Source organism: Engystomops pustulosus, chromosome 4 (genome assembly GCF_040894005.1).
Source record: "Engystomops pustulosus chromosome 4, aEngPut4.maternal, whole genome shotgun sequence".
Classification (NCBI taxonomy): domain Eukaryota; kingdom Metazoa; phylum Chordata; class Amphibia; order Anura; family Leptodactylidae; genus Engystomops; species Engystomops pustulosus.
The window spans coordinates 212,431,568-212,550,035 of NC_092414.1; the positions used below are offsets into that span (position 1 = coordinate 212,431,568).

At 43.4% G+C, this 118,468-nt stretch overlaps 1 protein-coding gene across 1 annotated transcript; it reads left to right on the plus strand.

Moving 5' to 3' along the window:
• The first annotated feature begins 14,809 nt into the window (after positions 1–14,809).
• On the plus strand, positions 14,810–61,680 carry LOC140128569 (uncharacterized). The gene is made up of 24 exons (XM_072150267.1): positions 14,810–14,939; positions 16,103–16,274; positions 16,623–16,702; positions 20,166–20,243; positions 20,350–20,394; positions 20,759–20,791; positions 23,106–23,165; positions 25,255–25,335; positions 26,113–26,193; positions 27,401–27,451; positions 30,911–30,991; positions 32,563–32,643; positions 35,254–41,946; positions 44,046–44,207; positions 46,924–47,025; positions 50,034–50,152; positions 50,238–50,296; positions 50,435–50,574; positions 52,944–53,012; positions 53,103–53,271; positions 57,463–57,621; positions 57,853–57,965; positions 59,792–59,877; positions 61,003–61,680. The coding sequence occupies exons 1-24, from the start codon at positions 14,810–14,812 to the stop codon at positions 61,036–61,038; spliced, it is 8,880 nt and encodes a 2,959-aa protein (XP_072006368.1). The 3' UTR covers positions 61,039–61,680.
• Positions 61,681–118,468: the final 56,788 nt, after the last annotated feature.

The window sequence follows — 118,468 nt, forward strand, 5'->3', positions numbered from 1 at the left end:
CGCAATTCTCTGCGTCGGCAGTATATGACCAGCCCCAGGGTCAGACTCGGTCCCAGCCTGCACCAAGTTAAGTGTAGTAGCGTTCTTATAAGTTTGGGATATGGCGGGTGAGGGGAATGTAAACAGATGCGCAAGAAGCGCATGATGCGCATGGAGCTGGCGTTCCGCTGCCAGGCGAGCTTTCGCCAATCCAAGCCCCTGTCTCTAGGCTACTCCCCAAACAGCACTTCTAAGAACCTTTTGTATAAGATCAAGTGTAGTAGCGTTCTTATAAGTTTAGGATATGCCGGGTGAGGGGAATGTAAACAGATGCGCAAGAAGCGCTGAAATAATATCCCTAAATGGTAAAAGTTTGCCAGTATATTTTGGGGATTACACAGCAGGGTGGCGACAAAGTTAACAACTTTGATGTGGAATCCATGAAAACAACCCAAATTTCTGCCTGACACACCTCGTTTGATAAAGGGACGATGTATGGAGGCAGCTATATGGACGACTTTTGGAGGTAGCAATGGAGACAACGTGTGGAGGCTGCTATGGAGACAATTTAATTTGGATAGTGCCTGTATGTGGCAGTCCCAAACATTTTTCAAACCAGAGGAGCAGGTAGGTGGCCCTCCAGTAAAATGGGATAGATTGAGTGCCTGTATGTGGCAGTCCCAAAAATGTTTCAAACCAGAGGAGCAGGTAGGTGGCCCTCCAGTAAAATGGAATAGATTGAGTGCCTGTATGTGGCAGTCCCAAAAATTGTTCAAACCAGAGGAGCAGGTAGGTGGCCCTGCAGTAAAATGGAATAGATTGAGTGCCTGTATGTGGCAGTCCCAAAAATTGTTCAAACCAGAGGAGCAGGTAGGTGGCCCTGCAGTAAAATGGAATAGATTGAGTGCCTGTATGTGGCAGTCCCAAAAATTGTTCAAACCAGAGGAGCAGGTAGGTGGCCCTGCAGTAAAATGGAATAGATTGAGTGCCTGTATGTGGCAGTCCCAAAAATGTTTCAAACCAGAGGAGCAGGTAGGTGGCCCTCCAGTAAAATGGAATAGATTGAGTGCCTGTATGTGGCAGTCCCAAAAATTGTTCAAACCAGAGGAGCAGGTAGGTGGCCCTGCAGTAAAATGGAATAGATTGAGTGCCTGTATGTGGCAGTCCCAAAAATGTTTCAAACCAGAGGAGCAGGTAGGTGGCCCTCCAGTAAAATGGAATAGATTGAGTGCCTGTATGTGGCAGTCCCAAAAATTGTTCAAACCAGAGGAGCAGGTAGGTGGCCCTGCAGTAAAATGGAATAGATTGAGTGCCTGTATGTGGCAGTCCCAAAAATTGTTCAAACCAGAGGAGCAGGTAGGTGGCCCTGCAGTAAAATGGAATAGATTGAGTGCCTGTATGTGGCAGTCCCAAAAATTGTTCAAACCAGAGGAGCAGGTAGGTGGCCCTGCAGTAAAATGGAATAGATTGAGTGCCTGTATGTGGCAGTCCCAAAAATTTTTTAAAACAGAGGACCGGGTAGGTGGCCCTCCAGAAAAATGGAATAGATTGAGTGCCTGTATGTGGCACTCACAAAAATTGTTTCAAACAGAGGACCGGGTAGGTGGCCCTCCAGAAAAATTAAATGCATAAAGTACTATAGGTAGAGCCAGTGGGCCCTGTCAAAAAATAGCCAGTTTCCTCTGCTTTACTGTACAAAGAGCAGGAGAAGGAGGAAAATGAGGAGGAGGAGGAGGAGTGGATCAATTATTCAGGTTGAGCTTCCTTCACCTGCTGGAGATTGGAAATTAGGAGAAATCCAGCCTTTATTCATCTTGATAAGCGTCAGCCTGTCAGCGCTGTCAGTCGACAGGCGTGTACGCTTATCGGTGATGATGCCACCAGCTGCACTGAAAACCCGCTCGGACAAGACGCTAGCGGCAGGGCAGGCAAGAACCTCCAAGGCGTAGAGCGCCAGTTCGTGCCACATGTCCAGCTTTGAAACCCAGTAGTTGTAGGGAGCTGTGTGATCATTTAGGACGATGGTATGGTCAGCTACGTACTCCCTCACCATCTTTCTGTAAAGATCAGCCCTACTCTGCCGAGACTGGGGACAGGTGACAGTGTCTTGCTGGGGTGACATAAAGCTGGCAAAAGCCTTGTAAAGCGTACCCTTGCCAGTGCTGGACAACCTGCCTGCTCGCCTACTCTCCCTCGCTACTTGTCCCGCAGAACTACGCACTCTGCCGCTAGCGCTGTCAGAAGGGAAATACTGTTTCAGCTTGTGCACCAGGGCCTGCTGGTATTCATGCATTCTCACACTCCTTTCCTCTCCAGGGATGAGAGTGGGAAGATTTTGCTTGTACCGTGGGTCCAGGAGAGTGAACACCCAGTAATCGGTGCTGGAATAAATTCTTTGAACGCGAGGGTCACGGGATAGGCAGCCTAGCATGAAATCTGCCATATGCGCCAGAGTACCAACGCGTAAGAATTCACTCCCCTCACTGGCCTGACTGTCCATTTCCTCCTCCTCCAACTCCTCCAACTCCTCTTCTTCTGCCCATACACGCTGAACAGTGAAGGACTCAACAATGGTCCCCTCTTGTGTCTCGCCAACATTCTCCTCCTCTTCCTCCTCATCCTCCTCCACCTCCACCTCCTCCGATATGCGCTGAGAAACAGACCTCAGGGTGCTTTGGCTATCAACAAGGGAATATTCTTCCCCCGTCTCTTGTGACGAGCGCAAAGCTTCCGACTTCATGCTGACCAGAGAGTTTTTCAACAGGCCAAGCAGCGGGATGGTGAGGCTGATGATGGCGGCATCGCCACTGACCATCTGTGTTGACTCCTCAAAGTTACTCAGCACCTGACAGATATCAGACATCCACGTCCACTCCTCATTGTAGACTTGAGGAAGCTGACTGACCTGACTACCAGTTCTGGTGGAAGTTGACATCTGGCAGTCTACAATCGCTCTGCGCTGCTGGTAAACTCTGGATAACATGGTCAGTGTTGAATTCCACCTCGTGGGCACGTCGCACAACAGTCGGTGAGCGGGCAGTTGGAGGCGGCGCTGCGCTGCCCTGAGAGTGGCAGCATCTGGGCTGGACTTCCTGAAATGCGCACAGATGCGGCGCACCTTCGTGAGCAAATCAGACAGATTGGGGTATGTCTTGAGGAAACGCTGCACTATCAGATTTAACACATGGGCCAGGCATGGCACATGTGTCAGTCTGCCGAGTTGCAGAGCCGCCACCAGGTTACGGCCGTTGTCACACACAACCATTCCCGGCTTGAGGTTCAGCGGTGCCAGCCACAGATCAGTCTGCGCCGTGATGCCCTGTAATAGCTCTTGGGCGGTGTGCCTTTTGTCGCCTAGGCTCAGCAGTTTGAGCACCGCCTGCTGTCGCTTAGCGACGGCACTGCTGCTGTGCCTAGAGCTACCGACTGATGGCGCCGTGCCCACGGATGGTAGTTCGGAGGAGGAGGTGGAGGAGGGGTGGGAGGAGGAGGAGGCATAGTAGGCCTGAAACACCTGGACCGAGGTAGGCCCCGCAATCCTCGGCGTCGGCAGTATATGAGCAGCCCCAGGGTCAGACTCGGTCCCAGCCTCCACCAAGTTAACCCAATGTGCCGTCAGCGATATATAGTGGCCCTGCCCGGCAGCACTCGTCCACGTGTCTGTGGTCAGGTGGACCTTGTCGGAAACGGCGTTGGTCAGGGCACGGATGATGTTGTCTGACACGTGCTGGTGCAGGGCTGGGACGGCACATCGGGAAAAGTAGTGGCGGCTGGGGACCGAATACCGAGGGGCGGCCGCCGCCATGAGGTTGCGAAAGGCCTCGGTCTCTACTAGCCTATAGGGCAGCATCTCCAGGCTAAGCAATCTGGAGATGTGCACATTAAGGGCTTGGGCGTGCGGGTGGGTTGCACTATATTTGCGTTTCCGCTCCAGCGTCTGGGGTATGGAGAGCTGAACGCTGGTGGATGCTGTGGAGGATCGTGGAGGCGACGATGGGGTTTTTGTGGCAGGGTCCTGGGCAGGGGGCTGACTAGCAGCTGACACAGGGGAAGGAGCAGTGGTGTGCACGGCCGGAGGTGAACGGGCTTGTTGCCACTGAGTGGGGTGCTTAGCATTCATATGCCTGCGCATACTGGTGGTAGTTAAGCTAGTAGTGGTGGAACCCCTGCTGAGCCTGGTTTGGCAAATGTTGCACACCACAGTCCGTCGGTCATCCGGTGTTTCCTTAAAGAACCTCCACACTTCTGAAGATCTAGCCCTCGCCGCAAGAGCCCTCACCACGGGAGCTTCACTAGTTGACAGTGGCGCTGATGCACCAGCTCTGGCCCTGCCTCTCCGTCTGGCCCCACCACTGCCTCTTCCAACCTGTTCAGGTCGAGGACTCTCCTCCGTCTCAGAAGCACTGTGTTCACCCGGCCTCTCAACCCAGCTTGGGTCTGTCACCTCATCATCCTCCGATCCCTCAGTCTGCTCCCCCCTCGGACTTCCTGCCCTGACAACAACTTCCCCACTGTCTGACAACCGTGTCTCCTCATCGTCGGACACCTCTTTACACACTTCCACTACGTCAAGAAGGTCATCATCACCCACAGACTGTGACTGGTGGAAAACCTGGGCATCGGAAAATTGCTCAGCAGCAACCGGACAAGTGGTTTGTGACTGTGGGAAGGGTCCAGAAAACAGTTCCTCAGAGTATGCCGGTTCAAATGCCAAATTTTCCTGGGAGGGGGCAGACTGGGGGGGAGGAGGCTGAGGTGCAGGAGCTGGAGGAGTGGCGATTTCGGTGACATGGGTGGACTGCGTGGAAGACTGACTGGTGGTGGACAAATTGCTCGAAGCATTGTCAGCAATCCACGACATCACCTGTTCGCACTGTTCTGGCCTCAACAGTGCTCTACCACGAGTCCCAGTAACTTCAGACATGAACCTAGGGAGTGTAGCTCTGCGGCGTTCCCCTGCTCCCTCATCAGCAGGTGGTGTCTCACCCCGCCCAGGACCACGGCCTCTGACCCCTGCAGTAGTTGGACGCCCACGTCCCCGCCCTCGTCCTCTACCCCTAGCCCTCGGGTTAAACATTTTTAAAATGAGAGTTATAACTTTATTTTTTTTTTTACTTTTTTTTGTTTTTTTTTGTGTTTTTTTTTTTTTTTGTGTTTTTTGTTTTTTTTTGAGTTTTTAACCCCTTAAGGACGCAGCCATTTTACAGCTTAAGGCTCAGCCCGATTTTTTGGATTCTGACTTGCTTCGCTTTATATGGTTATAACTTTTGAACACTGTTACTTATCAAAACGATTCTGAGATTGTTTTTTCCCCACATGTTGTACTTCATTTTAGTGGTAAATTTTGGCAGATAAGTTTTGCGTTTATTTACAAAAAAAAGAAAATGTGATGAATTTTTTGAAAAATTTGCCATTTTCGAAATTCTAAATCATCACGTTTTCAGGCAGATAGATTTACCAGCTAAATAAGTTGCTGAATAACATTTCCCATTTGTCTACTTTACATTTTCATAATTTCTGAAATATCTGGATAATTTATTTTGATGTCACGCGGCTTGCAAATAGAATATCGCTTTTCCGGATTTTCAGAATTGACTATTTTGGGGATAAATACAGTTTTGAATGAAATTTTACATATTTAGCATCAAAACCCCCTATATAACCAACCCATTTTCAAATCTGCACCCCTCAAGCTATCAGAAACAGCTTTTACGAAGATTGTTAACCCCTTGAGATCTTCATAGTAATTGAATCAAAATGGAGGTGAAATTTAGAATGGTCATATTGTTCCCTTATACGTTCATTTAGCACCAAAATTTACACATTTCCAAAATATAAAAAGAGAAAACCCACCATACAATTTGTTCTGCAATTTCTCCTGAGTACAAAGACCCCCCACATGTGGCCGTTACTTGTTTTATGGGGGCACAGCGAGGCGCAGAAGGGAAGGAGGGCGCTGCAGCTGCCAGGAATTTAGTTTCCTCATTGGCCCCTTTTGAAGGCTATAAAATTTTCGCTTTTTCGTTATTGGGGCCATGTGACGGCATTTTTTTTGCGGGATGAGATGCTTTTTCCATTGTTACCATTTTGGGGTTGGTATCACCTATTGTTGAAAATTTAGGAACTTTTTTTGAGGGCAGGAGTAGAAAAGCATCAATTCTGTACTGGATTTTTTACTTTTTTTTTTTTGGTGTTCACCGTATAGACTAATAGTCATGTTATCTTTATTCTATGGGTTGATACGATTACGGGGATACCAGACATGAATATATTTTCTTACGTTTTACTAAATTTGTCAAACAAAACCCTAATGTGGGGAAAAATCTATAATTTTTGTATTGCCATCTTCCAAGTGGCATAACTTTGTTACGTTTTTGGCTACGGAGCTGGTTGATGGCTTGTTTTTTGCGGGACATGTTGTACTTTGCACCAGTATCATGTCTGAGTACATATGGTTTTTTGGTCGCATTTTATATCATTTTTTGTGGGATTGAAAAGGTAAAAATCATAATTTTTGGAGGGTTTATAACAGTTTTTTTTTACGGCGTTTATCGTGGGGGTTCAATAATGATTTACTTTTATTCTACGGGTTGTTACGGACGCGGTGATACTATATATGTGGGGTTTGTGTTATGATTTAGACTTTTTTTTTGAGTTATATGTCTCTTTATATGTTTTGGGGGTTTGGGGCATTTTTAGTGATTTATGACTTTATTTTTTTATTGAATAACTTTTTTTTTTACTTTTTCACTTTTATACCATGGGACATGAAGAAGCAATCATCTGATTGCTCCTTCATGATAATATTCTGCAATACTCATGTATTGCAGAGTATTATCAGTGTCAGCCTATACACTTGCATAGGCTGGCACTTTGCCAGTAAGATGACGTCACAGACGCCATCTTACTGGCAATTCTTGCTAGTAACTCTGGGGTCCAGATCGGACCCCAGAGTTACTATAGCAACGATCGGCGCCCCCCGAAAACGGTTCGGGGGGGGCGATCGTGGGGGAAAGACCCCCCAGATACTTGTTAGATGCCGCGGTCGCGCTGACCGCGGCATCTAACGGGTTAAGCACCCGCGATCGGAGACAACTCCGATCGCGGGTGTTACACTGGGGTGCCGGCTATTAGTTACAGCCGGCACCCCGTGTTTCCCGATGCCGGTTCGGCTCTGATCCAGAGCCGAGCCGGCATAGGAGCCGTGGCGGATATATCCGCCACTGAGCGCTAAGTCACTGCGCTCCGTGGCGGATATATCCGCCGCGGAGCGCGAAGGGGTTAAAACCAAACAATGCTATCCTATTGCTATGGCTATTTTCTAGCCAAGTATCAAAGGAAGCACAGTACTATGCCAGATGAGATGACACTGAGTTATTGCCTAATAGAAATCCAACCCCTACTGAATTTTGCCACTTCGGCCTTTGCTATGGATATGTGCGCCACTAAGCGCAGAACACAGCGGTCGCAAGTCTCACTACAAATTGCTCAGAATTGGCAAGTACATGCACTGCAGAAACTACAGCCACCAGCAGATCAACCAGAAATCAAATATATAGAACGCTACTGTAGGCTTCAAGATCAAGAAGCTGTTTGTATTCTCCTATGGCTATTTTCTAGCCAAGTATCAAAGGAAGCACAGTACTATGCCGGATGAGATGACACTGAGTTATTGCCTAATAGAAATCCAACCCCTACTTAATTTTGCCACTTCAGCCTTTGCTATGGATATGTGCGCCACTAAGCGCAGAACACAGCGGTCGCAAGTCTCACTACAAATTGCTCAGAATTGGCAAGTACATGCACTGCAGAAACTACAGCCACCAGCAGATCAACCAGAAATCAAATATATAGAACGCTACTGTAGGCTTCAAGAAGCTGTTTGTATTCTCCTATGGCTATTTTCTAGCCAAGTATCAAAGGAAGCACAGTACTATGCCAGATGAGATGACACTGAGTTATTGCCTAATAGAAATCCAACCCCTACTGAATTTTCCCACTTCGGTCTTTGCTATGGATATGTGTGCCACTAAGAGCTAAACACAACGGTAGCAAGTCCCCCTGCTAATTCCTCACAAAATGGTAAAAGATGCAAATTAAAATAAAAAAAGTAGAACGTTATTGTAGCCCTAAGAAGGGCTGTTGGGTTCTTTGAGAATCACTCCTGCCTAACAGTAAGCTAATAGAACACCCTAACGCTTTCCCTGACCAGCAGCTCTCTCCCTAGCGGCATCCAGACACAGAATGATCCGAGCAGCGCGGCCAGCGGCTAGTCTATCCCAGGGTCACCTGATCTGGCCAGCCAACCACTGCTATCGACGTGTAAGGGTACCACGTCATGCTGGGTGGAGTGCAGAGTCTCCTGGCTTGTGATTGGCTCTGTTTCTGGCCGCCAAAAAGCAAAACGGCGGGAGCTGCCATTTTCTTGAGCGGGCGAAGTATTCGTCCGAGTAACGAGCAGTTTCGAGTACCCTAATGCTCGACCGAGCATCAAGCTCGGACGAGCATGTTCGCTCATCTCTAATCTTTATTTTACACAAAGAGAGCATCATAGAACAAGATATAAGTAAAACACATTTGAAAGGGTATCAGATAAGTAATGTTAGCTGTAGAAATTAAACTAAACCGGACAAGGCACAATACTTGCTCTTATCCCCAAACTAATGTATATGCATCAACCCTACAAGGGGAGATGATACAAGGTATAGACTATACACTAATAATTACTGCACTAAGAAATACCAAGTAAAAGGATTCAAAGAAAATGTATTAGAGAGGACTATACATAGTGTAGTAAAGGTAGGGACTGCTTCACGTAGGGTAAGGTAGCTGATTTATGGGCGGCTCCGAAGTCTCCTGGTGATACGCCGGATTCAGCATCATACCGATGTCAGGCATGTCTAGTACCTGCTAGAAACTTATAATCAACTACTTTTGCTTCAAAGACAAAATTCCATAAAAAGATACTAACTGTCCACTTATTAATGAAGCTACGGAATGTGGGACCTGACTCCTTAACCCCTTAAGGACGGAGGGTTTTTCGGCTCATTTCTCGCTCTCCAACTTCAAAAATCCATAACTTTTTCATTTTTTCGTGTGCAGACCTGTGTGAGGGCTTATTTCGTGCATAACAAATTTTACTTTCCCGTAATGTTATTTATTTTAACATGCCGTGTACTGCGAAGCTGAAAAAAAATTCCAAATGTGGAAAAATTGAAAAAAAAACGTCACGTTCTTGTGGGCTCAGTTTTTACGACTTTCACTCTTCGCTCCAAATAACACGCCTACTTTATTCTTTGGTTCGGTGCAATCGCGGTGATACCAAATTTATACAGGTTTTATTGTGTTTTAATACATTTTTAAAAATTAAACGAATGTGTACAAAAAAGAAAAAAAATTTTTTGCCATCTTCTGACGCTAATAACTTTTTCATACTTTGGTGCACAGAGCTGGGGGAGGGGTTATTTTTTGCGAAATGAGGCGATGTTTTCATTGCTCCCATTTTGAGGTCTGTGCGACATTTTGATAATTTTTTATTTCATTTTTTATGTTATGTAAAAAGGTGTAAAAGTCGCATTTCGGACATTTGGGCGCCATTTCCCGCCTCGGAGGTCACCGCCGCCCGTAACCGTTTTTATATTTTGATAGATCGGGCATTTTGGGACGCGGCGATACCTAATGTGTCTGTGATTTTTACTGTTTATTATGTTTTATATCAGTTCTAGGGAAAGGGGGGTGATTTGAAGTTTTAATATTTTATTAATTTTTTTTATTTTTTAAACTTTATTTTTCTTTTTTTTTTCACTATTTTTTAGACCATCTAGGGTACATTAACCCTAGATGGTCAGATCGCTCCTACCATATACTGCAATACTTCTGTACAATACTTCTGTATCGCAGTATATGGCATTTTTGCAGCACATTCGTTACAATGAGCCACTGGCTCATTGTAACGAATCTGCAGATGCCAGATAGTCTCGGGTCAAACGAAGACCCGAGGCTACCATGGCAACCGATCGCCGCCCCCCGATGACGATCGGGGGCGCGGCAATCGAAAAAAAGATGGCGGCGCCCGCGCGCCGCTGTCTTTTAAATGCCGGCGGCGGCTTTGCCGGCGGCAACGAGGGGGTTAATAGCCGCGATCGGTGCAAGCACTGACCGCGGTTATTAGCAGTGGGGGTTTTGTGCAATATGCAAAAACCCCCACCCTTGTATGAAGAGGACTCAGCCCGTGAGCCCTCTTCATACATCCCTTATACCTCTGCGCCGTAGAGCTACGGCGCAGAGCGTTAAGGGGTTAAAGGAGAACTATCACAAGATTCACTGGTGGTGGACTGTCCCCACTGATATGCTCGTTACCTTAGGAGGTGCCGGACACTATTTATTCTTATTCTTTTCAAGCTCGGTTTTTCTAAGATATTGGGGCATATTTACTTACCCGGTCTTGTCGAGATCCTGTGGTGCGTTGTCCGATGATTATTCGGGTCTACCGCGATTCACTATGATCGTGCGCCCGAGTTCCTGCATCCTTCGCTTTTGCGTCGGAGTCTGCCGGAGTTCACCTGCTTCTTCCCGGTGCTTGTAAGTGCGTGCCTTGCGACACAATTCTAAATGTTAAATCCTGTGCGTTGTCCGAATCGTTTGGGTTGTCCGATGGCCACGCCCCCCCGAATTCTATTGCGTGCAAGCCGGCACCGATGTGCCAAAATCCGATTACGTGCGCCAAATTCCTGGGGCAATTCGGCGCAAAACAGAAATCGGCGGGAAATCCCATGAAAATGCGCTCCACGGACCCTTAGTAAATGAGTCCCATTGACTTTATAAAAATATGGTTATGAGTCGGAGGCGCTCCGGCCTACATCAGCCATCAGCTCCAGCCGCTCATCAATAAATCATGGTCCCATAATCAAAATTCATTCAAATTTGTTTCATTTTTATTAAAACCTGTATAAATTTGGTATCACCGTGGTCGTACCGAACCAAATAATAAAGCAGAGGTGTCATTTGGCATGCGGAGTGAGCCCACAAGAATATTACGTGAATTTTTTTTGCCACATTTGGAATTTTTTCAAAGCTCCCCAGTACATGGCCTGGAATAATAATTGAGATAATTTACTGAGAAGTAAAAATTATTACACAGAAAAAAAGCCCTCGTACAGCTCTGTACAGGGGAAAATGAAAAAGATATGGATTTTTGAAGGCGGAGAATAAAAAATGAACGAAAAACCCTGCGTCCTTGAAGGGTTAACTGTGATGTATTGAAAAGGCAAAACACCTCAAGGAAAGTAGAACAAGAAAAAAGGGAGGAGCACAAAGCCAAAACAAAGATACATGTGATCCATAATAATAATTCTTTATTTGTATAGCGCACACAGATTACACAGCGCTGCCAGATCAGTCCCTGTCCCCAATGGGGCTCACAATCTAATCCACCTACCAGTATGTTTTGGAGTGTGGGAGGAAACTGGAGGACCTGGAGGAAACCGACGTAAACACGGAGAGAACATGCAAACTCTTTGCAGATGTTGAACCTGGGACTGGAACTCAGGTCCCCAGCGGTGCAAGGCTGTAATGCTAACCAATGAGCCTCCATTCTGCAAGGCTATAATGCTAACCACTGAGCCACCATCCTGCAAGGCTATAATGCTAACCACTGAGCCACGTAGAGCGGAATAATTTACCAAGCGCACTTAATGCATATAATCCTCAGATTATTAAACATATAGAAAAAAAAGAAGCCAAAATAACTAGAACTGTAGAAATATGTATAATGCACTAAGAAATTCCAGGGAAGATGAACTGGGAAAGGAAAATGTCGCAAAATGGAAGTATAACAGTTAGACAGATTTAAGTCCTAAAGATTAATAGGTGGATTTAAGACAGTAGAACATATAACATAAGAAATGGATGGAGATACAGCTAAAACGCACACTTACAGCATGATATGCATGCTATCCCATAGACCAGGGGTCGGGAACCTATGGCTCGCGAGCCAGATATGGCTCTTTTGATGGCCGCATCTGGCTCGCAGCCGGGGCTCCTATCCAGGGGCTTAACTACAGCCGCAGCAACTGCTAATATGCCTGCCAAGACCAGGCTGTTGTGCCCCCGGCTGTAGTTATGCCCCTGGATGTATTCTGCAGAGCAGCGCAGGGTCCGCGGGGTTAATTCAGGGGCGGCGCCTCCCTCTCCTTCCCTGCAGCAGTCTCCTCCGTGTGTGAAAGGGAGGGGAGGAGACTGTCTGCCTGCAGCCAATCCCGGGGCTGGATGTAGCAGCCCGGGAGATTCAGACAGAGGAGACCAGAGAGCTGCATACTGAGGAGACATGAAGGAGAAGGAGTCAGCAGCCCGGAATCAGCCAGAGTTAAGTGCTCCCTCCCCCCAGTGTCTCCTCACACTCTGCCTTAACCCCTTAGTGTCCTGTGTGCAGCTATGAAGCTCTCCTGAGACCCCTCTGCATCATCCTCACATATCTTCCCCCACCACTGCATTTCTACATTAATGTGAGGTTATGCAGCAGCTTAGACACATGTTGGCGTCTGTATAAGGATGTTCTGCATTGGTTGGCGTCTGTATAGGGATGTTCTGCAGCGGTTGGCGTCTGTATAGGGATGTTCTGCAGCGGTTGGCGTCTGTATAGGGATGTTCTGCATTGGTTGGCGTCTGTATAGGGATGTTCTGCATTGGTTGGCGTCTGTATAGGGATGTTCTGCATTGGTTGGCGTCTGTATAGGGATGTTCTGCAGCGGTTGGCGTCTGTATAGGGATGTTCTGCATTGGTTGGCGTCTGTATAGGGATGTTCTGGATTGGTTGGCGTCTGTATAGGGATGTTCTGCAGCGGTTGGCATCTGTATAAGGATGTTCTGCATTGGTTGGCGTCTGTACAGGGATGTTCTGCATTGGTTGGCGTCTGTATAGGGATGTTCTGCATTGGTTGGCGTCTGTATAGGGATGTTCTGCATTGGTTGGCGTCTGTATAGGGATGTTCTGCAGCGGTTGGCATCTGTATAAGGATGTTCTGCATTGGTTGGCGTCTGTATAGGGATGTTCTGCAGCGGTTGGCATCTGTATAAGGATGTTCTGCATTGGTTGGCGTCTGTATAGGGATGTTCTGCATTGGTTGGCGTCTGTATAAGGATGTTCTGCAGCGGTTGGCGTCTGTATAGGGATGTTCTGCATTGGTTGGCGTCTGTATAGGGATGTTCTGCATTGGTTGGCGTCTGTATAGGGATGTTCTGCATTGGTTGGCGTCTGTATAGGGATGTTCTGGATTGGTTGGCGTCTGTATAGGGATGTTCTGCAGCGGTTGGCGTCTGTATAAGGATGTTCTGCAGCGGTTGGCGTCTGTATAATGATGTTCTGCATTGGTTGGCGTCTGTATAGGGATGTTCTGCATTGGTTGGCGTCTGTATAGGGATGTTCTGCATTGGTTGGCGTCTGTATAGGGATGTTCTGGATTGGTTGGCGTCTGTATAGGGATGTTCTGTAGCGGTTGGCGTCTGTATAGGGATGTTCTGCAGCGGTTGGCGTCTGTATAGGGATGTTCTGCAGCGGTTGGCGTCTGTATAGGGATGTTCTGCATTGGTTGGCGTCTGTATAGGGATGTTCTGCAGCGGTTGGCGTCTGTATAGGGATGTTCTGCATTGGTTGGCGTCTGTATAGGGATGTTCTGCAGCGGTTGGCTCGTGTATGGGGATGTTCTGCATTGGTTGGCGTCTGTATAGGGATGTTCTGCATTGGTTGGCGTCTGTATAGGGATGTTCTGCATTGGTTGGCATCTGTATAGGGATGTTCTGCATTGGTTGGCGTCTGTATAGGGATGTTCTGCAGCGGTTGGCTCGTGTATAGGGATGTTCTGCATTGGTTGGCGTCTGTATAGGGATGTTCTGCATTGGTTGGCGTCTGTATAGGGATGTTCTGCATTGGTTGGCGTCTGTATAGGGATGTTCTGCATTGGTTGGCGTTTGTATAGGGATGTTCTGCAGCGGTTGGCGTCTGTATAGGGATGTTCTGCAGCGGTTGGCGTCTGTATTGGAACAAGCTCGAATGTAAATTATCTATTTTTTATTTTACAGGGAATTACAATTGTTTTGGTCCAGTGGAAGCTTAGTACGGGGGGGGGGGGGAGGAACACTCCTTGCTGTACTAATGACTGCTGGAGCCATTGTTCTGTCAGTGTCCCTTTAAGCATATTGTACGGCTCTCGCAGAATTATATTTTAAAATATATGGCGCTTATGGCTCTCTCAGCCAAAAAGGTTCCTGACCCCTGCCATAGACAAACAAAGATCAATAGAGGAAAATAGATACAAATGATGTGTGTGTGTTTGGTGTAATCTGTGTACGCTATATAAATAAAGAAATTATAATTATCTATAAATAATATAATAATGAGACAAGATATAAAATAAATAAAATATATAAGAAGGGGAGTCCCCCTGGGCACATGAAGCGCCATCGCTGCATAGAATATGGAGGAGGGAGGGAATGGGGTGATAATATATTGTGACTTGCAGTTCTTGCATAACTAAAATCTTGTTTCCTTTCCTTTTGGTATTTTTCTTAATTCATAAATACATATTAAAAAAAAAAATCTCATACTGCTACATATCTAAAAAATACCCTGTAGTCCAGTGTCCTCCCCTTCCCACTGAATCCCTTGCCCCTCACCCCATCTGTAGAGCCGTCTCAATCACTGTCACATTCCATCTTCAGGTCAACCCCTTATCTAAAGGCCTTGAAACCTTTTCAGCTCTTGTCTTAAAACCATAGGGCAGAAGATGGACTGGAACGTTGGGGGGGGGGGGGGCAGCTTTTTAGGCATTCAAGCATGGAAATAGTCAAAATTCTTGGAGCATGGCCAGTAATTGCGACTATTTCCCCCCTTAGACCACCTCAAGCTAAGTGGGTGCGGAGGGCTGTCAAGAGGGATGTGCCCGTTTGTGAAGTGGGCTGGCGTGGTAGGTACACCTGCACAATAGCTATAGGAGCATGTAGAATATATATAAGGAGGCCAGAGCCTCTCTATATATTTAGAAGCTGGGTTTATATCAAACGCTGGCACAATATGCACCAGAAAGTAATAATCCCCCCTCCCCATTATTTCTTGGGGAGCAATTTTCCTAATACAATATTTTGACTTTAGGCGCTCCATTGTTCTTCTTTGAAGCAAACCTGTCACCAGGAATATAATTTTTATAATTTTTATAGAGCTTCATTTTACCTTACCTGGCTCCCTGCCAGCAGTGTGTGGTGAGTCCTGGGGAGGGGGAGGCTGCAGCCTGTGTGTGCCTCGGGAATTCTTCCTCACCTTCTCACCAGAACCCTTCCCTCCTCTGGGTGCCCAATGCACATGACAGGAAGAGCGGAAGGGCATAGGGAGCTGGATGAATGAAAGAATGTTATGCTGTGGGCAGGGAGCCAGGTAATGTGAAATAGACTTTTATAAAGTAGTGGCAGTACTCAGAACACTGACAAGGGCATTTTTAAAACCTGTCACCAGCTAAAAATGACATTCCCGGTGACAGGTTTGCCTAGCACATGTTTTATGCTTTGCTCGCACATCTTCTATTGCTATACATTGCTAAAACCTTTTATCTGTTCTTAATGGCTGATATCTTCTTCCATTGATTAAATGTTCCTCAGATAGAGCCTTGGCCAGAATGAAAGTGTTCAACACAGTTTCTTCCTCCATAAATTGATTTTATTCTCTTGCACATTCGGTGACTCCTTGGATTATTGGGGACCTTTAAAACAGTGGCCCACATTGTCAGCACCAACCCCCATAGGGCTTGCACATGTATTTATCAACAGTCTTCACCAGTTCTGTGTGTTGGCTGCTCTGTGTCTGACAAGACAGAAAAAATGTGCCCTTAAAGGGGCAAGTTACTGCTTAGTTGGATCGAGCACCACAATTCTGCAGCACGAACAAAGTGCACCAAAAAAATGGTGGCACTTCCCAAGCAGTGCAGGGGGCACCAGATTCATAAAGACCGGGGGGCCAGTATTATTGAATCTGGCGCCCCCTGCACACTACACAGGCAACTGCACTTAGTACAGACTGCACTGTTTTTGATAAATGTTGGCAAATGTCTTTTGTTTAGTTGAGTTCTGTTTATTGTAGGATGGATTTATGTTTCCTTCTTACTTCCTCTTCTGCAAAAAGGGGAAGTCTCATCTTCCGAGGGCACCTCACACCTCACGCCTTCTCCCATCCAGACAGGAGCCACATTTATCGAAGACAGTGCAAACTGTACTATGCACAGACACTTACTAAGGGCCAGTGAGATTCTACAGTAAGAAGTTGTGTGATTTATTCATTTCGAGGTTCTGAAAGCCTCTTAGGACCAGTCAATTGTTTTTAATAGTCAACCAATAAAACTACTCCCTACAACAATCCCTACTGTTCTCACCAGATTTTAAAAACAATGATATCAGTTATTTTCTAACCTTACAATCTACATGAGAAATGCACAGCCGCTCACACCTGAAGGCTCTGCTATTTATTGCTATACATAGATATCCCATACATTTATTGCCACCCGTAGCCTTCACAGCACAGAGTCAAAGATCACGGTGATATAAGAGAGGTTCCTCCTCGGCTCTGTCAGTTTCTGCATTTGTCCGCTATTGATATTGATTAGTGAATGGACTGGGATTTACAGACCTAATACAGACATGGCCGGGGTGGCCACCCTGCTCTTGGTGTTGGTGCTTCTAACAGGTGAGAAAAAACTTTTTCAGAATCTTTTCAAGTCTCTTATCATAAGTTTCCAGAAGCTGATGTCTGTATATATTGTAAAAAACAATCTCATATTGAGAGAAGCATAAAAATTGAGGCAATTATTGTGAATTTTGGCCAACAGTGGGCAAATGCTTTCGAATGGATAAATGTTTTTGGAAAATGTTTATAAAAGCTTGAAAGTGTTTTAATAAAACTAATAAAGACTGTCTATCAAGTAGATGATCAACATCCCATAGGGCAATCTCTTGATTTTGTGTGAGGTATCAGAGTGTATTATACGGCATTAAAGGGAACCTACCACCACGAATCTACCTATAAAGGTAGATCGGGTGGTAGGTGGATGTAAGGGATGTGAGGATAGCTCTTTTTAGAGCTAATCCTCACGTCCTGCTAACTTTTACTAAACTTTATTCCCTTAATATGTAAATTTACTTATGCGGCATCTGAGGCTACACGGAGCGGCTACTCCACGCCCCAGTAGCCACGTTACTCGTCCTACCCTGTGTGTGTGGCGCGCAGCATCTGACAAGCCGGAGTTCTGCGCATGCGCAGTAGCTCCGGCCTCGGAGCCATGGCTGCTCAGCCGCGGACCTGCGTTCTGCGCAGAACGCCAGCATGTTGGGCGAGGGCACGCAGCTACGAGGAGCTGTGCGCCAAACACACAGGGTAGGAGGAGTAACGTGGCTACTGGGGCGTGGAGTAGCCGCTCCGTGTAGCCTCGTGCCCGGCTACTCTACGCTCCAGTAGCCGCATAAGTAAATTTACATATTAAGGGAATAAAGTTTATTAAAAGTTAGCGGGGACGTGAGGATTAGCTCTAAAAAGAGCTCTCCTCACGTCCCATACATCCACCTACCACCCGATCTACCTTTATAGGTAGAATCGTGATGGTAGGTGCCCTTTAAGCAAAATCTTCATTGGTAGATCTGTTTCTTGAAGTAAAAAGTTGATTTTCCATTAAATCTTCCTTTTACATTTAGAGCAAAACAATAAGGTTATGGAAATTAGTATTAATAGTTAATGCTCTCAATTATAGGGAATGTTGAGTTGCCAATAAATCATGGTTTGGGCTTTTTCTAAAAAAAAAACAACGTAATAAGTGCTCATTTATACAACGGTTTTACGACGCAAAATTCAGGTCAACTATTGGGTCAAAAATTCCACTGCCTTTCCAACATGGATTTTGAAAGACCTGCTCTTTATTCGGAGCATCATCAACCCAGATTGTGCTTGGAACAGAAGTCCACTTCCCACTGGTTTCAAAGGTCGAGAGATTTTTGTGGCGTGTGTGAACAAGCCCTAAAGAACGCTGAATGGAAAAATAAAGTTACAAAGCTTGGAAAATTACAGGACCTTATATCCAGTTTTATGTAACGTGGTCCTTCTATTGGTAACGAGTCCCTTAGACCACAAGAGCTGCTCCCCCTAATTCATTATGAAAAGTTTTGTACCGCATAGACTTTTTCTATCCTAAGGGGTCCCCTTTAAAATACTGCAGGATATATCTCCCCGGTAAGGGGTTAATAAACCCCCCTTGGCACATTGCAGGGTGTATATGAATCTGCCAGGACCCAGAAGCTCTTGGAGTTCCCCAGAAGATGATCCATGGTGAGATGTAGTTGGATGTCCTAGTTGTCAGCCAAATGTATTCGACCAGCTCCCAAATACCCCCACAAGTAAAAAGCATCATGGACCTTTATGAGCTTTCAAAAAAAATTTTCTTTTTTTTACGGTAATTTTTTTGTGATCAATAATTTTATACAAAATTCCATTTTTATCTATAATGTAGATAAGCTTTCTTGTGCACCAGGGGCATGACCACATCTACTCGAGGACCTACTTTCTCTCTTTTTGTACATTTTACTCTTCTACAGAAGAGTTAAATGATAGGGGGCATGGAGCCCCCCCCCTTCTTTGGATTCTCACTCTATAAACTAGAGCACAACAATTTATTTGAATGGACCCAATGTTATCTTATATTTTCTCTAGACCCACCCCACCCCGCGACAACTTCGACCAAAATTTGATCACTGGTGGTGGCTAAACTGTTTCTCTGTAGTTATAGAATAACTTAGAAACTTTGTATCATCTCAATGAGTCCTGGAAATGACTCGGCAAGCAGTTGGAACCACAACAATCAACCATAATATTAAAATCATGGAAAGAAAGTATTAAAGGAGTATTCCAGCCTTATACTACCTGATCGGGGCCAAATAGAGATTGTGGGGGATATTTATCAGGCATTGGCGCCACTTTTTTTGTTTCTGTTTTTTACTCAACTCATTCCAAAAGCCATAACTTTTTTTTTTTTCCCTTAACAGATATATGTGAGGGCTCGTTATCTGCAGGACAAATTGTGCTTTTTATGGGCTCCATTAAATATTCCATGCACTGTACTGGGAAGCTGGAAAAAAAAGTGTGGTGAAATCGACAAAAAATATATTTGCTGCCTTTACTTGTGGGCACTGTTTTTACAGGTTTCATTATGCATTTCAAATGACCCCTCCCCTTTATTCTTTGGGGTTTTAGTATGCATAAGTAGATTTTTAAAAAAAAATTTGTGCAAAATAATAAATTGCCATTTTGATCGATTCTGAGGCCAATAACTTTTTCATACGTTGAAATATGGACTTGTATGTGGTGAACATCATAATTATATTTTTATAGAATGGGAATCTTTGAACGTGGTAATACATGTTTAGGATTTTTATTGTTTTTTTTATATGTGTTCTAGGGAAGTGGTCCCCAACCTTTTTTTGCCCAGGGACCAACTGTGAGCATAAATTTTTTCCAGGAACCAGTGAGCGGGGGGTGGGTGTCATTGGGGCAGATTTATCAAGTGTCTGAAAGTCAGAATATTTCTAATTGCCCATGGCAACCAATGACAGCTCCGCTTTAAAATATTCATGAGCACTGGTGAAATGAAAGCTGAGCTGTGATTGGTTGCCATGGGCAACTGGAAATATTCTGACTTTCAGACTGCTTGATAAATCTGCCCCATTGTCTCATAGCCAGAAATGTATGTTTGCATACACCACCATAACTCCCTATGTGGTCAGCTTATATGGTCCCATTTCCTGAAAAAGCATCTCCCCCACTTACCTATATACTCGAGTATAAGCCGACCCAAGTATAAGCGATGCCTCTAATTTTACCACAAAACCTGGTAAAACCTATATTTTTTACTCGAGTATAAGCCGAGTTTGGGTTTTCAGCACATTATTTTGTGCTGAAAAACTAGGCTTATACTCGAGTATATATGGTATTTTGTCCCCTTTTAGTGTATAGCAAGCCTTCCCCTTGTATTATTTTTTTTTTAGTTTTTATTTTGTATTATTATTTCACGCCACCCAGGGTACTTTAACCCTTTGGAGTCTTATTGCTCATACTGTATTACAATATTTTGTAATATATTTGACTGCTGATCTCTTATACCCTGCAGAAAAGTTTAGTGCCAATGACAGGCCTACAAGTCTCCATGTGACTGTAGGCTGTCATGGCAACTGGACGGCTCACTCGGGTGAAGTCACCGAGGGAGGAGCACAGATTAGCCATCCAAGATGGCGGCACCCACACTGGCAGCACTGTTAGGTGCCTCGGTCTGCTTTGACTGTAGCACTTAACAGGTTCACTTCTACAATTACTGCCACCACCAACTGTGGCAGTTAGAGGTGGGTGTCAGCTTGTTATACAGCCGTGTATGGAGAGAGCTTACCCATACAACATCCGCAGCACCAGGACATTATAGTACGTTGTGAAAGCGGTTACATGATTTAGGGGGGTATTTATCAAGTTATTATCTAGTTGCCCATGGCAACCAATCAGAGAGCAGCTTTCCTTTTCCCACAGCAGTTTGGAATATGAAAGCTGAGCTCTGATTGGATGCTATAGGCAACTAGAACAGTTCTGCTCTCAGACACTTATGATAAATCTCCTCAATTGTCCCGGGATTGTCCTAAATGCTGATTATGTCACAGATTTATTCGAACCTGGACATGGACCAGAATTCCTCATGTGTTTTATTTCCCTTTACAGATACAATATCCAGTGAATCCTCTTCTACTGATGGTAGGTAAATCCCCTAACAGGAGACCTTCCTCATTATTTTCACCACGTTACTTCTATAAAATGTTTTTCATTTTTCTTGTGAGATAAATTTGATAGAAAAGAATAAACAAAAAGGTATCAAAAATCCTAAATTAATGCAATCAAATAATATGGGGGGGGGGGGGGTGAAGTAAAGGGTCATGACCTGCCAAGAATACAGGCTAAAAGTGGGAAAATGTAAGTCAACTAATGTGGGATAAATTTAGAAAAGAAGTACCAGATTTAAAAATATTGGATAGGATTAAACAAATAAATATATACCCGAATATAAGCCGAGGTACCTAATTTTACCACCAAAAACTGGGGAAACCTATTGACTCGAGTATAAGCTGAGAGTGGGAAATGCATTGGTCACAGCCTCCCAGTATATAGTCAGCTCCTGTAGTATATAGCCAGCCAGCCCCCTGTAGTATATAGCCAGCCAGCCCCCTGTAGTATATAGGCAGCCAGCCCCCAGTTGTATATAGCCAACCAGCTACCAGTAGTATATAGTCTGCCAGTCCCCAGTAGTGTATAGCCAGCCCACTATAATGTACTGCCAGCCAGCCCCCTGTAGTGTATAGCCAGCTCCCTGTAGTATATCGCCAGCCACCCCACTGTAATGTATAGCCTGCCAGCCCCTTAAAGTATTTAGCCTGCCAACCCCTTAAAGTATATAGCCAGCCCCCCTTTAGTATATATTGCCTGCAAGCCCCCTGTAGGGTATAGCATGCCGGCAAAAAAAAAATGAACTGACTACTCACCATTCCGACAGCCCGGGCAGCTTCTCTTCATCTTCATGCCGCAGGTCCGTGACATCTCCGCGGGCAGCGCCTCTTATTTCTTCACGTGCGCCGGCACCAGGTCCGTATCAGTTCCGTGCACATGGCCAGGCCGGCACACAACTGTGGTGTGTGCACATCGAGAAGTCGCGACCTGCAGCCGGTATGAAAAAAGAAGAGACACTGCCCATGGAGCTGTCACTGACCTGCAGCATGAAGATAAAGAGGAGCAGCCTGGGCCGTCGGAATGGTGAGTGGGAGTGAGAGCCAAGTGGGAAATTTTCAGCACAAAAATTATACTCGAGCTTATACAGTAAATATTTTTCTATACAGCACCCTCATATTCTAGTAACAAAAGAAGACAGAATAATAACACGGTCAAGTGGAATAATTAGAATGGGGACCCTGCTCGGAAGAGCTTACAGTCTATGATGAAGAAAGGGGGGGCACAGGAGGAATAAGAGCTTGTACAATGGTCACAAGAGCTTACAGTCTATGATAAAGAAGGAGGGGGGCACAGGAGGAATACGAGCTTGTACAATGGTCACAAGAGCTTACAGTCTATGATGAAGAGGGGGGGGCACAGGAGGAATAAGAGCTTGTACAATGGTCACAAGAGCTTACAGTCTATGATAAAGAAGGAGGGGGGCACAGGAGGAATAAGAGCTTGTACAATGGTCACAAGAGCTTACAATGTATGAGGAGGAAGAGACAACATAGGAGGTATCATCCTCCAGCATTTTTTGAAAAGGTAGCAGAATAAATTAAGTAAAACAAAAAAATAAATAAAGCTGCAGGAGGCAGTCACCAGCCGTTATTTTTACCTACAGAGTCCACGGAGCATTGGTATTGGTATTGGTATTGGTATCAAGTGCTGTGGAATAACATAGATGTTGAGAGATGAAATCAGTTGAAGTCTGGTAGATAGGTATTAGTCTGACAGTCCAGGGAAGAGCAATCCAGAGAATCGGTGCAGCTCTGGAGAAGTCCTGGAGATGTGAGGACTAGGTCTGAATTAAGGAAAAGAATAATCTTAGATCACAGGGAGATTGAATAGCACAGGTTGTACTCAAAATTTAGTACAAAGAGATGAAAACGACTTGACTGATCACGTGACTGAATATAGATCTGCAGTCTACAGCAAGCGATGCAGTGGCCTACGGCTGATTCATCAGTGAGCTTGTTTGGGGAACAAAGATTAACCAGACAACCAACCACCCTGCCATTATCCTAGCATAAAGACTGGCCCTCCGATGCAGACTGGTGAATAAACAAATGAACTGGTACCAGACTGTCCAATCACCAGGTAGCAACCCTATATGTGGATACCAGACACATTTCTGTCCTATATACGTTACATGGTACACAACATTCCAACATGGATGAACATAGGGGGAATCTTTCCCATGGAGGGCGCCAGGTCTTTGTTAGATTTGCTCTATTTTTTACATGGGACTGGGATAACACTTTAGGTGACATGAAAGTTCATCGCTAATACTTATCTTATCTTTCAGCAACATCAACAATTTTCTGTCCTTCAAGTACTGAGATCACCAACTCTTGGACCCCATCCAGTAAGTGACTCGTCTCCTCATAACACATGTGGTCATTCTTAGGTATTACACATGTCTCACCTGCAGACGACACACGGGATGCAAACAAAGGTCAACGGGACCGTAATTAAGGTCAACAAAGGTCAACGGGAAAGGCCTTATGTAAACAAAAGTCAACAAGACCGAAACCCAAGGCCTTATGCAAACAAACATGTGCTCTCCCGGGTGAAGGAGGGGTGAAGGATGGGTGAAGGAGGGAGTGGGGGTGAGCGCTCCCCACCCCTCACCTCTCTGTAGGGAGCACTGCAGCCTGGCTGTACATACAACAAGAGATAGAGTGTCGTGCTTACCGTACCGTACCGTTTTGTGCACAATGTCCTTCTCCTGCTAGCTGCCATTGGTAGGGCTATCATACGACCACCATATACGTTTTTGTGAATGATGCCTAAGTCTTAGATCACAATAGCATTTCTCCCATAAATCCCTGTTCTTCATCATTTTTACACTTATTCAATGGAGTAGCTTCTGGTCTGTAGCTCCCAAACCTTCAGCTGCTCTTCCTTTTCGTCAGAGGGACCTTTGGGACGAATGCAGTTTACATCAGCGCATGGGCAATCAATGGGCATCGGGTGACCTGGATACAGAGGAGGGCAAAATAAATCGGAGGTTAATGACCCATTATACCTTCCTCAGACATAAGAGCGAGGGATCTTCTCGACTTCAATACAGAGTAACCTGCTAACGACCCCCCTCCGCTCAACGAAGGTGAAAGAGGGACCTCAAGGACAGGAATGAATAAATTAGGCAATTTGAATGCAAAACAGTACTTTTTCATGTATTATTTTAATAAACTGACAATGAGGGTTATATTTAAACTATATTTCCTGCTTTTATAATTAATTTAACCCCTTAGTGACCAAGCTCATTTGTGCCTTGATGACCAAGGTCTATTTTTCGAAACCATCATGTGTCACTTTATCTGGTAATAACTTTAGGACGCTTTAACTTACCCAAGTTTTTATTTTTCGTGACATTTTGTACTTCAAGTTAGTGGGAAATTTTGGTTGATATATTTAGCATTTATGAAAAAAAAGGTGAATTTGGTAAACATTCTGAAACAATGGGGCAGATTTACTTTCCCGGTCTTGTCGCATTCCCGCTGTGTGTTGTCCAACGAGGATTTGGGTCCGGCGTGATTCACTAAGGTCCGATTCTCTTTCTTTTGCGTGAAAGCCGGTCGCATGCGGGGCAATTCGGCGCAAAACAGAAATATTCGGGAAACCCCATGAAAGTGCGGCGTTCGGACCCTTAGTAAATGTGCCCCAATTTGCTATTTTCATAATTCAAAGAGGGGCATTTATCAATTTTGGTGCAGGGTAGAATGTAGAATCGTTCTATATTTTTCGGTGGGATGTAAGTTTGTGGTGCATGGGAGAACTCCCTAGAATTGCTTTTAGTTGGGCACTTTTTGAGTCCGCAATTTGCGCCAAAAAAACAATATGGAAAAATGGAAGCGCAAGAAAACTGTTGGATTCACAAGCGGCAACACAATTTTATGCCCAAAATTAGAACAAGTCGAGAGTTTCGGAAAACACCAATATTTTGGTGATGGGGCAGATAGGAAAAAAACAAAGCCAGTTTTCAGTTTGGAAAAGCCAATTGCCACCCAAAATCTTCTGTTTTTCAAACTGATAGTCTTACTACCCAAATTAGTTACTAACATTTCCCATATCTCAGCTTTGTGCTGGAGACATTTTACACGTGTCCCTTTTGTTTTATTATGAGGCTAGAAAGATCACAAATCAAACAGGAAAAGTTTAGAATCAATAATTTTAGGGACCATTTTACTTCTATAGGGGTTTTGGTAGTTCTGTTACTAGAACCCTCCCCCCTCAATATCCCCCGTTCTATTAACTTCACCCCTGAAACGATTCAAAACAGAGGGTAGGACGCTTGCTAACCCTTTAAGTATTTTACAGAGCTTCAAACAAAATGAAGATTTGAATCGAAATTCACTAATATGTATCATTGATTTTTTTCCCCTTTTTTGGGGTCACCCATATAGTATTGCTCTGTTATTAACTTTTTTTGTTTTTATTTTCCTCTATAGAGTCTTCAGGGGACAGTACAATAGAGGAAGGAACCTCTTCCGGGGTATCTCCATATTCGTCCTATACATCCGATACAACTGGTAGGTAACAGAATATTTACAGTAAAATATGAACATAACAGTAACATTTCTGAAAAAATAACTTCAATTCTTGTAATTAAATACTCTGGAAAACTTTGTTAAATGGGTTTTTCCTAACCTCAGTGATGAGACCACCACAGATCACAAAAACGAAGGGTCCAATGGGGTCCCAGGTACTTCAGTTGAACCCCTGGTTTTTCCCGGGGATTAATGGAGCAGACGGTAGCACATGACCGTTCTGCTCCATTCAACTCTATGGAGCTGATGGAGATCGCTGAGCGAGGACCTAGCCCCTACTTCTTGGAGATAGCAGATCAGTAGTGGATTATTATTCAGGCAGTTTGGGTGGTAGTCTAAGGCCCAAGCCTTCTAGAGGGGCCATGGCCACCCAAATCATCCATTAAATTTTATACTGAGAAGGACCTTCACCCATGAAATGCTCTACCTATGTTCCTGCTCTCATGTACACAAGAGCTGTTTTAGGACCTTTGAATTTCCTACAAAGGTCATTAAACCACAGATTGGAAGCAGCAAAAGGGGTGCATCCTCCTTTCCCCAAGAAGCTGATTCTAGAACCAGATGTAGCAAGATTCCAGACTCTTAGGGGCTCTAATATTCATACAACCCAGGACCCATTACAGTCTTAATCCATAGAGATGTGCCCGAATTATTAAGAGGCTCTGATTTCTTAATAATTCTGGTGCATCTTAAGATGATCTATGAAATCTCATTATGGTTCTTTCATTGCTGCTTATTATGTATCTTCCTCTACTATAGAATATTCAGGGGACAGTACAACAGGTGAGGAGACTTCGTCCGGTGTATCGCCATATTCATCCTCTACAACTGATACATCTGGTAGGTAACCAAATATTTCCCTCAAACTATGTATATAACAGTACAATTTATAACAAAATCTGTTGTACACTTTGTAAAAAGAAATATTGAAATTTGTTCTCAGAAAATCAGTTGTTTCCATCAGATCTCCTTGGATTTCAAATGTGAAATATGCATAAGTACACTTATAGAAAGTTGGAGAATATTGGGGCTCAGTAATGTTGTGCCTTAGTCAATGCTGACCCCTAATCGGTTGAGACTGTTCCATGGGTTGTGCAGTTGAGATGAAGTCCATCTATTGGCTACTTGTCTACAACATTCTAGAACAGTATGGAACGAAGCTTCCAAACCAAGTAAAAGGATATCTTCCATTAGGGTGAAGGATAGTAAACCAAGCACACTGACATACTGGTGTGCGCCCCCTCTGGCAGGATCTGCTCTAATTTTAGCTTCCTATGCCCTTGTTTTTACAAAAAAAGCATAAAAAAATGATGCAAATGAGCCTTAGAGGCTCCATGTTTCATAGATGATAATGGAGCCTGGAACCCATCCGTCTCATTTGCATAAATGTTAAAGCTTTGTTTTTCATAAAAATTAGGTCATAAAAAACTTAAAGAAGAGCAGATCCTGCCAGAGCGGGCGCGCACTGGTATGTCAGTGTGCTTGGTTTACAGGTCTCGATCCTGGGGGTAGATGTCCTTTAACCTGCACTATGCTGAGACTACTTGTGAGAACAGTTACTAACAAAAGCTCGGCCCACAAAGGTTTTGGGGTCCTATCATCATGCTTAGAATTCTTGCCATTCCACTAAAGTTGGATATAGATACAGCACCAGAATGTTCGATTCGCAAAACTTCTACTTTTCTCTACACAAGCAAACATCTCACTTTTGAGCACGGAATCTAATCCAGATCCTACATAAAATTATATACACACAACGTTATATAAATGTCAAAGCTCAATTTTTTATATGTACTCTCAAAATGTGAGGGCGGTCTACCATCTGTAAATATGATGGTAGATGTCCTTCAAGATCTCCCCTTGAATGAAGTTCCCATTGAGGTCGATGTCCCAGTCACTTGGGGACGATTGGATGGTCTTCTTACACACCCCAACAGGAGGCTGTCTGAACTGAAGCTGATCCCTTATCCTAAAGATTTGTGATAAGTTTCTTTTGTGGGATGATCCCTTTAATGACCCTGCTGATAAATATTCTATTCACATGCAGGGACCACATCGGATTTAACCACTTCATACTCCACGGCTTTTCTAACTTATAGTAAGTATCTACAGATTGTGAGTTACTTGAGTTGGACCGAAAATAACTTTTCAGTTGATCCATATCCCGAAGGACTTGATTCAAGGTTGGAGACCCTTAGGGAACACATCATGTGGGGACCCCATTAATATATCCAGGGTTATTGGCAAATCACTATCTAGAAGGCAACAAAATATTGGCTATTTTAAATAGTTGTCAGAGACTTAGACCTGGATCTGGTGTCCACAGTTTAAAATGTGGTAAATTTTTGGCCTGGATAAATGTGAGGCTGGTCTGTGGTTTAGGCCTCTTTCACATTGGTGTTGTTTTTTACGCCCGTGGTTCAGTGATTACCACAGATGCCTCACAAAGCTATTGTTTTCCATGGTTTTCTTTTACATTGGCTTGTACTTTTACTGATCTGTGGTCCATGGAAAAAATAATGAAACGTCCTATTTTTTTCACTGATGCGGAGTCTATGGGTCCAACAGGTGTGATGTTTTCAACGCAATCTTAAACCTACAGTACAACACCCTGGAGATAGATCATATACTTTTCACTCCATCCCACACAACACATGGCAGAGACTGGACTACATTTTAGTACAATCAGACCAGATACGGCAGGGTCTTGTCGGCAGAGATAGGCCCTAGCACTATTTCGGATCACGCCCCAATTTCAATGACACTCCTGATGCCGCAGTTACCGGTGAAAGAGTGGACATGGTGCTTAAACGAAACTCTTTTGGACGATGAAGCTCTTCTATCCGAGCTTCAAACTAATTCGGCTGATTCCTTTGCCGACAACGTTGACGCAGGGCTCGATCCACTAGCGTTGTGGGAGGGCCAAAAGGTTGTGGCCAGAGACTACCTTATGGAGATGGGAGCTAGGGTTAAGAAAAAGCGCAATGCAATGACCGAGGGGCTGCTCAAGAAAATCTCAGAGCTGGAGCGTCTGCAAAAACGCTCTAAGGCTTTGCAAGTAGAAAAAGATCTTAGGGCAAAACATAGAATTTACGCACATGGGGACAAATGCAGCAGAACTATGTCTAACTTAGTGAAAAAAGCACAAGGTCGTACATATATCTCTGCCATTAAGACACTAGGGGCTAAGGTACAAAAAAACAGAAGATATAGCCAAAGTATTCCAAGAATTTTATGCAGATCTTTACGATCTGAGGAGACATGAAAGCAGTCAGATCAAAAGAGATAGGATATCTGACATCCAGGGTTCTTAAAGGGGTGTTCCAGGAATCAGCATAATTTATATACAAATGGGCACTCAAAATAGAAGCTAATGTGTAATTAGTTGTTATTTAAAATGTTGCTCCCCTTAGCAGAAAATGCTGGTGACATAGACTGTAATGAAGAATTAAAATGCTACTGGCCCTTTAATCAGTCCGTTAATTTCCTCCGCGCGGTCCGTTGCAGAGCATACACAGGACACAAGATGGCCGCTGGTCACATGTCCACATCACATGTCCTGCACCTGCCTGGGCAGGGTCATGTGATCACCACTACGTTTGGCTGTAGCTGGTTGGTTGCAGTGCATCCAGTATGGCCAGTGTTTTGGTGATGGCAGTTACACATCATTACTATGGTAACAGAGCAAGAAAACCTGTTAGATCATCACCTGGAGCAGAGCATAAGAGGGAGGAGGAGTTACTGAGAACTAAAGGATCATGGGACTTGTAGTTTCCAGTGGCGGCCATCTTGGAGATAACTCCACCTACTTTAGAGAGGCCATAAATTTTGTAAATCATAAAATCAAACTATGTAAGCTCAGTTTTGTGACTAATGACATTGAGTAGTGTTGTATTCATTTATTTATATCATCATGGGTTTTTGTGTCAGACGATCATATTCCCGGAATACCCCTTTAAGCAAAGTACAACTACCGCAGCTAACTGAGCCAGACTGGGACTCCCTAACGCAGCCTGTCACAGTGGAGGAATTGGAAAAAATTATCAATACTATCCCTAGCGGGAAAAGCCCAGGCCCAGACGGGTTTACCATCGTTTTCTATAAAAAGCTAAAAACATTGCTGTTACCCCATCTCGCCAACGCGTGTAATGCCCTCCTCCAGGGTCAGCCAGCACCTCCCTCAATGCTTGCGGCTCATATAACCATCCTACATACAGCAGGAAAAGGACCCAGAACAGCCCGGGAGCTATCGTCCCATTTCGCTGCTCAATATTGGTTTAAAAATTTGGGCCAAATTGCTGGCACACAGACTGATGCCGCTCCTACCCCGACTCATCTCAGAGGACCAAGCTGGGTTCGTTAAAGGCAGAGAGGGAAAGGACATTGGGGGTCATTTACTAAGGGCCCGATTCGCGTTTTCCCGACGTGTTACCTGAATATTTTCGATTTGCGCTGATTTCCCCTGAATTGCCCTGGGATTTTGGTGCACACGAGCGGATTGTGGCGCATCGGCGCTGGCATGCACGCGACGGAAATCGGGGGGCGTGGCCGAACGAAAACCCGACGAATTCGGAAAAACCGCCGCATTTAAAACAAAAATTCTGTCTCGGAGCTTGCACTTACCTTCACTCAGCCCGGCTCGGTGTATTCCAGTGCGTTCTGATGCTCTTCAGAGCAGCAGCGCCACCTGGTGGACGGCGGAGGAACTACCTTAATAAATCCCGGCCGGACCCGAATCCACCGCAGAGAACGCGCCGCTGGATCGCGAATGGCCTGGGTAAGTAAATCTGCCCCAATGTGGCTAGAATATTAAAGGCAATACACCTAGCTAAAGCTCGCAAGTCCCCTCTTATCCTTCTTGGAACAGATGCCGAGAAGGCATTTGATTGGGTTGACTGGATGTGCATGAGGGAAACCCTATTGAAGTATGGCTTCCCACCCAGCTTTGTAGAGGCAATTTTCTCGCTATACAGTGAACCCTCCGCACGCATTAGAGTAAACGGAGAGCTATCAGCACCTTTCTCTATTCATAATGGAACGAGGCAAGGTTGAACCTACAGTACAGTATGGCGGACAAGGAGACAAAACGGATGCATCATGGAGATAAAACGAGACAAAATGGAACAGTTGCACAAGGGAAGGTTTTACCAATGTGAAGGAGCTGTTACTATGTAGCATATACAATCATACCCAGGTTGCAGGGGCAGGGAGAGGCACCTATGTCATAAGCATTACAGGGGTTGACCACTTGATGTTTTTGTAATGTTTGGGGGGGGTTCGGATAATAAGATTTTACAAGTATAAATCTTCTAACAGTTCGGCACCATTTAAATATCCCTGGTTCAGAAATATCTTTTACCTCATCAGCTGCAATTACTTTTCATAAAATGGCAGCAGATGGAGGGTCATGTGACCCTAACTTTCCATGACCAATCTACCTTCCAGGACCTTAAGCCATAAGGTCCTGAAAGGGATATATACATGAAGTAAAATGGCCAAACCCTTTAATCTTTAGGTAAAAGTGAGAGATTTTCTCATTTTTAAACTTATTTTTTAGGTTCTTCGGAGGCAACAACATCAGATCCGTGCGTTTCAATTCCTTCAACCACAGGACCATCCGCCATTGTAACTACAGATGGTAGGCAATATATTTCTGCGCGTTACATTGGAATAGGTAAAGATCTTGTATGACAGGGGGTGTAAGATGAGTGACACCGCCGGCAACATCTGAAAGAAACCGCAGAGTGTTTCTCCGTAATGACTTTGGCAAAGTTGTAACGTATTTTCTGTGGTGAAATCGCAGAAACCAAACAGAGTTATTTCATCTTATTAGTGTAAAATAAAGTTTTAGCAAAGTGACAGAATGCTTTAATCTGCTTTTACTCATGCTGTGTCTTCATGCTGACTTTGGCTCTAATCATGTTAAAATATATTCCAAAAATCTTTCCATAAATGGACCATAGAATCCAAATGTAATCTGATGCAAGTTCTATTGGTCCGGCATTGCTAGTTATCTCCAGTTGTCCATCCTGGATGCTCCTTCCCTACTGCTGCTATGATTGGCCGTGTGTCTGACACTAGTGTGTATTCTGCCTTGTTCACACTGTGCTGCTACCACTGGGATTGCAATCAATAGCAAGAATAAATAAATGACACCGAAAGTTCAATCAGATACATTGGGGCAGATTTACTTACCCGGCCCATTCGCGATCCAGCGGCGCATTCTCTGCTCTGGATTCGGGTCCGGCCGGGATTTATGAAGGTAGTTCCTCCGCCGTCAAGCCAGGTGGCGCTGCTGCGCTGAAAAGTATCTCAACGCGCCGGAATGCACCACCTCGGACCAGGTGAAGGTAAGCGCTCCCCAAGCAACACTTTTTCGGTTTTTAAATGCGGCGGTTTTTCCGAATACGTCGGGTTTTCGTTCGGCCACGCCCCCCGATTTCCGTTGCGCGCATGCCGGCGCCGATGCGCCACAATCCCGGGACAATTCAGGTACACTCGGCGCATATCGGAAATATTCGGGTAACACGTCGGGAAAACGCGAATCGGGCCCTTAGTAAATGACCCCCATTGTCAGTGGTCGAAGTGATTTCAGTTGAGTGGGGGTGGAGTTGATACCTCTTGGAGATCCAGGCAATATTCAGAACATTCAGCTTACCAGATTACCATTACTAAGGACAAGTACAATAAGTGCAACAGCTTCAGAGTCTGTAAATGGTCATATAATAGTTGAATAGTGGAAATTTTCCAGCACATTGGAAATTGGGTAATTTATTGACCATATCTTTTTTTCTTATGGGTGAAGGTCCCTCTCTGAACTGTTTCAGCATTCCGTACTTTCTGCTACCGCTACATAGGTCATTGGGACCGAATTGTTGCTGGTCCCGATAGGGTCAGCTCCAGGTTTCAGTAGGCCCCTTGGCGACAGAGCCTCAGTGGGCCCCTTTGCATTTAACTGAAACAGTCTCCTGTTCCCTAAAATATTCCCTAATTTATAATCCCAAACAGCCCCTCATGGTTAATTTATATTAAGCCCCCTCACTCTTTATGGATTCTTTAGATACAGCCTCCCTTACCTTCATGAATTCCTTATGTACAGCCCTATGTTGCCCCCCTAGCAGCTCTGGGCCCTGACACGTGCACTGCTGGCGCCGGCCCTGGATCCTGCTCTTTCATTCCTTTTTACATTGCTTGTATTTTCCTCTATAGAATCTTCAGGGGACAGTACAACAGATGAAGGGACCTCTTCGGGGGTATCTCCGGATTCATCCTTTACAACCGATACATCTGGTAGGTAAAGAAAATATTTCTCACAAACCATGTACAGTATATAAGCAGTTAATTTCTGAACATATAGTTTCAATTCTTACTACTATATATGCAAACAATGAAATCTAAGAACTTGTGAAATATTCATTGTCCCAGTCCGGGTCGGCTCCAAGTTTGAGTAGGCCCCTGGGCGACAGAGCCTCAGTGGGCCCCTTTGCAATGAACTCATATGGCGGCATCAAAAATTCATTAACGAAAACAGTCTCCTGTCCCTAGTTTATCATCCCAAACAGCCCCCTCATGTTTATTGTGTATACAGCCATGTCATGGTTATTGTGTATACAGCCTCCTCATGGTTCTTTTATATAAAGCCCCATACACATCCTATGTATTCATTAGATACAGCCCCCTTCACCCCCATGGTTTCCTAATGTACAGCCTTATATGGGCCCCCCAGCAGCTCTGGGCCCTTTGGCTTGCCCGATGATGCCCAGTGCTGGCGCCAGCCCCGCTCCCAGTAAACCGGAAGTATTGTAGGTTTTGGCTGGAAAATGCTATGAATCCTGCCTTACTGGATGCCACCCCAACTATGTTGCTGCCAGTGGATCATAATGTTTGGTGGAGATGATGGACTCTTTTTCATTACTTGTAATTGTATTGGAAAGTTACTGGACACCACTGATGGCCAATGGACAGTCAGGAAAAGTACATGAGTACATATGAAAGTACATGACTCGTAACCCGTCAACACAAGAGCATATAGTAATTAGTGCTGTATACCGCACTCCATTTTCTGGTTTTCCTGTGTATAGTACAGGGGCACCAGATTACTCAGAACTGTCCCTCGGTCTTCATTTATCTGGCACCATGAAAGTGGACACCATTTTTTTTGGTGCACCTTGTTCATGCTGCCAGTAACTCTTTAAGTGCACATTTTCTCACAAGGTGCACCTAGATACCACTCATTAGATACCACTGCATGTGGCCTCACCACTTCAGTCCTCTTTTCTCTCCCTTTTACACCCAGTAGCCCCAATCATGATGATTTTATTGATCCCGTTTTCTTTCTCTCTTTTCCTCCCTTCTCTTCATCTTCCCTCCCCTACTCTAACTGCCGGCAGCTCGTCTGATTCCTCATTGTCCAATCCCTCCATTTTTGCTCCTCACTCTGGTGCTCCATAGATCAAATTAGTCTTTTCCTTTTTATTTGTGATAACTTTATGTCATCCTATCTTATGTTTTTTTTTACATAATTAAACCCTTTGCATAGCACTGCCGTTTTGTTCCCATTTCCCTCTCTTGTTTTTTTTTTACAATCCTTTTTTTTGTATGTTAGGAGAATTAATAGACAGATGTAGATTAAAGGACATCTACCACCAGGATAAAGGATTGTATACTGAGATTCTAGTGTGTGCTCCCTCTGGCAGGATCTGCTCTTCTTTTATCTTCTTATGCTTGTTTTTAAGAAAAAAGGCTTTAAAAATTATGGAAATGAGCCTGAGGGGCTCCAGGCTCCATTAACACCTATGGAGCCTGGAGTCCCTCAGGTTCATTTGCATCATTTTTAAAACATTTTCAGGTGAAAACCACGGAATAAGAAGCTAAAAGAAGAGCAGATCCTGCCAGAGGGGGCACAGACCAGTATATCAGTTTGCTTGGTTTACAATCCTGGTGGTAGACTTTTTTTTAAGTTATAATAGACATGATCATACTGGAGTACATCTGTATAGATTCCTATTAATGATGTCTTTTGACCACCTTAACCACCTCGAAATCCATTCAGGTGTATATATTTATAGATGTCCCGTGATTTTGGCGTAGTTGGAATGACCTTGCCAACTGAGGGGAATTGCTCAACTCGCCTCATGGCAGATGTGGTCCTGATAGCAATCTAAGTATTATTTCAAGCATCTCCAATACTGTTAAAACTAGTCAAGGCTGTCATCTGAACATTGACAAATCAACAAAAGTCTCTTCACTTTCAATTATATCCCAGATGTATTATAACTTGAATAGATTATTATAGAAATATATTTGAAAAGAATAGGAAGAGGGAGGGCAGTAAAAAGACAGAAATTGGGGCATATTTACTTACCCGTCCATGCATGTTTCCCGAGATGCGTTCCCCAACGAGAATGCACAGAATCACTAAGATCGTGCGCCCGATATCCTGCATGTGTCGCTGCCCCGCTCAGGTCCCCTGAGTTCACCATCTTCTTCCTGGTGCATGTAAGTGATTGGCTTGCGACACAATTTTGAAGTTAAATCCCGCTGTTTGTCCGAATCCGTTGGATCGTACGACAGCCCGCCCACCGATTTGTGTCTCATGAAAGCCGGCGCCAAAATCCGATCGTATGCAACACAATCCCCTTCTAAATCCCTGTCCCGGTGGCGTAATCCCCGGCAAGTCAAAAAATGCGATGGAAATGCCGCCACAGAACCCTTAGTAAATAAGACCCATTATACATCTAAGTTTACTAAAAAATGTTTCACTAGATGCTACGAACTTAGTTCTGCTCTCTGTTTCTCACCCTTCTCCACTCAATAGACATAATTTAAAAGTGATGTGATGCATAAACTACAGATATGAAAAAGAAAAGAAATACAATTTTTTTTTTTTTTTGTCAATAGCTGGATCTGAAATCTCAACGACTGATGGGTCTGGAGACATTCAAACTACACCAACCTTTGAAACTGAAATATTCAGCACACCTGAAGGATCCGGAGACACTGAATCAGCTCCAACTGCGAGAACAGAAATCTCAACACCTGAGGGGTCTGGAGACAGTGTAACCACTCCAATCCCTACAGCTGGAATATTCACCACAGCTGAAGGATCCGGAGACACTGAAACAAATCCAACTGCTGGACCTGAGATCTCAACGCCAGAGGGGTCTGGAGACATTCAAACTACACCAACCATTGAAACTGAAATATTCAGCACACCTGAAGGATCCGGAGACACTGAATCAGCTCCAACTGCGAGAACAGAAATCTCAACACCTGAGGGGTCTGGAGACAGTGTAACCACTCCAATCCCTACAGCTGGAATATTCACCACAGCTGAAGGATCCGGAGACACTGAAACAAATCCAACTGCTGGACCTGAGATCTCAACGCCAGAGGGGTCTGGAGACGCTCAAAATACACCAACCTCTTCAACATGGATATTCTCCACAGCTGAAGGATCTGGAGACACTGGAGTAACTCCAACTACTACAACGGATATCTCAACACCTGAGGGGTCTGGTCAAAGTACCACAACCTCTACAACTGGACTATTAACCACAGCTGAAGGATCTGGAGACACTGGGATAACTCCAACTGCTGGACCTGAAATCTCAACACCGGAGGGGTCTGGAGACTATGAAACTACACTAGCCTCTACATCTGAACCATTCATCACACCTGATGGATCTGGAGATAGTGAAACATCTCCAACTGCAGGATCTGATATCTCAACACCGGAGGGGTCTGGAGACATTCTAACTACACTAGCCAATACATCTGAACCATTCATCACACCTGATGGATCTGGAGACAGTGAAACATCTCCAACTGCAGGATCTGATATCTCAACACCTGAGGGATCTGGAGACATTGTAACTACACTAGCCTCTACATCTGAACCATTCATCACACCTGATGGATCTGGAGATAGTGAAACATCTCCAACTGCAGGATCTGATATCTCAACACCGGAGGGGTCTGGAGACATTATAACTACACTAGCCTCTACATCTGAACCATTCATCACACCTGATGGATCTGGAGACAGTGAAACATCTCCAACTGCAGGATCTGATATCTCAACACCGGAGGGGTCTGGAGACATTATAACTACACTAGCCTCAACATCTGAACCATTCAACACACCTGATGGATCTGGAGACAGTGAAACATCTCCAACTGCAGGATCTGATATCTCAACACCGGAGGGGTCTGGAGACATTCTAACTACACTAGCCTCAACATCTGAACCATTCATCACACCTGATGGATCTGGAGACAGTGAAACATCTCCAACTGCTGGACCTGAAATCTCAACACCTGAGGGATCTGGAGACATTCTAACTACACTAGCCTCTACATCTGAACCATTCATCACACCTGATGGATCTGGAGACAGTGAAACATCTCCAACTGCAGGTTCTGATATCTCAACACCTGAGGGGTCTGGAGACATTCTAACTACACTAGCCTCTACATCTGAACCATTCATCACACCTGATGGATCTGGAGACAGTGAAACATCACCAACTGCAGGATCTGATATCTCAACACCGGAGGGGTCTGGAGACATTCTAACTACACTAGCCTCTACATCTGAACCATTCATCACACCTGATGGATCTGGAGACAGTGAAACATCTCCAACTGCAGGATCTGATATCTCAACACCGGAGGGGTCTGGAGACATTCTAACTACACTAGCCTCTACATCTGAACCATTCATCACACCTGATGGATCGGGAGACACTGAGATAACTCCAACTGCTGGACCTGAAATCTCAACACCGGAGGGGTCTGGAGACATTCTAACTACACTAGCCTCTACATCTGAACCATTCATCACACCTGATGGATCTGGAGACAGTGAAACATCTCCAACTGCAGGATCTGATATCTCAACACCAGAGGGGTCTGGAGACATTGTAACTACACTAGCCTCTACATCTGAACCATTCATCACACCTGATGGATCTGGAGACAGTGAAACATCTCCAACTGCAGGATCTGAAATCTCAACACCTGATGGATCTGGAGACAGTCAAAGTACCACAACCTCCACACCTGGAATATTAACCACACCTGATGGATCTGGAGACACTGAAACATCTCCAACTGCAGGATCTGAAATCTCAACACCGGAGGGGTCTGGAGACATTCTAACTACACTAGCCTCTACATCTGAACCATTCATCACACCTGATGGATCTGGAGATAGTGAAACATCTCCGACTTCTGGATCTGAAATCTCAACACCTGAGGGATCTGGAGACATTCAAACAACATTATCCTCTACAACAGGAATATTCCCCACAACTGAAGAATCCGGAGACACTGAAACATCTGCAACTGCTGGACCTCAGATAACGACTGAGGGATCTGGAGAAATTGAACCTACACCAACAGTTACAACTAAAACATTAACCACAGCGGAAGGATCTGGAGACACTGAAACAACTCCTACTGCTAGACCTGAGATCACAACAGCTGAGGGATCTGGAGACATTCATACTACACAAACCACTACAACTGGTGTATTTACTACAAATGAAGCATCTGGAGACACTGATACATCTGCAACTACTGGACCTGAGATGACAACATCTGAGGGGTCTGGAGACATTCAACCTACACCTACATGGACAACTGAAACATTAACCACAGTGGAAGGATCTGGAGACACTAAAACAACTCCTACTGCTAGACCTGAAATTTTAACACCTGAGGGGTCTGGAGACATTGTAACTACATTATCCTCTACAACAGGAATACTTACCACAACTGAAGGATCTGGAGACACTGAAACACCTGCAACTTCTGGACCTGAGATAACTACTGAGGGCTCTGGAGACATTGAAACTACAACAACAGTTACAACTGAAACATTCACCACAGTGGAAGTATCTGGAGGCACTGAAACAACTGTCTCTGCTGGACCTGAAATCTCAACACCCGAGGGATCTGGAGACATTCAATCTACACCAACAGTTACAACTGAAACATTTACCACAGTGGAAGGATCTGGAGACATTGAAACAACTGTCTCTGCTGGACCTGAAATCTCAACACCCGAGGGATCTGGAGACACTGATACAGTACCAACTGCTAGACCTGAGATCACAACACCTGAGGGGTCTGGAGAAATTCAAACTACAGCAATCCCTACATCTGGTATATTTACTACAACTGAAACATTAACCACAGCGGAAGGTTCTGGAGACACGGAAACAGCTCCTACTGCTAGACCTGAGATCACAACACCTGAAGGGTCTGGAGACATTCAAACTACACAAACCCCTATAACTGGTATATTCACTACAAATGAAGCATCCGGAGACACTGGTACATCTGCAACTACTGGACCTGAGATGACAACATCTGAGGGATCTGGAGACATTCAATCTACACCAACAGTTACAACTGAAACATTTACCACAGTGGAAGGATCTGGAGACATTGAAACAACTGTCTCTGCTGGACCTGAAATCTCAACACCTGAGGGCTCTGGAGATGTGCAAAGTACAATAGCCTCTCCAACAGGAATACTCACCACAACTGAAAGATCTGGCGGCACTGAAACACATGCAACTTCTGGACCTCAGATAACTACTGAGGGGTCTGGAGACATTGAAACTACACCAACAGTTACAACTGAAACATTCACCACAGTGGAAGTATCTGGAGACACTGAAACAACTGTTGGACCTGAAATCTCAACACCTGAGGGGTCTGGAGAAATTCAAACTACACCAACCCATACATCTGGTATATTTTCTACAACTGAAGAATCTGGAGATATTGATACATCTGCAACTGCTGGAGCTGAGTTCACAACACCTGAGGGGTCTGGAGACATTCAAACAACATTAGCTTCTGCATCTGGATCATTCACCACATCTGAAGGATCCGGAGACACTGAAACAACTTCAACACCTGGACCTGAAATCTCAACACCTGAGGGGTCTGGAGACTTTCAAACTACACTATCCTCTACATCTGGACCACTCACCACAACTGAAGTATCTGGAGACATTGAAACAACTGCAACTTTTAGACCTGAGATAACGACTGAGGGCTCTGGAGACATTCAACCTACACCAACAGTTACAACTGGTATATTCACCACAATTGAAGGATCCAGATACACTGAAACAACTTCAACTGCTGGACTTGAGATCACAACACCGGAGGGTTCAGGAGACATTCAACCCACAACAGCCTTTATATCTGGATCACTCACCACATCTGAAGGATCCGGAGACATTGAAACAACTCCAACTGCTGGACCTGAGATAACAACGACTGATGGGTCTGGAGACATTCAACGTACACCAACAGTTACGACTGAAACATTCACCACAGTGGAAGGATCTGGAGAAGCTGAAACAACTGTCACTGCTGGACCTGAAATCTCAACACCTGAGGGGTCTGAAGACATTCAAACTACATTGACTTCTACAACTGGTATATTCACCACATCTGATGGATACAGATACACTGAAACAAATCCAACTGCTGGTCCTGAAATCTCAACACCTGAAGGATCTGGAGACATTCAGTCTACAGCAACCTCTACAACTGAATCATTCACCACACCTGAAGAGTCCAGAGAAACTGAAACAGCTCCAACCGCGGGATTAGATATCTCAACACCTGAGGGTTCTGGAGACATTCAAACTACACCATCTGATAGACCTGAAATATTTACCACAGTGCAAGCATCTGGAGAGACAACAAGTGTCACTGCAGGACATGAAATCTCAACACCTGAGGGGTCTGGAGACATTCAAACTACACCTGGATCATCCACCACAACTGAAGGGTCTAGGAAAACTGAAACAACTCCAGCTGCTGAACCTCAGTTCTCAACCCCTGAGGGGTCCGGAGACATTCAAACAAAATTGACAAGTAAAACTGAAGTATTCACCACTACTCCAACCACTACAACTAGAATATTCACTACACCTGAAGGATCCGGAGACACTGATACAACTTTAACTCCTGTACCTGAAATCTCAACACCTGAAGGGCCAGGAGACAGTCAATCTACAATAACTTCTACAACTGAAACATTCACCACATCTGAAAGATCTTCAGGCACTGAAACATCTTTAACATCTGTATCTGAAATTACAACCCCTGAGGATTCTGGAGGGATTCAAACAACACCAACCTCTACAACAGAGACATTTACAACAACTGAAGGATCTGGAGACCCTGAAATCACTCTTCCTGCTGGACCTGAAATGTCAACGCCTGAAATACTCACTACATCTGAAGACTCGGGAGACATAGAAACAAATCCAACTGTTGTACCTGAAACAACAAGGGAAAAGTTGGAAAGCAGTGCAACACCACCAATATTTTTAACAGAAACTTTCATAACCTCTGAAGGTTCTGAGGACAGCAAAACAACTCCACCGGCTAAACCTGTAATAACGACACCTGATGAGCCTGGAGACATCATAACAACTGGAACCTCTGCATCTGAAATATTAACAACACCTGAAGGGTCTGGAGACATGGAAACAACTACAAATATTGCAGTATCAGCTCCAGCAACAGCCTCAGACACAACTTTAATTAATAAAAGAACAACACAAACCACAACTATAGAAACGACTGTCGAAACATTATTCTCTACTGAGTTTCCAACTCAAACCATATCTTCCCTATATACCACAATACAATCCAACAGACCTTCAGAAATATCCCATACTACAGGAATATTGTCTTCTACATCTGCTGAACCTTCTTTAGACCTAACAAGTTTTGAAACACCAAAACTAACTCAAACCACTACTAAAATGACGTCAGAAACATTGCCCTCTACTGTTACCAACATACAGTCTGAAACAACGTCAGAGGTGAATACAACTAAAATAATTTCAACAACTGCAATAGAATTGGAAACAGTGGAAGCTACATCAGCACATGAGACAACTTTAAGAACATCTTCTGTCTCTACAAGCAAAGTGACTCCTCCAACAGATTCCACATCAGAACCGGCATCTGCTCTTGTAACTCTATCAACACCTCCGAAAACAAGCTTTGGTACTAGCACAAATACTGCACACACACTGTCAGAATCTGTGCCAACTACTGTACCATCTACAGAACCATCATCTATGGCACAATCAGTTCCTACATCACAACCACCAACTACAGCACAGCCAATATCTACACTCGAACCAGGATCTACAGAACAACCACCATCTACAGAACAACCATCGTCTACAGAACAACCTCCATCTACAGCACAACCTCTATCTACAGCAAAACCAGCATCTACAGTACAACCAGCATCTACAGAACAACCTCCATCTACAGCACAACCAGCATCTACAGCAAAACCAGCATCTACAGTACAACCAACATCTACAGAACAACCTCCATCTACAGCACAACCTCTATCTACAGCAAAACCAGCATCTACAGTACAACCAACATTTACAGTACAACCTCTATCTACAGAACAACCAGAACTTCCAACACAACCTCCATCTACAGAACAACCAGAACTTCCAACACAACCTCCATCTACAGTACAACCAGCATCTACAGAACAACCAGCACCTCCAACACAACCGCCAGGTAAGTGTAATCCTTAGAGTCTTCTGCATAAGATTTTGGCCTGCACATGATCCCTATATGTTGGCTCGATCTCACAGACTGCATACATTGTACTGAGGGGGAGTCCTTGCATTTTACCAAAATACGATGCAAGGACTTCCTGTCTGCTGGCAGAACTGCAAAAATGAGTCCAGCAGAGAGGAAGTGTTGGCATCATATTTTGGTATAATGCAAGGATAACCCTGCTGTACAAGGTTTACAGTTAGTGGGATTGGGTCAATATACGGGCCTGTTTCCATGGGCTGTACATGATTGGATACAGGAGGCTTTTCACTGTAGGTAATTTTGAAAAGACATTTTTGACATTTAGTGCCTGAAAATTTGCCTTAAATTTGATCCTTAATTATTGTAACTGTATTTAAACCCTTCCTGTAATACAATATGGCAGTACTGCACCCCATGGGAAGCTCTTATGTGAGTTCAGGATCCATAGGAACATATCAGAACAAATCGACCCCTGGCGAGTTATAACATTTATAATATTGAACTGAAGCTGATAACCCCAAAACAGTTTAAAAACCCAAAGTTAAAGGGTTACAGGGTGAGATGAGATACACCTCCTTAGGATGAGGAAAGGGGGGGACAATTCCCCCAAGGGGCTACGTGTGAACTCTACGAAAACACCTTTGCTGTATTAGAAAAAAAAACTATAAAAATTCTGGTCAATTGGGTTAAGACAGTTTTTGTTGCACCTTTGCCCCAATCTATGCCACACCAATGTAACGTGAGTTGAAATCACTTGCTTTGAATCTAAGTCTGGACTGGGGCATCTGTAATGGCATTCGAGCCATTTTCTTTACAAAAAAATAGTATTGAGGCATTTTGTAACCTCATGCGCCTCATTGTAGCAGGCGAAAGCAAAGCAAGCGAAAAATACATTGATAGGACTTACGTGTATTGGTATATAAAAATCTAATCACTCTATTACCATTACCCCGGTTGGGTGTCTCTTCCCCTTTGTGACACATCCGGTATCGGTGTGGATGTGAACCATCGTCACTGCCGGTTCTAGAAAAAGTGTTCATAGGATATGTTTATTTTGGGGCCCAAGTCACGTTCAGTAATTAGTGCCCGCTTCGGCTAGTGCTAATTTCCAGGCAGTAGTATTGCCAACGATAGATGGATACCACCCACCTTTCTACATGTATCTACAAAAGGTCATCCAGGACCTGTGGGTGAACTTTGCAAGGCAGGTGAAAAAGATAAAAGTCTGCTAATGGCCCAAAGAGGTGAAAAAAAAAATCAACAACATAAAAAAAAAGAATGCATATGGTGCATGTGTCTTAAACTGCCTGAGTCCTATTGACAGAATTTTTATAGGTTTATGGTGGGGCCAAGCGGACACTAGATAGATAATGTGTTCTCTGTTTTTGTAGCTTTTCCACCCCACAAACCACTTTGAGACCTGATGGGAATACAAATGAAATCTCTGCCAAGTCGGACCTGGTCTAAACAGGTCCGAATAACGGAGCTTATGTCGGAACCTCTAAGTAGATCTGTCGCGACGTGCGCCGGCAGGGGGGATAATAAGATTAAGGCATTTCTATTAGATTTCCCTACTATGGTAATGGACTAAGATGCCACTGACATATTTTACTGTCTGCATAGAACTAAAAAACTTATTAGATGTTCCCCAAAAATTTGGTTATTTAAAAATGGAACTTGTCCACAAAAGACAATTACTCAACTCTCAGTCAGTGTTAAAAAAATTGCTGAGGTCCTGAAATCACAAGATAACCTTCACCCTTACGAGGGATAAGAGACTGTCCCTATAGAGTGGTATTGGCCACCCTTAAGGTGATCTGCTCTTTATGGGTCACCAGCCATTTTGATTCCTATTTCCTTCTTACATGTTTCACTTACTGTAGCCTTTCATTTCCCATAATGCTGCTGGTGTTGCAGAGAAAAATGGAAGGTTTTCTTCGCACTGCACTTCCTCTGAAATAATTTCAATGGGAAGTAAATCAGAGATCATTGATGTCTCTCCTTTATGGGGTTAAGTTTATCTTGATGTATTTGTGGTGTTACCGTTTCATGATCATCTCTAATATCTCACCCAGCAACCACCAACAAAGAAGAAACATCTTCTCCTGGACCAATCGTCACTACAGAAAACGGAATCGAGACCACTGGGTCACCTATACCATCGACCACCACTACTACTACTACTACAACAAGGACCACTATCCCCACCACTACTCCTACTACAGGATCGGATACAAGTAACTGAACTTTAGAATTCTTATCTGTGATTTCATAACAATCTTTCTCCGCTCCACTTTTGGGCAGTAGATTCTGTACTTGATCCACCGCTCCATACAGCCATGGGGCAGTCACACCTTTTCTTCCTAACTGAAACAACCAACTGGCTGGTAGCCAAGGTCATTGCCAACTAAGACTCCTAGAGAAGAATAGGTATCAATGGGCGCCAATCAGTTACAAAACATATGTCCTTGTAGGTGAAGCTTTGATGTGAATGCAGAGAACGTTTCATCTCTCCTCTTGTCGAAATGGCCAAAAGAAGGCGCATTAGACCTCAACCTCACTGATTTGCATATTATTAAAATGAAGACTGCTTAAAGCTTTGATCCCAAATTTTCTTAAAACAGTCCTGCTTATGGAGCTCTACCTCTGGGAGGCCATATGTTTAGGTTATGTGTCCCTTGGAGTGGATAGGTTTCCTATTAAGGGGTCTTCCAAGAACCCCAAAAATCCAAAGGTGGGAAATCAAGTCTAGAGAGGGCCACACATCTTTAAAGGCAGCCCACAGTCTCTAGTGTTTCTGGTCCCATCTATTCTGACCCTTCGGGAAAATTATTGGCCATAGTGGTCACTTGCAGAACCTGACATCTACGTTTCTGATCTGATGGGATGAGGAACATATCAGAGACAAAGACTGACAACTGCAACCGGGGAAGACCCCCGAGAAATGAGGATGGGTTACTTTCCTATTTTTATGTAAAATTCTTAAAAAACTCAGTTGACTCTATCAGTATAAGAAATCATACAGAAATTTTCATTTTAATACCAGAAAAGGCAATTCCATCACAACACAATTACAAATTATATAAATGTCTTAACCTGAACATAACAAGACAAACTAATACTGGTCACATGTTTACTGCGCAGACAAGTAACCCCCAGCGTTTTCTTGTAATTTTCAGGTACATTGCAGGACACATCAAATGGGGACATCAGGAACTGAAATCTGTCCCAAAAATGCACCTCCTTTAAAAGTAAAAGTTTGGCGCTAAAACACATAGGGGCAGATTTATCAAGCTGTCTGAATATTCCTAGTTGCCCATGGCAACCAATCACAGCTCCCCTTCAAAATATTCATGAGCACTGGTAAAATGAAAGCTGGGTTGTAATTAGTTGCCATGGGCAACTAGGAATATTCTGACTTTCAGACAGCTTGATAAATCTGCCCCATAGGGTCACATTTATCAAACACAGTGCAGTCTGTACTATGTGCAGTTTGCCTGGGTAGTGTGCAGGGGGGCCATATTCTAATCTAGTCTACTCCACACCCCAGTAGCCTCTGCAGGTAATTTACATATTGCTAAAATAAAGTTTTTAACAAGTTAGGTTAACTTCCAGGATTATTAAATTACAGATTAGGGCAGAGGCAGGAGGAGGAATCTACCATCAAATCTAATTCTCACAGTAGATTCCTCATGGTAGGTTTCCTTTAATGTTATATTTCCATAGAGAAAGTGCCTCTTGCTCCATTTGTACAGGATCATTAACCAAATTTGAGTTTAACCAAAGTTAAATAGTAACTGCAAAAGTTTTTTTATTTTTCACAAATCAATAGCTCTTGGGATGTAAAACATCTTTGCTTATTATCTTTATTAACTATATGCAGTAGTTTCTTTGCTATAGCCCTCACATTACCTCATTGCTGTAATGGCTGCCTCCTCTCCATGTGCTAATAAGCCTTATGAATCCATACTATGTTCACACTTTGTTTCTGTCGGTTTCCTTGGAGGAGGAGAGGAGCTGCTGGCCCCTGCTCACAGGAGGAGAGGTCATGTTACAGTGTATGAAGCAGAGTTGGAAGTCTTCAGAATAGTAAATGCAGATGTCTCCTGCACAGAATAGTGAGGTACAAGATCTCCCCTGTTCCTTATTAGTCCCTCCATCCCAGTCTGTGATTCTACAGAAGTTTTTCTCTCTGTCTCTGATCTTCTCGCTGCTCCCTTTCTCCACGTTGCCATCAGCAGTATCAGCTATGTCCAAATAAGCTATTAACCCTTAGTGCTCACACAGCACAGGCTGTAGACTTCATGTATGTTTGTATATATTCATCCTGTATATGCACTGTGCAGTGTTCAATGGATTTACTTGAGGGAGACTAAATAAATGTAATGCTAAATTACTTTGAGAGAGAACACAAGGCATCGTGGGATCTGTGGGCAAGTTAACTGGCTTTAGCCTGAGGGCATAGACAGACAGATATTAGTCTCCGCCCACTTGACCTCTGGTGAGAAAGCTTTTCGTCAAACACTTTCAGAACAGAATTAGCCAGAACTTCAAAAGAAAAGGACGAGCAGCGCAAAGTAGGCATCAAAGGAGGAATCACACATAATAGTTTGGTAAAATCACTATAACTATACAGTTACTCTTTAAGGTTGGACACCTTTGTAATTGATTTACCTTCAACCTCCTTAAGTTTACTAAGCAATAAGGGTTCTAAATACAGAGGTTTATGTATAGTGTAGTGTTGCTTTCCTGTGTTATTTACCTGCCCACCGTCTAATACTGACACGACTGTTACTGTCCCAGTCTATACAGTAAAGCCTACCAGTGCGTTATAGAAAGCCGGTAATGTCAGGCTGCTTTGATTGGTCTTGTGGCAATAGACTTTTGTACCCTTAGTTATGTCATTATACATATGACTGATTATACATTGATTCTAATCTTTGTTCCCGTCAGATCCTTGCCAGAATGGAGCAACATATGACGGCATTAAATGTATTTGTACATCCATGTTCTATGGGCAATTTTGTGAAATCGCTTTAGACAGATTTATACCCGGTAAGAGACTTAATGACTTAAAGAACAACTGTAAATTATAAAAACTTTTGTCTAACTCTACACTATGCTAAAATAAGTAATCCTCTAACTTCCTCTCATTAGCTAATTGCAGCTGTTTGCGATGGGTAGTCCGGCTCTTTGTAGTGAGCTGGATCATTAGGCGCCACTTACTATAAAGAGCCGGTTCTTCTGGCTCCTGAACGGCTCCCTATGTATTTACATGAGCAATCGGTTTCGGGCAGTCAGACACCCATCTCCAACATTAACCCAAAATGTTTGGGAATTCTTTTCTGGACACTGGAGATGAGTGGAGGATGGATCTTGTTGGGAGGAGCACTAGGAAAGTTGTGTGCTCCCGCGCTCCTTCTAGAATATCAGTTCTGATTATTGCCAACAGCAAAAAACTCCAGGACTTTAAGTGACTGATCACATACTTCAGGTCATCCAATTAAAAACATTCTGCAGTCTGAAGCTACAGGATGGGTCTCTGCATACTGCCCTGGGAATGGTATGTAGCAGAGCTGCTTGTGTTTGACAGTTTGAAGGCAGCATAATTGTGTATGTGTGAATGTCTGCACCAGTAAAGACAGATCTCTCCAGAGTTCTCCAACAAATCTAATGAATGGCAGATCCTGAAAACACTGCCCGGTATATATACTGTGAGAAGGAAAGGGGTGGTCTGCAGATAGGGGACAGCTTCCATAGAGTGTAACAGTAGAATAATAAAAATTTCAAAAATCTGTGATAAAATAAACAGTCTTTTACAGAGGGGTCCTCTCAGGGAGGAGGTCCTCTGGAGAGGTTTCACTGTATAGTGGTAAAGTGTTTGGTAAGGTTGTGGATAGAGTATATATGTCCCCTGGTATTCTCAGCCAGGGAAGATAACAGTAATGCAGAGGGACTACATGATGTTTTAGTAGAACATAGTCTACTGCGGCTCTTTGTTTAGGGTCACAAGTTGCGTTTTGGTTGCATTTTGAAACGCATTACATCAGCTGTGGGGAGTTGACATTAGTGTGCATGTGTTAACGATGTGTTAACATAATTTTAGCACATGTGTTTTGTTAACAGTTTTGTTAACATGTGCATTTGCATTGTGTTTTGTAAATGCAAATGTTAACATTAATGTAATTAGGCAAATCACCTCCCCACAGCTGTTGTAATGCGTTTTAAAATGCAGCCAAAATGCAACTTGTGACCACACCCTTAAATTTAAGAGCTGGATTTCTTGGACTGGAGGCCAGGCTGGTAGTAGGAGTCCGGGGGAATTGAAGCCTGGAATCAGGCCACCTGCTTGAGACCTGTGGAAAGTACAGACATTGGTGCTCATTTACTAAGGGCTCCGCAGCCGCACTTTCGCTGGGTCTCCTGACTTTTTCCGTTTTGCGCTGAATTCCGACGGGTATTTGGGAGGCTTGCGTGGAGTGGCATGCGAGCGGCGGCACAGCATCACGGCTCTATAACTAGCTGTACCAAGTAGGTGAGCTGACTGTCCCTGCATGTCTGGGAGCAATGTGCTGCAGTACAGGCGCTGCACATCGCTCCCAGTTTCAGAGAAACACAGTCAGCTAAGTGTCCGGAAGCAACAGCGTTCCGCCGGCAGCATTCCACCCACATACATTTTTACTGATATTGGTCATCTGCTGGGGGCCCACACTGGTAACAGGATGGCAGGGGTGGAGAAAGTGGTGGCTCTCCCGGCGGATCTACAGCGGTGGGTTAGAAATGGTCATTGTTGCCCCCATCGTTTGAGCTCTTGCTGCCATGTTTTCATGTTTTTTATTCCTATGTAGGTGTTTTATAGCTTAGTTGAACATGTTTTAATATATCTTTTTCTTTGTGGTTTACTGGATTACCGTATGATAATTTCTTACTAGGATGCAGAGATCCAGTCATATGTGCCGTCAGTTCTTTGTCTTCCTTGCGTTGCTCTGCACCAGATTTCTGTACAAGCAGTAATGCTGAAGAAAGGCTTGTACTGGAAATTCTGTGTCCTGATTGGCTAAGCTGTTTGTGCCCGTTCATGTGAAAGCCCTCAGTGCTCCGGCCTCTCTGCCCTTACCTCATGTCACCACCAGTAAGTGGCACCCACTTCAGGAGAAGCTGGGAGGATTTTACAGAAAGAGCTGATAGACACATTAGGCTAGATCTCAGGCTAGGAAGAAGCCAAACGCATGATGTAGGTGTCATTGGAATTGTTGTCAAAGGCTCTCACCAGCTGTGCTAAAACAATTTTTTTTGTGAAATAACTTCGTATTTATTCTTTAAAGAAAATGGACCATCAAAATATCATAGTAAACCAGGAACAATTAGGCCCCCTTCAAATGGATGCATGGTGGCCATTTCTCCGGCTGCACAGGAATGGCCCCAATGCACGTCTATGGCACCAGTTGACTATGTGGGGAACACGCCCTGTCTCATCGCACCGTGACTAATCCACATGGTTTTCATTGGAGATGTGAGGAGTGCTCACCCCTCCCCTCCTTTCTCCTGCACATTTGCCTGCAAGGGACCTTACTTACCTCATCCAGGCACTGTGACTGCGGTAATCTACTTAAGTTATCTATGGTTACCCACATTCAAAAATCAACTTTTGAAATTGTGCTAAGGAGCCAAAAGAGTTCTGAGAGGGCGTTACTAATACACTTTATGATGTAGATTCACAAGATGCTACACTGTTTTACCTTCCTCCTGCTGTGTGTGCAATGTATACAGTGTAGATCTGGATGTGTGTAGTGTATAGTTGGGTGTGTGTAGAGTAGTGCTGTGTGTGTAGTGTATATAATGTGGGCATGTAATTGAGGATAAATGGTAACATGTGAATGTAGTAGATGTCCACCATTCATGGGGCATGTACCAACTGTATGGTCACTTATCAATGTGTATAAAGCCACTTTTATTCTCTTAGAGAAGGTTTTGGGAATAATATGGAATAATGATCTCTGAGGCTTTCACTGACTTCTATCTTATGACATATATCTCCCACATCTTCATCTTCTTATCTCCAGCTGAGGTCGTGGACACATCTGTGAATGTGGAGATGAGAATCCTAAAAGAGTTTGATGAAAATCTGAAGGACCCGGAATCAGTAGAATATCAAGAATTTGAGAAGGAGTTTAATGAGACTGTAAGAGAGAAGAAAGACTAAACCTGAGATCCCGCGTCACCTCCATCCCAGCAGAAGATATAAACTCTGCTCTTTGTCTCCGCAGATGAGACGCGTCTATTCAGGACTGGAAGGGTTCAAAGACGTAGAGATTGTGCGGATCAGGTAAGTTTCTACCATCACAATCCATCATGATAAACCAGGGACATTACTCATAGATCCAGACACCGGGACTGTGGTATCTCCTTATATTTGTTGGACATGAAGGACCATCTAATGATCATTTATGTATTACTCTGTTAGACCCGGGAGCATCATCGTGGACCATAATGTGATTGTGGAAGTGAAAGTCCAGGACATTATAACAGAAGAGTACAAGGAAATCCAGAATCTGGTCATCAAGGAACTGGAGATGTCAGAAATAACGAACTGCCAGGAAGATAGTGAGTGCATCAATGTGTTTATATTCCATGAATTAATAACTATCTGAAAAGGTTTTCTTCTTCGGGTGCATGGACATTTAGTTTTTTATGTCCTAACCCTGAGTGGATCAAAATTATTATTCTTATTATTTGTTCTCACACTTTATGATCCACATTAGTTTTTTCCCTCATAAAATAAAAACCTGAACGGGTTGGCGCAGCCTCATAGTAGTAAAAACGGATAATGGGCCATGTCTGATGATCCGATCGATCACCGCGCCCGACATCCAGCTGTGATTTACATAGTTTTAAGGAGGCTATCTTTCTTTTTTTTTAAGAATGTTAGATATCTGGTTTAATTCCACAGTTCATAGTATTCCTGCCATAATCTTCTCTTTGGGGCTCATTTACTAAGGGTCCGAATTGCGCACTTTTGTCGGGTTTCCCAACGATTTCCGAATTCACCTGAATTGCCCCTGGATTTTGGCGCACGAGATCGGATTTTGGCGCATTGGCGCCGGCTTTCGTGCGACAGAAATTGGGGGGCGTGGCCGTCGGACAACCCGACGGATTAGGAAAAACCACGGAATTTAAAAAATAATTTGTGTCGCAAGATCAGCACTTACATGCACCAAGCAGAAGAAGGTGAACTCCGGCCGACCTCGGCGCAACAGCGACACCTACTGGATATCAAGCACACGGACCTTAGTGAATCCCTGCAGAATCCAAATCCCCGTCGGAGAATGGGCCACTGGATCGCGACTGGACCGGGTAAGTAAATTAGCCCCAATATGTTAGACCTGTGAATTGCTGGCTGAGGCAAATGACCTTTTTTTTTTTTCTTACAGCCACCACTAGGGTGAGCACCACTACTGAGTTAGTAGAAAATACTACAAACTGCAAACCCCTTGCACATGTGCTTACCTGGGCATAGCAAAGTAGGGAATGGGAGAGCTCCTTACCCCTTCCTTCTCCATAGGAAACACCATTATACTCTGGCAAAATATAGGACATGCCCCTAATCTAATGCCCCTATCCAAATAGATGACCGCATTGCCCATTGAAGTGAGTGTGGCCATGTGCTACCCAGTATAGCGAACAGGTGTATAAAAATGTAAAGGTCCTATATTCCATCCTTAGGCCTTATGCACACAAACGTAGGCTTGCCATACAACCTGGTGCAGGAGGGAGGTGGGGTCAACGCTCCTCACTCATACCTTCTCCATTGAAAAATATAGGACATGTCCTGTGCAGCCACCTGGCTCAGTCACCTTGCGGTGAGACAGCGTCCGCCCTGAGACCGGGACCCATAGACATCTATGTTCAGCTGCATGAGGCCTTAGGCAGCTGCGGTCAGAATGTTATTTTGTCAAAAACTGGCAATTATTGGTTTTAGAGTAATAAATAATAGATTAAAAAGCTCTCATAGTGGAATATATTCACATTCCGAAAAATAAATCTTACATAAAACTCTACTTGCCGGTAGCCACCCTGTTCACTCGGTTCAGTTCAATCCTCTAGAACAGTGATGGCGAACATTCTAGAGTTATATTATTATTTATCACCATGTGCCATCACGGCAATTTCAGCAGGTTCTTATCGTTCCCTGCTCTGTTGTAGCTTTGAATCGTATCAGCATCCTGAGGATTCACATACAGTAGAAAGAAGGAAAAATTAATGGTCCAGAACTATCCACGCCTTCCTACTCCTCCTGTACCCCCAGGCAGCGCTGTCACTTTAAAAAGGCACTGAGCATAGCAAGTCCTGGACTATCCGGGTGATGGCCTGGGTGCCCATAGAGAAGGCTCCGAATGCTACCCCTGGCACCTATGCCACAGGTTTGCCACCATTACTCTAGAATCTCCCCCTAATGTTAATTGCAGACCGCCAAAATATCATGTGACTCATGGACTGACTGGTCCGTGGGCACCGAGGCCATTGCCCCTGCACAGTGTTTGCCAGCCTGGACTGAATGCATCCTCCTGCAGTACCAGGCAGAACAATTCTTGGGTTGCCTTGGACTGCAGAGGGAGCGAGGAGGTATGGACAGAGCTCGGAGCTCTAGCTTTAGGCCCAGCAATTCTTTTTTTGTTCAGGGGACCAAGAATAATGCAAATTTATCCTTCTTTCAACTGTATTGGTGTCCTCAGGACGCCAATACAATTAAAAGCTGTGACAGAGGAGGGAGCAATAACTGGCGTGTTGGCACATTGGAATAAATAAGTGGGTTTTGGTTGTAGTTTTGGGTTCCCCATCGCTGCTCTAGGGCTATGTGAAGGATAGCAGTGGTTTGTAGTGCTGACACCAATGAACATGTGAAACCACTGATGCCACGTGCCTATCCTGGCAGTGTAACACCACCCCTTACTACTCTCTAAATATCTCCACAGGTTCTGTCAAAGATTTCTGTGTGGATAAAGAATCTATAAACGTCTCAGATGTGGTGGCGCCAGATATCGGTAAGAATAAAACCCCCTCAAATTTTGATTCTTTCCCACATTTTGCTGGATGTAAACTTCTCATCTTTGCCTTGTTACTTGTCTCGACAGAGGAAATTTGCGACTCTGCAGTCAATGAAACTTTAAGAGAGTTTTACACATCATTAGTCACCGATGATGGTCTGTCCTGTATTTCTCACTGTGACCCCTCATCCACCCAAAATGTAAACTGTAATGGAGGCCGATGTGTTATCAGAAACGAAGATGGACCGGAGTGCTTGTAAGTGTGCGGCTGACACCATAAAGTTGTATAGGATTGAAATGTCAATTTATTACTTACATAATAAGAAGCAGATCCATTGGTCAAAGTGGTCCTTGTAAATATGCTACTTTAGTTTTATATAGACTTGAGGAGTTTGACTTAAAGAGGACCTGTCACCCAAATCTTACTCCTAGTGCTTGAACAAACGCCGCAGTGTAAGAGTGATAGCGTTACCGGAAACCTCTGGTAACGCTATCTAACACTGCGGAGCGGTACAGTGTAATTGTCGGATCGCTCTCAGAGCTGTCCGACGTATTCATGAGGGGGCTGGGTTAGGGGCGGTGATTGGCTGTAACAGTCATGTGCCTCCCGTTTCATGTGACCATAGTTGGTGTACATTGCCTGTAGGCAAGTAAATTTTGATGGAACAAAGGGAAAACCACTGTTTGACATAGAAATAAGTGTATTTTATCTCAACTGGTGATATGCCGGAGGTGCGATCACACTTTCTGCTTGTGCTGCTTTTTGAAATGCAATGGGCACATGATCGCATCTGAATTAAAAATTTCGGAATTTAGAATTAAAAAATAGCCACTGGATAGGGAGGAGCTGGGGGTCCTTGCTGAGAGCTGTAGTCTCTCCCTGCTCTTAAGCTGGCACCTCTCACCCTGATGTTAGCTCCTGCCTTAACAAGGGCAGTACCTAGGGTCTATCCCCTTGGATGGCTACACCGACTCTCCTGCACCCAATACCTACGCATTTCATCAAAGATAGACTCCTCAGGGGATTTTTTTAGGGTATATGCACTTAAGATCAGAGATGGGGGGGGGGGGTTGTTAAACCAATCCTGGTCAATGGTGCCCACCATGGTTGCTTCCATTTGTAGCAAAGTAATAGATGTCTTGGCTCTAGTGTAGACCTAAAATAACAAGGTTTTATCCCTATATAGCTATCAGGTCATTTTCTTCCATGGTTTACACCATCATTGCAGAAATGTGAAAAGTATTTTTATATAGCTTTAGGCTGCTAGCTGACATCACGGTGTGTGTCACGGTAGCGCGCAGGAAGATGGAGCTGGAGCATTGCTCGAGAAAGAAGATCGAAAAGGAGAGTACAGTGTTTGATTTTCAGTTTTCAGTTTTTGATTTTTACAGTTTTTGATTTATCTTATTGTTTTTTTATATACTCGGACTGAATGGCTATATACTGGGGGTAGGGGCTCCTGGCTATATACTGGGGTTACGGAGCTGCTACCTATATACTGGGGGGTAGGAGCTGCTTGCTTTATTAATAGGGGGCAGGGGCTGTCAGGCTAAATACTAGAAAGGAAGCTGGCTATCTACTGGGGCATTGGTTGGCTGTCTGTATACTAGGGGGCATGGTAGGCTGGCTATATACTGGTGGGAGGGGCTATATACTGGGGGGAGGGGGCTGGCTGGCCATATACTGGGGGCATGGGCTGTCTAGCTATATACTGAGTGGAGGCTGTGACCAATGCATTTCCCACCCTTGGCTTATACTCGAGTCAATAAGTTTTCCCATTATTCTATATATTTTTTTTTGTGTTAAAATTAGGAGCCTCAGCTTATGTATATATACGGTAATTGACAGTAGAAATGTCAGAAGGAAACATAATAGTGATATTGTAATGAGTTTTTTTTTTACCCGCCTTCTTTCAGGACTATATTAGGGCCTTAGGACCAGGACTGCTTTTTTTAGATTTGCCCTGTGTCATTATTAGAGGTTATAACTTTGTGACCCTTTGACATATCGAGGGGATTTGAAGATTGTACTTCAAAGTAGTAGATGATATCTTTTGTTTATTGTTGGCAAAAAATGTTCTAAATGTTCTTCTTTTCTGATAACTGGTCATATATTAATAACTTCATAACTAGCATTTCCGGAATGTCTGCTTTATATCGGATTGGGCTTTTTATGCCTCCTCTCTCTTTTCTAGGTTGTTAGGAATTCAGAATTTTGGGTGCAATTTTTCTTATTTTTATTAAAAGACACCAAAGCCCATATTTAGAGGCACCTGCTCCTCTTTAAGTGACTTTGAATGGCATAAATTATAGTAAAGCCCTCTAAATGATGCCATTTTAGAAACTACACCCCTCAATGCATGAAAAATTAACTTTACGATGCTTGTTATCCCTTTAGGTGTTTGACGGGGGTTAAAACAAAATGGAGGTGGAATTTACTAACTGTAATTTTTGGGGACAATACCTTAATTTTGGCCAAAAAAATAAACAGTTGCCAAGTAATAAATGACTAAAAACTCCACAAAGTTTGATTACACCTTAGTATGCCGATACCCCATATGTGTTTTTTTTTGTTTTTTTTGTTATTACAGCGATGGCTGCCGGCAAAGCTGCCGGCAGCCTAAAAAGGATAGCGGCGCATGGGCACCACCATCTTACCTGGAATCGCCGCTCCCCGTGACGTCATCGGGGGGCGGCGATCCATCTCCATGGTAGCCTCGGGTCTTCCGAATATCCCAATATACTGCCATACTGTAGTATGGTAGTATATGATAGGATCAATCAGACAACCTAGGGTTAAAGTACCCTAGGGAGTCTGAAAAATAGTAAAAAAAAAAATTAAAATAAAAAAACCTAACATTTCAAATCACCCCCCTTTCCCTAGAACTGACATAAATATAAATAAACAGTAAAAATCATAAACACATTAGGTATTGACGCGTCCGAAAATGCCCGATCTATCAAAATATGATAACGGTTTTTCAATGCGTTTAACCCCGTAACGGAAAATAGCGCCCAAAGTCGAAAAATGCCAATTTTTTGGCATTTTGAAAAATATTAAAAAATCTATAAAAAGTGATAAAAAGGTCATACAGTCCAAAAAATGATATAATTGAAAATTTTAGCAAATTTTGCAAAAAATGACACCACCCACAGCTCCGTACACCAAAGTATAAAAAAGTTATTAGCGCCAGAAGTTGGCAAAATCAAAAAAATTATTTTTGTACAGGAGGTTTTAATTTTTGTAAATGTATGAAAACATTATAAAACCTATACAAATTTGGTATCCCCTTAATCGTACCGACCCAAAGAATAAAGTAGACATGTCATTTGGGGCGCTCAGTGAAAGACGTAATATCCAAGCCCACAAGAAAATGGCGCAAATGCGTTTTTTCACCATTTTCACTGCATTTGGAATTTTTTTCCCGTTTCCGAGTACATGGCATGGAATATTTAATACCATCACTATGAAGTGCAATTTGTTACGCAGAAAACAAGCCGTCACACAGCTCTTTACGTGTAAAAATAAAAAAGTTATAGATTTTTGAAGGTGGGAAGTGAAAAATGGACATGAAAATACAGGAAAGGGCCTTACCCGGTTAATATCATTGCTAGTCGGTAGCACATTACCCTGTGTAAGCCTGGGTACATTGCCCACAATAATGAAACTGTATGTTCTGAGTGACTGCACTGATGATTGATCAGTCACATAGAACAGCAGTGGTGCAGAGAGTGCGGTCGCATCTGGGCCCAAAGACTTAGGGGGCCCATATGGTGTCACTTTCCCATATGAGAAGACTAGTTCTATAAACCATTCATTATAGTCGTGGGGGCCTGGAACAAACTTTGCACTGGGGCCCATCAGCTTCTAGTTACCCCACTGTAGAATAGCAATGATTGTAGAAATGTGCTGTTCAACATGAAATATCATCATTGGTTATTTGTTATGTGTGGAAAATTCGCCAGTGTAAAAGGACCCTTAGAGTGAAAAAAGGTCATTCTCATCTCATCACATAAATATTATTCTTAGTATAATGAAAAATCATTAGAATCTGTAGAGCATTTCATGATACAAACAACCTTGATTTGCTGAAACGGGAAACACCCTTTAAGACTTGTTTAGTTCTGGGCTCGAGGCTTCTTCTGATTGCAGTTATTTGATATCAGTAGATCTTCTTGTCAGTATTTGCGTAGGATAATACATTTTGGGGCAGATTTATCAAGTGTCTGAGAGTCAGAATATTTCCAGTTGCCCAAGGCAACCAATCACAGCTCCTCTTTAAAATATTCATGAGCACTGGTAAAATGAAAGCTGAGCTGTGATTGGTTGCCATGGGCAACTGGAAATATTCTGACCTTCAGACACTTGATAAATCTGCCCCTTTGTGTCCATAGAGATTAGTCTTAGGGACGATTCCTAAAATGTTGAATTTTTGTCCCAATATAGTTGCTCACAGACAGATCTCTACATTTACACTGGACCTAAGTGCACGGGGGGAATCCTAAAATCGGGATTATACGGAGGCGTCGGAGCAGCCATTGGAGTCCTCTCTATCATCATTGCCTCCGTGTTATACTTCTTATACAAAGGGAAGAAGGAGATTTGGTAAGTTTTTCTGTGATGTGATTGGCCCAGACGACCCTCCTGACAATGATAACATTATATTGGGCTTCTTTCGATACGTCTATTATTTTACTGGGTGATAAAGTCTTCAGTTATTTTTTGATGAACCCATATCAAATCTCCCCCGACGTGACATATTTTGGTAAGATATGAAATCCATATACGTGTAATGTCAGAAGATGTTGTCTGACTGCTTATATTTCACATCTTTAGGGACATATCTACTATAGATGACAACAATACATGGTACAACGATGCTGAGAATGAATGGAGCGCGGATCGGGGATTTACCAACCTGGCCGCATGGGAAGACGGTAAAGACGAAGGTGTGTATTATATCATCACCACATAACCTATATAACATGTACAGAACCCTATAAAGATAGCACTACAGCACATTGGGGGAGATTTATCAAGCTGTCTAAGAGTAAGAATGTGCTTAGTTGCACATGGCAACCAATTACAGCTCCCCTTTAACCCCTTCACACTACGTGGCAGATATATTGGCCACAGAGCTATGACTTATCGCTAACACCCGCGGTCAGTGCTTGCACCGATTGCGTATGTTCACATTTTCTTTGCCGGCTGGCAGTGACCTCCGAGATGGGAAATAGCGCGCAAATGTCCGAAACGCGACTTTTACACCTTTTTACATGACATCAAAAATGTCATAAAAAATTATCAAAATGTCGCACAGACCTTAAAATGATAGCAATGAAAACGTCGGCTCATTTCACAAAAAATGACCCCTCCCCCAGCTCCATGCGCCAAAGTATGAAAAAGTTATTAGCGTCAGAAGATGGCAATTTTTTTTTTCTTTTTTGTACACATTCGTTTAATTTTTTAAAATGTATTAAAACGCAATAAAACCTGTATAAATTTTGGTATCACCACGATCACACCGAACCAATAAAGCTGAGATGTTATTTGGAGCGCAGAGTGAAAGTCGTAATATTTGAGCCCACAAAATGTGATACACACATGTTTTTTTTCAATTTTTCCACATTTGGAATTTTTTTCCGGCTTCCCACTACATGGCATGCAATAATAAATAACATCATGGGAAAGTAAAATTTGTTACCCACAAAATAAGCCCTCACACAGCTCTGTATACGGAAAAATGAAAAAGTTATGGATTTTTGAAGATGGAGAGCGAGAAATGAGCGAAAATACCCTGCGTCCTTAAGGGGGTTAAAATATTCATGAGCACTGGTACACATTGGGGGCACATTCTCTTATGGGAGATTTATCAAGCTGCCTATCCTAAAGACAGACGACCTGGGGCAATGTTATGCATTAAATATTTGCCATCAGTCTTGTGAAATCAACCACAAAACATAAAGTTTTGTATGACTGCATTTCTAGTTGTCTACAGGGTGTTTGGACAGTTACAGAAGTCCTATAATATGCTGATATGTCCTCAAATTTTCTTTTTTTTTTTTTTTAAATTTTATTTTTAATTTTCAAAAAGGGAAAGAAAATACAAAAACCCCATCAACCGCACGTCCTCAAATATTGAACTTCCCAGAAGTTGTGTACAGTGTGTTTCGAAGGATTGTAACCAGTGTCGGACTGGGTTTCCTTAGGCCTACCAAAGAAAATCAATCTGGAGGCCCACTCTTCATTATCCCCCAGGAAATATACTCTAGTAGTCTTCATATTGGGGCACATTTACTTAGGGTCCGAATCGCGTTTTTTCCGCCGGGTTTCCTGAATTTTTCCAATTCGCGCCGAATTGCCCCGCGATCAGATTGTGTCTTTCACGTGACAGAAATCGGGGGGTGTGCCCATCTGAAAACCAGACGGATTCGGAAAAAACACGGAATTTAAAAAAAATTTGTGTTGCAAAACTAGCACTCACATACACCTAGACGGAGGAGGTGAATTCCGGCGGACTTCAGTGCAGCAGCGACATTGGGCGCACAACCTTAGTGAATCCCCGAATCAGCGTCGGAGAACGCCCCGCTGGATTGCGACTGGACCGGGTAAGTAAATCTGCCCCAGTGTGTTGTTTTCTGATGGATCTCTGAAGTTCAGTATTGGGTCGAGCCAGGGCCCACCGGAGGATCCTCTGGTACTCTGGTGGGCCAGTCCGACACTGATTGTAACCTACACCTTTCCTTAAAATTCACTTTATATTTTCGTTTTTCAGGGTCATCTGAGGGCAGTCAGATGGGAGGGCAATCCGATAAACCAAAGTTCAGGCCTCATCTGGAAGCAGTGGACACATCACTTAAGGTACTAGTTTATTCTTTATTCTACTCTTCCTACCTCATCCTATTGCTCATATATATATCTATGAGATACATTGTAGCTAATCACAGATATATTGCGATTTCTGCAATTTTTAATTTTAAAATTTTAAATCCTTGCAACAAACTCGCATAATAACTAGATACAGGCAGTCCCCGGGTTGCGTACAAGATAGGTTCTGTGGGGGATATTTATCATACGCTGGCGCTCGTGTGCCAGCGTATGATAGCCCCGCCGCTGCAAATTCACAGCCCGATACATGAAGAGGCTTCTGCCTCTTCATGTATCGAGCTGCCAGCAGCGCAGCGTCTATCCTAGCCAGGCAGTAGACAGTAACGCCACACGCCGGCCCACTCCCGTCCAGCTGCGCCCTCCACTCAGCTGGCCGCGCCCCCCCCCCCCCCCTTCACGCCCCTTCACGCCCCACCGGGGGTGCGCAGAGGTCCTGATAAATATCCCCCTGTAGGTTTGTTCTTAAGTTGAATTTGTATGCAAGTCAGAACTGTATACTTTATAATTGGAACTCCAGTCAAAAAATTTTTTTGGTCTCTGTGACAATTGGATTTGTTGAGTTGTCATAAGAAGCAGGATTACCAATAAAGCTTCATTCCAGACACCTGTTACAACAGTTTTAGTAGCCAAGGGCGAAAGTTAAGTAAATTACCAGAATCCAGAGGTCCGTTTGTAACTAGGGGTCGTCTGTAAGTCGGCTTTTCTTAAGTAGGGTACTGTCTGTATGTGCAAATCTATTCATCGGTTCATAGATTCGCTACAAATCTGCTACTTTTTGTTCTCAGAATCAAGTCCAACACTTCTAATTTAGAACAATTCTATTAAAAATGGAATCGATTGACTCCTCTTAATTATCTCAAATTAAGGAAGTTGGGTGGGTAAAAAACTAAAAAAAATAAATGAAAAGCAAAACAAAATGAACCTCAATTCAGACAGAATAGATTCAACCCCAAAACAAATCTTTTAAAAAATTCAACGTAGCTTATGCGAAGCAAATCGTCTATTTCTATCGTCTTATTTAAAGAATATATTTTGGGTTATTGTTCAGCTTTCATATCCTAACACATATTGTGTTATTTCTTCCGTATTCTCATGTAGATAAAAATCCAAAGGCCAGACGTCTCGTACGCATGAAATATCAACAACACGGACAAGAAGGAAATGATCGCTTGGGGAGAATGGTTCCAGAAACCAAAAAGTTTTCAAGATTTTGACCTTGGAATGATGGGCTAAGACGTGTCTCGTGGGTTAAATCAGAACAGAGGACAGGTCTTGTTGGTAAACGTAGAAGAGGGGTCATTAAAAAAAATGCAAAAAGAATTTGGGTTTTGTTATGCAAATACCTTCAAATAGAACATTTCTTCTACCAATATTGTTTGTTCAGTGACTACTTTCTTGAAGGATTGGAAACTCACCCTCATCTAACCACTTTAAGAAGAATGTGGGGGAGATTAAAGACCTGTCACCAGATTTTTACCCCTTACACCAGTAATACCTGATGTGAAGGGTTAAAGGTTCTCACCATATCACCTAAAATGATCTGCCACTGAGGCCTTGTACCTTAATTAGACGATTTCCTGATATGCAAATGAGTATAGATGAGTTATATTCTGAATAGAAGAGTCATGTTTTCTGAAGCAAAATGTAAAAAAAAAGATAAAAACAGATGCAGCTCACCAGGCATGAGCGATGGCAAGGAGCGGAAAAATGAGAGACTTTGCAAGTAGCAGGAAATACTGCGTTGCTTCAGGTGGGTGATCCAATAATCCAAAAAAGAGAGGTAGCTCCAGTGAGTGCATTAAGAACAATAAATGTATTCCATATAAAGACTTAAAAACATGAGTAGTGTGCACAAAAATAGAAAATGTTATTTACTACTCATGTTTTTAAGTCTTTATAAGGAATACATTTATTGTTCTTAATGCACTCGCTGGAGCCACCCCTCTTTTTTTGGATTATTGGATGTTTTCTGAAGGCTGCCGGTGAATATACAGCCGGTCTGGGGGCAGTGATCTAGACCCCATAGACCTCTATGGCTCCCGGTCAAGGATCGGTGGGTATGCGGTGTATCATTGCACCGTGACCAAGTTGACCGTTCATCTGCCTATGGAGGAAGGAGGGGTGAAAAACTCTCACCCCTCCTCCTCTTGGCCCTGTGCTCACCCTGGATCCGGTCTGGGGGTGGGGGGGGGGGCACACGGCCATGGGAATGAACCCTTAGTCATACAGAGAACAGAGATAGAGGGGCACATTTACTAAGGGTCCGTCGGGCACAATTCTTTGGGGTTTTGCCGATGCAGATAATTGGACGCACGATCTTAGTGAATGGCGCAGCTCCGAATCCTCATCGGACATTCTGGCGGTGTCAACGGGACGGGTAAGTAAATGTGCCCCAGAATCTTTTGCACATAGTGTCAGTCTTGATAAATCTGCCCCTGTATGTTTCTTCTTAATGAAATGTTTTGGATGAGCTTATTCATTGTGGTAGACAGTACGGGGAACATCCTGGACCATGTGCAGAGACTAAACCAAAAATCATTTTTAAATTTATCCTGATACCGTACTGTCATCTAACTGCCCATTATGTCATCTATAATTATTTATATTAAACTTTCTGAAATTTTCACAATTGTATCGTTCTTAACGTAAATGTTCTCTATTCAGATGCAGTATTCTTAATAAAAATGATTTGCTTTGGTTATTAAATTGATGTTCATTTACAAACTTAGTCCAAATTCACGCAAACGTATGGGGGACGTATATACATCCCCCATACAACGCTATGGACTCACGGCGCCCAACGGGAGCGGTACAGTGCAGCACACGTGCCCTATCTTTCAACGGGATACGGCGCCGTACACCACATGTTCCTATGGAGAGGGGCGGGGATGAGCGGTACGGCGATCAACGGCAGTGTGCATGTAGCCTAAAAGTCTAACTGTCGTTTGAGCTAATTTTTAAGATTGCGGGAGTGTTGTGAACATTTTTCATTTAGTTTTGTGTTGTGTGTTGTAAACATTTTATTAAAAACTTCTGTTTGTGAAATATTTAGTCTTTCTATGGAGCTGATTATGAGTTACGTCTATTCTCCATGTGTTTGGTCAACCCCTCAACGCTCTGCACCGTAGCTCTACGGCGCAGAGGTATAAGGAGTGTATGAAGAGGGCTCACGGGCTGAGACCTCTTCATACAAAGGTGGGGGTTTTTGCATTTTGCAGAAAACCCCCACCGCTAATAACCGCGGTCGGCGCCGCCATGTTTTTTTACGATCTCCGCGCCCCCGAACGTCATCGGGGGGAGGCGATTGGTTGCCATGGTAGCCTCGGGTCTTCTTTTGACACGAGGCTACATGGCTTCTGCAGATTCGTTACAATGAGCCAGTGGCTCATTGTAATGAATGTGCTGCAAAAATGCCATATATTGCAACACAGAAGTATTGCAGTATATGGTAGCAGCGATCTGACCATCTAGGGTTAATGTTCCCTAGATGGTCTAAGAAATAGTGGGAAAAAAAAGAAAAAAAAAGTTTAAAAAATAAAAAAAATTAATAAAATATTAAAAATATTAAAAATTCTAATCAACTGATATAAAACATAATAAACAGTAAAATTTTTCAAAATTTCAAATTTTTGAAAATGTATTAAAACACAATAAAACCTGTATAAATTTGGTATCACCGCGATTGCACCGAACCAAAGAATAAAGCTGACGTGTTATTTTGAGTGCACAGTCAAAGTCGAAAAAACTGAGCCCACAAGAACGTGACGTGGCGTTTTTTTTCAATTTTTCCACATTTGGAATTTTTTTTCAGCTTAGGAGTACACGGCATGTTAAAATAAATAACATTACGGGAAAGTAAAATTTGTTACGCACAAAATAAGCCCTCACACAGGTCTGTACATGGAAAAATTAAGAAGTTATGGATTTTTGAAGTTGGAGAGCGAGAAATGAGCGGAAAAACCCTGCGTCCTTAAGGGGTTAAACACCTCTCAGAAAAGATGATTAACCCCTTCACTTTCAGCTTGATCTTTGAAAATAATGCTTATACCATTCTACAGACAGAGAACAGGAAGAATTAAAACGCATGAGCTGTGTAAACAAGCAGGAGAGGAAAGAAGCGAGAGAGACCGGTCTTTAATCTGTTAGAAAGATTTACCATGGCAATGGATAATGGGATCCATAGAAAAAAGGAATTTCTCCAGCACTCAAAAATAAAAAACAAAATAAAATAAAATCCAATAAAATTTAATGCTCCAATAAAAATACAAGACAAACATGGGATGTATGTAAAAAGGCCAACGCGTTTCGGACTACACAAATCTACAAAGTTCTTAGTCATGAATAAAAACGTAAGATTTGTGAAGCACGAAACATGTTGGTATGTTTACATGGATCCCGTGTGTGTCATGTATTTATAATGGAGCATTAAAGTTTATTGTATTTTATTCATTTTTAAGTGCTGGAGAAATCACTTCTATTCTTTGGATTTGCCACTTTGGAACTGACCCGGCTTCCTCTCCCTCTCCTGTGCACCTTCAGCTAGCAGTCTACTACTTGGAGATCATGGGTTGGGGAGCTCTAATTACAACTTGTATTTTTGTTTTTTCTTGAATGCATAAGAAACACTGTAACTAAGGGGCACTTCGCTAGCATGTGCCCCCTCTGGCAGGATCTTCTCTTCTTTAAGCTTCCTATGCCCTTGTTTTTAAGAAATAAAGGCTTTAAAGATTATGCAAATGAGTCTGAGAGGCTCCCGACTCCTTTAACACCTATAGAGCCCCTCAGGCTTGTTTGCATAATTTTAAAAGCCTTGTTTTGTAAAAACCAAAGCAAAAGAAGAGCAGATCCTTCTAGATGGGGCACACACCAGTATTACAGTGTACTTGGTTTACACTTGATTTCCTTTAGGACTGATTTATGTAACCTAAAAGCTTATGTGGTCATAATTTTAACATCATAACATTGCTTGCAGGGGAATTTTGGTTCCCAAACAACTCTTCACCCTTAAGGTGTAAATTCAATTGAAGAAAAAAGAACTAGTGAGGATTCTATTCTCTCACCCCCTTAAAAAGTCAATAAAAATAAATCTACTGCCACTATACAATTAAAGCAATTCAGTTTGTTAAAAAAAAAGCATACAATGCAGTAAACATACTGCGTCTGCACACATAAATGTATGTATAGCCACAATCACTATACTGTGCACATAAATATATACATGGAGTAATGATACCACACACATAAATATGTACTTACAGTCACTATACCATACACAAATGTGTGCCTTCAATCACCATGCCATACACATAAATATATCGTTGCAGTTACCATACTGTACACATAAATATATCCCTGCAATTAATATACCACACACATAAATATATCCCTGCAGTCACTATACCACAGACATAAATGTATACCCTCAGTCTCTATACCATACTCAAATATATACCTTTAGTCACCATGCTATACACATAAATATATCGCTTCCCTCACTTTACTGTACACATAAATATATCCTTGCAGTCACTATACCGCACACATAAATGTATACCTGCAGTCAATATACCGCACACATAAATGTATACCCGCAGTCACTATACCATACAAATAAATATGTCCCCGCAGTCACTATACATCATACATAAATATATCCCCACAGTCACTATACCACACACATAAATATATCCCCACAGTCACTATACCACACACATAAATATATCCCTGCAGTCACTGTACCGCACACATAAATATATCTCATAGTCACTATACTGTACACATAAATATATCCCTACAGTCACTATACTGTACAGATAAATATATCCCTGAAGTCACTATACCGCACACATAAATGTATACCTGCAGTCACTATACTGCATACATAAGTTTCTCCCTGCAGTCACTATACCGCACACATAAATGTATATCCACAGTCACTATACCATACACAGATATATGCCTTTAGTCACCATGTCATACACATAAATATATCTCTGCAGTCACTATACTGTGCACAAATATATCCCACAGTCACTATACCACACACATAAATATATCCCCACAGTCACTATACCACACACATAAATATATCCCCACAGTCACTATATACCACACACATAAATATATCCCTGCAGTCACTATATACTGTACACATAAATATACCCCCGCAGTCACTATACTGTACACATAAATATATCCCTGCAGTCACTATATACTGTACACATAAATATATCCCCGCAGTCACTATACCACACACATAAATATATCCCTGCAGTCATTATATACTGTACACATAAATATATCCCTGCAGTCACTATATACTGTACACATAAATATATCCCTGCAGTCACTATATACTGTACACATAAATATATCCCTGCAGTCACTATATAGTGTACACATAAATATACCCCCGCAGTCACTATACTGTACACATAAATATATCCCTGCAGTCACTATATACTGTACACATAAATATATCCCCGCAGTCACTATACCACACACATAAATATATCCCTGCAGTCACTATGCTGAAAATATAAATATATCCATGCAGTCACTATACCGCACACATAAATCTATCCCTGCAGTCACTGTACTGCACAGATAAACATATCCCTGCAGTAAATATGCCACACACATAAATATATCCCCGCAGTCACTATACCGCACACAGATAAATATATCCCTGCAGTCACTATGCCGCACACAGATAAATATATCCCTGCAGTCACTATACCACACAGATAAATATAACCCTGCAGTAACTATATCACACACATAAATATATCCCTGCAGTCAAACCCAACCACGGCACCTAATAAAGTTGCCGATGGGTGCCACCATCTTAGATTATGTCATATGAGATTCCAGGCCAAAAACAATAATTGGGTCAGAGCTCTTGGACAAAACAGAGGAGTAATGGAAGAGGAAACTTGTTAAAGTCTATCTTAGCAATATGTAAATTAACTGCAGAGGCTACTGGTGTGTATTAGCCCTAGCTTCCAGTGCCTAGCCAGGCTAGCACATGCCCCAGTGGCCTTTGCAGTTAATTTGCATATTACTAAAATAAAGTTAGGTTCCCGGATTATTAAACTACAGATTACGGCAGAGGCAGGAGGACACTACCACCAGATCTACTTCTGATAGTAGATTCATCATGGTAGGTTTCCTTTAATAATTTGGCCTTTTTGCACATTTCGGACACGTGTCAATTTATATGGTTATAACTTTGGAGCACTTTAACCTATCCAGGTGATTTTGAGATTGTCCTTCGTATTACTGAGTTTCTCCAAAAATATTCCCTACCATGACTTTTCAGCCTTTACAGAGTATGAAATACAAGCCCTAACACCAGAAAAGAAGTCCTAAGTGGCTTTATCTTCTGAGCCTTGGCACCTAGAAACACAGTTCTGGTGTCCTTGGTATGTGTTTATGTGTGTCACAGAACCAGAGATACCCCCTGTTAAACTAAAAGTCAGCATAGATTAGACGAAGGAGGGAGCTGATAGGTCTAATGTACTACAAGAAGCTACATGGACAAAAAGCTTCCATTCCTAGACATGTGAAATGTAATTCAAGGGAGGGAATTAATCATTGTCTTTTTTCTTTGTTGGGCGTTGTTTTAGTACAGAAATAGTAATTTTTTTGGTTACATTAATGCATTTTTCCAAAAATGTCCAAAGCGCGCTGCAGAGTTTGCGAGAAGAGTAATTCTTTTGAATGATACAATTTGGGGCAATTCTTTCCAGTGTTTGCCATATGGGTCCAGTAATGGTTCATGTATATTGTACTGATCGTTACGGACACGGCGATACCAAATACGTTTGGTGTTCTTACTGCTTTTTTTCATTGTAATGTGAAATTTTGGTATTTTGTTAATTCTGCTTGTTTTTTGTTAGTTTTTTTTTTTTTTAAATCAAATGCCATATTTTTTTTATTTTTTTTTTTATATTTTTTTTTAACACAGTTGTACTTGAACGAGAGATCTTTTGGTTGTTTGGTTGTTTGCAATGCTCATGTTTTGCAGGGTATAGTGTGACTGGCAGAGCGTGCTCACCTATGCTCAGACAGTTACTGTGACCATAGGGATCGGATCTCAGGATTGCCATAAGAACAGTTAGACCCACTGGTAAGTGGCATGGGGGGGGGGAAGGTTTCTTATCTTGATCATGTACAAACCTCTTACACGGGGCTTACATGCTCGACTGCGGCATGTAAGAGGTTTAAACCAACAATCTGTGTTATCTTTGGTAATCGGTGTTAGAGCAGAGTGTCAGCTGTAACACTCAGCTGACAACCACTCGGTTTGGCGCCGGTTTTGCTTATGGGCCGATGCCATTCCACAAGTCGCACTGTTATGGGAAGTGTCGGGAAGGGGTTAAAAATTATAAAGACTTATCTCCTGGTTCCGATTCAGCTGTAGGATCCCTGTTTGTCATTTACATTACATTTTAGATTATCAATTATCTTTTTATGATAGCTTTTATTTTTATATGACTCTAAGAGTCACGCACTTTACTTTCTTCTAAGTGTCAAGTTCGTAGCAGGCGTCATCAATGATAACATGACTCTTCCTTGTGAACTTTGACTCGCTTCACTCGCTTGTGCTAGATGTTGTTTTATGGCGGAGGCAGCACATGCAGAACATTACACTGTGCACAGGGACACCTATCGGAATCTGATATAACAATAAATCACGACATTAATTTTATCTTTCGTTATCAAACCTTTCTCTGTCATAATGTATATACAAGACGACTGCTACGAGTAGTAGTGACATAGTAAAAGGGATAGTAGAGGCAGTGATTATATAGCAATCATAACACTAGTAACAGAAGAAGTTATCAGTATTGATAATATTATACTAAATGTAGTAGTACAGGCAGTCCCCTACTTAAGGACACCCGACTTACAGATGACCCCCAGTTACAGACAGACCCCTCTGCCCCCTGTGACCGGCTTTCACGCGACACAAATCGGGAGGCGGGACGTCAGACGATCTGACTGATTCGGACAACGCGTGCGATTTAACATTACAAATTGTGTCGCAAGACAATGCACTTACATGCACCGGGAAGAAGAAGGTGAACTCCGGGGACCTGAGCGGGGAAGAGACACAGGATCTTGGGCGCACGATCTTGGTGACTCGCGCCAGACTTCATCTTCGTCAGACCGTCCAGATCGGGGATCGTGACAGGACCGGGTAAGTAAATGTGCCCCAATGTTTTGTAGAAATTTGATGAATAATCAAAATAACCCCGGACACAAATCTGCAATTACTGCTAGGACCAATGGGTTTTACAACTCACTTTTCTCATCATATTTTTTTATAGTAGAGATTTTGGAAGGGGATGGCTTGGGGTAACAGACATTGATTAGTGGTTAGGTTTTAGGTAGATCTGTTGGGGTCAGTTCACATCGGCATTTTCACATTATTTTCAACGGACTCGCAATGGAGTCCTTTACCTCCTCCGTTAGGCCTCCGTTAGGCCTTCTGTTGTTTGGGTGGATAGTTGGCCACAACTAGAACGACAGAAGGTCTTGATTTGTATCAGTTAGTAACATTTGTAAATCAATCCTTTATTTTCTTCTATACATGTTCAAAGTGACCTCCAGTGGCGAAAGCAGAGGGATTTATAAAACAGATAAAGTAGTAAGTTATAACGGAAAGTAACTGACACTCACAGAAAGCGAGATAACTATTTTTTTTTACTGATCTGTTAAAGGCACTAGTTACAAAAATAAACACTTTGCTATTAATGGGTTTATACAGAGATCCTTTTAAATTAAAATTATTAACCAAAAACTGAAACTACCATATATACTCAAGTAGAAGCCGACCCGAGTATAAACAGAAATACCTAATATTACCACAAAAAATGAGAAAACTTATTGACTTGGGTGGAAGATGCAGTCGCTACTGTTTGATAAAATGTCCTGCAGCCTCCCCTCATCAATAAAATCTCCAGCAGCAACCTCCACTCATTAATAAAATGTCCATAGCATCTTCTCCTTATGAATAAAATACCCAACAGAGACCAATTAATAATGAAATGCCCAGCATGGCCCCTTCGTAATAAAATACCCACCATGGCCCCTTCGTTATAAAATGCCAGGCATGATACCCTTCATGATACAATGCTCAGCCTGGCCCCCTTAATAATGAAATGCCCAGTATGGCCCACTTTAAAATAAAATGCCCATCATGACCACCTTAATAATGAAATGCCCAGCATGGCCCCCTTAATAATGAAATGCCCACTATGCCCCCCTTAATAATGAAATGCCTAGCATGCCTCCCTTAATAATGAAATGCCCAGCATGGCCCCCTTAATAATGAAATGCCCACTATGGCCCCCTTAATAATGAAATGCCTAGCATGCCCCCCTTAATAATGAAAGGCCCAGCATGGCCCCCTTAATAATAAAATGCCCAGCATGACCCCGTTAATAATTAAATGCCCAGCACAGCCCCCTTAATAATTAAATGCCCAACATGGCCCCCTTAATAATGAAATGCCTAGCATGGCCCTCTGCATAATAAAATGCCCAACATGGCCCTTTCATAATAGAATGACCAAGATGGCCTCCTTCATAATAAAATGCCCAGCATAGCCCACTTAATAATGAATAGTCCTGCATGGCCCCCATTATAATGAAAAGACCAGAGTGCCCACCTTAAAAATAATATACTTACCACTGGCTCTCCACACAGCTCCGCTTCACTATGACACCAGCAGGTGGAGACACAGAGGACATTGGGGCAGATTTACTTACCCGGTCCATTCGCGATCCAGAGGCGCGTTCTCTGCGGTGGATTCGGGCTTTCCGGCGATTCACTAAGGCAGTTCCTCCGACGTCCACCAGGTGTCGCTGCTGCGCTGAATGCACTGGAGTTCACCAAGCCGGGCCGAGTGAAGGTAAGCGTGTGTCCAGCAAAACTTTTTTTTTTTTTTTAATGCGGCGGTTTTTCCGAATCCGTCAGGTTTTTGTTCAGCCACGCCCCCGATTTCCGTCGCGTGCATGCCGGCACCGATGCGCCACAATCCGATCGCGTGCGCCAAAAACCCGGGGCAATTCAGGAAAAATCGGTGCAAATTGGAAATATTTGGGTAACACGTCGGGAAAACGCGAATCGGGCCCTTAGTAAATGACCCCCACTGTGTGCGGAAAGAAGGCATTGACCTGCTTCTGGTCACACTGCTGTGAGGAGCCATGAGGAGAAGAGGAGCTGCGGGGAACATCAGAGGGAAAGCACTAAGTTTATTATTGTCATATACTCAGATATAAGCTGAGTGGGGCTTTTCAGCAAATAAACAGCTTATACTGGGATATATACGGTACTAAAGAGAAACCTGAACACAGAAGTTATCTGACCCTAATATTTTATTGCTTCTTAGCACTTATGTGGTGAAAAATATTTCTGATCATGCATGTTTTTAGGGATTATTCTGCTATTTTCACATTAATAGTGTGATTTTCTATTGAATAATAAGAGTAATATGAGAATAATAACTAGAGATAAGCCAATCTATTTGTCGATTCACTACAAATCTGGCAATTTTCAAACATCAAACTATATCCAAATACTTTCTGATTTGCTTTGGATGAAACTTATTGGTATGTCATAAATATGATAATAACAAGGACTTCCGCTATTTTCCGATTGGACTGTACAAATATCATTGTTTTAGTAAAAACTCAAAACTTGTTAAAAAAATTAATCTAAAGAGAAAGGATCGGCTATCAAAAAAATCCCTGTGTTCAATTGGACCAGAGAAGTTATATACTAAATTTAAGGACAGTTAAAACAACATGGCCTCGGTCCGATTAGATTTGGACCTAATAATAATGTTTTTAAAAACAAAAACAATTTATAGGAAAAAAATCTGTTGAAGGGGAATCAGGGGAGGGGGTGGAGCAAGTGTTTTGTATATTGATACCTATATAAATATTTAAATTTAAATTCTTTAAAATCTTTAGTTTTTTTTCCCCCCTTTCTGTATTTTAGAAATTCTAGAACTGGGCGACACTTATCTCTAGTTGCAACAGTAATATTGATGGCAATAAAGTCAAAGAGATAGCAGCAGCAATGCTATCATTGTAATAACACCGCTAGTGATAATAGCGCTAGTTATAGCATATCATAATTTGTAAAGTAATAATGCAAAGCTAAAAAGAATAACGCAATTAAATTAGATTTTTAAGTAAAAATACCGTATATACTCGAGTATAAGCCGAGACCTCTAATTTTACCACCAAGAACTGGGAAAACCTATTGACTCGAGTATAAGCCGAGGGTGGGAAATGCTTTGGTCACAGCTTCCCAGTATATAGCCAGCAAGCCCCCAGTAGTATATAGCCAGCAAGCTCCCAGTAGTATATAGCCAGCCTGCCTCCTGTAGAATACAGCCAGCCTGCTCCCTATAGTATACAGCGAGCCCCCTGTAGTGTACCAGCCCCCTGTAGTATACAGTCAGCCCAGCCAGCCCCCTGTAGTAAACAGCCAGCCCAGCCAGCCCCCTGTAGTATACAGCCAGCCCAGCCAGCCCCCTGTAGTATACAGCCAGCACTTTAAAAAAATGATATACTTACCCTCTGGTGGCTCCCCGATGTCGGCACGACTACTCTTCACTCTTCCCCGTGGCTAACGTTCAGTCTTCTGTAACAGCCGGCATAGACGCGTATACTACATGGGGGCTGGCTAGCTGTATGCTACTGGGGGGAGGCTGGGCTGGTTGTATACTACATGGGGGCAGGCTGGCTGTATACTACATGGGGGCTGGCTGGCTGTATACTACCAGGGGCTGGCAGGCGGTATACTACTGGGAGCTGGCTGACTATATACTACTGGGGACTTGCTGGCTATATACTGGGGGGGGGGGGTTGACCAATGCATTTTCCACTCGAGTCAGTAGTTTTTTCCCAGTTTTTGGTGGTAAAATTAGGGGACTCGGCTTATACTCGGGTCGGCTTATACTCGTGTATATACGGTACTTATAACAGAAGAAATGGTAAAACAGCTGCAGCACTGGAATCTTCTTATATGGTGGAGGGACCTTGTCATGCTCAGGTCCTTCAGTTAGCACTGTATCTAACTTTGAACTTTGACCATACAGTAGAGTCTCCACATATGGGACATAATAAGGAAATATTGAGAAAATGTACTGATGTGATTACTAGATAGTAGATACTAGATAGTAGAGGCAGAGAAGCTCCAGTACTTGGCTCACTTTCAATGAGGAAGCACAAAAGTCTATAAAAAGGTATACAAATCAGATACAACTACACTGAATTTAGGACTTCTCTGTGCAGTGTAAGAGGAGCTCATCCATGAGACATTGGCTCCTGTAGGGTTTCCAGAATTCCTTGAGAACCCCTTTAAGGAAGCACTACTGTATTGTAGGACATTGGAAGTTGCAAAGTGCTGGGTAACACGAGTCAGTTAGAGTTATCTGGAGCGCAGTAGGTTACCGACAGCCAGAGCTGCACCCCCATTCCTTAAGGAGTTGTGCCAAGTTATCATGTGCAAGTGAAATCTCTTTCTAAAAATGGTGCCGGCAATAAGCCAAGTGCACTTTTCTAGAAAGAAAATAAAAGTGATGAATCCAACTAAACCTTTCCAAAAATTGGACAAATCAGTTTTAAAGTGATGAGACCCCGACAGATCACAAGACTAAATGGCCCGAGGTCCTTCCTTTGGACCCCTCTTCGCTCCCCGTGACGGCCGTTCTGCTCCATTTATCTCTATGGATCTGACGTAGATAGTCAAGAGCGGCAATCTCCATCAGTTCAATAGAGATGACTGCAGCAAAATGGATGGAGGTACCTCGGACCCCTTGTTCTATTGATCTGTGGGGGTCTCATCACTGAGACTGAGGCTGTGGATAGGGCTTAACTTGTTTGATGGAAAACCCCATTAAATTAGTTGCAAACTGTAAAAATTGAGCCTGACTTTTCCTGTACTGTAAGTTGTTTACTAGTAGTTGGCCAAAATGATCTTCTAATCTCCCCCAGACGTGCACATACTTCCTGGGAGTCGCTCTGTATCTCACCTCTAAACTTTGTCCCCTGTCAGCAATTTTACAGTGTTCATTGGTTTATTTATAGCGCCGCACATATTTCTATTACACCTTTGCGCGTCACAGGTATTTAGGACCTATCTTGAAGACGTCATAAATTAGATCAAAGAGATAAGGTAAAAAAAATAATAAAAAAACATAATAAAATGTTAACCTTGAAAGGAACATAGGAAGAAAATTCCATGTTAAATTTATGCATTTTGAATTTTGGAAAGAAGATTGACTTGGAACAATGGAATGTTTTACAGAAAGTCGGATTGTTGCTGGGAAGTTAAGATGGAAAAACAATAAAAACACAGAAGAAAAAGACCGTACAAAGAAGGCGCAACCCTAATATATCCAAATAAAATTATCAGTCCAAAAACATCAACAAAAAATCAACACACAGAGGATATTGCAGTAATAAAGACAAACCACCCAACAATTGCCCCAAGCCCGGAGATATTTGACCTGTCTAAAGTGTTAAGCAACCAATAGTAGAGGATATGAATGGTCAATACTTTACTATACACATAACATCACATCTACAGAAAAAACACCAAAATGTCTTGTGAACAATCTCAAATCCTATAATTTCCAAAAAATGTGATATGCTGTATAATGAAATATAAAAAAGTAAAATATACAAGATCAGACAAGTAGTAAGTATTATGGACCCATGTGATAGGTGGGATGAGACCCCACATGTGCTACCAACCCATAACGGAGATGCAGCATGGGTGCGTATTAGTAAACAACAGACATGATGTTGATCATCCCTCGTGGTGGCCATCCTGGGATTGGTTGACCAGATTACCACAGGGTCTTCTAGTTGGTCCACACTGTACTGGATTGTACATTGTATTGGAACCCATAAATAAAATTGATGGGGACCTTCAATTGGATTCTGATGAGGTTTCTTAAGCAGCTAAAAGAAATAAAATCCTCAAGATCCACCTATAATTACCCTGGAAGTTCAAGTCTATCATGCCAAAGAATTGGGTGTCATGCATAAGAAGTAATAGTTATGTCCCTACCTGGAATGAACATTTGGCTGGAGATCAGGTGTTCTTTTCTACATTTAGAAGAAGTATCTCATCCCTACGTCTCTGTTAAAGGAAGCCTACCACTTCTCCTAGCTGTACAGGCAGGTCCCGGGTTATGTACAAGATCGGTTCTTTAGGTTTGTAACTTAAGTTGAATCTGTATGAAAATAGACCAAAATTAGTTTTTTTGTCCCCGTGACAAAAATTTGGGATTTTCAAAATTTTGTGCTGAACAAGGATTATCAATAAAGCTTCATTAAAGACACCTTACAGTTGATCATTGCGACCTTGGAATGAAGTAACATCCAGAGATCTCCACCAGAGGTCACAGTGGGCAGAGAGGTCCGTCTGTAGCTAGGGACCATCTGTAATATGGATGTAGGTCGGGGACCACCTGTATATAGTTGCCATTATTGTGATGTAGCAGCCTCTACACATTTCCTAAATATATCTTCTCACCTGCAGACAGTCTATAAATTAGCTGGGAAAAAAGTTTGTAGCTATATGGAAATCATTTAGTCTTTGCATTACCGTATCCCCCCCCCCCATCCCGGTTTGCCAGAGACTTATGAGAATTGAGAGACTGGGGCAGATTTACTTACCCGGCCCATTCACGATCCAGCGGCGCGTTCTTTGCGGTGGATTCGGGTCCGGCCGGGATTTATTAAGATAGTTCCTCCGACGTCCTGCTGCGCTGAAGAGCATCGGAACGCACTGGAATACACCGAGCTGGGGTGAGTGAAGGTAAGTGCAATTTTCGCAACACATTTTTTTTTTTAAATGCGGCGGTTTTTCTGAATCCGTTGGGTTTTCGTTCGGCCACGCCCCCCAATTTCCGTTGCATGCATGCCAGCGCCGATGCGCCACAATCCGATCGCATGCGCCAAAATCCCGGGGCAATTCAAGGACAATCGGCGCAAATCGGAAATATTCGGGTAACACGTCGGGAAAACGCGAATCGGGCCCTTAGTAAATGACCCCCACTGTCTGCAGCTATCGACGTATGTTTTGGATGTAGGGCCATCCATGGAAGAGGTAGACTCCGCTGGAATTTTCTGAAGTGGTAAGTAACAGTTTACTAAAGTAGACAACCTGTTGGATTAGAGATGTTGGAGCCTTTAAATGGATGTTGGTATCCAGGTTATTCAACACATGGTTGAGATCACCAGTGAATGATATATGATAACAATTCCCTCCCTTTATCTCATTCATCTGGAGACATCTATAATGATATACTTTGGGGCGCAGCTTTGGGATTACCTTTCGTATTTCCTTTCGGCTCCAAGATCTTTGTTTGCCATCAAGTCGATAACCTCGTTACCATCCACAGAAGTCAATCCCTTCTTGAGCTAAATGTCTCGATCTAGGAGAAGCTGTGACCATATGTCATCCTCATCTTAGTCTGTTATAAAGTAACCTGATGAGTAGGTTATACTTTATGCTGGGCTACATAGGATGACTAGTTTATGTATTTATTAGATGTTTTACGTGGCGTCATTTCATGTTACATGGATTTTTTTCTGACGTCAATAGCAATAAGTGATTGTTCATTTACAAGTTTTACTTGTCTTAAACTTACCTGCGTCATATATTGTTTCTAGTTAGGTTAAAATTCAACGTACCAATCCCTTTCCCATGACTGCCCAGCTACCTCCATACACATTAACCTGCAAAATTTAGTGGTCCGGTCTACCGTGTCCCGCCTTATTGGGGCAGGTCTTCATCACTAAAGTCCTTCAGAGCAATCAGAGTCATTATTTATGTAGAGAGAGAGACTGCTCCAGACCAGGACCACCTACGTGACGGTAAGTAGTAAGTGTGGGAGTGCGAGGTTGTGCATTTGTCATAAGTGGACTGTTTCGGTGGATTTTAACTTAGTTTATATTTTTTTTAAACGCTCATGATCCCCATTAGTAGAGTGGCCTCTACAAGTGCCCCTGCTATGCTGTGTACATCCAGTGCCATGTATGAGGAACATCCTGCTGTGTGCCATGTGTGGAAATTGTCTAGATTCTAAATTCTAAAAAACTAATATTTTATAGCTCAAAAAAGTGCGGCATGAACCAACTAAAAACACTAAATGATAGAAGTCAAATCTGGCGGCTGCAGGGCGCTCCTTCCCTCCTGCTCCTCAATCTGCACCCCTAAAACAAGTAACGGCCACATGTGGGGGTCTCTGTACTCGAGAGAAATTGCATAACAAATGATAAGAGGGGTTTTAACTTTTTGTCTTTTATGAATGTGTAGATTTTAGGGATAAATGAACGAATTACTGACAAAATCGGAACATTGTAAATGTCACCTCCAATTTGTTTTAATTACTACGAAGATCTCATGGGGTTAACAATCATCCTAAAAGCTGTTACTGAAATTTTGAGGGGTGCAGATTTAAAAATGGGTTTATATATAGGAGGTTTCTGATATTCTATATTTCACATCTTATTAAAAACAATAATGATCCCCAAAAAAGTCAATTCTGAAATCTCCTTGAAAATATGGAAAACCGATATTCGATTTGTAAGTCGCCTGACACCAAAATAAATTATCCAGACATCACAAAAATTATGAAAAACATAAAGCAGACGCGTGGGAAATGTTATTAAGTAACTAGTTTAGGTGGGAAAACCATCTGCCTAAAAATGAGAATTTTGAAAATGGCAATATTTTTTTAAAAAAATTCATCATTTAAAAATAATAAAAAATTTTAATACAAAAAAAAAATTAGCCAAAAATTAACCACTAAAATGAAGCATAACATGAGACGAAAAAAACAGTCTCAAAGTAAAAGTGCTCAAAAGTTATAATCATATAAAGTGACAAAGTCACAATACAAAAAAATGGGGCAGAGCTGTAAGCCAAAACTACAACTAACACAAAAAAAAGCAAACCTGAGATACAATGGGGCTCATTTACTAATGGTCCGAATGCCGCACTTTCGTCAGGTTTCCTGAATATTTCTGTTTTGCGCCGAATTGCCCAAGGATTTTGGCGCACGCGATCGAATTTTGGCGCATCGGCGCTGGCTTGAATGCAACAGAAATCGGGGTGGCGGGGGGGGGGGGGCGTGGCCGTCGGTCAACCCGACAGATACGGACGGTTCGTATCATGTATTGTCCTCATCCTCATAGACTGTAAGCTCTTGTGTCACCCCCTCATCCTCATAGACTGTAAGCTCTTGTGTCCCTCTCATCCTCATAGACTGTAAGCTCTTGTGACACCCCCTCATCTTCATAGACTGTAAGCTCTTGTGTCACCCTCTCATCCTCATAGACTGTAAGCTCTTGTGTCACCCTCTCATCCTCATAGACGGTAAGCTCTTGTGTCACCCCCTCATCCTCATAGACTGTAAGCTCTTGTGTCACCCCCTCATCCTCATAGACTATAAGCTCTTGTGTCACCTCCTCATCCTCATAGACTGTAAGCTCTTGTGTCACCCCCTCACCCTCATAGACTGTAAGCTCTTGTGTCACCCTCTCATCCTCATAGACTGTAAGCTCTTGTGTCACCCCCTCATCCTCATAGACTGTAAGCTCTTGTGTCACCCCCTCATCCTCATAGACTGTAAGCTCTTGTGTCACCCCCTCATCCTCATAGACTGTAAGCTCTTGTGTCACCCCCTCATCCTCATAGACTGTAAGCTCTTGTGTCACCCTCTCATTCTCATAGACTGTAAGCTCTTGTGATTAGGGCCCTCTCTCCTATTGTTCCATTTGACTGTTTGTACTCTGTATTGTAATATTATATGTGTATATGTCCCCGATGATTTGTACAGCGCTATGGAATATGGTGATGATATATAAAGATAATTATATGGAATAACCTTTGGGGTCGTAGTGTTGGGAGATGAGGAATAGCCTGGAGGTCATGGTGGATGGAAATGAAGAAAATGACAATCTTTTAAATTTCTCCTTCTTTATTGTTTTTCTCGAGAAAATCCCACAGTGGATGAAATAATCCAGTATAATGGAATCCTCTATTACATGTCAGCAGTGCAACCCCGGAAGAAGTACAGCTACACCCCCCAAAACCAACAAAATCGGCAAATCAGCAGACGGCAAGGACCCCCAGGTACTGCAGGAAGTGTTCTCTTTAACAGTTGAAAATTCCTTAAAGGGTTTGTCTGAGTGATATGTGGCCGGGATGGGGCTGCTTACAACAGTGAACAAGTCCCTCGCTCCGTGGTCCCTCCCGGTGTACCACGCCACCGTCTCTCTGATGGTAGGAAACCAAGATCCAGCACTTCCTCATAACGTAGATCCAGGCTCCGTGACTGTGGGAATCTCCTAATATTTATTATCCATGGCCTCCTTCCTTCTAAAATCAACTTTTAAAATTATGCTAATGAGCCTGAAATTCTACACTAGCCCCTCTGTAATCTGGCTTTACAGGCTGTTACACTGTTTCACCCTCCCCCTCACTTACAGTTGATATTAGAAGGAAGTAGACAATAGATAACAGATATAAGAAGATTCCCGGAGTCCCGGTGCCCGGATCTATGAGGAATGTCCCTGGTTTATCCGCATGGATTGTGAGATTTCCTTTACAGGGTCATTACCAGGTTTGTATATGATAAAAATCTCAGCAGTGATACTCCCAGCATTGTGTGTACAGTAACTGAGCGTCCACTCACCTCCCCCGTCCCTCCCTGCTACAACCTTTACACTTCTATTTCGCTCCTGACACTTTTTCAGCCATTATCAAAGGCTTCTCGTGGGGGGGTCCTGCTTCCGGGATCATGTGATGTGCTCTCATGTACCGGAAACAACATGAGCCCGTTAAGAACCCAGGGTGGTCCTCATACAGGGGTGGTCCTGATACAGGGGTGGTCCTCATACAGGGGTGGTCCTCATACAGGAGTGGTCCCGATACAGGGGTGGTCCTCATAAGGGGGTGGTCCTCATACAGGGGTGGTCCTCATACAGGGGTGGTCCTGATACAGGGGTGGTCCTGATACAGGGGCGGTCCTGATACAGGGGTGGTCCTCATTCAGGAGTGGTCATGATACAGGGGTGGTCCATACAGGGATGGTCCTCATACAGTGGTGGTCCTCATACAGTGGTGGTCCTCATACAGTGGTGGTCCTCATACAGCGGTGGTCCTGATACAGGGATGGTTCTCAAACAGGGGTGGTCCTGTAACAGGGAGGGTTCTCATACAGGGGTGGTCCTCATACAGTGTTGGCCCTCATACAGGGGTGGTCCTCATACAGGGGTGGTCCTCATACAGGGATGATCCTCATGCACTGGTGGTCCTCATACACTGGTGGTCCTCATACAGGGGTGGTCCTCATACAGGGGTGGTGCTCATACAGGGGTGGTCCTCATACAGGGGTGGTTCTCATACAGGGGTGGTCCTCATACAGGGGTGGTCTTCATACACTGGTGGTTCTCATTCAGGGGTGGTCCTCATACAGTGGTGGTCCTCATACAGTGGTGGTCCTCATACAGGGGTGGTCCTCATGCAGGGGTGGTCCTCATACAGGGGTGGTCCTCATACACTGGTGGTCCTCATACAGGGGTGGTCCTCATACAGGGGTGGTGCTCATACAGGGGTGGTCCTCATACAGGGGTGGTCCTCATACACTGGTGGTCCTCATACAGGGGTGGTCCTCATACAGGGGTGGTCCTCATACACTGGTGGTCCTCATACAGGGGTGGTCCTCATACAGGGGTGGTCCTCATACAGGGATGATCCTCATGCACTGGTGGTCCTCATACACTGGTGGTCCTCATACAGGCGTGGTGCTCATACAGGGGTGGTCCTCATACACTGGTGGTCCTCATACACTGGTGGTCCTCATACAGGGGTGGTCCTCATACAGGGGTGGTGCGCATACAGGGGTGGTCCTCATACAGGGATGATCCTCATGCACTGGTGGTCCTCATACACTGGTGGTCCTCATACAGGGGTGGTCCTCATACAGGGGTGGTGCTCATACAGGGGTGGTCCTCATACAGGGGTGGTCCTCATACACTGGTGGTCCTCATAATGGGGTGGTCCTCATACAGGGGTGGTGCTCATAAAGGGGTGGTCCTCATACAGGGGTGGTTCTCATACACTGGTGGTCCTCATACAGGGTTGGTCCTCATACAGGGGTGGTCCTCATACACTGGTGGTCCTCATACAGGGGTGGTGCTCATACAGGGGTGGTCCTCATACAGGGGTGGTCCTCATACACTGGTGGTCCTCATACAGGGGTGGTCCTCATACAGGGATGGTCCTCATACAGAGGTGGTCCTCATACAGGGATGGTCCTCATTCAGAGGTGGTCCTCATACAGGGGTGGTCCTCATACACTGGTGGTCCTCATACAGGGGTGGTCCTCATACAGGGATGGTCCTCATACAGAGGTGGTCCTCATACAGGGATGGTCCTCATTCAGAGGTGGTCCTCATACAGGGGTGGTCCTCATACACTGGTGGTCCTCATACAGGGGTGGTCCTCATACACTGGTGGTCCTCATACAGGGGTGGTCCTCATACAGGGATGGTCCTCATACAGAGGTGGTCCTCATACAGGGGTGGTCCTCATACACTGGTGGTCCTCATACAGGGGTGGTCCTCATACAGGGGTGGTCCTCATGCCTCATTTTCTGACATCACAGCTCAATCTGTTTTTCTAAAGTCTGTGCTGATGAAACTATGTGCAGAGAAGACAATAAAGTTGTACGTATATTGTATATATTATTATGTACATATGTGTCTTAATGTTGTAAAGAAGGTGTGGAGAAGGCCTGAGGCAGCGGAGTCACCATACTCTGCCATGATGAGCTCACAGACGGACCGGAAGACTGTGGGTCCATGACAGGGGAAGATAATCAGTGTTACGCTTGTAAGACTCACGTACAATGACTTGTCAGAGGGGACACAGGCTGTGTGACATCTTACAGTGTTTATGCTGCTGGTCATTGTACTCAGTGGAGGCTACTTGTCACGGGTGCACCCGCAACCCATGTCTCGGGTAGCGGGCTCACCCGTGCCCCTCTCCATGCTCCAGCGCGGTGCCTGCTTCACTTACCTGTCCTCGTTCCTTTTGTGGCTCTGGTGGTCGTGAGCGTGCATCCCTGTCTCCTAGGGCGCGCATGCGCTGGCTCCTGAAGATTTAAAGAATCAGCGCACCATTGATTGGTGCTGGCCACTCCCAGAATTCCTTATAAACCAGCCTCTTCCTGCAGACCCCGACGGATCTTTGTGCCATATAGCCATTAAGAAAGCTTTACCCTGATGCTCTGTGTTCCCTCCGTGATTTCCTGCTGTTACCCCGGTTCTGTTATTTACTCTGGTCCTGTGCTGCCTGACCTTCCGCTACATCCCCGACCCTGTCCTGCTTGTCTTGACCTTCAACTTGTCCCCGACCATGAGTTTGCCTTACGATTCTGTACTGCGCCTTGGCCTCCACCGCGGACAAAGTCACATCTATGGAGCGACCTGGTGGTACCACACTGCAGAAAATCCAACCCGCTTTGTGGCGGACTCTGGTAAAAGCCTGGTGCCACCTAGACTCCGCTCCCAGGTGTTGGCTTGTCCGTGGTGGTCCAGTGGGTCCACTACCCCTGCTGCCTGACACTACTGCTGGACATTGTACTGAATGGAGACTACTGCTGGACATTGTACTGAGTGGAGACTACTGCTGGACATTGTACTGAGTGGAGACTACTGCTGGACATTGTACTGAGTGGAGACTACTGCTGGACATTGTACTGAGTGGAGACTACTGCTGGACATTGTACTGAGTGGAGACTACTGCTGGACATTGTACTGAGCGGAGAGTACTGCTGGACATTGTACTGACTGGAGACTACTGCTGGACATTGTACTGAGCGGAGACTACTGCTGGACATTGTACTGAGTGGAGACTACTGCTGGACATTGTACTGAGTGGAGACTACTGCTGGACATTGTTCTGAGTGGAGACTACTGCTGGACATTGTACTGAGTGGAGACTACTGCTGGACATTGTACTGAGTGGAGACTACTGCTGGACATTGTACTGAGTGGAGACTACTGCTGGACATTGTACTGAGTGGAGACTACTGCTGGACATTGTACTGAGTGGAGACTACTGCTGGACATTGTACTGAGTGGAGACTACTGCTGGACATTGTACTGAGTGGAGACTACTGCTGGACATTGTACTGAGTGGAGACTACTGCTGGACATTGTACTGAGTGGAGACTACTGCTGGACATTGTACTGAGTGGAGACTACTGCTTGACATTGTACTGAGGGGAGACTACTGCTGGACATTGTACTGAGTGGAGACTACTGCTGGACATTGTACTGAGGGGAGACTACTGCTGGACATTGTTCTGAGTGGAGACTACTGCTGGACATGGTACTGAGTGGAGACTACTGCTGGACATTGTACTGAGTGGAGACTACTGCTGGACATTGTACTGAGTGGAGACTACTGCTGGACATTGTTCTGAGTGGAGACTACTGCTGGACATGGTACTGAGTGGAGACTACTGCTGGACATTGTACTGAGTGGAGACTACTGCTGGACATTGTACTGAGTGGAGACTACTGCTGGACATTGTACTGAATGGAGACTACTGCTGGACATTGTACTGAGTGGAGACTACTGCTGGACATTGTACTGAGTGGAGACTACTGCTGGACATTGTACTGAGTGGAGACTACTGCTGGACATTGTACTGAGTGGAGACTACTGCTGGACATTGTACTGAGTGGAGACTACTGCTGGACATTGTACTGAGTGGAGACTACTGCTGGACATTGTACTGAGTGGAGACTACTGCTGGACATTGTACTGAGTGGAGACTACTGCTGGACATTGTACTGAGTGGAGACTACTGCAGGACATTGTACTGAGTGGAGACTACTGCTGGACATTGTACTGAGTGGAGACTACTGCTGGACATTATACTGAGTGGAGACTACTGCTGGACATTGTACTGAGTGGAGACTACTGCTGGACATTGTACTGAGTGGAGACTACTGCTGGACATTGTACTGAGTGGAGACTACTGCTGGACATTGTACTGAGTGGAGACTACTCCTGGACATTGTACTGAGTGGAGACTACTGCTGGACATTGTACTGAGTGGAGACTACTGCTGGACATTGTACTGAGTGGAGACTACTGCTGGACATTGTACTGAGTGGAGACTACTGCTGGACATTGTACTGAGTGGAGACTACTGCTGGACATTGTTCTGAGTGGAGACTACTGCTGGACATTGTACTGAGTGGAGACTACTGCTGGACATTGTACTGAGGGGAGACTACTGCTGGACATTGTACTGAGTGGAGACTACTGCTGGACATTGTACTGAGTGGAGACTACTGCTGGACATTGTACTGAGTGGAGACTACTGCTGGACATTGTACTGAGTGGAGACTACTGCTGGACATTGTACTGAGTGGAGACTACTGCTGGACATTGTACTGAGTGGAGACTACTGCTGGACATTATACTGAGTGGAGACTACTGCTGGACATTGTACTGAGTGGAGACTACTGCTGGACATTGTATTGAGTGGAGACTACTGCTGGACATTGTACTGAGTGGAGACTACTGCTGGACATTGTACTGAGTGGAGACTACTGCTGGACATTGTACTGAGTGGAGACTACTGCTGGACATTGTACTGAGTGGAGACTACTGCTAGACATTGTACTCTGAGTGGAGACTACTGCTGGACATTGTACTGAGTGGAGACTACTGCTAGACATTGTACTCAGTGGTGACTACTGCTGGACATTGTACTGAGTGGAGACTACTGCTGGACATTGTACTGAATGGAGACTACTGCTGGACATTGTACTGAGTGGAGACTACTGCTGGACATTGTTCTGAGTGGAGACTACTGCTGGACATTGTACTCAGTGGAGACTACTGCTGGACATTGTACTGAGTGGAGACTACTGCTGGACATTGTACTGAGTGGAGACTACTGCTGGACATTGTACTGAGTGGAGACTACTGCTGGACATTGTTCTGAGTGGAGACTACTGCTGGACATTGTACTGAGTGGAGACTACTGCTGGACATTGTACTGAGTGGAGACTACTGCTGGACATTGTACTGAGTGGAGACTACTGCTGGACATTGCACTGAGTGGAGACTACTGCTGGACATTGTACTGAGTGGAGACTACTGCTGGACATTGTACTGAGTGGAGACTACTGCTGGACATTGTACTGAGTGGAGACTACTGCTGGACATTGTACTGAGTGGAGACTACTGCTGGACATTGTACTGAGGGGAGACTACTGCTGGACATTGTACTGAGTGGAGACTACTGCTGGACATTGTACTGAGTGGAGACTACTGCTGGACATTGTACTGAGTGGAGACTACTGCTGGACATTGTACTGAGTGGAGACTACTGCTGGACATTGTACTGAGTGGAGACTACTGCTGGACATTGTACTGAGTGGAGACTACTGCTAGACATTGTACTCTGAGTGGAGACTACTGCTGGACATTGTACTGAGTGGAGACTACTGCTGGACATTGTACTGAGTGGAGACTACTGCTGGACATTGTACTGAGTGGAGACTACTGCTGGACATTGTTCTGAGTGGAGACTACTGCTGGACATTGTACTGAGTGGAGACTACTGCTGGACATTGTACTGAGGGGAGACTACTGCTGGACATTGTACTGAGTGGAGACTACTGCTGGACATTGTACTGAGTGGAGACTACTGCTGGACATTGTACTGAGTGGAGACTACTGCTGGACATTGTACTGAGTGGAGACTACTGCTGGACATTGCACTGAGTGGAGACTACTGCTGGACATTGTACTGAGTGGAGACTACTGCTGGACATTGTACTGAGTGGAGACTACTGCTGGACATTGTACTGAGTGGAGACTACTGCTGGACATTGTACTGAGTGGAGACTACTGCTGGACATTGTACTGAGTGGAGACTACTGCTGGACATTGTACTGAGGGGAGACTACTGCTGGACATTGTACTGAGTGGAGACTACTGCTGGACATTGTACTGAGTGGAGACTACTGCTGGACATTGTACTGAGTGGAGACTACTGCTGGACATTGTACTGAGTGGAGACTACTGCTGGACATTGTACTGAGTGGAGACTACTGCTGGACATTGTACTGAGGGGAGACTACTGCTGGACATTGTACTGAGTGGAGACTACTGCTGGACATTGTACTGAGTGGAGACTACTGCTGGACATTGTACTGAGTGGAGACTACTGCTGGACATTGTACTGAGCGGAGACTACTGCTGGACATTGTACTGAGTGGAGACTACTGCTGGACATTGTACTGAGTGGAGACTACTGCTGGACATTGTACTGAGTGGAGACTACTGCTGGACATTGTACTGAGTGGAGACTACTGCTGGACATTGTACTGAGGGGAGACTACTGCTGGACATTGTACTGAGTGGAGACTACTGCAGGACATTGTACTGAGTGGAGACTACTGCTGGACATTGTACTGAGTGGAGACTACTGCTGGACATTGTACTGAGTGGAGACTACTGCTGGACATTGTACTGAGTGGAGACTACTGCTGGACATTGTACTGAGTGGAGACTACTGCTGGACATTGTACTGAGTTGAGACTACTGCTGGACATTGTACTGAGTGGAGACTACTGCTGGACATTGTACTGAGTGGAGACTACTGCTAGACATTGTACTGAGTGGAAGCTATCAATATAAATATAAAAATATCAAAATGGAGTCAGAAGCAAAAAGAAGGAATACTGTATTCCAACCAACTCCAATCGCTGAACACATCTGAAACCCTAAGGAACTTAATGGGTGTGGCCATAACTCAAACAAAACTGGACATTGGTGGTAACTATTTGGACAACCTTCTACTTAAAAACTGAAGCAAATGGATTCATTAACCAAAGACTTTGAAAACCGGATGGAATACTGTATATAATCGAGTATAAGCCAAACCATATAGGAGCTGAGGCCCTTAACTTTACCACAAAAAAAAAAAAAAATAGAAATACCTATTGACTCAAGTATAAGCCTAGGGTGGGGAATGCATTGATTATAGACAGTATATAGCTGTATATAGCCATCCAGCCCCCTGCCCCTGTTGTTAGCCAGCCCCCTGCCCCAGAAGATAGCCAGCCCCCTACTCCAGTAGTTACCCAGTCCCCTACCCCAGTAGTTAGCCAGCCCCCTACCCCAGTAGTTAGCCAGCCCCCTGCCCCAGTAGTTAGCCAGCCCCCTGCCCCAGTAGTTAGCCAGCCCCCTGCCCCAGTAGTTAGCCAGCCCCCTGCCCCAGTAGTTAGCCAGTCCCCTGCCCCAGTAGTTAGCCAGCCCCCTGCCCCAGTAGTTAGCCAGCCCCGTTTGCCTAATTCTTAAAAAATAATGAAGTGAAAACTCACTTTTCTGGCGCCCCCTGTGGGCCGTCTCTTCTTCGGTCCAGCAGCTTCAGGTCAGTGTGACACTCCGGTGCACAAGCTTTGGCCGGCACATACAACATGATGACAGCAGCGGCTGATGTCATAGTCTGCACGGCTGGCGCGCATGGACCTGTCACTGTCGTACTGAAGAAGAGAAGACCTACGGGGGTGCTGGAAAGGGGAGTTTTGACTATATTTTTTTCTTGACTCGAGTATAAGCCGAGTTTGAGTTTTTCAGCATATTTTTTTGTGCTGAAAAACTCGGCTTATACTTGAGTATAACTAGATTCGCTCACCCAATCACCCGTATTACATCCTCTTCCGATCCGTCCTTGTGGTGGTGCCCGCCACCGAATCCTTGACTACGAAACTTTAAACTGGAAACAACAAATGTAGCGGACGGCAGCACTCTAAATCCCACGCTGGTATATCTTGTATGGCAAAAAATCCAGGTGTTAGAACGGCCAAGTCACATCCAGACCTGAATCCAATGGAGAATCTGTGGAAAGAGCTGAAAACTGCTGCTCACAAAAGCTTCACCCAACCTCCCTGAGCTCCGGCTGTTGTCCAAGGAAGAACGGGAAGGATTTCAGTTTCTCGATGTGCAAAACTGATAGAGACCTGATACCCCAAGCGACTTATATATAAATTTCCAAATTTCCAATAAATTTCGTTCCACTACATAATTGTGTCCCACTTGTTGTTAATTCTTCACCAAACTTCATAACTTTATATCTTTATGTTTGAAGTCTAAAATGTGGCAAAGGGTAGAAAAGTTAAGGGGGTCAAATACTTTCGCAAGGCACTTTTTCCCCCGCAGACCCCTATGATCAAACACCTACTACATCGGAGAATGGTGGAAGCTTATACAAAGGACAATTCACCTAAGGAAAAATGTGGGCAAAACCAAAACATGCAATAATAAACATTCCCTATCACAAAGTGCAAGATAAGTGTACAGGTCTCATTCCAAGTTAGCAGAAGGTCCACAAAGGGTCTGTAATACCTCAGCCCGAAAACCTATGCATGTGATGCCAAGTGAACCCAGGCCGGCAGACATATGAAAAGACCTGGACAGAGGCGCCGCAGGAAGCCTCCAGGTTGATGACGCGGCTTTCGGCTTAGATTGCTTTCGTCCTGGGGTCTACAACAATCTACAGGTATTTTTTCTTTTTTTTATATTATTTTATTTTGTTTAAGGTATAAAGGACGGCGCTCACCCTCTATTCTTGGACAAATAAATCTTTTTTTATTGATTTTGAGCACACTCACAAACCACTAGTGATGGCAGGACAATACATGGAGGGAGCACATAGCAGACTGGCTTATCTAGAGGCAACGTCGGTTTCACCCTTGGATGCGCTTCTTCTTGCCTCCTATCGATGTCCTCTAGACATCTGACCTCCTATATGTCCATAGAACCACATCCAAGCATAAAATGGCCCCGATGCCTCTAGACAAGCCGTCCTGCTATGTCCTCCCTCCATGTATTGTCATGCTATCACTAGTGGTTTGTGAGTATGCTCCGAGTCAATAAAAGATTAGAGGGTGAGTGCCGTCCTTTATACCTTCATATGTGATTTCATTGAAAACTTCATGCAACAAGGACTGAGAATTGCATCAATATATCTTCTATGGAGCAGATTTACTTACCCGTTCCAGGCACGATCCTCCGAAGAGGATTCGGGCCTGCCAAGATTCACTAAGGTCCGTGCGCCCGATATCCACCAGGTGGATTCGCGAGATCCGCCGGAGTTCACCTTCTTCGTCCCGGTGCATGTAAGTGCTGATCTTGCGACACAAATTCTTTTTTAAATCTGCGTTTTTTCCGAATCCGTCGGGTTTTCCACATGTCGCGTGAAAGCCGACGCCGATGCGCCAAAATCCGATCCTGTGCTCCAAAATCACGGGGCAATTCGGTGCAAATTGGAAATCATCGGGAAACCCGACAAAAGTGTGCGATTCGGACCCTTAAAAATGTCCTATTATTCGAATAGTATATTCCTCTTAACATTGACTGGACTGGTTCCTGGGATTACTTCTGCTATGATCTAAGTAGTGGCACCCTGTCCCTACCCTTTATTTTGTGCCTTCTTTTAGTCTTGTGCTAATAGTATGAGCAATGTACAACACATCTGCTCGGTCCTTCAGTCTCTGCTATTTATTACTGTACTAACTAACATAGATATCCATAGTCTTAAGTGCGTGGTGTCAAAGATCACTGTATATAAGAGCGGATCCTACACGACTCTGTCATTGTATCTATCTGACTGGTGCTGATATTACTCGTTCAATGCTCTGGGATCTAAAACCATAATACGAGCATGACCACAGTGACCACCCTACTGCTGGTGGCAGCACTTCTAACAGGTGAGGAAACATTCACAAATCTGCCAAGTGTTTAAATAGAATTATTCTTACCCTTCCATATCTTAAAGGACATCTACCACAAGGAGGAAGGATTGTGAACCCAGCATACTGACATACTGGTGTGTGCCCCCTCTGTAAGGATCTGCTCTTCTTTTATCTTCTTATTCCCTGGTTTTTACAAAAAAGGCTTTTGAAATTATGCAAACGAGTCTAACGATCTCCAGGCGCCATAGGTCTTTATAGACCCTGGAGCCCCTAAGGCTCACTTGCGTAATTTTTAAAGCCTTTTTTCTTAAAAACCAGGGCATAAGAAGATAAAAGGAGAACATATCCTGCCATAGGGGGCATACACCGGTATGTCAGTGTGCTTGGTTTACAATCTTTCATCCTGGTGATAGATGTCCTTTAAGGTTTATGCATAACATTGTCTCCATTTTACAGAGAGAGGATCTACAAAACATAGTCAAGAAATGAGAATTTTGATAGACAAAGGGGGTTGTTGATATCCAAAAAATTGTTCATTTATGTTTTTGAAACCTAATAAAGGAAATTCAATCAGTAGAGGATGGATATTTTGATGTTTCCTATTATATGTTAAGCCTTAAATTGAGGTTTTTTTTAAAAAACTATTTCTTGATGTTAAAGTTAAAGGGAATGTCCAGGGGCTAAAATACATGGCTTTATTCTTCCAAGTCCTATGTCCCCCTTGACCAAGGTTTGTGCTGGCATTGAAGCTCAACTGTATAGAAATGAACGGAGCTTAGAAGATTTTTGAATCCCCATGAAACTTCCTAGAAAGAGACAAACTTGGAATGGAGCTATGGAACATCTGGGGAGACGTAGAAGGTATCGAGGTTGTGTGGTAGTTAGAATAGGACGGTTGACTGTGTAGAATACAAGGTAGAAGCTATAACTATTGGTCCTTGATTGGTCATTATTGTTTAGACTCAAATCTACTATTATCCAATACCCAAGCCTACTTACGGCAAGTTACCGTTTCTTGTTATATATTCAATCTCTAAGAAAAAGTCAAATTGCAGAACAATGTCACGGTTTCGACGATTCTAAAAAAACTTGAGGAAGAGCTTTTACATACGGTCACATTATGAGGACACAAAATATACTTTGCCCAAAATGGCTCCTCATCACAAGCATCATCAAGGCGTCCCTCTCTTGTTCTGTGGCTTCCGAAGACATACAAGTCAACTGGGATTTTCTCAATTACGTCTCATGAGACAGATTGTATATAATCGTAGTACAGGTGATACCCTACTTAAGGACACCCGACTTACAGACGACCCCTAGTTAAAGACGGACCCATCTGCCCACTTTGACCTCTGTATGTTACTATAGTCCCAGTAATGATGCTTTATTGATAATCTTTGGTCCAATTACAGCAAAAAAAATTTGAAACTCCAATTGTCACTGGGGTAAAAATATTTTTGGTCTGGATCTACAATTATAAAATATACAGTTTTGACTTACATACAAAATCAACTTAAGAACAAACCTATGAACCCTATCTTGTATGTAACCCGGGGACTGCATGGTCATGGTGCGGCTGATTGGTGCTCACCCCTTCCATCTCCATGCAGCCAAATATTCCCATGTTTGCAGCCCATTTCAGCACAATTTGTATAGAAGGTTGAGCTCATTTTGGGAAAGACCAATAAGTAGGGGGTTTTAATATTTATAAATCACAGCAAAGGATAGACCTTTTGATGTTTCCATGTTAAGAAAGGGAATAATTCTAGAGAGATTTTGAGATGCAGGTGGCATAAGTATGGAAATTATGGACAGTGGAAGGGCTATATTATAGCACCTCACGCAGAAATAGAAATATGTAGGTTAGATGGTAGATGGCATTAATGCAAGAAACTCAATTTTTTACATTTTTTTTATGTATCTACTCTTTTAAAATGTTATTAAGTTACCATATATGCTCGAATATAAGCCAACCCAAATATGAGCCGAGGTACCTAATTTTACCACAAAAAACGGACAAAACCTATTGTTTCGAGGATACGCCTAGGGAGAGAAATTCATTGGTCTCAGTCTCCCTCCAGTATATAGACTACCATCCCCAGCCAGCCAGCCAGCCTCAAGAATATAGCCAGCCCATGCCCCAGTATATAGCCAGCCCCTGACCCAGTATATTGCCAGCCAGCCTAAACTATAAAGCCAGCCCCTTTCACAGTATATATCAAACATGCCCCAGTATATAGCCAGCCCATGCGCCCAGTGTATAGCTTGCACTTGCCTCAGTATATAGCCAGCCAGCCCCCAGTATATAGACAGTGCCTGCCACAATATATAGCCATCCATCCCAGCCCATGCCCCAGTATATAGCCAACTAGCCAGCCCCCAGTATATAGCCATCCCCTGCTCCAGTACATAGCCAGGCGCTGCCCATTATATAGCCAGCCCTTGCCCCTAGTATATAGTCAGCTCCTGCCCCAGTATATATCCAGCTTTAGTATATAGCCATCCTCTACCCCAGCATATATCCAGCAACCCTCTCTCCTCAGTATATAGCCAGCCATCCCCTTTCCTAGTATATAGACAGCCAGCTCCCAGTATTTAGCCAACTCCTGCCCCAGTCTATAGCCAACCAGCCCCCCAGTATATAGCCAGCCCGTGCCTCAGTATATAGCCAGCCCATGCCACCAGTATATAGCCAGCCCATGCCCCAGTATACAGCCGAGGCCCCCCCCCCCCCCTGCAGCTTCTCTTCTTGCTTCCAGCAGGTCAGGTCCATGCACTATGATGCCACTGACATTATATTGTGCACAATTCATCTAATTTGAGATGTCTGTCACACATGTTGGCTGTACAGTTTAAAAAAAAAACTTGATGAAAAGGGTTAAAGCAAAGAGATATTATCATCATATAATGAGTGAGCAAGTATTAAGTTTACAGATAACAGAAATATTCTGAACATTCCTTTTTTGTTTCCTTGTGGTGAAACAGCCCAGTATGAAGCTTGCACTTTCCCCAGCATATAGCCAGCCCTAGTCCCCAGTAAATAGCCAGCTCCAGCCACAGTATGCAGACAGCCTCAGTATATAGCCTCAGTATATAGCCAGCCTATGTCCCCAGTATATAGCTTGCCCCTGCCTCAGTATATAGGCAGCTTCATGCCACAGTAAATAGCCATCCAGCCACCCCCCATTACATAGCCATCCCCTGCCCCAGTATATAGACAGCCCATGACCCCAGTGTACAGCTGCCTCAGTATATAACCAGCCAGCCCTGGTATATAGTCAGTTCCTGCCAGAATATATAGGTATCCAGCCAGCCCATGCCCCAGTATATAGTCAACTACTTAGCCCCCAGTATATAGCCATCCCCTGCTCCAGTGCATAGCCAGCCCCTACCCCAGTATATAGCCAGTCCTTGCCCCAATATATAGTCAGCTCTTGCCCCAATATATAACTAGCTTTAGTATATAGCCTTCTAGCCACCCTCTCTCCTCGGTTTATAGCCAACCAGCCCCTTCCCTAGTATATAGCCATCCAGCTACCTGTATATAGCCAACCCAAGCCCCAGTCTATAGCCAACCACACCCCTGTATATAGCCAGTCCCTGCCTCAGTATATAGCCAGCCCATGCCCCAAGGAAATGGGCAGCCTCTAGTATATAGCTAGCACCTGTGCCAGTATAAAGCCAACCCCTGCTCCAGTCTATAGCCAACAACCCCCAGTATATAGCCAGCCCCTGCCTCAGTATATAGCCAGCCCATGCCCCTAGTATATAGCCAACCCCTCCTCCAGTATTTTGCCAGCCCCTCCTCCCAGTATATGGCCAGCCTCCAGTATATAGCCAGTCAGTGGCAGTATATATCCAGCCCCTGCCCCAGTATACAACGAGCCCTCAGTATGTCCATCACATAATAATAAACTCAATACTCACCTTTCCAATGCCCCCCGCAGGTCCTCTTCTTGCTTTCAGCAGGTCAGAACCGTGCACTATGAGGCCACTGACATCATACTGTGCACAATTTACCTCATTTGAGATGTCTATCACACATGTTGGCTGTACTGTTTTTAAAAAAATTTGATGGAAAGGGTTAAAGCGAACAGATAGTATCATCATATAATGAGTGAGCAAGTATTTGAGTTTACAGATAACAGAAATATTCCAGACTTTCCTTTCTTGTTTCCTTGTGGTGAAATCCTCTTTATGTAAATCCTCTTCCTCTTTATGTAAATCATCTTGCTGCCTCATAAGTTGACTCCTGTGGGAATTTCATATATTCTTATGGGCTGTCTAACGGCAACAAACTTCTACAATATTGCAAAATCAATTAAAGTTATTTTGATGTAAAAAGGCATCTAGACCCTTCTTGAAGCTCTCTTCTCTCCCTGCTGTGCTCTGCTCCTGAGCTCGGCTATTCCATAGATTATTTCTTACAGTAAAGAAGCCTTATCACCTCTGGTGATTAAACCTTGTTTTCTCCAGACGGAGACAGTTCCCCCTCTTCTTTGGATATAGTTTTTTTTATTATTATCATTTTATTCATTGGTACAAAGTAGCAAAATCTACAAATAAATTATTAAAATACACATATGTCCACATTTTGAATGACAGAAATATAAATACACAGCACAAAAAATTCTTTACTTTTTCCTTCGGCCCCGGATTAAGTAAATATATGTAGCAAATGAGCTTTTATTCAAAATCCACTAAAATAGCAAAAAAGAAGGGAAAATAAAATGTGCACACAGACAGATACAAATGTCCAGATGAAAGATAAATGAGCCCCATAGAAACGCAATAAGTAGAAGAAATTCACTTTTTTAGATCCTTATGCCCTAGTTTTTCAGAAAAAAGGCTAAAAAAATCAGCCTGAGAGGCTCCGGGCACCATAGCTGTTAATAAAACCTGGAGCCCCTCGGGCTCATTTGCATAATTTTTAAAGCCTTTTTTTTTTTAAAAAACCCACGGCATAAGAAGTTAAAAGAAGAGCAGATCCTGCCAGAGGGGCAGACACCAGTATGTCAGTGTGCTGGGTTTACAATCCTTTCTCCTGGTGGTAAATGTCCTTTTAGTAAACTTTAGTTGTACTTTGTGATTGTATAAAAAAAGTGCACTTTTTAACATATATTTATATATATAAATATATAATGCAACACTTTATAACAAGGAAGTAGAATGCTGAATTTCTCTCTAGAGGTCTATTCACACCTGCGCCCTGCCTTCTGGTCTGTAGAGAAGAGTATAAATAATTGGGGGGGGGGGCAGATGTTTTGATAATGGACATTATCAGATACCAAAGGTCCTAAAATAAGGTCTTTTCATGACTTTTTAACTGAATCTGCGTGAGAGGAAACTCCAATGCAGATGTAAATTACTTAGCATAACATTTCTGGAAAATCCTCATAAAGATAGTATATCTCTATATCTACAGATAACCGAGGGAAACACGTGCTGTACCAAAGTCCCACATTATTCGCCATTAAAGCAGGATTTCTTACATACACCCCACACCACAGAATCAGAAGACGGGAACATCGGTTACCCCTCACGACCAGGCCTATTTCGTGCCTAAGGCTGGATTCCCGATGTGTCCATACAACATATGGCACACACGTATCACACTATATGCTTATGCAGCGGGATATGTCATCCGGTGGCTCTTCCTCTGCACCTTAATGTGGGGGGAGGAGTAAACCACCGCAACAGCCAATGTTAGGGGGATTTCCCCAGTGTATACTAAACATGGAGGTGTGAACCCAGCCTTAAACGAAATCTACCATCAAAATCCGTCATGATAAACCAGGAACACTTACTCATAGTTCCTTCCAAGACACAACACTCAGCACAACAACGACCGCCTGGGCTTTGCATCCAACACTCTCATCAGCCAATGGGCAGGTAGAGGAATACATAATGAGTGGCCATGCTCTAACACCCTCTCCACACAGGGTAATCAATGTCCTCTGCTCCCCAGACACTACACAGAGAGCGGCTCCACAATGTCTACCAATGTTCTCTAGCTTGGCCTCCTGCAGGGTCCTAGGTCCAGGTCCTAGGTCCTAGGCGCCAGCTTGAGGCATCCCCACCATGTGTCATGTCTGAAGCCCGGCATGGATAACTCAATGGACCTCCAGACACACCTTGCGCTAGGTATTTGTTATTATTTGGAAGCTAAAATACCGTCTGTGGAAAAGAGACAAAGTATAGGTACACAATTTCAGTCTTAGTATTTTGGCTGTTTATACAAGGACCCAATTGTGAGAGCTAGCTGACTGTTCTTGCCAGGTCCAAAAATATCTACTAAAAGTGGTCCAAAATAGAACAATTAGTACCAGAATCTAGTTCATGGAATGCATAATGCTAAGGAGAAAAGCCCAATGGCGGTTAACTTATAGCATCCGTGTCAGAAGTAGCACTCTGTGTGGGCACACAGACCATCACTCAGCAGAAGGTCACCATACATGATTCCTCCTGGATCCTACTGCAGGCACAGAAGAGAAGCCACAACGATAATCGAAATTTCTTTTTCTTTCTACTGCACTGTTGTCCTCCGGACACCAGTACGCTCGAAACCTGTGATGGAGTATGGGGCAAAAAGTTACGGCTTGAGTTGCCATTTAGCACTGTGCAAAAGATATGTGAGTTTTGGTTGTAGTTTGGGCATTCTGTTTCTAAAACGTTCCCCATCACTGGGCTTAACCAATCCATCCATTTTTACACAAGAACATAAATTTCTCAAACCAGACATGACCTACCAATTGAGAGTCCAGGTTCTAACCCAGTACTAGACCCCAGACCTCCTTTCAGAGACAACTTTATTTGAAGGCTACTGGATAGAGATGAGCGAGTATACTCGTCCGAGCTTGATGCTCGTTCGAGTATTAGAGTACTCGAAACTGCTCGTTGCTCGGACGAGAATTTCCCCTGCTCGAGATCGAACATTTACTTAAGAAAACACTGTGAAGAACAATGAAGAATACAATGAAACAGTGAACACAGTGAACACAGGATCATTTAAGTGAAGAACACAGTGAAAGAACACAGTGAAGAACACAGATGTTTTCCGTACGGAAACATCTGCAATGTGTTCTTCAGTGTTCTTCTTTGAATCTGTTCTTTCAGTTAAAAATGCTCGAGTCTCCCATTGACTTCAATGGGGTTTGTTATTCGATACGAGCACTTGAGCATCGGGAAAAGTTTGTCTCGAATAACGAGCACTCGAGCATTTTAGTGCTCGCTCATCTCTACTACTGGAGGCTTTTTGATGAGGTCAGTCGGACAATGGTCATATATTGTATACAAAGCTTTTGTCTTAATGAAATTGTCATATGTTTCATCTTTTACTCTACAGATCCTACATCCAGTCGTTACTCATCCAAGAGATCTTCTATTATTGGTAGGTAAATCAGAGATCACACACCAAATGTGATCTCTACAGAACATCAAGATCCAAACAGAAACAGGTCAAAATCGTCATTACTGCTAACACTGTATACTATGTATTCAGCTCAGATATCAAACCTGTCATGGCCGTGGCATCTTCTTATCACCCTACGATTAGGTTGTCACAGACTTGAGATAAATTACGATGTGTATTAAAGGGCGAGCAGAAATCCTTATCTTTTCACTGGAGCTTTTTGCCTGGCGATACAGTATCCCTGATAAAGTCCCCAATAAAGAGGGGCATTTATTATTTTTGGTGGGATACAAGTTTGTGGTGCAAGGGATTAATGAATTGGCGCACGGACTAAAAGGTTAAGAACTCCCTAGACCAGCTTTTGGCGGCTCTCTTTTTGCGCCCCAAAAAGCGCCAAAAACTAGAAAAAAAATAAAAGCGTCAGAAAATCGGTGAAATCACATGCTAAAATTTTGTGCCCAAAAACAGAACAAGTTGACAATGGCAAAAAGCACCAATATTATGGCTCGGACACTTCATAAATTAAGGTGCAAGATGCGCAGAGAGGAAATAAAATCACTGCCTGTTTTTTCCGTTTGAGAGGCCAAAATAAACGACCCCCAAAGTCTTTCCTTCTTGGATCAACAATATGGATTCATGAAACTGCAAGAGAATCGGTCACTGTCCAGATTTTTACGCTATGCAGCGTTTGCTCTCCCACAACTTATTCAACCTATATTGTAGGTCGATTTATTTTCAGGTTGTAAAGAACATGACATGGTGGTGGTGACAAAAAAAAAAGTGCAGGGGGCGCCAGATTCATGAAGACCCGGTGCTGGTGATCCTGAATCTGGCGCCCCCTGCATATTACACAGGCAACTGCACCTAGTACAGACTGCACTGTTCTTAGTAAATGTGCCCCTTTGTCTGCACTATTGCTAATTTGGCTTTGTACATGTAAAGTTAAAGGCAGTGCCCTGATTTATATGGTTATAGCCTTCAAATAACCCAAAGGTCTCCAGTTTGGGGTGGATAAGGTGTGGAAGAATTAAAAACTTGACTATCTATTATTTTTCAGTTTGATGCCAACATGAATCCTCATTGTTGATCCATACATTAAGTAAGAAGGAGTTTATTAAGGACTTTATCTGCAATACTGTATTATCCGGTGTCCAGTGACAAGAAAACAATTTTCCCAGAGACTGATGTAGCCCCATCTGAGAGTAGAGGAGGTGGAGATACACAAAAAGGGGATTGCATTGAATTAGCAGCCTGGTTTATAGTCGGAATATACTTTAGGCCTGAGATGTGAATTGGCATAAGTTTGGCTTTTGATCTGAAAGTGTTTAAAGGGAACCTGTCACTCAAACTAACCCATGCTAACTAATATCTATAAAAACTACTATTACAAGGTAATGTAACTATCCCTATATTGTTCCTCTCCATGCCTAAAACATTTGTAAAGTGACTGACCATTAATGCCAATGACCCAATGTGAGTCCAATCATCATACTTTTTCTGACCTGTGACCACCATATTCATATCCTTCCCCTCACTAAAGAGAATTCCTGAGGGAGGGTTGAGCTGATTACTCTTCAGCCAATCACATATGGCCAGCCTCTCTATCAAGCCTCTCATTCAATTACATTCTCTCCAGTGACGCACAAAACCAGCGAATGAATGACTTAGCAGACTAGTTGGCTCAGCTGAAGTGAAAGCAAGCCCCATGTCAATCAGCAATATGGAGCAGCCGCTGAGCTAGACGAACATTAATATGGTGTCAATTCTATTAATAGACTATGGAACGTTTCAGGCATGGAAAATGACAATCTAGGAAGGAATATTTTGTTAGTGTGTTATAGTTTAACTGGCAAGTTCCCTTTAAGGACCTGAAGTTTCAATGAAAGACAAGTTACGTATATGATCACCACAGATTTGTGCTAGGGTCAAGTTTGGTTTAACGGTGGCTTGATTTGCTTTTAAAGTGGCAGATGTATAACTCAAATATGCAGAAACTGACCTACTCGGTTCTCTTTTCGTGGATTGTCTGCACGAGAGAGATATTTTTATTTCAAAATTTCCAGCTTTATTGTAATTCAGTTTGCTTCTAATCCTTAATAAGAAGGTTACGAGATGTCATTGATATTTCATTAATTGTTCCATCTACAGAAATTTTAGAAGAAAGAGATGGAGAGGATATTCCCATTGAATTCAGTGGCTTTATGTCCACTACAACTTATACATCAGGTGGGTAAACAAATATTTCATAAAATGATATGTATGTAAGCAGTTATGCAAGTAGACACCACCTATGTAAACGAATGAAAGACCCAAGTTTCCCAAAGTGCGAGACAGAAAAATTGTAGTGTGAGTCTATATCACGGGCGCTCAACTGGAAGCACCATGGAAGGAAAATGCAAGACACTGATGAGACACACACAACACGCCTACTATAAATGAGGGGGGTAGCGGCTTAGTGTTTACCATGCACACAATTAGGGCTCCATTCAAATGGATACAGCCCAATAGTCCAATGGTACAGGCCAATAGTCATTTGCATTCTGTTCATTCAGGGATCGGTTGACCACCACCATAACTGAGTCTAGCTGAATTCTGTATTGAACCAGTGGGACGCAGCATGAATGTCCTTTGTTAGTTGATAACCTTCAGTAGATCAGCTAAATGTTGGCACAGATGCCAACACCAGATGACATCGACCTTAGAAGTCACAACGTAAAGGGATATTTTTATGGACAGACCATGGAAAAAACACAGGAAATGTCATAAATACATGATAGACCAAGAGGTGGGACCTGCACCTACCCTGAGAATGGTTAGATGTGCGACTCACCCCTAAAATCAGCAATAATCTCAGGAATAGGAGTCCACTTCACAACCTGAAGTCCGGCTAAATGGAGAGTGAGCTGCACATGCTCCACCAGCGCCAAACATATCTGAGTTTATTGGCTTGGCTCCTATAGACCTGAAGAGAGAGCGGACACATATGTCAGCTAACTCACTCATTGGGAGTTCCAGCAATGGGAGGTCATCTTCCATGTACTGACATATCCTGTACTGAATACCCATCTTACTACTTAGTCCACTTCCTAAATTATCAAGTATCAGAGGTAAAAAAAAGTTACACAAACAATAATGTGGGGGATTCAAAATGATGTTTTATATAGCATATAATTGCCTTTAATTCATAATTTACTTATCTTTAACATTCCAGGTGATGGTACCACAGAAGAAGAAACCTCTACCCTTCCTACAAAACCACTAGAAACCTCTCCCTTGACTGATTCTACATCAAAAGATTCATCTGGGATGTCAGAATCTACAACAGAAACATCTTCAGAGCTTGCACCCACCATAGAAATGACGTCATTAGTGGAATTGTCAACCAAAACATCTCCAGTATCTGATAAAGCAACAGAAGGGACACTTGCAGAACCTGATACAACACGACCTGTGACATCCTCATTAACTACAAAACCATCAGGAACATCTCCTGAGTCTGACTTAACAGACATGACAGTTTCAACAACAAAAACCTCTTCCATAGTTGAAACAAATACAAAAACTGGAACAACAAATGGTATATTTCCAAATACACATACTACAATGCCAGAAACATCTGTATTACCTACAAAACCTTCAGAAACTGCCCCAGTGTCAGATGTAACATCAGAAGAGCCATCACCAACATCTACAGTTGAAACAACATTTTCAGTAGAACCAATATCTACAGCACAATCAGAACCTTCAGCACAACCAGGATCTACATCACAATCTACAGCAGAACCAGCATCAACATCTACAGTGGAAGGATCCACTAGAGTAGAACCAGCATCTACAGCACAGCCAGAATCTACAGCACAACCAACATCTACAGCACAACCAACATCTACAGCACAGCCAGAATCTACAGCACAACCAACATCTACAGCACAGCCAGAATCTACAATACAACCAGCATCTACAGCACAGCCAGAATCTACAACACAACCAGCATCTACAGCACAACCAGAATCTACAACACAACCAGCATCTACAGCACAACCAACATCTACAGTACAACCAACATCTACAGCACAACCAGAATCTACAACACAACCAGCATCTACAGTACAACCAGAATCTACATCACAACCAGAATCTACAGTACAACCAGAATCTACATCACAACCAGCATCTACAGCACAACCAGAATCTACATCACAACCAGCATCTACAGCACAACCAGAATCTATAACACAACCAGCATCTACAGCACAACCAGCATCTACAGCACAACCAGCATCTACAGCACAACCCGCATCTACAGCACAACCAGCAACTACAGAACAACCAGGATCATCATCTACAGTAGAACCAGGATCTACATTAGAAACATCACCTACAGCAGAACCAGTATTTACAGTAGAACCACCTTCTGCAGCATCTACTGTTCAATCATCATCTGAAAAACCGGCATCTACAGTACAGCAAGTGTCTTCAGCACAGCCATCAACTACAGTAGAACCAATATCTACAGCAAAACCAGCATCTACATCTACAGTTGTACTATCATCTATAGCAGAATCTATATCTACAGCAGAACCAGCATCTACAGCACAACCAGCATCTACAGCACAACCAGCATCTACAGCACAACCAGAATCTTCAGCACCATCATCTTCTACAGTACAACTGGCATCCACAGTAGCAGCAGCATCTACAGCTGAACTATCATCCACAGTTCAATCATCATCTAAAGAACAACCAACATCTACAGTACAACTAGTATCTACAGTAGAACTAGTGACTTCAAAACAACCATCCACAGTAGAACCAGCATCTACAGCACAACCAGATTCAACAGTAGAGCAATTATCTACAACAGACCCAGCATCTACAGCAGAAACAGAATCAACAGTTCAATCATCATCTACTGAACTACCAACATCTACAGCAGAATTAGGGTCTTCAGCACAACCATCATTTACAGTAGGTCCATCATCTACAGTGGAGCCATCATCTACAGTGGAACAAGAATCAAAATATACAGTAGCATCAGCATCTACAGTAGAACCATCATCTACAGCACAACCAGAACTAGCATCTACAATAGAACTTTCATCTACATCAGAACCAGCATCTACAGTACGAGCATCATCTACAGCACAACCGGCATCTACAACACAAGCAGCCTCCTCAGAACAACCAGCTTCTACAGTACAACTGTTATCTACAGTAGGACCAGCATTTACAACAGACGAAGATTCTACAGCTCAATCAACATCTGAAGAACACTTTACATCCACAGTAGAACTAATGTCTTCAGCACAACCATCATCAACGGTAAAATCAGCATCTACAGCACAACCAGCATCAACAGTAGAGCAAGCTTCTACAGTGGAACCGACATCTACAGTGCCAGCATCTACAGCACAACCAGCATCTGCAGAACAACCAACATCTACAGCAGAACCAGCATCTACATCACAACCAGCATCTACATCACAACCAGCATCTGCAGAACAACCAACATCTACAGCACAACCAGCATCTGCAGAACAACCAACATCTACAGCACAACCAGCATCTACAGCAGAACCAACATCTGCAGAACAACCAACATCTACAGCAGAACTAGCATCTTCAGCACAACCAACATCTACAGCACAACCAGCATCTGCAGAACAACCAACATCTACAGCAGAACCAGCATCTACATCACAACCAGCATCTACATCACAGCCAGCATCTGCAGAACAACCAACATCTACAGCACAACCAGCATCTGCAGAACAACCAACATCTACAGCTCAACCAGCATCTGCAGAACAACCAACATCTACAGCACAACCAGCATCTGCAGAACAACCAACATCTACAGCAGAACCAGCATCTACATCACAACCAGCATCTACATCACAACCAGCATCTGCAGAACAACCAACATCTACAGCACAACCAGCATCTGCAGAACAACCAACATCTACAGCACAACCAGCATCTGCAGAACAACCAACATCTACAGCACAACCAGCATCTGCAGAACAACCAGCATCTACAGTTCAATCATCATCGACTGGAAAACAAACATCTTTAGTAGAACCAGCATCTACAACACAACCATCTTCTACAGTAGCACCAGCATCCACAGCTAAGCCAGCAACTACAGAACAACCAGCAGCTACAGCAGAACTAGTATCCACAGCACAGCCATCATCTACAGTTGAACCAATATATACGGCAAAACCAGCATCTACAATAGAACTAGCATCTACAGCAGAACCAGCATCTACAGTACAATCAGAATCCCCCGCACAACCAGGATCTACAGTAGAACCAGAATCTACAGCAGAATCAGTATCTGCTGTTCATACAGCATCTACAGAAATATCTACATCACAATCACCATCTCCATCGCAACCTATAGAATCAGTTCCAATTACAATTGGACCATCTACAGTCCTGCCAACCACAGCACAACCAACATCTCCAACCAAAGAACTTCTATTTTCAACAGTAAAATCAACACCTACAGAACAACTACCATCTTTAACCCAACCAGCATCTACAGTAAAACAGGTATCTACAGTAGGACCAGAAACTACAGCACAGCCACCATCAACAGCACAACCAAAATCTACAGAACAAACTCCATCTACAGCGCAACCATCATCTACAGAAGCAGCAGCATCAACAGCACAACCAAAATCTACAGTAGAAGCAGTATCTTCGGTAGAAACACCATTGACATCACAACCACACTCTTCAACACCAACATCATCTACAGAACAATCAGCATCTCCATTAGAACCAACATCTACAGCACAACCGGTATCTACACCAAACCCAGCATCATCAGCACAACCAGAATCTACAGTAGAATCAGCATTCACAGTAGAGCCAGCATCTACATTGCATCCAGAATTTACAACACAACCTTTAGAATCCGTTCCAATCACAATTGCACCATCAACATTATCACCATCAACAGAAAAAACAGAATCTACAGTAGAGCCATCATCTTCAGCACAATCAGAATCTACACCACAACCAGCATCTACAGTACAACAAGCATCTACAGTAGAAACAGAAACTCCAACACAACCACCATCTACAGAACAAACACTATATCCAACACAAGTATCCACAGCACAACCAGCATCTTCGGCACAACCAGCATCTACATCACAACCAGCATCTTCGGTACAACCAGCATCTTCATCTTCATCACAACCAGCATCTACAGCACAACCTGCATCTACATCACAACCAGCATCTACAGAACAACCTGCATCTACAACACAACCAGCATCTACAGCACAGCCAGCATCATCGGCACAACCAGAATCTACAGCACAACCAGCATCTACAGCACAACCGGCATCCACAGCCCAACCAGCATCTACAGCACAACCAGCATCTTCGGCACAAACAGAATCTTCGGCACAACCAGCATCTACAGCACAACCAGCATCTACCGCACAACCAGCATCTACGGCACAACCAGTATCTACATCACAACCTGCATCTACAGCACAACTTGCATCTTCAGCACAGCCAGCATCTACGGCAGAACCAGAATCTTCGGCACAACCAGAATCTTCGGCACAAACAGCATCCACAGCACAACCAGCATCCTCGGCACAACCAGCATCTTCGGAACAACCAGCATCTACGGCACAACCAGCATCTTCGGCACAACCAGCATCTACGGCACAACCAACATCTACAACACAAATAGCATCTACACCACAACCAGAATTTTCAGCACAACCAGCATCTACAGCACAACCAGCATCTTCGGCACAACCAGCATCCACAGCACAACCAATATCTACAGCACAAACAGCATCCACAGCACAACCAGCATCTACAGCACAACCTTCAGAATCCGTTCCAATCACAATTGCACCATCAACAGTATCACCATCAACAGAAAAAACTGAATCTACAGTAGAGCCATCATCTTCAGCACAATCAGAATCTACAGCACAACTGACATCTACAGCAGAACCAGCATCTACATCACAAACAGCATCTACAGTACAACAAGCATCTACAGTAGAAACAGCAACTCCAACACAACCACCATCTACAGAACAACCACTATCTCCAACACAACCACCATTTACAGCACCATCAGAAACTACTACAAAATCAGCGTTTACATTAGAACCAGCATCTACAGTACAAGTATCCACAGCACAACCAGCATCTACAGCACAACCAGCATCTTCGGTACAACTAGCATCTACATCACAACCAGCATCTACAGCACAACCTGCATCTACATCACAACCAGCATCTACCGTACAACCAGCATCTTCGGCACAACCAGAATCTACAGCACAACCAGCATCCACAGCACAACCAGAATCTTCGGCACAAACAGCATCTACAGCACAACCAGCATCTACAGCACAACCCGTATCTACATCACAACCAGCATATACAGCACAACCTGCATCTTCGGCACAACCAGCATCTACATCACAACCAGCATCAGCAGCACAACCAGCATCAACAGGACAACCAGCATCCACAGCACAACCAGCATCTTCGGTACAACCAGCATCTTCAGCACAACCAGAATCTACAGCACAACCAGCATCCACAGCCCAACCAGCATCTACAGCACAACCAGCATCTTCAGCACAACCAGAATCTACAGCACAACCTGCATCCACAGCCCAACCAGCATCTACAACACAACCAGCATCTTCGGCACAACCAGCATCTACAGCACAACAAGCATCTACCGCACAACCAGCATCTACAGCACAACCAGCATCCACAGCAAAACCAGAATCTTCGGCACAACCAGCATCTACAGCACAACCAGCATCTACGGCACAAACAGTATCTACATCACAATCAGCATCTACAGCACAACCTGCATCTACATCACAACCAGCATCTACGGCACAACCAGCATCTACAGCACAACCAGCATCTACAGCACAACCAGCATCCACAGCACAACCAGCATCCTCGGCACAACCAGAATCTTCGGCACAACCAGCATCTTCGTCACAACCAGCATCTTCGGCACAACCAGCATCCACAGCACAACCAGCATCCACAGCACAACCAGCATCCTCGGCACAACCAGCATCTACGGCACAACCAACATCTACAACACAAATAGCATCTACACCACAACCAGGATCTTCAGCACAACCAGCATCTACGGCACAACCAGCATCTTCGGCACAACCAGCATCCACAGCACAACCAATATCTACAGCACAACCAGCATCCACAGCACAACCAGCATCTTCGGCACAACCAGCATCCACAGCACAACCAATATCTACAGCACAAACAGAATCCACTGCACAACCAGCATCTACAGCACAACCTTTAGAATCCGTTCCAATCACAATTGCACCATCAACAGTATCACCATCAACAGAAAAAACAGAATCTACAGTAGAGCCATCATCTTCAGCACAATCAGAATCTACAGCACAACTGACATCTACAGTAGAACCAGCATCTACATCACAAACAGCATTTACAGTACAACAAGCATCTACAGTAGAAACAGCAACTCCAACACAACCACCATCTACAGAACAACCACTATCTCCAACACAACCACCATTTACAGCACCATCAGAAACTACTATAAAATCAGCGTTTACATTAGAACCAGCATCTACAGTACAAGTATCCACAGCACAACCAGCATCTTCGGCACAACCAGCATCTACATCACAACCAGCATCAACAGCACAACCAGCATCAACAGCACAACCAGCATTTACATCACAACCAGCATCTACAGCACAACCTGCATCTACATCACAACCAGCATCTACCGTACAACCAGCATCTTCGGCACAACCAGAATCTACAGCACAACCAGCATCTACAGCACAACCAGCATCCACAGCCCAACCAGCATCTACAGCACAACCAGCATCTTCGGCACAACCAGAATCTTCGGCACAACCAGCATCTACAGCACAACCAGCATCTACAGCACAAACAGCATCCACAGCACAACCAGAATCTTCGGCAGAACCAGCATCTACAGCACAACCAGCATCTACCGCACAATCAGCATCTACAGCACAACCAGCATCCACTGCACAACCAGAATCTTCAGCACAACCAGCATCTTCAGCACAACCAGCATCTACGGCACAACCAGCATCTACAGCACAACCAGAATCTTCGGCACAACCAGCATCTACAGCACAACCAGCATCTACGACACAACCCGTATCTACTTCACAACCAGAATCTTCGGCACAACCAGCATCTACAGCACAACCAGCATCTACGGCACAACCCGTATCTACATCACAACCAGCATCTACAGCACAACCAGCATCCACAGCCCAACCAGCATCTACAGCACAACCAGCATCTACCGCACAACCAGCATCTACAGCACAACCAGCATCCACAGCACAACCAGAATCTTCGGCACAACCAGCATCTACAGCACAACCAGCATCTACCGCACAACCAGCATCTACAGCACAACCAGCATCCACAGCACAACCAGAATCTACAGCACAACCTGCAACTTCAGCACAACCAGCATCTACGGCACAACCAGCATCTACAGCACAACCAGCATCTACGGCACAACCCGTATCTACATCACAACCAACATCTACAGCACAACCAGCATCTACAGCACAACAAATATCTACAGCACAAACAGCATCTACAGCACAACTGGCATCTACAGCACAACCAGCATCCACAGCACAACCAGCATCTACAGCACAACCAGCTTCTTCGGCACATCCAGAATCTTCGGCACAACCAGCATCTACAGCACAACCAGCATCTACAGCAAAGCCAGAATCTACAGCACAACCAACATCTACAGCACAACCAGCATCTTCGGCACAACCAGCATCTACGGCACAACCAGCATCCACAGCAAAACCAGCATCTACAGCACAACCAGCTTCTTCGGCACAACCAGAATCTTCGGCACAACCAGCATCTACAGCACAACCAGCATCTTCGGCACAACCAGCATCTACGGCACAACCAGCATCCACAGCACAACCAGAATCTTCGGCACAACCAGCATCTACACCTCAACCATCATATACAGCACAACCAGCATCCACAGCACAACCAATATCTACAGCACAACCAGCATCCACAGCACAACCAGCATCTTCGGCACAACCAGCATCCACAGCACAACAAATATCTACAGCACAAACAGAATCCACAGCACAACCAGCATCTACAGCACAACCGGCATCTACAGCACAACCAGCATCCACAGCACAACCAGCATCTACAGCACAACCAGCTTCTTCGGCACAACCAGAATCTTCGGCACAACCAGCATCTACAGCACAACCAGCATCCACAGCACAACCAACATCTTTGGCAAAACCAGCATCTACAGCACAACCAGCAGTTACAGAAGAAGCAGCATCCACAGCGCAACCACCATTTTCAACGCAACCTGTAGAAACCGTGCCAATCACAGTTGTGCCATCTACAGTACCACCAACAACTGCACAACCACCCTTTCCATCAGGACAACCTTCAACAGCCCAACCAGGTAAACAATCTTGTTAAATCCTTCATTCACAGAGGAACGGGGAGAGGGATTTTTACTGCCTGCAGACATGTTGGAAGCTCAGGAGCCATGTCATAAACTGTAATATAAATCACAAAATAAATAAAAAGAAAATATATGGTAAATTAGGTAAATAAACACTATCATTAATAAAATAACATGATATTAAGGTCAAAACAAGACTAGTGGTGAAAGAAGGTATGACACTCACCTTTTTTCAAAATTTCTTCATACTTTATTGCTAAATAATCATACTTATAATACTCGAAATTAAAAAAAAAACACTTTTTCGAAGGGAGTACATGGAGATCGGCCCAAAACAGGGGCTCATTCAAGATACCCAAAATCCCTGAAGCTTTGCCAAAGGTGGCTCCAATCGTTCTGGAAATGGGTTTATAAACCCCGGCAGTCCTATAAAACACAATTTTTTTATTAAAAAAGTTTCTTGTTTAGTTCATTTACCCCAAAATGTTTTTCAATGAACCCTAATAACCCTACCCCCCCCCCCCCCCCTTAATGAGAATGAATCATATAAAATGAACACAACGAGAAATTACTGTTTCGGAAAATTTTACTGTTTTCAGCTATTTTCCGTGACACTTAGAGCAACAACGGTTTATCTTACGTGAATCGGGGAAAAAAATGGATTTGGTGCCAGAAAATCAAAAGAATATTACCAAATTTATGAATTAATTAGGTCAACTCCATCTGTAAGCAGTTTTGACCATATAAAACTACAGGTGATGTTACATAGTAGCCCGGGGGATCTATGTAGCCGCTTCTTTCTGGTGCACTGGAGGGAGAGATCTCTTTACTGTACTTTTGCACCGACCCTCATCCTTTAGTCTGGTGTAGTAGGCATGTTGTAGTAACAGAGGCGTGCGACGATCGAGGGCTGGGGCTGCACCAGAGGGTTACAATACTGGATGCATTTTCACATTCCCAAGACCTAACACTGGTTCCACCTTTGTATGGTCAAAACTACTTTTTCAGATTATTTGTAAAATTATTTTATAAAAGGTTTTCCTAAATACTTGTACACCGGGATTAGTCTATATATGTAAGCCTGTCAGAGCTCCGAAAACCAAAAATGCATGAAAAAATATTCCTTTTAATGGCAGTTAATGTGATTATACAGAAATCACATGAACCCAGGTGGGCAGACACTGTTCAATAGCGCATGTCTGACCAACGCTGCCAGAGTGTGGAGTGGTCGTATCCAAGGAAGCTTTCTTGTTTCTAAGGGACAGCATGGCTACATTTATGAGTGATTATCTTCACACAGGAATATTTTTTTTATTAAGATCCAATTGAAAAAATGTTTACAAATGGCAGATGAATTTAAATTAAATGTGAATGCCCAGATGGGAATACCCCTTTATAGCAAAAACCCTACAAATATCGCACTATTTTCATTAAAAGCAGTACCCAGGTTACAAAAAGATGGGTTCTGTAGATTTGTTCTTAAAGGACATCTACCATCAGTTGGAAAAACTTTATGCAAATGAGCCCAGCAATTATGATGCCTGGAGCCCCTCAGGCTCATTTGCATACAATCCTTCACCCTGGTGGTAGATGCCCTTTAAGTTGAATTTGTATATAACAGCTATAATTTATAAGTGTAACTTGAGCCAAACTTTTTTTAGCCTTTGTGTTAATTGGAGTTTGAACATATTGGGGCAGATTTACTTACCCGGTCCGGCCGCGATCCCGCAGTGCGTTGTCCGACGTGGATTAGGGTCCAGTGCGGTTCACTAAAATCTTGCGTCCAAGTTCCTGCAGCCATCGCTTCTGCCCCGAGGTCCGCCGGAGTTCATCTGCTCCTTCCCGGTGCATGTGAGTGCTTGATCTTGCGACACAAAGCCTTTTTTAAATTCCGCGGTTTGTCCGAATCTGTCGGGTTGTCTGACAACCAGGCCCCCAGATTTCTGTTGCTGAAGCGCCAAAATCCGATCGTGTGCGCCAAAATCCTGAAGCAATTCAGTGCAAAGTGGAGATATTCGGGAAACCCAACGAAAGTGCGGCGTTCGGACCCTTAGTAAATGAGCCCCATTCAGTTGCATAAAACAGAATTGCCGATGTGACCACCGGGTGCAGCTCTCTGGTCGTAGATACTTTGGCCTTTGGCTAGAGTGATCAGTAGGTCCTGGGGAAATGTCACTGTGGGATGTGACTCTGCTGCTCTGATTCATGGCCCACAGTGACTTCATGCTGGGGCCTACAGATCATTGAGGCCTGGGGCTAAAGTACAGTGAATTACCAGAGAGCTTCACCAGAGGTCAGTGTGGATCAACATGTGCTACAGATTCAATAAGATCTCTAATTTCTCACCCAGTAACCACAAACAAAGAAGAAACATCTGCTCTGATTGCAACCGTAACAAAAGAGAATGGAATAGAGACCACTGGGTCACCTACATCCCCCACTACCACAACCACATCTATAGGTAACTGCTAATTTCTACCATCTTATTGTATGGAGCAAATACAATTTCTATAATGTACATTTTGGATCCTTAGTGGAAGAAATTTTCAGGATGTTTTGTGAAAATAAGTTTTTATTGGTGGCAAAATCGGGATCATGAGATGATTACTTTTAGATCGGGACACCTAACAATATTTTGTTTGTTGATTAACTCAAATATTCTAGAAAAAAATGGTGCTGATTCATATTTTTTTTCCTTTTTAACTTTTTCTTTCAAAAATCTTTTTTCCTTTATTTTATAATTTTTTCTTCAGGGTGTGTTAGGGTCTCTGGGAGCCTCCAACTCTCATAACAGCTTCTCGCCAGCCACCGCTGACAGCCCATGGGGCCACAATCACATCTAGGGTAGCAGTCGTAATCATTCAAGCTGTTAGTGGCGGGTGTCTGCTGTATTATAGAGTAATGTAGTAGCAGCCGTCCTCTGCTTGTATAGTCCACATTGTGGATGGGATTTCCTTGTCAACCTGCAGGAACCAGATTAGAAAGGAAGAGGCTCCGCTCACTAAGAAGAGCCGGCCCTTCTGGCTTCTGAACGGCTCCCTATTAAATATATAATAGGGAGACCAGTCAGCCAGCCCCCAACTCCGCCCCTCTTTTAACCCGATTTTATCGGGTTAAAGAGGGTGTGGTGAGTCGATTAGGGGTGGGGTTAATTGAGCCATCATCTCACTGAACGAAACCCACTACCCTCGTTCATGTGGAATAGCCGGTTTTTCGAGACGGGTTGTTCGCGAACAACCTATAACTAAAGGGGATGAGCTGCTGGATTCAGCCTGAGGAAGCCAAACCCACCTCAGCTCCCTATAGGTTAATCCAATTTTTTTAGTAAGAAGAATCACATTTTCATTACACTACAAAAATACCCCACATAACTGCTCCCTATGCCGAATCATAAAGTCAAATTGACAATTTCGTTATGGCCTCAGGCAGGCCGTAACAGGATTGCTCCTCCCCCGCTTCTAATGATAATGAGATGACTCTGGTTATCCCCTCTCAAACCATACAGCAAAGCCAACATGTCAGCGGCAGGGAGGGCAGGAGACTTTTGTAACTTTGATCAGGCTTGGATTTGTGTGAATTCCAATAACCCAGTTTTTGTAAAATTTGGCTTTTTCCACAGTTGTATGCCAAAACGGAGGAACGAATGTTGGAAATATATGTATCTGTACACCCATGTACTATGGCCCATTTTGTGAATCTGCTGCAGACAGAATTGAACTCGGTAAGAGAATCGTAATCTCCTAGTAATAACTAATGATCTTAGTCTACGTGTGAAGCTTCACCGGTACTGCACATTCCAGGTACTCTACACACTCGGTGGTAGATGCTCGCTATTAGATACAGTGAACACTGGATCTGTGTGTGTAGTGTATACAGTGTAGAGCTGTGTGTGTATATAGACAAGGCCACTAGGAGGTCTCACCCCATCCTACCTTTACCACAACCCTGATACAAGGAGAAGGTCACATAGACAATAACACAATAACATTGTAACACACGCACGTTATTATGCTGCAGCACATGGCAGGTAGGTACATACTACCACAACTAAAAAAATGAACATGAAAGGGAACTATGGGTAATTCTCTGTGTATCAAGGTTCCCTATAGAATTCATAGAGAAGGTTTCAAAGGTCAACCAAGAGATCTCTGAGGCTTCTCATCCATAAAATGTCACTTCCATGTCTTCATCTCTCTTGTACCTCCAGAGGTCGTGGACACATCTGTGAATGTGGAGATAAGAATCTTAAAACCGTTTGATGAAAACCTGACTGACCCGGAATCAGAAGAATATCGTGAATTTGAGAAGGAGTTTAGAGAAAATGTAAGAGAGAAGAAAGACTAAACCTGAGATCCCTCGTCACCTCCATCCCAGCAGAAGATATAAACTCTGCTCTTTGTCTCCGCAGATGAGACGCGTCTATTCAGGACTGGAAGGGTTCAAAGACGTAGAGATTGTGCGGATCAGGTAATGTACAAATCATCAGCACAAAGAGAATAATCCTCCCTGAATGTCGGCCTTTCCATTCATAGTATAATATACGAGAAGAGGTAATGTGTTTCTGGGGGAACGTGGGAAATTTTTTCAAAATAGTTTTTAATCTTCTCTTTAGGCAAAGTGGTGCCATAAATGACGCATCACCATTTCACCATTGAAGGTCTTTATCATTTTTCAACATATCAAAGGAAACAAAAAAACTGGTGCAGGTTGTACAGGTTGTACCTGGATGTGAGGCTTAAAGGATAAGGCAGAGTCAAAGATGACTCCAATTTCCGTTTCATCTGGGTCCAGGAGTTGGGTGTAAGCATCTGTGTACAGTTCTGAACTTTAGCCCAGAAAGAGGATGGAGCACTAATCCCAATGATCTATAGCAGTGGTGGCGAACCTATGGCACGGGTGCCAGAGGTGGCACTCCGAGTTCTTTCTGTTGGCACCCGGGCCATCGCCCCAGCACACCAGGCAGGACTCAAAGAATCTTCCTGCAGTTCCAAGCAACTTAAAAGATGCTGCTTTCACTCATATTGAAGTGATACTTCGCTACTTGGGACTGTAGGAAGAGGGAGAATGAGTAGACAGGGCCGAATTATCTTTGGAGGACCTTCGGCTGGATTCTCTGTGTACAGGGGGACACGGGAAAGAAGATGCAATTATGCAAATTTCCCTCCTTACTACTGTGTTGGTGTCCTCAGGAGGCCAGTAAGATTGAACGTTGTTGAAGAACAAAGAGCAATAAGTTACTGCATTCATTTTTGGTTGGCACCTCACAATAATTGAGAGTTTGGGGGTTGCAGTTTGGGCACTCGGTTGCTAAAAGGTTCCCCATCACTGGTCTATAGTGAAGATAGCAATCTACGTAGTAAGAGGGTCTTGAGAATACTGATTCTGCCGTACTAAGAGAGCCCCCTCTTCTTCTATGTGTCCAGGTCTGAAATCAATCGCGATAGGAGGGGGGCAAAGTTATTGTTGAAGACCTTGGAGAGATTCAAGAAAAACACATCAATGAGGTAAGTGACACTTACATTCAGAGACATTCAGGGCGTCAGACTAGGTGAAGTTTTCTATAAAATTAGATCTTTGCCAAAATATGGACAACTAAGACCTCAAAGGTGAGATAGACGGGTAGGGTTACGTGATCTAAGCCAAAAGTGAAGGCCAAACATTTGTATTCTACACCAGCGATATTAATACAGGTGGTCCCCTACTTAAGAACACCCGACTTACAGAAGACTCCTAGTCACAAACGGACCTCTGGATGTTGGTAATTTACTGTCCTTTAGCCATAGGCTATAATAATCAGCTGTAACAGTTATCACAGGTGTCTGTAATGAAGCTTTATTGTTAATTCTGGTTCTTATGACAATCCAACATTTTTAAAACCCAATTGTCACAGAAACAAGAAAAAAATCTGTCTGGGTTTACAATGATGAAATATACAGTTCCGACTTACATACAAATTCAACTTAAAGGGAACCTGTCACCAGGGACCTCATTTTCACTAAAGACAGGTTGCAGAAGCCCATGACACCTGCAGTGCACATCTGCCTCTCTGCCACTTCTAAGCATTTGCATTACAATTTAATTGTGTGTTATAACTTACCTTTCACCCTGACAAAATCCTGGGGTAGTCCCAGGGGTTGAGCTTTGGTTTGGATGCATTTCAAAAAACAACATTGTCTTGTCTGTGTTACTCCCTCCTCAGATCTTAGCCCCCACCTTTGTGCTCCTGTACAACTCCTCCTCCCATTCCTTCTCAGAGGTCACAGCCTGGTCAGCCTGACATAAATGGGGGAGGGAGGAGCTGTACAGGAGCACAAACATGGAGGTAGCCTGCAGCTCAGACATGTTACATGTTGTTTTTTGAAATGTATGTATCCAAACCAAAGCCCAACCCCTGTGACTACCCCAGGATTTTGTCAGGATGCAAGGTAAATTATATTGTAATGCAAATGCTTAGAAAAGGCATAGAGGCAGATGTGCACTGCAGGTGTCATACCTTGAGAATGCTGTAGCTACATTGATGCAGAAACATATCTTGTCTAATCTCTGTGCTGAGTGATTTTGCTGGTATGAAATGTCCTTTCTAGCATTTGTTTAGTATATGCAAAATCTAACCCATTTTCCTAGAAAAAAACCTCCTAGTTATATGCAAATGAGCTGAAAAAGGATGAAGAGAAGTTGAAATGAGTCACTTTTTGAAGATGAAGGAGGATGCCCATATTTTGGGTTCTATAATATGGGGTCATAATAAGAAGCTCATCTTCAGATCACATAAGAAATTTGTTTCTCTGAGCTACAGAACTGGAAATGCTGTTAAAGGGAACCCGTCACCACTATTTTCACAAATACAGCTAGTGACAGGTTCCTATAGAGCTCTAATAACTATTTGACACCCTGCTTGTAGCTAAAAATTATGCCCCTGAGATTCCCATATATTCAACTTTATAGTTTTATCTGGTAACTAAGCATGGCTACATGTAGTCCAGGTGGGCGTGGCCTCCTCGGGCTGAATCCAGCAGCTCCTCCCCATCCCTATCTCTGTATGCTGCTATAATGTCATGTGACCAGGGTGACATCATCGCAGGTCCTATAGCTTTTGTAGCATTAGGAGCTGTACACTAAGCATATATGTCATGAAATCACAGCATATTTTATCACATGAAATCACAGCAGCCTGCATGGAGAGGAGTAGAAGTCCATGGAGGCTGCTGTGATGGTTTTATGTGGTCAGATATGTACATGGGGTATAGTTTTCATATTAAGTAGCTCAAGGACCTTTGATCATGTCACTCTGGTCACATGACATTAGGCCACGCCCCCGTGGACTCGCTCCAAAGCTGCATAGATACCAGGCAAGATTATAACTCTGATTTTATGGGGATCTGAGGGGAACAATTTTTAGCTAAAAGCAGGGTGTCAGATAGTTATTAGAGCTCTATGGGAACCTGCCACTACCTGTATTTGTGAAAATAGTGGTGACGGGTTCCCTTTAAAGACAAAGATCGGTTCCTTTTTCTTCAACTGCCTTTCTTTCAGGTTCTGCATTTCAAATTCCCTTTTTCCCTCAAAAAGTGACTCATCTTAGACATAATTTGACTCTTTTCAGCTCATTTGCATATAGTTGAGATTTTTATAGGTACATGGGTGAAAGGTCACAAGTTCCCTTGAAGATCTTTTACTTAATGCAACTGTTTCTTGGACATACATGAAGGACTAACTATTTATCATTTAGGAATTATTCTGGCAGAAGCGGAGGCATCATAGTGGACCATAATGTGATTGTCGAAGTTAAGGTCCAAGACATTTTAGCAAACAATATCTCAGGCATCAAAGATCTAGTGGAGAGTGAATTGAAGAATTCGAACCAAACGAACTGTCCAGAAAATAGTAAGTGCATCAAAATCTTCATTACTGTGGTCAAATCTGAAAATTAATCTTTAGACAATTTTTTAACGACTGCATATTTAGGTATTGAGATAAGAAGGCAAATAGATGCCTTTTTTTTTATAAATCCCTCAACAATTTAGAAACTCAAATTACAGATTACCAAATTCTTACTTAAAATTGATTTCTATAACTCTATCTCTTCAGAGACTTAAGTTCTGTAATGCTACAAGCAGAGACTTATACAATTTTAAAGGTTTAATACATTGTAGTGCAGTGCAGACATTCAAAAATATAATTGCTAGGAAAAAAAGAATTACAAAGAATTTTTTAAAGTTTAAACCCACTGGGATTTTGCTACCATTCCCTGATGGTGATGTCCCTGATAGAAGGATGTTCGCCTGCTGCCCCTTCCCTCAGCGATTGACCTTTTTGCAGAAGTTTTTATTAAATTCCATAAATCTTAGTAGGAGGATGGAATAATTGCACGGCAGGGAAATCTTCAGGACAGACTCCCCCACATAAGGCACAATCTAATTTTGATACATTTACACTATTGTACTGGCCTTTTTATACCCCTTAAGGACACAGCCCTTTTTTTGTTTTTACCTTTAAATTTTTCATTCCCCCTTTCAAAATTTCATAACCTTTTTAGCTGTGTAAGGCGTCATTTTTTGTGGAATAAGATGACATTTTCATTGCTATCAATTTGGGGACTGTACAACTTTTTGATCACTTTGCTTAAGGAAGAACAAAAAAAGTACAATTTAAGTGTTAATGTAAAAGAGTGCTGACTCCATATGCTAGTAGACCATGACTTAGCTGTAAAGCGAAATGCGTAGGTCGGTTTTACCTGGTATATGTCTTGTGCCGGTGAGTGCTGGATATCTTTGTTTCTTCTTTTGACCGCTTTTTATTCAAATTATTATAGTGTTGAAAAATGGTTTAAAAAAAGTGGTGTTTCGGACATTTGGGTGCTATTTTTCGCTACAGGGTGCTCCCTCGGGAATAACTGTTTTTATATTTTGATACGTCATGTACTTTGGGGTGTGACGATACCTAACATTTTATGATTTCATGAATTTATTTTATCAGTTTTAAGGGAAGGGAGGTAATTTTAACTTTTAGGTTTATTTTTAAAAAGTTTGATTCTACCTTTTTACTTTTTTTTTACTGTATATTTAGACCACCTAGGGTACCTGAACCCTAGAGGGTCTTTTTGATCCTAACATATACTGCAATACTGTAATACTATATTGTCTTATATGGGGATTTTCCTATTGTTCTATAATAGTGTGCCAATGGCACACTAGTGTAGATCCTGCTGAATAACTAAGCTTGGAAGTCTTAAGTAGCCTCCCGATTGTCACAACAATTAATCGCTGCCCCCAATGCCATCATGGTGGGTTGCGATCTGGACCAAGATGGTGGTGCCTCTGCGTCAACGGCATTAAAATGGTTAACGGTTAAATGGTTAACTCTTTGCTGGGTCATTTAAATTATTAACACCAGCGATCAGTGCTAGCACCTTGTTAGGCATTTGTTTACCCACGTACCCATGGTGTATGAAGAGGACTCAGTCCGTGAGCCCTCTTTATTAACCCGCTGCTGCACCATCACATTGGGGAACATCGTGGTGTAGCGAGGGGTTAAAGTTGAACAGAATTTCTTTAAAAAAGAAAACAATCATAAACAGGTTAACTGTTGCATAGTTTCAAAATGTCTCTAATGCTACAACAGAAAGAAAGCCTCCAATTGTCCGAATTTTTTACTTTTTGCCACATATAAAAACAGAACAGAACACTGAAGGGAACACTAGGGGGCGCCAAAATATTGAGATACAGAAGTTTTTGAAATGTACTGAAACATAATAAAACCTACATAAATCTGCTGTCTCCAGGG

Coding starts and splice junctions, on each gene's coding strand:
- LOC140128569 (XM_072150267.1), top strand. CDS start 14,810: ATGGAAATAGTCAAAATTCTTGGAGCATGGCCAGTAATTGCGACTATT. Junction 26,194..27,400: donor CTCTACAACTGATACATCTG/GTAGGTAACCAA, acceptor ATTCACATGCAG/GGACCACATCGGATTTAACC. Junction 50,153..50,237: donor AGAAGGAGTTTAATGAGACT/GTAAGAGAGAAG, acceptor TTGTCTCCGCAG/ATGAGACGCGTCTATTCAGG.